Raw genomic sequence first — 121,896 nt, forward strand, 5'->3', positions numbered from 1 at the left:
TGTGTTGCTGGATTCTGTTTGTTAGCATCTTGTTGAATGTTTTTGCATCTATATTCATTAGTGATATTGGTCTATAATTTTGTTTTCTTGTAGGGTCTTTTTCTGGTTTGAGGATCAGGGTGATGTTTGCTTCATAGAACGTGTTGGGTAGTCTTCCTTCTTTTTCTATATTTTGGAACAGGTTGAGTAGTATAGGTACTAATTCTTCTTTAAAGGTTTGGTAGAATTCTGAAGTGAAGCCATCTGGTCCTGGGCTTTTCTTTTTTGGGAGATTTTGTATGGTTGATTCTATTTCATAACCTGATATGGGCCTGTTCAACATTTCCACTTGATTCTGGCTAAGTCTTGGAAGGTGATGTGCTTCCAAGTATTGGTCAATTTCCTTTAGATTTTCATATTTCTGAGAATAAAGTTTCTTGTAATATTCATTAAGGATTTTTTGTATTTCTGGGGAGTCTGTTGTTATTTCATCTTTGTCATTTCTGATTGATGAGATTAGAGATTTTACTCTTTTTTGTGTAGGTTAGGTCAGCCAAAGTTTTACCTGAGACAACTTATTTGGACCTTTTGAACTGAGCCAATCGCCCGAGGAATATTCAGGTGGTGCCCTGGGTGTGTGGTTGTAGGAAGTTTTGATTTTCCTTTTCCAATTGTTGCCTGCGTGGGGCGAGGTGACTTAATTCCTGGTATTTCTTCACAGCTGAGACTTCAACCCTGAGTAACTGTTTCACTAGGGTCGAACAGAGACCAGTTGAAAACAAGACAGAACCACGTAGCCCCACCACACCAAACATGTCCCCAGTTTCTCAGGCCATAGCACTGTACAGGTCCTCGGCAATGCTCCAGGGGAAAAATCAAATGGTGTAAAACAATCATGGCGTGGAATCAGCAGAAAAACTCTGGTAACATGAATAACCAGAATAGATAGACCCCCCCCCATGGAAAGATATGACAGATGTAACTGAAGATCCCTTCCATAAACAGCTGGCCAAAATGTGAGAAATCAAATTGAGAATTTGGATTGCAAACAAGATTAATAGAATGGAGGAAAATTAGGAATTAGAAATTCAACGAGCAATTCAAAAGTTGGAATTAGAAATTCGAGGAGAAATTCAAAAGTAGTCTCAAGAATTTAATGAATTTAAAGAAAACACCACCAAGGATTTTGACACACTGAAGCAAGAATTTGCAGCCCTCAAAGATCTGAAAAATACAGTAGAATCCCTTAGTAACAGAGTGGAGCAAGCAGAAGAAAGGATTTCTGACATTGAAGACAAAGCCTTTGAATGCTCTTAAACTCTCAAAGAGGAAGAGAAATGGAGAACAAAAACAAATCATTCTCTCAGAGAGCTCTGGGATAATTTGAAGAAGGGTAATATCTGACTCATTGGAATCCCTGAATCTGATGAAGTGGCCTTGCTAGGCACAGAGGCCCTTCTCCATGAAATTATGAAAGAGAATTTTACAGACATGCCAAGAGATTCTGAAATTCAGATAGCAGACAGTTTCAGAACCCCAGCAAGACTCAATCCCAATAAGACATCCCCCAGGCATGTCATAATTAACTTCACTAAAGTTAACATGAAGGAGAAAATGCTCAAAGCAGCCAGACATAAGAAAGCCATTACCTACAAAGGGAAGAATATTAGAATGACTGCAGATCTCTCTCCTGAAAATTTTCAAGGCAGAAGAGGGTGGTCATCGACTTTTAATCTCCTAAGGCAAAATAACTTTCAACCCCGGATCCTGTATCCAGCTAAACTGAATTTCATTTATGATGGAGAAATTAAATACTTTACTGACATTCATATGTTGAAGAAATTTGCCATAACCAAACCAGCTCTTCAGGATATTCTCAGACCTATCCTCCATAATGACCAGCCCAATCCTCTACCACAAAAGTAAACTCACTCAGAACCTTTTGATCAAACTCCAACTTCCACACTGGCAAAAGGATTAAAAATGTCCACTGCACTTTCGAAAAACTTGATACCCAAAATTTTACCAGACTTATCAATATTCTCCATTAATGTGAATGGCTTAAGCTGTCCTCTAAAGAGGCACAGGTTATCTGACTGGATACAAAAACTCAGACCAGATATTTGGTGCATACAAGAGTCACATCTTAAATTAAAAGACAAATATAGACTCAGGGTGAAAGGATGGTCATCCATATTTCAGGCAAATGGTAATCAGAAAAAAGTAGGTGTTGCAATTTTATTTGCAGATACAATAGGCTTTAAACCAACAAAAGTTAGGAAGGATAAGAATGGTCACTTCATATTTGTTAAGGGTAATACTCAATATGATGAGATCTCAATTATTAATATCTATGCACCCAACCAGAATGCACCTCAATTTATAAGAAAAACTCTAACAGACATGAGCAACTTGATTTCTTCCAGCTCCATAATAATTGGAGATTTCAACACTCCTTTGGCAATGTTGGATCGATCCTCCAATAAGAAGCTGAGCAAAGAAATTTTATATTTAAACCTAACCATCCAACATTTGGATTTAGCAGACATCTACAGAACATTTCATCCCAACAAAACTGAATACACATACTTCTCATCAGCCCACAGAACATACTCCAAAATCAATCACGTCTTAGGTCACGAGTCTAACCTCAGTAAATTTAAAGGTATAGTAATTATTCCTTGCATCTTCTCGGACCACCATGGAATAAAAGTTGAACTAAGTAACAACAGGAATCTGCATACTCATACAAAAACATGGAAGTTAAATAACCTTATGCTGAATGATAGCTGGGTCAAAGATGAGATTAAGAAGGAAATTGCCAAATTTTTGGAAAAAAACGACAATGAAGACATGAATTATCAGAATCTCTGGGATACCGCAAAGGCAGTCCTAAGAGTGAAATTTATAGCACTGCAAGCCTTCCTCAAGAGAACGGAAAGAGAAGAAGTCAACAAGTTAATGGGACATCTCAGGAAACTGGAAAAGGAAGGACATTCCAACCCCAAACCCAGTAAAGGAAAAGAAATAACCAAAATTAGAGCAGAATTAAATGAAATTGAAAACAAAAGAATTATACAACAGATCACTAAATCAAAAAGTTGGTTTTTTGAAAAGGACAAAACAAGTCTTGGTAAAATTAAACAGGCAGAAACCATATAGTTTATTCTGCAAACACAGCGGAATGGAACTAAGCATCAATAACAAAAGCTAAAATCACAAATATATAAAAATGAAACACTACTTTTAAATAACCAGTGGCTCATAGACAAAATCAAAAGAAAAACAGAATATAACACAAAACCACAAAATAGGAACACTTTGGGGATGCAGTGAAAGCAGTACTCAAGGGGAAACTTACAACTGTGAATGCCTTCATTAAGTAAGAAGAAAGATCTCAATTAAACAACCTAATTCTATAATTCAAAGAACTAGAAAAAAGAGAATGTAACTAGACCTAAAGCGAACAGAGGGAATGAAATAATAAAGATTAGAGAACAGTTTAAAAAAATAGAGAATAGAAAAATAATAAAACCAGAAGTTAGTTCTTTGCAAAGATCAATAAAAGTGCAAGCTTTTAGCTACAATGATGAAGAAATGCATAGATTTTCATAACTAAAATTTGAAATAAAAGTGGAAGCATTACAACTGACTTAGAAGTAAAAATTTTATAAGAGAATATACTATGAACAATTACATGCCAATGAATCAGATAACTTTGATGAAATAGACATATTCCTATAACATCACAAACTACCAAAACTCATGCAAAAATAGAAAATATGAATATACCTATAATAACTGAAGATACACAAATGAATGCTATGCAAAATACCCCCCCATAAAAAGTTCAGGATCATTAAGTGTTCATTGGTGAGTTTTACCAAACATTTAAAGAATAATTGACACCAATTTTTCTGAAATCTTCTGAATAAAACAGGAGGAAAAAAATCACATCTTTTTTTTTTCTTTTTCTTTTTTTTATTGTTGGGGATTCATTGAGGGTACAATAAGCCAGGTTACACTGATTGCAATTGTTAGGTAAAGTCCCTCTTGCAATCATGTCTTGCCCCCATAAAGTGCGACGCACACCAAGGCCCCACCCCTCTCCCTCCATCCCTCTTTCTGCTTTCCCCCCCTCATAACCTTAATTGTCATTAATTGTCCTCATATCAAAATTGAGTATGTAGGATTCATGCTTCTCCATTCTTGTGATGCTTTACTAAGAATAATGTCTTCCACTTCCATCCAGGTTAATACGAAGGATGTAAAGTCTCAGGGCGGCGCCTGTGGCTCAGTCGGTAAAGCGCCAGCCCCATATACTGAGGGTGGCGGGTTCAAACCCAGCCCAGGCTGAACTGCAACCAAAAAAAAATAGCTGGGCGTTGTGGCGGGTGCCTGTAGTCCCATCTACTCGGGAGGCTGAGGCAAGAGAATCACTTAAGCCCAGGAGTTGGAGGTTGCTGTGAGCTGTGTGATGTCATGGCACTCTACCGAGGGCCATAAAGTGAGACTCTGTCTCTACAAAAAAAAAAAAAAAAAAGGATGTAAATTCTCCATTTTTTTTAATAGCTGAATAGTATTTCATGGTATACATATACCACAGCTTGCTAATCCATTCCTCGGTCGGTGGGCATTTAGGCTGTTTCTACATTTTGGCGATTGTAAATTGAGCTACAATAAACACTCTAGTACAAGTGTCCTTATAATAAAAGGATTTTTTTCCTTGTGGGTAGATGCCCAGTAATGGGATTGCAGGATCAAATGGGAGGTCTAGCTTGAGTGCTTTCAGGTTTCTCCATACTTCCTTCCAGAAAGGTTGTACTAGTTTGCAGTCCCACCAGCAGTGTAAAAGTGTTCCCTTCTTCCACATCCACGCCAGCATCTGCAGTTTTGAGATTTTGTGACGTGGGCCATTCTCACTGGGGTTAGATGATATCTCAGGGTTGTTTTGATTTGCATTTCTCTAATATATAGAGATGATGAACATTTTTTCATGTGTTTGTTAGCCATTCATCTGTCATCTTTAGAAAACGTTCTATTCATGTCTCTTGCCCATTGATATAAGGGATTGTTGGCTTTTTTCATGTGGATTAATTTGAGTTCTCTATAGATCCTAGTTATCAAGCTTTTGTCTGATTGAAAATATGCAAATATCCTTTCCCATTGTGTAGGTTGTCTCTGTGCTTTGGTTATTGTCTCCTTAGCTGTACAGAAGCTTTTCAGTTTAATGAAGGCCCATTTGTTTATTTTTGTTGTTGCAATTGCCATGGCAGTCTTCTTCATGAAGTCCTTCCCCAGGCCAATATCTTCCAATGTTTTCCTATGCTTTCTTTGAGGATTTTTATTGTTTCATGCCTTAAATTTAAGTCCTTTATCCATCTTGAATCAATTTTTGTGAGTGGGGAAAGGTGTGGGTCCAGTTTCAGTCTTTTACATGTAGACATCCAGTTCTCCCAACACCATTCATTGAATACGGAGTCTTTCCCCCAAGGTATGTTCTTGTATGGTTTATCGAAGATTAGATGGCTGTAAGATGTTAGTTTCATTTCTTGGTTTTCACTTCGATTCCAAGTGTCTCTGTTTCTGTTTTTGTGCCAGTACCATGCTGTCTTGACCACTTTGGCTTTGTAGTACAGACTAAAATCTGGTATGCTGATGCCCCCAGCTTTATTTTTGTTACAGAGAACTGCCTTAGCTATACGGGTTTTTTTCCGGTTCCATACAAAACGCAGAATCATTTTTTCCAAATCTTGAAAGTATGATGTTGGTATTTTGATAGGAATGGCATTGAATAGGTAGATTGCTTTGGGAAGTATAGACATTTTAACAATGTTAATTCTTCCCCTCCATGAGCATGGTATGTTCTTCCATTTGTTAATATCCTCTGCTATTTCCTTTCTGAGGATTTCATAGTTTTCTTTATAGAGGTCCTTCACCTCCTTTGTTAGGTATATTCCTAGGTATTTCATTTTCTTTGAAACTATGGTGAAGGGAGTTGTGTCCTTAATTAGCTTCTCATCTTGACTGTTATTGGTGTATACAAAGGCTACTGAACATTGATTTTATATCCTGAGACATTACTGTATTTTTTGATGACTTCTAGGAGTCTTGTGGTTGAGTCTTTGGGGTTCTCTAAGTATAAGATCATGTCGTCAGCAAAGAGGGAGAGTTTGACCTCCTCTGCTCCCATTTGGATTCCCTTTATTTCCTTGTCTTGCCTAATTGTATTGGCTAGAACTTCCAGCACTATGTTGAATAGTAAAGGTGACAAGGGACAACCTTGTCTGGTTCCAGTTCTAAGAGGAAAAGCTTTCAGTTTTACTCCATTCAGTAAAATATTAGCTGTGCATTTGTCATAGATAGCTTCAATCAGTTTTAGAAATGTGCCACCTATGCCTATACTCTTCAGTGTTCTAATTAGAAAAGGATGCTGGATTGTATCAAATGCTTTTTCTGCATCTATTGAGAGGATCATGTGATCTTTATTTTTGCCTCTGTTAATATGGTGGATAACGTTTATGGACTTGCGTATGTTAAACCAGCCTTGCATCCCTGGGATGAAGCCTACTTGATCATGATGAATGACTTTTTTGATGATAAGCTGTAATCTATTGGCTAGGATTTTGTTGAGAATGTTTGCATCCATATTCATGAGTGAGATTGGTCTGAAATTCTCCTTTTTGTTTGGGTCTTTTCCTGGTTTTGGTATCAGGGTGATGTTTGCTTCATAGAATGTGTTGGGGAAGACTCCTTCTTCCTCAATTTTTTGGAATAATTTCTGCAGTACAGGAATAAGCTCTTCCTTGAAGGTTTGATAGAATTCTGGTGTGAAGCCATCTGGACCAGGGCATTTTTTGGTTGGAAGATTTTTCATTGTTTCTTTGATCTCAGTGCTTGAAATTGGTCTGTTCAGGAGCTCTATTTCTTCCTGGCTGAGTCTAGGGAGAGGGTGTGATTCCAAATATTTATCCATTTCCTTCACGTTGTCAAATTTCTGGGCATAGAGTTTCTGGTAGTATTCAGAGATGATCTCTTGTATCTCTGTGGGATCAGATGTTATTTCCCCTTTATCATTTTTGATTGAGGTTACTAGAGATTTTACTTTTCTATTCCTCGTTAGTCTGGCCAATGGCTTATCTATTTTATTTATTTTTTCAAAAAACCTACTCCTTGTTTCATTAATTTTCTGAATGATTCTTTTGTTTTCAATTTCATTGATCTCTGATTTGATTTTGGAGATTTCTTTTCTTCTACTGAGTTTATGCTTAGATTGTTCTTCTTTTTCCAATTCCATAAGATCTCTTGTGAGATTGTTGATGTGCTCTCTTTCTGTTGTTCGAATGTAGGCATCTAAAGTGATGAATTTTCCTCTCAAAACTGCTTTTGCAGTATCCCACAGGTTTTGGTAGCTTGTGTCTTCATTGTTGTTATGCTCAAGGAAGTTAATGATTTCATGTTTCATTTCTTCCTGCACCCATATGTTATTCAAGAGAAGATTGTTTAATTTCCATGCCTTTCGTTGGGGTCGAGCATCTTTGTTACAGTTGAGTTCCACCTTTAGTGCCTTATGGTCTGAGAAGATACAAGCTTAAATTTCAATTCTTTTGATTCTGTTGATATTTGTTTTGTGTTCCAGGATATGATCAATTTTGGAGAACGTTCCATGGGGTGATGAGAAGAATGTATATTCTTTATCTTTGGGGTGGAGTGTTCTATGTGCGTCTATCAAGCACAGTTGTTCTAGGGTCTCATTTAAATCTATGATATCTTTGTTTAATTTCTGTTTAGAGGATCTGTCCAGCTCTGTAAGAGGAGTGTTAAAGTCCCCTGTTATGATGGTATTATCAGATATCATATTGCTCAGACTGAGTAAGGTGTGTTTCAAGAATCTGGGAGCATTTAAATTGGGTGCATAAATATTTAGAATTGAAATGTCTTCTTGTTGTATTTTTCCCTTGACCAATATAAAGTGACCATCTTTGTCTTTTTTGACTTTAGTTGCTTTAAATCCATATGTATCTGAAAGTAAGATTGCAACTCCTCTTTTCTTCTGAATTCCATTTGCCTGAAAAATTGTCTTCCAACCCTTGACTCGGAGTTTTAATTTGTCTTTTGAAGCCAGGTGTGTTTCTTGCAGACAGCAAATGGATGGCTTGTGTTTTTTAATCCAGTCAGCCAATCTATGTCTCTTCAGTGGGGAATTCAAGCCATTAACATTTATTGAGATAATTGATAATTGTGGTAGTATTCTATTCGTCTTATTTTGTGAGAGTCCATTGCTTAGTTTTATCTTTTGCATCAGTGTGGAGGTTAGGTTCTGTCCTTTAATTTCTGAGTTCTTACTTTGCTGCTGATCCATTGTGGTGGTCAGTGTGCAGAACAGGTTGAAGTATTTCCTGTGCAGCTGGTTTTGTTGTGGCAAATTTCCTCAATGTTTGTATATCTGTAAATGATTTTATTTCTCTGTCAATTTTGAAGCTTAGCTTAGCAGGGTACAAAATTCTGGGCTTGAAATTGTTCTGTTTAAGTGCATTAAAGTCAAATGACCATTGTCTTCTTGCTTGGAAAGTTTCATTAGAGAAGTCTGTGGTCACTCTGATGGATTTGTCCCTGTAGGTCAACTGGCGCTTACTCCTGGCAGCTTGCAGAATCTTTTCTTTTGTCTTGACTTTGGACAGGTTCATCACAATGTGTCTTGGAGAAGCTCGGTTAGAGTTGAGGGGACCTGGGGTCCGATAGCCCTCTGAAAGCAGTGTGTCAGAATCTTTGGTGATATTTGGGAAATTTTCTTTTATAATATTCTCTAGTATGGCTTCAATTCCTCTGGGGCATTCTTCTTCCCCTTCTGGAATTCCTATAACTCGTATGTTGGAACGCTTCATAAAGTCCCATAATTCTGACAGTGAACGTTCTGCTTTCTCTCTCTTCTTTTCTGCCTCTTTTACTATCTGAGTTATCTCAAGAACTTTGTCTTCTACCTCTGAAATTCTTTCTTCTGCATGGTCTAACCTGTTGCTGATACTTTCCATTGCGTCTTAAGTTCCCTAATTGTTTCATTTCCTTCAGCTCTGCTATATCCTTTTTATATTCTTCATATCATTCATCTCTTATTTGATTCTGTTTTTGAATTTCCTTTTGGTTATTTTCCACTTTATTAGCAGTTTCTTTCATTGTTTCCGTCATTTCTTTCATTGTTTTCAACATGTGCATTCTAAATTCCCTTTCTGTCATTCCTAACATATCTTTAGAGGTGGAATCCTCTGCAGTAGCTACCTCATGGTCCCTTGGCGGGGTTGGTCTGGACTGGTTCTTCATGTTGCTTGGAGTTTCTTTTGATTCTTCCTCATGAGTGATTTCTTTTATCTGTTTCCTTGGCCTAATTTTCCTTTCACTTCCTCTTGCTCTTTAAGTTCTCGTGCCTGTGGACTAAGGGTTACAGAACCAGAAGGGTGAGAAGGGTGAAGTGCAAAAAAGGGATGAAAGAAAGGAGGACCGAGTGATAAGAAAAACAAAGAAAAATAGAGAAAGGAGAGGGGATGGGTAAAAGGAATATTGACAAAAAGAAGAGAGGCACAGAAAGAGGGAGACAGAGCAATATAGGTGTACAGTAGGGTACTTTGACACAAACTTAAAAAAAAGCCCACCTTCTGGGGGTATCCAGTTGGGTGGTTCCCTTGAGGTCAGCAGCTCTTTGCTAACCTGATCAGACACAGTACCCCACCTCCACCAAGTAGCGAGGAAAGACAAAAATGCTATAAATCAAACCAAAACAAGCAAACAGAAAACTTTACGGGATAAAATTGGGTGGAAAACCAAACAATAGCGGTAGAAACACTAGCAAAAATGAAATTCTAGTTATTGAAGAAGGCAGCAGTGGGAAATTATAATTAAACTAGAAAAATTGAGAAAGAAAAAGGATCTATATGGAAAAGGTTGAAGTTAAAAAACAGAACAACATCAACAACATCAAAATAAACAAAAAAAACAACCAAACCAAAAAAAAAAAAAAACACAACCAAAAACAAAGTAGTATGTATATGTTATTGAATATTGTCTGGGCAACACATGGTCTTCTGGGGTATGAGATGTTAATCACAGTTCTGATATGACTGGAGGCTGCTGATTTCTCAAACCCCAGCAGGTAGACACCCTAAATCTCTCTTCAGCCCACTTAAAAGGCACTTTGAACTTGTAAACTTGCTGAGCAGAAGCTTTCCCAGGAAAGTGCTTGTCGCTGGAATCACTGCTGAAGTGGCTATCCACTTACCCAGTGTGCGAAAACCGGTCTCACTCTGCCCCTGAGGGTTAGGGCTGCAAGGCGGCTCAGACCCCACCCTTAGGCTACTTGGTCACTGGGTTACCAGCTCCAACCCGATTCTAGCTCTGTGACCCTGAGGGCGGAGCTTGCCAGGGCAGATGGCTCACAGTGGCTCCCTGTGACCCACAGCCAAACACTATTAGCTCCGTCTGGCTCAGCGGCTCAGACTGGGGCCCTAGACAAAGGCCAAAGTTCTCCACACTCCCGCTCAGGCTCTCCCCAAGGCAGTTCAACTGAGTGCCAAGTCCAAAGACACCAAAACAGTTCATAGGTAAGGCCTTTCTGGTTTGCAGTCTCGCTGCTACTGAACTTACAGTTGCGGGCAAGTTTAGACGGATTGAACACACGTGACCACTTGCCGTTTTTCCACTGTTTTAGTCCTCCTCTTGGGGTCCAGAAGTCTCTCACTGACTCCCTGTATCCTCACAGGGGTGATGATAGGCAGATCCCACCAGCCAGAGATGACTGGAGTCCTATCTCCCCAGACTCATGGTGCCCAGATGCAAGGAAGCTGTTACTCCGCTGCCATCTTGCTCCGCCTCCGGAAAAAGTCACTTCTTAACCCATTCTATGAGGTTAGCAGTATCCCTATTTTTTATTTATTTATTTTTATTTTTATTTTTTGAGACAGAGCCTCCAGCTTTCACTCTGGGTAGAGAGCTGTAGCATCACAGCTCACAGCAAACTTCAACTCCTGGGCTCAAGCAATTCTCTTGCCTCAGCCTCCCAAGTAGCTGGGACTACAGGCACTCACCACAATGCTTGGCTATTTCTTGGTTGCAGCTGTCATTGTGGTTTGGCGGGCCTGGGCTGGATTTGAACCCACCAGCTCAGGTGTATGTGGCTGGCACCTTAGCTGCTTGAAAGCTATAACCCAATTATAACCTAGGAATATGGGGAAAGGGAGAGGAGAGGATGGAGGTTGGAGGGAGGGTAATTGGTAGGACCACACCTATGGTGCATCTTACAATGGTACGTGTTCAACTTACTAAATGTAGAATATAAATGTCTTAACACAATAACTAAGAAAATGCCAGGAAGGCTATGTTAAACAGTGTGATGAAAATATGTCAAATTGTTTATAAAACCAGTGTATGGTGCCCCATGATTGCATTAATGTACACAGCTATGATTTAATAATAATAAAAAGAAATAGTTAATACTGTTAAGATGCCCCAAATTAATCTCCAGTTTCAATAGAATTCTTATCCATAGTCCAAAGACTCTTTTTGTAGAAATGAAAATGGTAATCTAAAATTCAAGGGACTCAGAATAGTCAAAATAATCTTGAAAAATAAGAATTAAGTTGAAGACTCTCATTATCCTATTTCAAAAGTTACTATGAATACCTATCTTGCTTACAAAACTTGATAGTACTACTTACTATAAAGTTACAGTAATGAAGAGTATGCCACTAATGTAAAACTAAACATACAGAGCAACAAAACAGAAATGATAATCCAGATAAACTCATATATCTATGGATAACTCACTTTCAGAAAGTATACCAAATACATGCATTGAGGAAAGAGTACTCTCTTCAATTGCTGGTGCTGGGGCAATTGGAGACCCATGTGCAAAATTGTGGAATTTGATCTTTACTTCAAACCATATATAAAAATTAACTAAAAAGGGCCCAAAGGCCTCCATGTAAGAATTAAAACTATAAAACTGCTAGAAGAAAATGTAGTGGTAAATATCTATGACATTGGATATAGCAATAGTTCTTTTAAATATATGAATCCAAAAGCATAAGCAACAAAAGCAAAAATAAATAAAGTGAATACCAACAAAATAAAATAAAAAATTGTCCATTAAAGGACACTGTTGAGAGAGAGAAAGGCAACACATGAAATGGGAGAAAATGTTTCAAATCATATATCTAATAAAGATTAGTATCCAGAATGTATATGTATTTATATTTTTATATTATTTATTTTATTTATTTACATATTTATATATCTATACATGTTTATATATACTTATACATATTTAGACATATATATATAAAACTCTTAGAACTCAACAACAAAAGACAAAAAACTCAATTTAAAAATGAACAAAAAACTTTGATAGACATCTCTCTAAATCAGATATACATATGGCCAAGAAGGAAATGAAATGTGTTCATTATTAGGGAAAAGCATATCAAAACAGCTATGAGAAATTACTTCATACATATTAGAATAGATGTAATCAAAAAATGGAAAATAATTGTTGATGAGAATGTGGAGAAGTTGGCACCTCATAAATTTCTGGTGAAAATGTAAATCTGTTCAGCTATTGTGGAAAAACAGTTTAGTGATTCTACCAAATAACCCAGCAATTCTATTCCTAGGTATATATTCAAAAGAATTGAGAACAGATTTTTTTTTAAAATTATACATGAACACTCACAATAGCACTGTTCACAATAGTCAAAAGGCAGAGACAACACAAATTTCCACCAATGCATTAAGGAATAAACAACATGTGGTATGCCCAAACAACAGAGTGTTATTCAGCCTTATAAAGAAATGAAATTCTGATACATTCTACCACCTGGATGGACCTAGAAAACATGGTTAACTAAAGGAAACTAGACATAAAAGACAACAAATTGTGTAATCCTATTTAAACATCCAGAATTGACCAGTCCATGGAGATAGAAAGCATATTAGTGTTTGCTAAGGGCTAGTGGAAGGGCACAATGAAGGGTGACTGATTAATAGGTTTCTATTTGAAATAATGAAAAATTCTGGAACTAGTTAGTGGTAACTATTGCGCAACATTCTGAATGTACTTAATGGTACTGAATTATACACTTTAAATGTTTAAAATGGTAAATCTTCACTTTTTTATTAAATCATATCTGTGTACATTAATGCTTATGGGGTACAATGTGCTGGTTTTATACACAATTTGAAATACTTTCATTAATCTGGTTAACATAGCCTTCACTGCATTTTCTTAGTTATTATGTTAAGACATTTATACTCTACACTTAGTAGATTTAACATGTACCCTTGTAAAATGCACCATAGGTATGGTCTCATCCATTACCCTCCCTCCACCCAGTCTCTCCCACTTCTCCCCTCCCCCTCCTCTTTCCCCTTCTTCTTGGGCTGTAGTTGGGTTATAGCTTTCATATGGAAGAGTGAGTGTTTATGTATTGGTTTCATAGTAGGGCTCATTGGATACTTTTTCTTCCATTCTTGAGATACTTTGCTAAGAAGAATATGTTCCAGCTCCATCCATGTAATCATAAAAGAGGTAAAGTTTCCATATTTTTTTAAGGCTGCATAATATTCCTGGTGTAGCTATACCACAATTTATTAACCATTCATGGGTTGATGGGCACTTGGGCTTCTTCCATGACTTAGCAATTATGAGTTGGGCTACAAATATTTTTGTTATAAAGTGATTTTTGGTCTTCTGGATATATACTTAGTAGATGAACTACAAAATCGAATGGTAGGTCTATTTTTAGATCCCTAAGTGATCTTCAAACTTCTTTCCAAAAAGAACGTATTAGTTTGCATTCCCACCAGCAGTGCAGGAGTGCTCCCTTTTCTCCACATCTGCACCAACATCTATAGTTTTCAGATTTTGTGATGTGGGCTAATCTTACTGAAGTTAGATGATATCTCAAAGTGGTTTTGATTTATATAATGGTAAATTTTATATTGTGCATATCTTATCACGATAAAAATCAAGCAACTTTATTTCTGAAAAACATTACTGAATAAAGGAAAAGACAAACTATAGGCAGTGCCTTGTAGCTCCGTGGGTAGGGCGCTGGCCACATACACTGAAGCTGGCAGTTTCAAACCCAGCCCCGGCCAACTAAAATCAATAATGACAACTGCAACAAAAAAATAGTCGGGGGTTGTGGCAGGTGCCTGTAGTCCCAGCTACTTGGGAGGCTGAGGCAAGAGAATTGCTTAAGCCCAAGAGTTTGAGGTTGCTGTGAGCTGTGACTCCATGGCACTCTACTGAGGGTGACATAATGAGACTCTGTCTCAAAAAAAAAAAAAAGGACAAGCTATAGCCTATAGAACAGCAGTTCTCAACCTGTGGGTCCCGACCCGTTTGTAACAATGAAAATACTTCCTGCATATCAGATACTTACATTACGATTCATAACAGTAGCAAAATTACAGTTATGAAGTAGCAACAAAAATAACTTAATGGTTGGGGGTCACCACAACATGAGGAACTGTATTAAAGGGTCGCGGCATTAGGAAGGTTGAGAACCACTGCTATAGAAAATATTTGCGAATTACCTGAGAAAGAACTTTTATTTAGACTGTATAGAGAAATCTCAACATGTACATTATGATTCCATCTATAAATTGTATATGAACCTTATGCACACCCTGTATATAAATGAAAAGGATATGCACTCAGGTCTAACTAACAAGTACATAGTTGAGAAGAGACAAACATTTATTCTACGAAGGCATGATGGCTCCCTTCCTCCTCCATTATCTGAGAAAGTGAACTGGTTCTAAAGAACTGAGCAAGTTAGAGAGGGACCTAGAGGATGGCAAGTAGAGAGAGACCTGGAGGATGGCATTAACCTCCCTAGAGTATGTATCCAAACACACCAGTTGAGCTTCAGAGGTGTCTCAAAAACACTTCCTGGGATAGTAAGCTCTCTTGTTACATTAATGGAATACTTTTCAGCCATAAAATATATGAACTCCTATCATTTGCAATAACACGGATGAACCTGGAAGACCTTGTGTTAAATGAAATAAACCAGATACAAAAAGACAAATACTGCATGATCTCACTCATATGTAGAATCTAAAAAGTTGATCTCATAGAATCAGATGATAGAACAGTGGTTACCAGAGACGGGGGAGCATAGTGGGGAGAAGGGAAGCATAGTGGATTGATCAATTGGTACAAATTGAACAAGTGGAATAACTTCGGTGTCCTATTACACAGTAGGGTAAATAGAGTTAACAATAAGTCTTATCCATTTCAAAATAGCTAGACGAGAGATTTTGAATGTTCTGACTACAAAGTAATGAAAAACAATTGAGGTGTTGAATATATTAATTATCCAGATTTGATCAATGTCATCAGTGTATACATGTACCAAACATTACATTGTACTCCATAAAAGCATACAGCTATCATCACAAAATTTATGGAACTAGGACTCTAAGGAAAGGCATAGCAAAAATGTATGATATTAAATGGGATCCAGCCAGGTCAATAATAAAGTCTGATCCTTAGTTAAATGCTGCTTTGCTGGGAAAGTATCTCCTGCCTATGCAATTTAAGACGGACAAGGTTTATTGGCACAGCGGATGCTTTTAGAAGAACTACAACTTACTTTCACGTAACTCACTAAGGAAGACCCCACAGGACAGAACCTAAGAGGATATTTTTTAAAATGTCTAAGACAGGGGGGCACCTGTGGCTCAAAGGAGTAGGGCGCCAGCCCCATATGCTGGAGGTGGCAGGTTCAAACCCAACCCTGGCCAAAAACTGCAAAAAAAAAAAAAATGTCTAAGACAGACAGCAAAGAAAAAGTAAAAGGATGGAAGGCACTCAGACCCAGCACACAGAAAAAGAAAAATGGAGAGAAAACATAAGGAGAAAATGTAACTTAGAAACTTAGGTGAGCCTTTCTGAAAGGACTAGGTAAAGTAATAGAATACTTGAAGCATACCCCACTACTAAAGAGAAATACGTAGCCATTCAAAACCTGGAACCTTCAAATTCAGTGGTAAAAATAGTACAGTAATTAACATCATGGGAAATTTCTTACATCTGAATTTTCATTTATCCTTTCCTGGCCTTTATGCTTTTGTTGTCATGCATTTTATTTTTGAATATGCTCTACATCCCCATCCCATCCTATGCCATCGATCATCTTTTAGTGAGTTTTTTAAAAATAGAAAAAAAGTCTCAGGTATTTACTCATTCTGTTACCTTTCTGGTGCTCTTCATTCCTTTGTGTAGACCCATATTTCCATCTGGTATCATTTTCTTCTTCTGCCTGAAGGAAATGCTTTAAGGTTTTTTTTTGTAGTGTCAGTTCTGAGTTGGTTTTGATTGATGGATTTTCTTTTTCCTCATTATGGGTTGTATTTTCCTGCTTCTTTGCACACCTGGTAATTTTTGATTGACTGCCAGACATTGTGAATTTTACTTTGTTGGGCAGTGCATATTTTTGTATTCCTAAAAATATTCTTGAATATTGTTCTGGGACACTTTCAAGTTACTTAGAAACTTGTCCTTTTGGGTCCTGTTTTTATGATTTGTTGGACAGATCCAGAGTAGTGTTTAGTCTAGGGCTAATTCTTCCCCACTGTGAAGGCAAGACCCTTTTGAGTACTCTACCCAATGTTCTGTGAATTATGAGGCTTTCCAGTGTGGCTGGTTGAAAATAAGCATTATCCTGATCCTGTGTGAGCACTAAGCATTGTTACTTCTAATCCTTTCTGGTGGTTCTTTCCCTGGACTCAGTTATTTTCCTTGCATACAAGTGCTGGTCATTATACTGCCCTCTCTTTCTGCATTGATGAGGTCATTGATGACTCTGATAAGTGCAATTTCAATAAAGGAATAGGGTGAAAGAGTTCACTGGAATGGGTTCATGAGACAAGGGAAAGATAGGCATTGCAGATAGGGAATATAGATAACTTTACCAAGGAGTATTGCTGTAAACAGGAGAGAGCTAGGGCAATTCATAGAGAGAGGCAGTAGAGGGAAGGGTTTTATTTTGTTATATTTTTAGGATAGGAGAAATGTTTGAGTATGGGAAAGCTTCAATAGAGAAAGAAAAATTGATGACTTAGGAGAAAGAGTGATGAATAATTGGAGTGATATCCTTGAATAGGGGAGAGAGAATTGGCTCTAGTATACAAGGAAATTAACTTTGATAAAAGCAGATATGAGCATCTGTAGTAACAGGAAAGACAACAGAATATAATGGGTCAATACACGCATACATTTAATGACATGAGCTTGTAAGAAACCTCTATGGAGTGCTTCCATTTTCTCAGTGAAATAACAAGCAAGAGCATCTGCTGAGAGTGAGTATGGGAAAGGAGATATTGGAGTAAGAAGATGGAAATAGTTGTCAAGAAGAGTGAGAGAGTGAAGAACTAGAGAAATGTATCATGATTGACAGCAACAGTAAGGTCCCACTTGAAATTCATTGCCATGAACATCAAGTGAGATACAATGTCTTTTTCTCTAGGCATGTTCATCTAGGTTTTAGGCTTTAGAATATTAATGTATGGTTCTTAGCATTTCTAGAAGCAAAAAAGTCTACATTACCCATCAGTAAGTAACCCTAGTAGTATACTTCCAGTGAGCACTGGTTCTGAGCAAGTGGCCTCATGAAGGAAGGAATACCAACAGGTCATTCATCTCCTTTCACAAAGGATAGAGCCATATCCCTAGTTGGCCATTGGCTTAATGGTTAAGAGAATGAAAAGCTAAGGAAGTTTGGGGAAACAATCCCCCACCCTTCAGGGCTCAATGCAAAAAGTTTTATTAATCACTCTTGGCTTTTCTGGCTTTTTTCCTCACTCAGTGTTCCCCATTGGAGAAGTGACTTAATTAATTGGTGATGGAAGAATAACCTGGGTATCTTTTCTTCAGCCTCCTCCTCCCTTCTCTTTTGGAATCTCCCCATCTATGTGAAAGGGTGCTTTCTTCTCTGCTCACTCCACTTTCCAAGAGGCTTTACAGGACAGGCTATGCCCCTATGGAGTAGATTCTATCCAATTGTGTGGGGTATGGTTTCAATTAAGAGTTAGAGGGAGTAAGTAGCTTCAGTTAGGTCCTCAAACTGAAGTTATATTCTCCCAACAGCTCTTTGAGTAGCAAAGTTGCTTATTTTGACTTACATTTACCTAGCTCCTGGCTGTATCTCCTAATGGGGTCTAATCTGAGATAGGAAACAGAAATATTTATTAGTTCCCTCAAACCCCCACACAAGTGTTTATGTTGTTCAAAATAAAACTGATTGTTTAAGGCAATGGAAAATAAGTAGAACCATATATGGTGAAATTATATAACTATATGATAAAGTAGAAAATTATAAGTCTGCCTGAAACACAGTGGGTGCTCTTTAAATATGTGCTGAATGGCTTTTGTACAGAAGTAGAGACAGCAGCCCAACCAGCCCAAGATCTATTACAAGTCTCATCTTGGCTATGAACAATTATTTGGGGGTAAATTTTTACTTTGTTGCTAAAAATGTTTCAAATAAAAATTATAGAGTTTTTTTCACAACCTCACTTTATAAAACAAGATGGAATCTAATATATATGTATATAATTGGCTACACCCTCACAAAGGGCCCTAATAGTAATAGGGATTCTAGTGTTAATGATAATCCTGGTGAGACTTAACATGTATTGAGTGCTTTTTTTATGCCAAGTGCCATTTCCAGAGTTTCACATGCATTACCTCATTTAATCCCCACAATGATTACATAAGGCAGGTGTTATTATTATGTCTATTTTAAAGATGAGATGAAGGCACTCAGGCAAAGTTATTTAACTTGACTAAGATTCCACAGCTAGTAAGATGGTAGAGCCTTCCTTCCTCACCACCATATTATACTGTCCAACAGTCAATAATTGAGCACCCAATATATTCTGCCTAGTTACAGCAAGAGCACTACAGTGTATCCCATGGAGAGTTACTGAACTCTGTAGAAACAAGCCCTGGTTTTTTGACAGCATTTATAATATTCTCTAAGCAACAGGAAAATATATTTCATGGATAATCAGACAAAGTATGTATATTTGCTCACACTCACTCTATGTTTCCTCATTGGATAGGTCCAGAAATAAACACTTTTGACATGGATTTAAGGAAACTCTGACCTCCCACCTTTAGACAATAAAGTGAGTCTTAATCTCCTTAATTGATAAATGAGTGGCACCTGAGAGGGCAAATCCTCATCTTACAGTTCAGATCAGCTGAAAGTGATGCGGGTGTCCTCAAACTACAGCCCATGGGCCACATGAGGCAGTGTGATTGTATTTGTTCCCATTTTGTTTTTTTACTTCCAAATAAGATATATGAAGTGTGCACAGAAATTTGTTCATATGTATTTTTTTTAACTATAGTCCGGCCCTCCAACAGTCTGAGGGACAGTGAACTGGCTCCCTGTTTAAAAAGTTTGAGGACCTCTTCTGGAATAATGTACTAAGAAAGAAAATCCTACTAATGCTGCTGGATCCACGTCCAGGTGTTCCCAGAAGACAAGCTCCTTGCCCTCCAGAGTGTGTACTACTATTTGCATATTCAGCAGTCAATGGAAGCAGCCTTACCCTAAGTCTCCAGATGCTACAGAGAGGTAGCGTGACTATGCTCATTTTTAACACTCCATTGATAGTGATTTATGATCACATAACAAAGGGAGAAAAGAAGGAAGGGAGAAGGGAAAGAAATTAATAATTGCTGACTTCTGGCACTATGCTAGGCATTTTCTTTTATGCTCTTCCATTTAATGAATTAGGCTTTAGCTCCAATTTACAGAGACGGGAACTGAGGCTAAAAAATGTTAATTGATTTACTCATGATCACACAGTCATTGAGTAGCAGAGACATGAATAACATCTCAGTTTATCTGTTTCAAAGCCTGTATGTTCTTAATACTATCTCTTTGGAGGTGCCTGAGACCTCAATGGGTTGCAGAAATTGAGGGCCAGAAAGTGAGTGACCTTGCCTAGGGTCACAGGTTTCACTAACTTCCCTATGAGTATACTCTCAGAAGCAGAGTGAAGACCTTGCCAATCCCTACAGGGTCCTATGCAGTAAGGATCTTGCTGTTCCCTTTCGAGGGTGCACATCAACATCCGTGGCCACTAGAACACAGTGGAAACAACACAAAGTATCTGGATGCTCTTTGGAAATAGTTTTTCACAGCATCATGATGAACACTTTCCATGTATGACTCATAGGCCAGTATTATTTTTCCCATTTTCTGAAGAGAAAAAGACACTGTGTGGCTTGAATCGAATTTTAACTAGAGAGTCCTATTTAAACTGAATTCCAAGCTGTGGGCATCTCTAAAAGACCAGGGCATGAGAGTCTAAGCTGGTCCTTGCTCCCAGACTGGGAGAGATGGGAATAAAAAAGGAGAAGTGTACCTTCTAATTTCCCACCCTGCTCCAAGTCGAGCTGTTTCATGAAAATGGTTGGCATGGACCTTCCTAGGATATTTCTTGGGATTTGTTTAACTCTGTAGAAATGGAGCTAAGGCAAAAATTTTGTGAATCTGGCCAATATTTTTAAGCCCTTAGTGAAGAACAGGCTGATCAGTCTGTGGGACTTCTTATAAAAATCCCAAGATTCAGTGATTATTTGGAGACTGAGCAGATACCATACATACCAGCATCCCCAGTAATAGTAAGTGGAAATGTGAACTTCACAGTTAATCAGTGACTTAAGACACACTTATTAGGCACCCTTTCAATGCCAGGATCTATGCTATTAGGCTCAGATTATATGATGGTAGATATTATAGATGTGTCCCTATCATCACGGAACTTTCTGTGTGGCATGCTCATCACCAGTAAAATAACTGAGAAAGATGATGGGAACTCAATGGATACCAAAACAGAGAGGGGAAAAATGCCATACAAAGAAAACGAGTTCAGTAACAAGATGAAGGATTTGATTCAGGCCAGAATAGCTGGAGAAAGCAGTGAACTAGGGATTAGTTCAGAATAGCCTTAAGAGGAGGAAGTAGCTGCTGGTGGTGACTCTGTCAGGCTAAAAGGAAGCCTATAAGGAGAAACTCATTACGAAATGCCAGTAAAAGCCTTGGAAGGACGCAGCCATGAGTTGAGTTTAGCCATTCACCTATTGAGCAGTCATGGACTAAAAGTCAATATTTATGGCTGGATCTGGCCTAAGAAGAATGGAAGGAGAGTTCCCCAAATTAGGAGTAAGGAACAGCCCGTTAGCATGGGTGGGAGAGGTGGAGCTAGGTAAGCAGAACAGAAGATCCATGGTCAGAAGTTAATTGGTGTGACCTGAGCTAACCTGAGGGAAGTCAGGAGACATACTTGTAATTTGTTTGAATGATTTCCTCTGTTATCCCATTCCTGTGGCCCAGTATAGGAGAAAAGATGGTCCTCCCTATGGTCTCATGAGGAAGAAAGAGGCTAACACTAGATAGAAAAAGGAAGAGGTCAAAGTCCATGTGGTCTTTTGTGGAGATACCCTGGGCCACTAGATGCTGGCAGGAGAACCCTAGCTGCAGGGTGCCCTGGGTGGAGACAACATGGGCACATCCACCTCAGGGAGACAGGGGTGCAGGTCTCGCTGTTGGGTCATCCCAATCCCTCCTGATAGTAGGGATTGTTTTACTTGCCCTAAGACTGATTTTGAATCACAGACTATCATAGCTGGAGGAGTCATTATAAATCTTCTAAAACAGTGATTCTTAACCTGATGCCTCTCTGTTTGTTTTTTAAAAAGAATCCCCCCACCATTACTCAGAAATGAAAAACACAGGTGACTTAACCTACCTACACAGGTAATCAGAAAATAAAAGTCAATAAATAATGCCCTGTGACTTAAAGGAAGGTAAAAAGGAAAGTGATGCATTATAAAACAATATTTATTTCTTCATGGAAAGACTTGGTACAACTATGTAAGATGACAAACACATCCCCAGGAATATTCAAAGTCTCATTTAGAGGGCAATACTATCCCTGTTGAGAACCATTGTTCTGGAACAAGCTCTGTTCACACGGAGACCCCCCATAAAGGAAGGATCAAGTCATTTCACCTTTTTTGTGCTGTGCCACGGAAGCCTTTCACTGGGGTGCACTTAGAGCTTCCAATCAGAAATATTCCAGAACTCCAAACCTGGTACCCGGAAGCTTTTGCTCTCTTTGGCAATTCCTATCATCGCATAACCCAGTGATTAAAAGTATGGGGTTTGGAATTAAAATGTTTACATTTTGGCTCTGCCACTCAGCAGATGTGTGACCTTGTGCTAAATACCTACCTCTGTGACCCTCTGTTTTCTCATATGTAAATTGGAAATTGGAGATAGGATAGTACCTACTCTGTAAGACTAGGATAAGGTATGAAAGAGGCCTGGTACATAGTAAGCCTTAATAAAGAGTAGTTATTACCATTTGTATTAACTAACTGCTTTCACTCTCTGCTGTCAACCCTCCGTTATGTACCATTAATGTTGTAACTGTCATCACAATTGCTACAGGGATCCCCAGAGAAGAGTATCTTTTCCCTTCAGTGAGAAACCCTCTCTTGGCCAGCCTACTATGATTTTTTTCTCGTGTTCACACTGTCCTTTATTAGGGAAGTTACCTTGGCTGTTTTGGTTTTGTTCTCCCCTTTGTGTGGTATAAGTTTGCAAGCTGAGGCCAGAGGGCATGCAACGGTCTGAATCTAGTGCCCCAGTGTGAATTTCCCAATGCTCCCAAACCAGTGTCACAGGAAGAAGGAGCCCAGGGACCTCAGTTCTCTTCTGCTTTCAAGTGAGTTTCTGTCAATCCCTAATGTTGGAATAGCCTTTGTCTCCCCTTGCTTGTTCACATTTTTAATCCTGCTATGCTGAGAGCCTTCGCCATTTGTCCCAGGAGACTTATGTATCCTCATGCAAATAAGATCTTGGTGGCCTACCTTTCTTATAACAAAGTTCCCAAAATAGAAAATTGTATGTGGCCCTCTGTGATTCTTGTGTCACTAATTTAGATAAACTATATTGTTCCTTTTCACAGTAATCAACCTCTGATTTGAGGTTTAGACAGCCTGGAGCTCACTTTCACCAGACTGGAGTCTCAAAACAATAACGAGAGGAGGTCGTGCACTTAAATAACATTTAGGGAACCTGTACCTTGACAAACAACTGACCTGATTCCGACAAGCAAGTATAGCCTTCCCCACAGCCTTTGAGATATCCAAACACACTCTTTTCTCCTCTAACCCATTCTGCCTCCCTTGTGAAAGCACAATTCCCCCCCCCAACTCATGTAAACAAAGGATCCTGGGAAGTGTTTATAAGGAGTATGTGGGAGGAGGGTACTATGTCTCATCCTTTCTGATTTATCCTGAGGTTGGATACCTGAGTGAATTTTAGAGCCATCTATATGATACCCCCTAAGGGCCAAATAGATTAAAAACAGTTTTTCTTAATACGATTTCTCAAGTTTCTTTTTCACAACTCTAAGAATATCACACAACTAGTAACTCTCAGGGTATGTGTTGGCTTTCTGCTGGGGGCTGTTCTATGATGTTTCAAGCAGAGCAAAGTGCAGGGGGTGGGGGAGGCGTGCACATGTGAGCTCCTGCATGAGTATAGGCGGGTAGACATGCACACATGCGCATGCGTGCAAAACTCAGCCTAAAGCCATAGTTCTCAGGCCTATACTGAAAAGTAGCTTTTCTAAATTCTTAGAAACACTCAGACAAAAAGAACTTCAAAAGTCAGGGTTTTTTTTTTTTTCTAAATTTGAAATATATAAATCACCCTTATTAAAATATCTCAAGCATATCATGCCACCTATATGTGAACTGAGTATTCTCAAATATAATTTGCCTACCACCTGAGATATATTCAGCCAAAGAGAAATAAGCTGGGACATACTATGCAAGCATCTGTGTATGCACACACACCCAATTAGTTACTCAATTACCCAAATTTTGTCCCAGTGGAACTCAGAACTGCATGGGAGAATGTTTAAGAATACACAATTAATCTTAATGTAAATTGTACTTGAGTGACTAGGAGGAGATCAAAAAACTATGAGGTCAAGACTCTAGTGGGTTTGGAAAAATCAAGAAATCAACAGGAATTCTGAAGAAGATAAAGGCACAAGGTAGAAAAGCTGTCTCCTTTAAATCCACATAAGCTGCAGCACAGCAACTTGCCAGTTTGCACTCAGCACTCCCATGTCTAACCATGTCATTTTTCCATGCTGTCTCCATCATTCCTTAAAGTCACTGAACTGGTTCTTCACCCTCATTATAACATCTAATCACTCAAAAAAATCTAATCACTCAGTACTTCCCGTTTCATTTAAATGATGACCACAAGATTTGGTCACCATGGGCTCCCTTCCTAGGTCACACTCTGTGGGCCAGCTAATTTAACAATGCTCTTCTCACTACCTTGGAGGCTCTTCTGTTCCTGAGTTTCAGCTAAGCTCATTTGAACAACTTACATTCCTGGCTACGAGAAGCAGCAGCCCAGCATGATGATAAAGAGATCAAGCGTTGGAGTCAGACAGAACTGGATTTGAAAACCACATGTTGGCTTTATGACCTTTCCAAGTTACTTAACTTCTCTAAGCCTCCTTTTCTGAAAAATGGAGATCAAACGGAGACCATAATAGCACTTAGATCACTGGATTGTTATAAGAGTAATGATATCATCTATGTGAAGTGCCTGGCCCAGAGAAAGCATTCAGTAAATGTTAGCCATCACCACCACCACCACCATCATCATCGTCATTCCTACTTTCAAAGTGATAAAACTGTCCAAATGACCCTTACTCAGAAAGCTCTTTCTGTTTAACTCTGGAACATTCCACTTCTAACATGCATGGAAATGAAGAAGCCTCTTCCTTTCACTCTCTGATTCTAGGACTGTAGATTCATTTCAGTTGCTATTCTATGCCTCTCAGTTGCTAATCTATGACCCTCATCTTCCATGATTATGCAAATTAATTCTCAAATTTTTCTAGCAGTGATGGCACAGAATTGGGAAAAATCAAGGTTCTGGCTTCTTGGGATACAGAAAGGTAGCAACCGCCTCCCACTAAAACCACAATCAAGGGAGGGGTTCCCCAAAGGGAAACTGAGGGACTACTAAGAATATTGGACAAAGAAACCACAGCAAATGTCTACTGTACCAGTGAATATAGTGTGAAAACTACTGACCACATCATAGGTAGACAATTCTTAATGTTGGCCAACTTCTCCCCTCTTCCCTCCATCCCCTATCTACATTGAAGAAGAGAAGCACAACAATAGAGTCATGACAGTCCAGGATGCTGAATTGGTCCACTGTGCAAGGATCTCAAGAGTCTCCTCTCATGCGATCTCCTTTCCTAGTACACTCTTGCTTTTATGAGGTTTGGATAAACATCAACTGTTTCTCTTTGTCTCTTCTTCTTACCTTCTCTCTCTCTTTGGGCTTGATTCTTTGTTACTATTTAAGAAAGTAAGAAGAGGAAAGAGGTTCAGCAGGACTGGGGTTAGTAGGGGCATGATGCCTTTGTTTTGATTCTCTGAACCTCTCTTTCCATTTTTGTCCCTAAGATCATCCTTAATTGTTAGATCTCACTCCTATGGTAGCAAGCAAAGACATGCCCATTGGGAAGCAAATTAAAGGTTAAAGAATCAGAGCTTAGCCCAAACCTTAGTCCAAAAGCCCTGCATTCTATGACATAAAAGCCCGTTTGAGTTTCTCTGGATACAACAGGTATTATTAGAGCTCTACCTATACCCCTTGGATGTTCCTATGTTCTCAGGCCTTGGATGTTCCTATGTTCCTATGTTCCTATGTTCCTATGTTCCTATGTTCTCAGGCCAAGTTCCAACTGCATTGCTGCTCACGGGCTTTTTTCCCAGAACTGCAAAACTCTGTGCTGTCTCCACGTGCAACAATCTACAAATTCCGGTGAATTAATATCTTCCAGGAGCAGTGAGATGTGTAAATGTGTACACATCATGAGTCGATGTGTAAATACCTGTACTCCCTTACTCCCGAGGCAGCTAATTCTCAGGTGCACGTTCTGCACTGTTTGCCAGAGTTTCCCCATATGGTGGTTAGCTGGCTCAATAGCGCACTCCTTATTGACAGACTTTGTTTTCTTTCTAACTACCCCACACCTTTAGAGGTGTTACCTACAATTCCCAAACAAACTACTTTCATTAGATCTGCTTCTTGGAGAACCCAAGCTAAGATACACATTAAAATCAACCAACAGAGGAGCCCTGAACAAGACAGAATTTTTTCTGAAGTTCTTTTCTGTCCTTTTATCTTACAAGAATTGGTATAATGAAACATTGATCCTTAAACCATAACTTAATGAGGACTTAGCCAAATGAGTTAGAGAGTAACTATAGATCAGAGATAGTGGAGTATTCTTAAATATTTTCCTCTTGAGGCTATCAATCTTCTAAACGTACAAGATGTGAAAAATCATCATTTTACTATAATGTAGTAGGAATGTTGGGATCGAGGATGAATTAGAACGATTAAGGAGAAGCACTGAAAAATGTAAACTTTCTCTAAATGATCCAAATGAATACTCAAATTCATTTTGCTTGCCAAAAAAGTTAAGGATAAAGATTTCTGGAACAGGCTAAATACATTTAAAATGAAAGTATGAATGGAACAGTATGCTATCAGCTTCAATAATAGATGAACGACAAAATTAAAACTGTCCTTTTTAACACATAATTATAGAGAATTTGCTATGTGGTTTATGTAACACTATCTCACTCCTCATAATTCTGAATGGTATTATCTTTAATCACTATTTTGTACATACACACACACAAAAAACTGAGGCACAGAAAGGTTGAGTAATTCCTCTAGGGTCACACAGCTAGTATGTGGTATAGATATGATTTGAAATCATGGTTTGTTTGTTTTTTTTTCTACTTTTAAGCTTATTCATTTTACATACCTTTTTATTGCTAAATTTTATATTTCTCTTCTGGTGTGCTTATTACTTTCAACAAAGATCAGTTTTTAAATGTAGAAATCCATGTGATTTAATGTTGCAAGTCTTGTAATGATTTGTAACAACTTCGTGTAAATAAATTTAGCCATGAGAAAAAAATTCTCACAGATCATGTGTCTGAGCTGGGATTGATAAAGTAGAGTTGTTTATATTCATAATGGTTTTACAGAGCATCATATGCTTAATCATGTATGTAGATTTTCTTGGGAGGCGCCTGTGGCTCAGCGGGTAGGGCGCCGGTCCCATATGCCGAGGGTGGCGGGTTCAAACCCAGCCCCGGCCAAACTGCAACAAAAAAATAGCCGGGCGTTGTGGCAGGCACCTGTAGTCCCAGCTACTCGGGAGGCTGAGGCAGGAGAATCGCCTAAGCCCAAGGATTTGGAGGTTGCTGTGAGCTGTGTGATGCCACGACACTCTACCGAGGGCGATAAGGTGAGACTCTGTCTCTACAAAAGAAAAAAAAAATCATGTATGTAGATTTTCTATACTTAGCCTTTCGGCAGAATCAAATCTGACATGGTTTGCACTCTCCATATGGCTTATAAGTTCCATTCCTAATTGAGGACCCAGTAGAGTTTTTTTTTGCAAATAGTAGGCTATTAATGAATGAATTGAAATGAATGTATAATTGAGTCCAAAGTTTCCTTCTGACTGGTTTCCAGGCCCAAGCCCTTCACTTTAGCTTGAAATGATAATAAGCCCAACTGCCAAGATTTGAGGTCATTGAGTCTTCTCTCTCAAGTTAACGATGAGAAGAAGGTCTTTCCTTGATATCAATCCCCCTTCTCAGCCTTGGACAATTTTCAAGGTGTTCTTCTCCTGGGTCTTGAAGCTTGATTCTTGGGTTGTCAGGTTTATCTCTCCTCCTATATCCTGACAACAGATCTTCCTTAATCCTCAGAAGGGCTCTGAGCCTTCCTGCCTCTTTGCCTTTGTTCACAGTATTTACTTCGCTAGGACACTCCCACCCCCAAATCCCCATGTCTTGGCTTCTGCCTAGCTCTAGTCTCAGATTCCTGAACCCACCAGGTGCAGATATAATTCCAGTCCCAGTCTCCAGTCCCTGCTTTCCGACCAACTGGGATTACTTATTTCAGGCTACCAGGGTCTCCAACCTTGACCTGGCCCCTTAGATCTGGTGGCTGGCCAGTGTGAGCCTGATAAGGTCATCACCAGGCTGCCTTTATCAGCTGGAGGCCTAGTTTCCAGTATGTGCCTGCAAATAACTAACTTACTTACTCATCCTGCTTTTTGTTTGAGTTCTTTGAACACAGCATGTTCCCCCAAATGGCTTCAGACAGCATGGAAAGAACCCTGTCCTCATCAGTCCATGACTGAAATCTCAAGGCAGGCCTGTAAATAGGATTCCAGCTTTTTCTGAGGCTCAGCTGCCTGTAGAGACACGCAGGCCCAACAACACACCCTCACAGAAACATGTAGCCCCAACCAGAGGCAGTAAGATGAGTACTGACATGGTTTGTGCACCTCTAGATGTATGATCCTATTGGAAGGGAGACTAGACTCTGGGTGAGAGTCCAGTTTATGATGCATTGTAACAAGGGTCTTGCTAGATCAGTGGCTATTTAGAAATTCCAGTCAGTTGGGCAGATACATGCCAGCTCTCCACATACATCATAAACAATTTTCAAACGTTCTTTTTTCATCATCTTCAGAAAATTGAGCATGCTTTATATAAAAAGCAAAGCACTTCTGTGTTTGCTTGGGGTACATTTTCACCCACGGTTGATGAGAGATAAGTCGGAGACCCCCTTCTTGCTACCCTTGCACCTTCAGCTGGAAACTAGAGCTCCAGGTGGTTGGAACCCTCGCTCTTCCCGCTAATGGGCCAACCAAGCCCAGCAGAGGGGATCCATCCCATTATTGTGCTCTTGCAGGAGTACGTGTCATCGCTTGCCTGGATGGATTGTTGTTTTGTAATTGCCTGACCCTGACCAGCATCCTCACCCCTCCTCACTAACTCTTCAGCCCCCTGCAGACCTCATCGTAGTTCAGACTTCCACCAACACCATTTCAAATGATTATAGCTCACTTGCTTTCAGCCCTATGAAAAGATTTCTACAATTAAAGGAGGATAGCCTGTTGATTTCATTTGCTTCCAATATGTTGACATTTTTATTCAGCTGACATTTTATTCAGCATCCTATTTGTTAATGCTGTGTTATGCTATTAATTGGAAATACCACGGTGGGGGGCATGTTTCCTAAAGCATCCCTTCATGCAGTAAAGGACAATTCAAATTAGATTCGTTTATTTAGCAAGGATGTCAGCTCTTTGCAGGCATCAGTGCCTTTGAGACAGCCCCTTTCATTTTAATTTACAGACTTTTTTCCTTTATTTTTAGTTGGCACATAAAAATTACGTATATTTATGGGATATACAATGATACACGTATATGATACGTAAGGATCAAATCAGGGCAATTAGAATATCCATTGCCTCAAACATTTCCCCTTCTTTGTTTTGGGAACATTCAAAATCTTCTCTTCCAGCTTTTCGAACACATATGATAAATTATTGTTAACCATATTCAGCCTACAGTGCTACAGAATGCTAGAACTTATTCCTCCCATCTAACTGTAATTTTGTAAGTTACTGTTGTTAGGAAAGCTAAGATCCCTTTGAATAATCTGAGATGTGTGAAATAAGGTTAGTCACAGGATTTCCTGCCACAAGAGCTCACAAACTTTCCTCACTTCCTCTTTTTTAAAGTTCAATTTAGGCTCACTGATCTAGTTGCTTTTGTTTTAGTGGTTACAGCCTCCACCCTGTTACCAATGGTTAAAAGGGTTGTCAGAAGCTCAAGTGCTTGCTTGCTCAGTTTCTGTCTCTCTGTCTCTAATGTCTCTCTCCTCTCTCTTTCTCTCTCTCTAACACACACACACATGCACACACACACACACATCCCAGGGGCATTACATTGAAACAACAGACATTCTATCCGTTAGAAACTTAGATTCAGAAAACCTAAGTTTCCTCCACTTTGCCTTCTTCCGCTCTCCTGTTTATAAGTGTTGTTTCCTGCCTTCAAATCCACAGAATTTATCGTGTTCTTACCCTAACCCTCCTCTTGCCACTCTTCTCCTACATCCCCCATGCTTACATTGTTAAATTGTCATCCCTTACAGAGCCCCAGGCTCTCAACTTTTCTGGCCTGCAGCAAATTCTGTCCCTCTCCACCATTTTACCTCATTCCACTGATGTCTCCGCCTAAAACAAATCTCCCTATACCATCCTCATGTAAGGCCTTAGGTTTTGCTAAATTGTGGACTTCTCCAGAGCAAGGATTAGGGCTTATAAATATGTGCATACCCTAACAGAGTTCCAGGCCCTCAGTGTTTGTTAAATAAATGGAGACAGAGCTAATAAAATCAGATAAAATCTTAGTTCAATTAAGATGTGTTTCTGTAAGGCCATGAAAGATAGAATCTAATGGTGGGAATCTCAGACCCCGAGGAATGGTATATTTCAGATTCTTAAGATGCCATGTGTGATGGAACTGGAGATTCTCTTGCTGTCTCTCTCTTCTTTCTTTCTTCCCTCCTCCTCTTCTTGGTTTTTTGACATTTTCTCATTCTCTTCCCCAGGCCAGAGTACCCTGCCAGCCTAGTTCACAGCAACCTCAAACTCCTGGGCTCAAGCCATCCTCCTGCCTCAGGCTCCCAAGTAGCTGGAACTTCAGGCACCCACCACAATGCCCTGGGTGAATATGCTAGTAAAATGCAACAGAAGGCAAGCAGGTAAGTGGGGGAAATGCTGGGTAAACTCACACCTAATGGGTACACTGCACACTGTCTGGGTGATTAAATTTTTAATCTATTTAAATAGAAAAATTAGAGATGGGGTCTCACTCTTACTCAGGCTGGTCTCAAACTCCTGAACTCATGATCCTCCTACCGAGGCCTCCCCGAGTGCTAGGATTACAGGTATGAGCCACGACACCCAGCCTTTTTCTTAAGAGGCAGAGTCTTCCTTAGGCTGGAGTGTAGTAGCTTTTCACAGATGTGATCATAGAGGACTTCAGCCTCCAACTCCTGGGCTCAAGCTATCTTCTTAGGTCAGCCCCCAGAGAAACTGGGACTACAGGCACATGCCAACACTCCAGGCTTGAGTTGGAGATTATTTTTTTTAATTTAGAATATTACCGGGGTACAAATGTTTTGGTTACATGAATTGCTTTTGTACAGTTTGAATCAAAGTCATAAGCACCCATCACCCAGACAGTGTGCAGTGTACCCACTAGGTGTGAGTTTACCCAGCATTTCCCCCACTTACCTGCTTGCCTTCTGTTGCATTTTACTAGCATATTCACACATGGGTGTTGATCAATTAGTTCCAATTTAATAGTGAGTACATGTGGTGTTTATTTTTCCATTCCTATGAAACTTCACTTAGAAGAAAGGTCTCTGGGACTGGAAATTTCTTTACTCAGAGTTTTAAGCTCACCATTTTCACTAGATTGTCTGGATTTTCCAGTAACATTTTCCTCTCCCTTCACCTTGTCTACTGAGGACCAGCATAACAAGTAATTTGATTTACAACTAAACCTCCTTGCTATGTAAGACATTCCAAGCTAGGTAGTTGTAAATTTTCTTCTAGGTGCAATTCACGTGACTCATGTTACAATGAACTGTACCTGGGTGGATCCTATGTGGGATCCATCTGCTGGCGTTTTAAATCACAGGCCTTAGAATGATGAAGATTCTGGTTGGTTCACTTTATTTCCACCATCCAGTTCAGGGAGGAGCCATTATCTTTGGATCTCATGCTGGTTCCTGCAGACATAAGGTTCTGTTTTGTTTGAACCCTAGATGGAATGCATTTACTTCTAGCAGAAACCATTTATTTCTATCTATGCAGTCTGCATCTTCATCACAATACAGCTGATATATTCTGACTACTCTGCTCTATAAATTCTGTTTCTTTTTACCTCCCTGCCCCAGGCCACAACAGGTCTGTTCTTTCCATGCACCTTCCTATATATCTTGGACTTTTCAATCTTAGGAGGTTCTTTCCAGTGTGATCCACCAACATGCATCTAATCTCCTCTGCTTTGGACTTTTTCTCCTTTCTTTGCTTTTCAGCCAATTTCTGCCTCCCAGCCTTCATTCTCCTATCATAGTTTCTCTGTTCAGTTAGTTTTCTTTAAATGCCTCAACTAATTCGTTATAATGTATCAGCTGAGGGTTAACTTCACCATCATCTCCCACTCTTACTGTAGCCAAGGGCTCCCTCTACCACCCAACTAACAATTTAAGAACAGATTCTCAGATTTATGCTTCTACTTATCCCACACAGCAATATGCACATGGTTTACACATAGCCAGTACTCAGTAAAGGTTCAATATGGTTTTCATGAATAACATCCCCCATATAGAGCTCCAAGATGTACATTTGCCATTTTTTAAAGGACATCTTTTTTCTTTTCTTTTCTTTTCTTTTCTCTTTTCTTTTCTCTTCTCCTCTCCTCTCCTCTCCTTTCCCCCTGCTGCTTCCCTCCTCTCCTCTCCTCTCTTTTCTTTTCTTTCTATGGGCCTAAAGTTGTTTGCAGCAGGTGCTCAAAAAAGGATTGTGACATAATAATAATAGTGGAGGAAAACAAATGCAGATATTCCAAAAATGGATTCACCTTCCAAATTACTTTGAAAATTGGATCCAGATGTCACTCAGTTTTCCAAGCAGAAATCTAGGGACTGATTTCATTTATTCCTCTATTCCCTTCATATCCCCAAATGGAAAAGAATTCAACAAGTGCCATGTATGGTACCACTTTTAATATTAAACACCCCTGCTCTTCATTCTCAGCTCTACCGCCCTGGTGCACATCATCTGGATTTTTCCTGGCTAACTGTCAGCTTTCTCGGCTCCATCTTACTTCAGCCCCATCAGTACTTCAATGATAGTTAGAATAAATTTTGAGAACATAAATGGGCATGACATTAACTTACTCCAAGGTACTCCATGCTCTTTTGCTAAAGAGTTGTCACTTATTGGTTTAGTAGATGTGTTGTCTTATAGATTTCTTGTTTCTAATCCTGGAAAGAAGGCCATAAATCTCACGAAAACTATTTGTACAGTGGTGGTGGTATGGGAAATTAAATGTGATTAGGAGACCAAGATACTCTCTTTGACTATCAGTTCATCATTTTATCACAGTGGCTTTTTCTTCTTATAGCTGATTTTGTTTACTTTTTTTACTTCTGTATAAGGGCAAATTTAACAGATATGTAAGTAACATACAGGAAATTTAGTAATACAAATTTATAGAAAAGGCAAAACACTTTTACCATGCATAAAATGATTCGATTAAAATATCCATTGTTGGGCGGCGCCTGTGGCTCAGTCGGTAAGTCGCCGGCCCCATATACCAAGGGTGGCGGGTTCAAACCTGGCCCGGGCTGAACTGCAACCAAAAAATAGCCAGGCGTTGTGGCGGGTGCCTGTAGTCCCAGCTACTCGAGAGGCTGAGGCAAGAGAATCACTGAAGCCCAGGAGCTGGAGGTTGCTGTGAGCTGAGTGATGCCATGGCACTCTACCCAGGGCTATAAAGTGAGACTCTGTCTGTACAAAAATAAATAAATAAATAAATAAAATAAAATAAAATATCCATTGTTCCATCTTAATTCAGGACTTCTTTATTGGGTAAATTTTAGTGCTTAGCAATATAATTCACCAATCCAAGTGATACTTCATTTTCAAGATATAATATATTTTAATAAAAATAATAAATATATGAAAATGTATATGCGAGTTGAGGTATCGTTTTTATTTCAATAGAATTTGAATCAAGTTTTTAATATATACTGAACATTTATAAAAAATTTAGAGTTGCCAAGTGTTGAATCTGGTTAAAAGGGAAAAACATCAGGAAAAAATTGGACATTGCCCCTATTTCAGGAACAGATGTTTTACGTTATAAAGAGAGAGAGAGAATAGGAGAGACAAGAGAGAGGGAATAGAGGAAGGAAGAAGGCAATACAAGGAATAAACAGAAGAACATTGTGGGGTTTTGGTTGATGTTTCATTATTTGTCCACTTATTTACTTATTTGAACTACATCACTTGCTTTTATTCACAACGGGTATAGCTGGGAATCCTTCCATTTTGTCATATTTTTGCCTAAAAGAAGGCACAGATTTAGATGTGTGTGTAAAAATAGTTTTGTATGGATACTACATAGCTAAAGAGTAGAATGTAATAACACATTATCTCTCTCTCCCTATTGTATATCTATTTTTGTATATAGATTGCTCTCAACTTACGATGGTTTGACCTATAATTTTTCAACCTTACAATGGTGGGAAAGTGATACACATTCAATAAAAACTATACTTCGAATTTGTATCTTTTCCCAGGCTAGTGGTACTTGCCATAATACTCTGTGAATCCAGGCAACGGTAGCAAGCCACAGCTCCCAGGCAGCCACACAATCATGAGAGTAAAAACAATCATGAGAGTAAAAACTGTTACACTGCCGATAGGGCGCTGGCCCCATATACCGAGGATGGCGGGTTCAAACCGGGCCCCGGCCAAACTGCAACCAAAAAATAGCCGGGCGTTGTGGCGGGCGCCTGTAGTCCCAGCTACTCCGAAGGCTGAGGCAAGAGAATCGCTTAAGCCCAGGAGTTGGACGTTGCTGTGAGCTGTGTGAGGCCACAGCACTCTACCGAGGGCCATAAAGTGAGACTCTGTCTCTACAAAAAAAAAAAGAAAAACTGTTACACTGCTATGTGCTATGTTGCCAGATGATTTTTGCCCAACTAGGGACTAATATCAGTGTTCAGAGCATGTGGAAGGTAGGCTATTTAAGCTATGATAGTTGGTAAATTAGGCATATTAAATGTATTTTTGACTTGTGATATTTTCAATTAACATGAGGAACATGTATATGTGTAGTATGTTACATTGGGATATCACTCTTGCAGTGGCACAATTACACAATAATAGGCCACTGCAACCTCAAACTCCTGAGCTCAAGCAATCCTCCTAGCTCAGCCTCCCATGTAGCTAGGACTATAGGCATGTACCACCATTCCCAGCTAATATTTTTAGAGATGGGGTCTTGGTATGTCACCCAGGCTGATCTTAAACTCCTGAATTTAAGTGATCCTCATCCCTCAGGCTCCCTAAGTGCTGGGGTTATAGGCATGAGCCACCACACCCAGCCTTAATTTTGGAATATGTCAATAAACCATTAATTTATATGACATTTTAATTTTAATTTCAATGTGTAAGAACACTTTACATGAGATCTACCACTTTCATACAATTTTAAGTGTACAATACAACACTGTTAACTATAGATACAATGTTGTTCAGCAGATATTTGGAACTTGTTCATCTTGCATTATGGAAAATTTGTATCCATTCAGTAGCAACTCCTCATTGCCTCCTGCCCCGAATTTAGTAATCACCATTCTGTCCTTTGTTTCTAAGAATTTGACTATTTTAGAAACCTCATATAAGTATTTGTCCTTCTGTGACTGGCTTATTTCACTTAGCATAATGCCCTCAAATTTCAGCCATGTTGTCAGGAATTGTAGGATTTCCTTGTTTTTTAAGAATGAATAACTATTCCATTGTACAGATAAACCATATTTTTTAAAATTTCAGATTAATATGAGGATACAAATATTTGGTTACATCGTTTTCATTTCTAAGGTAAAGTTCAAGTTGTAGTTGAGCCCTTCATCCAGGGCATGTGCTATACACTCTTACATTGTACCCGTTAGGAGAGAACTTGCCAATCACTCTCCTTCCTTCCCTTTCCCCTTCCCCTCCTGCCTCTTCCCCTCACTTGAACATACTTGTGTTTTTCTTTCATGTAAGCATGTAGTTGTTTATACATTGGATTCATATTAGTATTAGTATTGAGTACATTGGATACTTGCTTCTCCATCCTTGTGATGCTTTACAAAGAAGAATGTGCTTCAACTCCACCCATGTAAGTACAAAAAATGTAAAGTCTCTATCTCTTCTTATCGCTGAATAGCAATCCATGGCATGCATATATGATATATTAATCAAATTTTGTTAATCCATTGATGACTTGATGAGCACTTGGTTTCCTTCCACATCTTGGTGATTGTGAATTGAGCTGCAATAAACATTCTAGTGCAAATGTCCTTGTGGTGAATGATTTTTTTTTTCTTCTGGATATACCACATTTCAAATTCATTCATCTGTCAATAGACATTTAATTTGTTTCCACATCTTTGGTATTATGAATAGTGCTGCAATGAATATAAGGACATTAATATAGCCTGATTTCAATTCTTCTGGATTAAAAACCAGAAGTGGGCTTCCTAGACTCTATAGTAATTCCATTTTAAATTTTTTGAGGAATCTCCATACTGTTTTCAATAGTAGCTGTATCATTTTGCATTCCCACCAACAGTGTATTACAAGTTCCAATGTTCCCACATCCTCTTTAACACTTGTCTTTTGTTTTTGTGACAATAGCCATCCTAACACGTATGAGGTGATACTTTGTTCCAATTTTGATTTTCATTTCCTTGATGTTCAGTGACAATATGCATTTCTGTTTTAAGGATAGTTCCAATTTACTAATACTTTACTGGGAAAATACTTAAGGCCCCATACTGATATATGATAGCATGGAGTGATAGTTGGCGGGCTGTTCAAAATCACTTTTGAGAGGAGGGGTATAGCTTCCCAGGTAGCTAACTCATAGTGGAGGAAAACATTTATACAGCTTGTGCTGTATTCTTGCAGAGACTACAAGCAGAAGCAAAAACACCACTGGCATGAATTCTGCTTGAGTGTTGGCAGTGCTGACCCAGAAAATGCATCCCACTGGGTAGTAACAAATGTCCACCCTGATTTATTCAAACTTTGGTAAATGAAAAGCAAGCATGATTGATTCTCCAAAATGAAGATAAGGAATATGGATTCCTTTCATGAAGGTATTCCAACCATGCCACATCTCAGCTATGTAAAATTCTTCCTCAACACTAGGAGGCATTTAGTTTCAGTTTTCAAGTACTTTACTTGAGTCATTTTCCCGGGGGATGGTATTCCTCCAAAATAACATAAAATACCTTCACCTGTAAAAAGGCTTGAGTTTATTAAATCTGATTTACAATGAGTACTATGACAGTTGCCAGATGGCAAATATTTGATTGCTGTTGGCCCTTTATAGGTAATCATCATTTCTAAAGGAAAGAGGCGCCTCCCTAGTTTCAAATCTTCTTCTGAATGGCTATAGACTTTCAGTCAGTACCACACAATCTCTCAATTATAAAATGTTTTATGTGGTTCCTTAGCAAAATGAATTGCTTCATTCTCTTCAGTAAGGTTTGGACCTAGTACCTCGCTACATTTCATAGCACTGGGCATATGATAGATAATTAATCACTGCTTACAAGTTTGATGTAATAGGCATTTTTACCCCCTACTATGTTACAAACACTATGTTAGGAAAAAAAGGCTGGGTGTACATTTCATAAGTCACATTTTTGACCCTTATTTCAGGGTCAAATGAATACATAAATCAATAATGACAACTAAACCTGTTAAGTGCTATAGCAAAAGTTTATATAAAGGTGAATGGGAACGGTACATCAGGATGAGTAAATCTCACTAAGGATATTTGTTAAATGCTGTTCCAACAAAATAAGGTAGATAATAGGAGGAGGAAAGTTTTCCAATAGAATGAAAACCACAGAAATAAACAGCATGAGATGTTCAGGGAAGAGAAGTCTAGCTCTTATCAGAGGATAGGGTATGGAAGGAGGAGATGGGGGGAAAGGAAGAAGCAAGACCATGCTAAGAAATTGGGGGCTCGTTCCAAAGGTGTTGGGGAGACATTGAAAGGTTTTAAGCAAGGGAGTGCTATGTTCAGACTTGCACTTTTAAATAGCCCAGTCTAGCAGCCATGTGGAACACAGATGGAAAGACCATGAGCAGACAAGTTAGGAGACTATTGCAATAATCCAGGTGGGAGACAATGGTGGCCTATGCTAGGGTCGTGGAAGTGAGTATAGGAAGTATCCAATAGAGGATAGATTTGAGAAGTATTATGGAAGTAAAAGAAATAGCATCTTCTGATAAATAGAAGAAAGAATTGGAAAGAGAGGTCAGACACATGATTCTTAACTGGGAAGCCTGGAAGATAGTGACAGTGTTAATCAAAATTAGGTGTGATGCCACAAGCCCAGAATTTGGGATCTGAGCTGGAATGTTCACCACTTATCAGCAGTGAGGTTTGTAGGAAATATTTTTCACCTTGGAAATGCAGCTTCCACAAAACTGCAGCTTCCAAAAGCAAAAATAGCTACAACTTACCTCACAGGTCTGTTATAAAAACTAAATGTGATCATATATGTATATAAACATGTATATTGGAAGGTGCTATGTGCAAATGTTAATCATTATGCTGCTGACTTGAAAACCCACATTTCTTTAATCTAGCAGAAGCAAACCATGACTTTGCTCCTTAACTAATGTTGTGTCTCTCATAATTAAAGCAAATGTTGCTTGTGCTGGACAGGTAAGCAGAAGGTATTATTCAAATCATAATGACATGTGAACATGACAAGTCAATCACCCACACTCTCCAGCCCTCTCCTCTATGTGGCCAAACAGGAAATGGCTGTCAGGGGTTATTGCTCAGGTGACAATTACCAGCCATACTTTTAACATTCCATCAAACCTTGTGTTTTGGCCTGCTTTTAGTCACAAAGGTAAGGACCCGCTGTTTATGTCCTAAAAAAGCAACAGTTGTGTAACTTGGTGATATGAGATTTGTTTGTACCTACTAATCAGTGAATTCGACAAGAAAAATGTCCTCAGGTTCAAGGATGACACAAATATTAACATAAGTGTTATTTTCTCTGAACTGCAAACTAAAATTCCACCTACCCAACCATAAACATGACCTTTGAATTGGTCGTCATTGACATCCTGCCCTCAAACTTCTATCCTGAAAAGGGGTGTGCACTTTCATTCGCTTCCTCTAAATTGTTTCTGTGAAAGAAACATCTTGTTTTTACAAGTTGATCAGTCAGAGATCATACACAGTTTATAAGAGAAGAAGTAATGTTTGCTTCCATTTCCAGCTTTGTTTTTTCTGTGGACCTTCCACATTACCCTGAGTTCCCATAATATTAACTTAGTTGCCAATTTGATTAAACCTCATATTTTTCATAGTATGACTTTCAGGTCTTTGTTGGAAGAAAAGGAATCTCTTATTCTCATGTATTTCTTGGGTCTATTTGTTACGTTGTTTGAGGCAGGATTATTTCCTTCCAGCATCAGAGAAATTTGCTTGAGTGAATATTTTGAGGTAGCATAACTGACTCCACCGAGACAGTCTTCTACTAAAAATACACTACGTATGTATTTGAGAATAAGCAACCTCAAATTTCTATTTATATAGTAATAGCTATCACTTCTCAGTCATTTACTATGTAGCAGACATTGCACTAACTGCTTTACATGAACTTTCCTATTTAATTCTCAAGACAACCCCATAAGATAGGTACTATTATTATTTTAAAGATCAGCAGATCAAGGCTCAGAGAGATTAGGAGCATTGCACTGAGGCTATACTGCCAGAGAGCGGCAGAACTAAATTTGAACGTATGTTTGTCTGATGTCAAAACCTGATTTCTTAAGAAGCCTGTTCTAGGCCCATTGCAGTGGCTCATGCCACTCTGAGAGGCTGAGGTGGGTAGATTGCCTGAGCTCACAGGTTTGGGACCAGCCTGAGCAAGAGAGAGACCCTGTCTCTAAAAAAAAAGCTGGGCGTTGTGGCGGGCGCCTGTAGTCCCAGCTATTCGGGAGGCTGAGACAAGAGAATCACTTAAGCCCAGGAGTTGTAGGTTGCTGTGAGTTACGACGCCAGGGCCAGGGCATTCTATGAAGGGTGACAAAGTAAGACTCTGTCTCAAAAAAATAAAAAAGCCTGTCCTGTTACAGGATCTTGTTGATGTAATACCATTTCACGTATTCTTGTTACTTCTGGCTTATTATTTCTGTTCTGCTTCCCTGCTTCAGGAGTCCCATCCCGTGTCTTTATAGTTTCCAGTGACTAGCAAGTATAATAATTCTATTCTTTGTGAGCATGAACTTTTGCCTCCACTATCTTCCCTTTAAAAAGTTACTAGGCAGGTGTCTTCTTTAAGGCACCTCTTTTAGTTAAATATTAGGTGGAAAAGATCTGATATAAGTTAATTCATACCTAGCTACTAATGACTAACAATGATCTGTTTCTCCTTTCAGAGATATTTGCATATTAGCAACTGATTCATGCCTTAACCTAGGGTAAATAAGAGGGAAACTAAAATTTTCAGGTCAAGGTCTTCTCAGTGCTACTAGTTAGGCAACTTGCAATGCCATCTGTACATAAGGTTAAGTCTGCTGTTTGTCACGTCTCTGTGAATGAGAAAGCTAGTATAATCTGGACAATATTGTCTTATTCATTCGGGAGAGAATGTAGAAATTAACAAGTGGGATTATTACAGAATTTGTCTGAAGCTACCTTAATAATTGTTACCTAAGTCATCAGAAGAAATGGAACTAGAATTATTAGACTAGAATGACATAATTAGGAAACTACTATTAGAAGGAGATATCTAAGGAGCATCCTTTAGAGTACTTACAGTACCACTTAGGAGAAGCATGCTATCCCTTTGTCTAGATGACTATTACTAAAAATTCTTTGTATAACTGCACATACAAGAGCCGTGTAGCATTATAAAACTACCAGTGTAGTTACGTTTTCAAATAATAAGGATGGCGTCATGGTGTAGATTTATCCAGATTCTATTATCCAGATTCCACTGGGATCTGCCATTGTGAAATAGTTGGCTGAGTTTAGGGTTACAGACTATGTCCATAAAACTGAATGCAGCTACTGTAAACAAATGGGAATTGAATCACCAACTTTGACCTCAGTAATTGTATGCTCTAAACAACACAGATGTGCCAGAATCTGAATAAGATATAATAAACTCATTCTCTGGAAGTGAAAGTTTAAATTATCTATAGAAATACCTAATCTATTCACTTAGCCAAACCGATCCAATACATATTTAATTTTTAATACATTCACCTCACACTATATACCATTCACTATCTGCAAAAAGTATATACTCTCCTCAAATACAGAAATAAAATAATATCTAAGTCATAAGGTTGTTGTAAAAAATTATATAATAGCTGTGAAAGTAATCTAAAGCAGATACAGGTATAGTAGATCAATGTTATTGTCCTAATTAGAAGAGTCGATCTAGAAAATGAGACTCATATACATATATAGCAACAATTCCATACATACAAAAAGTGTTAAGAAAGGGAGAACAAAAAGTGTTAAGAAAGGGAGCAACATGATCAGAGTTGTGTTCTAGAAAGATTAATTTGGTGGCAATGTGGAGAATGGACTGGCAGGGGATGAGGGGTATGGAACATGAAATGGGGGAGAAAGAAACACTGGTGGTGGGGACACTGGTTAGTCTGATACAGTTGCAAACAGCTCAGGAGAAGCATGATGGATTCAGGAGACATTACAGAAGGCAGAATTAGTAAGTCCTGGCCATCAATCAGTGAGTAGGCTGTTAGGGGGAGGTGGCTGTGAAGGAGAGGAAGAAATAAATTCAAGAAGTAAAAGTAAATACCATCACTTTTCTTCCTCATTTGAACATTACTTTCGAAGTGAGAACAATGTAATCTAAGAATTTGCACACTCATATTAATTTGTAATAAAAAATAAGTAATGATAAAATCTTGAGAGATAATGAGAACAAAATCTAGAAATTCAGTTGGCTCTTCTGTATCTAGTTGGGGGGCAACCAAATCCCTTCCTTTCCATTTGTCTTCTGTTCCTTCTGAGAGCAGTATCAAGCAGTTACAAATCTCCCAAATAGAAGTTCTTCCCCCAGGACTGGGCAGATCAGGCAGGGGTGCCTTCTAAGAAGGCCTGTGTGGAAGTATTAGGTCCCAGGGACTTTGTTGGTCCTACTGGGGCACTCTCCCATGGACAAAAGCAATATACCCAAGTGGGGAATCTGGTTATGGCCAAAGAGAATTTCAAAAGGTTCAAATAGGAGAAATAATACCAAGTGTCAGGTCCTAGGGTGAGGCCAGGCAATTAAGAGGGAAAATGAGTCACGTGGTCAGAAAGTAAAACAGATTGGAGAAGAGTTAGGAATTGGAGTATGAGATAAGCTGGGGTAAATGGTTCAGGACAGAACTCAGAATTCTTAAAGTATGAGGGAGGCCTGTTTTTATTTAATGTGGGCAGGTTGGTACAAGCAAATACCTGAGAGCTTAATGGCACGGAACAGGCCCAGACACCCTATATGGAATTCCTAAGCCAAAGTATCTCTGCCTCCGGAGTTGAAGAAACTTACATTCTGATAATTATAGCAGAGTTTCATATTTGTGTTTCAGTTTCTTAACATTTTCAGATTACATATACATTCTCATTAGTAAGTAAAACCACAAGTTCTTTCACCACCTTGAAATTCATGGGACAGATGACTTCTAATAGAGAACTTAAATCCAAGGTGATCTATCTTTCTCTTTCTATTGGGTTACTATTTTAAAGATACATCCTCTCATTCATAAACACAGACTGCTTCATTAACTACATTTAACAGGTAGCAGGGGCTTAGTTACTGACAACTGCCAGGTGGCAACTTTTCAAATTTGCTGTAACATGCTTTATTTCACACAGCACATACTTTATTTCTTTTTTTTTTTTTTCCACAAACAGGATTCTTTATTTGTCATTATTAAAAGCCTGAATTTTAGACAGATTCTTGGACTGGTGGTTCATATCCATCAGCTCGTTCAACTTTAGCACCTGTCTCGTCCCCAGTAGCTTTTCCAGAGCTACTACCTTCACCATGAAGCTCCATGAGTTTTCCCAATTCAAACTTGGGTTTCTTTAGCATTTTTACTTTTCTAACGAAGACATCATGGAGAGGATAAATAGATTGGCATGCCTTTTCTATGTCTTTTCCAATGCTATCTGGAATCAATTTATTAACAACTTCTTTCAAGTCATTGGTCTGCACCTCTCTGGTCATGATTTCCATCATTTTCTTCCGGATTTGGTGAACCTGTTGGTGCTGGGCATAAGAGGTCTTCCGTATCTGATTGTTGCGTTTTTTAGTAAAACCAACACAGAACAGACGAAGCAAATAACCATCGGTAGTCTTAACATCAACATGAGCTTCAATCATAGTCTGCCATTTTTTAACCATAGAACACATTTTGTCACGGGTAAGATCCATGCCATGGAAGTTAGTCAGGCAGTTTTTGCCCTGAACATCTTCAGTAATCAGCTTGAATTTTCTAAATGCAACTTCATCATTCTGCAGATCAGCAAGACTCACTTCAAACACACGACCTTTGAGGCCATCAGATGCAATTTTGGTTCCTTGAGTCCTGGTGACTAGTGTTTTCCCAATATTCCTTATATTGAACATAGCAGGTGCCTTCACATCATACCAATCTTTCTTAGAAAATGGATCAACCACTTTCTTCTTGGCTCCCTTTTTGCCGCCTTTCGTAAGGCGCTTGTTCTTGCCGACCGCCATGACGGTGTTCAGCGAGCCAAAAGGCCACATACTTTATTTCAAGAGAAATGTCTAATTTCACTCAACTTGTGCTCAGACTGCCACAATCTGTGCAAACTGCTCTAGGCTCTCCAAGAGGTACATGCTGGTTTTGTGATTGACAAAGAAAAAAGCAAAGGAGTAGGAAAAGCTCAAATAGAAACTACAATAAATTCTTCGTGCATCCACCCGCCCCCAGATACAGTAGTAGTTGGAAAAGGGATAAAAAGCTTAAGCAAGATAAAGCCTGTCAGGAAAAATCCAAGGTGGGAAAAACTTAATAATCACAGCTGTCTCTGATTCTTTCCCAACGAGGTTTGTTTTGCCCTTTATCCTGCTGTAAGACCTTTTCCCACTCTTGGACAATTATTGTTGCCACCACCATCGCTATTCTTTTGTTTTTTCTGTTTTTGTTTTTTTTTGTTTGTTTGTTTTTAACTACAGAGTTTCACTCTGTCCCCTAGTTTACAGTGCCATGGCATCAGCCTAGCTCATAGCAACCTCAAACTCCCGGGGTCAAGCATTCCTCTTGCCTCAGCTTTCCAAGTAGCTGGGACTACAGGCACCCACCACAACATCCAGCTAAGTTTTTTACTTTTAGTAGTGGCAGGGTCTCGTTTTAGTCAGGCTGGTTTCAAACTCCTGACTGTGAGTGATCCTCCTGCCTTGGCTTCCCAGAGTGCTAGGATTATAGGCATGAGCCATCATATCCATGCCACTGGTTTCGAGCAGTCCTGATTACCCTAGCACTCCTGGACCAGTTATGGGCAATTCCCTTTGTTCTACTAAAACAAGGTTGCATTTCTAAAGTGGAGTTTCATTAAGAAAAGACAACACAAAAACAAGAAAACCCTGATGCCTAGAACTGAATAGGTCTAAGAGTCCTGAGATTCTTTATTCCAAGACAAGGATTCCCAAAGGGGACTGCCTAGTGCAGCAGCAGCAATAGCAGACAACTCATTAGAAATGCAAATTCTCAGACTTCACCTCAAATCTACTAAATCAGAAACTCTGGCAGTGGGGCCCAGCCATCTATCTTTAAACAAGTCCTACAGGGGATTCTGATACGTGCTGAAGTTTGACAACCACTGGCCTAAGGAAACTGCCACCTAGTCCTGGGTAGTTTTGACTGGTCCCACCTTGCAGAGCACATGGCCTCCTTTTTCCTTGTACCAAGCACTTTTGGTTCTGTTTGCTGATGGCCTAGTCATTAGCAGCTAACTCTACCTTTGTGCCAGTGGACTCCATGCTCTAACATGTGCACCAAGAATTACTAGTACTAATCATTCCAGGAGTGTCCATAGTTTTCCCTCTGTTTCCCATGTGCTCTGCATCACACTAACCACCTTACGCTCACTGTACTGGTCTGTTTTGTGCTTCTATAAGGGAATGGCTGAGGCTGTGTAAGTCATAAAGAAAAGAGATTTATTAGGCCTACAAACTGCACAGAAATGTTATGCCAGCGTCTGCTTTTGGTGAGGGCTTCAGGGAACTTCCAATTGAGGCGGAAGGCGAAGGGAAAATGGGTGTGGCATGTGGCCAGAGAAGGAGCAAGAGGGGGGAGGATATGGTGCTAACCTCTTTAAAATAATCAACTCTCACACAAAGTCAGTCATTATCATAGGGAGTGCACCAAGTCATTCATGAGGGATCTGCCCACATGACCTAAACACCTGCCACCAGGCCCCACATTCTATACTGGGGATCAAATTTCAACATGATAGTTGGAGGAGCCAAACCTCCAAATCATATCATTCTTCCCTTGGCCCCCCCATGTCTCATATCCTTCACATATTGTGAAATATAATCAGCCCTTCAATAGTCCCCAAAGTCTTATCTATTTCCAGCATCAATTGCAAAAGTCTAAAGACCAAAGTTTCATCTGAGACAGAAGGCAAATTCCTTCAGCTGTGAGCCTATAAAATAAAAAAAGAAAAGCAAGTTATTTACGTCCAAGATACAATGGTGGTACAGGCATTGGGTAAACATTACCATTCCGAAAGGGCGGAATCAGCCATAAGAATGGGAAAACAGGCCGGATGATTGTCTGTAACTTAACAGGGCAGACATATTTGAGTTCCAAAATGAATACCCTTGTCTCTCTGTTCCACATCCAGGGCACACTGGTATAAAAGGTCTTCAGGAAGCCATGTCCCTATGGCTTTGCTGGGCACAGTCTAAGTGGTTGCTTTCATGGGCTAGAGGCTGGTGCCTGTGGCTTTTCTAGGCTAAAGGTGCCCACTGCAGGTGACTCTATCATTCTGAAGTCGGGAGGGTAGTGGCCCCCTTCCCACAGCTCCTCTAAGACAGTGCCCCAGTGGGAACTCAGTGAGGGGGCTCCAATCCCACATTTCCCCCTTGGCACTGCCCTAGTAGAATCTCTCTGCAGAGGCTCTGCCTCTGCAGCGGGGTTCTGTTAGGCTCCCAGGCTTTCCCATACATGCTCTGAAATCTGTAGAAGCTGCACAGCCTCTATTACTCCTGTGTTCTGTGTACCTGCAGGCTTAACACCATACGGAAGCTGCCAAAAGCTTATGGCTTGTACCTTCCTAAGCAGTGGCCAAAGCTGTATGTAGGGCCCTTTGAGCCACACCTGGAGCTGGAGTGGCTGGGATGCAGAGAGCAGCATCCTGAGGCAGTACAGGGCAGCAGTGCCCTGAGCTTGGCCCCCCAGAAACCATTCTATGGGAGAGGTAGCCTGGGAGATTTACTTAAGGCCTTTGCAGACTTTTCTCCATTGTCTTGATTACCACCTAGCTCCCTTTTAGTCGTACTATTCCATCTAGGAAATGGTTGCTCTACAGCCTGCTTGTATTTCTCTCCTGAAACATTCTTTTGTTCTCTACCATGTGGCCAGGCCTTGATTTTCCCAAATTGTTGCACTTAGCTTCCCTTTTAATTGTTAAGTTCCAACTATAAGTCATTCCTTTCCTCCCACATCCGATCGTAGGCTGTTAGAAGCCAGGCCAGCCCTTGAACACTTTGCTATTTAGAAATTTCTTCTGCCAGATCCCCTACCTAGGAGATCATCACTTTCCAGGTTAGCTTTCCAAAAAGACATAAGGCACGCACACACTGCAGCCAATTCTTTGCTAAAATGTAACAGGGTGAGTTTTTCTCCAGTTCCCAATGAATTCCTTATATTCATCTGAGACTTCATCAGCATTTGGTCACAACCACTTAACAAGACTCTATAGGGTTCCAAACTTTCCCTCATCTTCCCCTCTTCTTCTGAGCCCTCCAAACTCTTCCAGCCTCTGTCCATTACTGAGTTCCAAAGCCACTTCCACATTTTTTAGGTTTCTTTCTAGTAACACCCCACACATTGGTACCGATTTTCTGTAACATGTGTAACGGAATGCATAAGGCTGGGTAATTTATAAAGTAAAGAGTTTTATTCAGCTCACAGTTCTGTGGACTGTAAAAGAAGCATCACACCAGCTCTGCTTTTGGTGAGGGTTTCAGGAAGCTTCCAATCAAGATGAATGGCATGAACTAATAAAAGTGAGAACTCGTTATTGTGAGGAGGGCAACAAACTATTCATGAAGAACCTGCCCACTTGACCCAAACACCTCCTACTGGGCCCCACATTCAACCCCAAGGATTAAATTTCAACATGAGATTTGGAAGGATCAAACATCCAAACCACATCACTCATTATTTCATTTAAACGCTCAAAACAGCTCTATAAGGTAGGCATTATTATTCCCATCTTATAAATGAAGAAATGTAGACTCAGAGAAGGTGACTTGCCCAAGAGATCCAGGCAGAGCGTGGATTCATACCTACTTTCTCCACACTGCCTCTCCATAGCCTCATGGCTTCTGCACCTGGCACCAGCTCTGGGAGCTTCTGCAACCACATGTCAGCTATTTTGGTTAGTTGACTCCCCTCCTCATGCATTGGCCCTGTCACATGTTATTTTAGGACAAGTTATTTAACCTCTCTGAGTTTTAGTTTCCTTGTCTATAAAACAGGAATAATAATGACATCAGCATGGCTGTGCAAATCAAATAGGTAAGTGTAGGTGAATGTCTTATAAAGTGTAATAAAAATGAAAGGTATGATGACCAGTTTACAGAAGAGGAAAAGACTGATCACAGCAGTTAGCTGACTTAGACAAAAACTGCTGGCCTTCAACTTGTTATTTGAGGGTATGGGAAGACCTCTGCCCCCAAAGTATCTCTAGTTGCAACTACAAGTACAGAGGCATATTTAATAAGTATTAACTTATTTTGTATTAAAATGAAAATGTTTTCAGGCCATGGTCACAAAGTTGGGAAGAACACAGATACATTTTAATCGAGAGAGGTGAGAGTGGCCTAGAACCAGGTCACTTCCTCGGGGGAGGAATGGCCACTAGCTGCAGAAATGGGCTTTGGGCAGCGAGAGAACACAGGGCAAAGGGAGTGAGGGGAGGGCAGAAACTGCCACAAGAAGTCGGAGCGCTCAAAGGATTGACCAGCTTCATCATTCTGTTTTTGGTCCAACCACCCATGTTACCATCTAGTCCTACCTTCCTTTTAAAACATTTTTTTTTTTCAGTAATCCTATCTTTTCCCCTCTCTCTTTTCCCATCTTCTGGTTCTGAGCTCTCCAGTTTTTTCAGTTTTCTTTTTGTACTTCCTGCCCACAGATAAGACTAGTTTTCTATGAACTAGATGGTCACTCCTAGTCTTTCATCTCTTCTGTTTCTGTTTTACCGTGTGATCTGACCACATACAGTGTTTCAATTAGGGTAGAGGTCACAGAGGCAAGAGGGGGACGCTGGTGCATTCTGTGGAAACTAGCAGTGTTGCACCAACAGGACAGAAGGACAGAAGACGCTTCCAGCAACACTGGAAAGTCAGTCCATCCTTCAGTTTCCTGATCACCAATGTGACAGAGAAGCCACTATGTAAGTTCTCATGGGAAATTTTTATACAAAGATTCTCTTTTTAGGTAATTTTCTGGGTTTTCTTATATGACATGTATTTTCTCTGAAGTATTAATTTCTTAAACTAACGAGGACATTAACTCCCAAGTAAATGCTGACTCGATGATAGATACTAAAAGGAAAATCCTCTACCTGTTCTCTTTGGGGCAATTCATTCTTCGGCAAGTAATTTTTCAAAAAAGATTCCATTACAGAGTACAAAGCTTATATCCATCTGCGTTTGTTTTATTTATTTATTTATTTTGAGACAGAGTCTCAAGCTGTCCCCCTGGGTAGAGTGCCGTGGCGTCACAGCTTACAGCAACCTCAAACTCTTGGGCTTAAGGGATTCTCTTGCCTCAGCCTCCCAAGTAGCTGGGACCACAGGCGCATCTGCACTTGCTTTAAATAGGATTTTGTGTAATTTAGGCTGTTAATTAAAGCAGACTCAAGCATGGTATAAATTACAACCATCTTGAGACTCTCACAAAGAACTCATATACCATTTGTCTACTTGTGTCATCATTAAAAAGGAAAAGCCATACTTAGCCAAATGTCTGGTCCATTCAAATCAGAATTGTTTATTAGGGGACTCAGAAACATGGTGTTAAGAGGAGTGCAGAGGGTGTGGTAGTCCTCTTAATGGCAATCTCAAAAGCTGAAGACATTTCATATGATTCTCTTATAGTAAGATATCTTGATTTTATCTTCTTTCAAATGTAGCTTAAATCCTTCTTTGGTCTCTTTACAGCTCAACTTGTACTGCTGCTCGAGGTGGTTAAGTTCTGTAGGTTTACTGCCCACTGTATAAACTCTCACTTCCTTTTGTTTGTCTTGGATTTGACTCTTTTGAATTTAAAGGTCTGTGCTGAGCTCTAAATAGCTTTGATCACTATTTACTCTGTACATAGCCTTAATGATGCTTTTATAATGAAGACAATAGTGGGACCTTCCTCACAGGGTTAAGAGTAGTGAAGGAGTTAATGTATGCAAAATGCTTAGATCTGTGTTGGACACAGAGTAAGTACTAAAGAAGTGATCATTACTAGTCCTGGAAGAGAACTAATATTAACTTTGGCCATTGTCTCTATCTTCATCTTTTTGGGTTAATGAATGCTCACACTTTGAGCCCATCCCTGTATAGCCCATTCCCTCATTCTTGCAGCCTCCCTCTGCAACATGTTGAGTTTTATTTTGCCTTTCTTGACTTTTGACCCCTTGAATTAAATATTATGTTCCATATATGGCTGTCCCTGGGTTAAAAAAATTTTTTTTTCAAAAATAGAATAACATGTTATTTTATTTTCAGTTGATTTTCTGTTGATGCAAAGAATGTTATCAGACTTTCTGGCCAAAAGGTCGTGGTAAGCCAAAATAGTTTCAGAAATAACCTACAATTCCTAAATTCGTGTTCCACAGCCATTCGTAACAACAGACCTAATTATTTGTATTGTATATTTTATTTTTCCTGTGAATACTTTATCTTGTCAAGATGATCTATTGCTCTCTTTTTTCTACTCTCCCCATTTTAAGATATTTTCCAGCCATTTATTCTATGTCAGCTTAGCATTTTACTACTGAGAAAAGTTTAAAGACAGCTGCAAACACAGAAAGACCGTGGTGTATACCTTATTGTACACCACTTATAATATTTCAATAGGCCTGGGTGCATGGAAATCGTAGTGCTGACGCCCCTCTTTTCCGCAGAACGACCTACTTTTTCCTACACTTCAGTTCCTTCCATAAGTTAGCTTTCCTTGAAGCAAAAAATATTCCCCCCAATCCATACAGACTCACTTAACAACAACAAAAAAAATCAACAATATGGAAGCTTGCCAAGGGCTTTTTAAAAAATCTTTGTAAATTCTATCCCTTGTTTCCTCCTTGCCATATGTTATTTGCTGTCTTAAGGAACACTAATAGATTAGTCAGAAGCAATTTTTCCTCACAGAATCCCTGCTGCCTTCCTTCCAAAAGGTCATGTTTGACCATGACTCTAGATTTATTATTTGGCTATAAAACAGTGGTTCAGAGATTTCCAGATTTTGCTTTTTAAGAATTTTTTTCATAGACTTACTAAATGTCAGTGCTAGAAAGAACCTTAGAGATGGCCCAATTCTCTTTATTTTACAATAAGGAAACTGAGGGGCGACGCCTGTGGCTCAGTGAGTAGGGCACCGGCCCCATATACCGAGGGTGGCGGGTTCAAACCCAGCCCCAGCCAAACTGCAACAAAAAAATAGCCGGGCGTTGTGGCGGGCGCCTGTAGTCCCAGCTACTCCGGAGGCTGAGGCAAGAGAATCACTTAAACCCAAGAGTTTGAGATTGCTGTGAGCTGTGATGTGATGGCACTCTACTGAGGGTGACAAAATGCGACTCTGTCTCTAAAAAAAAAAAAAAAAAAGATAAGGAAACTGAGGCCTTTCAATAGGCCTGGGTCCACGGAAATCATAGTGCTGACACCTCTCCTTCCACAGAAGCACCTAGAAAGGCATCCACCAAGCTTGTTTCTCATCTGTTCATCTTTTAACAACTTGAGTAAAATTCTCATTCAGCATTGTGCTGAAATGTTGGGGCATGTTTTCTCTGATGCATCAAATAGAATGTTATTTTTCTTACCCTGGAATACACAGTAGATACAATTTATGGGAAAGAAGTGTTTTCAAGAACTGTACTTTTTTAAAAAGGCTTATACATTTAACTTTATTGACATATGCAAGTTGTCTTTTTGTGTGTGTGTGTGTGTGTGTGGTTTTTCTATTTTTGGCCGGGGCTGGGTTTGAACCCACCACCTCTGGCATATGGGACTGGCACCCTACTCCTTGAGCCACAGGCGCCGCCCATTGCTTTTTGTTTTTTTATTCCTATAAAGGATTCTACGCCCCAAGCATACCTACTTTCTTCTTATCATTAAAATCACATCAACATGCTCACACAGTAGAACCTCCATAGTTGACCATGTCCCTACATTGACCTAATTTGCATACACCAGACATGCACCACATGTACATATCAGTACAGCAGGCCTAGTTCCTTATGTTGACCACCTCCATATATTGACCAGTTTGTTACAGTCCCTTGGGTGGTCATCTTACAGAGGTTCTACTCTGTGGTGTTTTTTATATGCCAGGCATTGTTTAAACTATCTCTGTACGTTCTCATTTGAAGTTCAAAGGCAGGCAATATGCAATGACTGAAGACAAAGAAGTGGGTAACTCTGGGCTGGGAAAGGTAGTAACTGGATGGGGACATTGAAATGACTTCTGGGGTGCAAATTTCTGTTTCTTGACTTGAGTGACAGATGAGTGTGTGAACTATGTGAAAATTCAAATGCTCTGTGCAGCTTTCTGTAGGTATCTCATATTCCAATAAGAGTTTAAAGAAAAAAACAATACTCATGTAAGCCCTTAAATCAGCTTAAGTAGTTTTATTATTCTTTTTTTTTTTTTTTTTTGGCCGGGGGTAGGTTTGAACCCGCCACCTCCAGCATATGGGTCCAGCGCCCTACTCCTTGAGCCACAGGTGCCGCCCTATTATCCTTTTTTGACAAATGCGGAAACTGAGGTATTATGAAATGAAATACTTTGCTGAAGATCACAGAGCTAGTGTGTAGACAAAACTAGGATTTGAACCTAAGTAGTTCGGCTCCAGAGTCCACGTTGTTAACTAGTACACTATATACCACCCCTAAGAATTGATTTTTTTCAGTAGCATATTTGCTTTCTAATCTTATGTGGACTTTGCTTTTGGACCAAATTACATTCATTTTCCCTTCAATGCACATGCACACACATACACACTTAGAGGAGAAATAAAAGGAAATATAATGCCATAATTTTCCTAAAATAAAAGGAAATATAATGCCATAATTTTCCTGACCTTGGTATCTATTTTTGTGTCTATGTTTCTCAAAGATGTCCATGGTGAATTTCCCCATAAAACTTAAAGCATATAAACCCCAACCTCAAACTCTCAAAACAGTCTCAATTTTTTTAAAAGGCTTCCTAAAAAATCCTTCCAAACTAATCTCCAAAAGCAGAATTCAAACTCTAGTCTTATTTTCTAACCTAAACATTTGAAGGAAGGAAAACATTTTAGGTACTTTGGATTCCAGTTGACTCTACCTTTGATTGTTGTATGAATTCTGTACAAGTCAAAACAGTTTTGTAAATCAGGGTTGAATTTTCAAGATTCATTAATGTTTCTGAGAGCAGTGACGCCTTGGGGGAGGGGCAAGTGGGCAAGGGAAAGGAACTACCACTATTTGTGAAAAGTCAATTCTATACCAGATATAATATGAGAGCATCATTTAATCCTTACCATCGCTATTTGAAGTAAGTATTAATATCTTCATTTTTTTCAGATGAAGAAAATGAGGCTCAGATATCAAGTTCATATAGATAATAAGGTCCATCTGGCTCCCAAGCCCATGTTTTTCCCAATTCAATTGCACTATCCTTCAAAAAGTAGATGTCTCATGCCTGTTTTAGAGTAAAAATATCAAAAGAGAAGAAAATGATGTAAGTAGAAATATTGTTTATTTTTCCTTTAAAAAGCTCTTATTGAAGGAAAGTTTTTATTTTTTATAAACAACACATAGCTTCTTTGTGATGACATAGAAAGGTGTTTTGAACAGTACTAATTTGTTAATTCTACTCATGAGAGTGGATCATTACAGTGAATCACATTTTTCTTTAACCTGTCTCCTTAGAAAGCACTAAAGGAAAAATTATTTCAGAAATATTATTGATCCTATCACTTTTAGAACAAAAACTTCTCACTAAAACTACTGTGACCAAACGATATTAACAATTAAAGTAAGTTAAAATAAATTCAAAGTTATTATGAACCTGTGGTCCTGCCCATGGGGCTTAACTGTTAGGCATGATTTTTTTCTAATACTCCAGATATAAAGTACTCTACTTTCCATTCCTTATAATCAATATAAGTATAGTGCTTAAAAGCATGACTCTTTGGATTCAAATTCTGACTCCTGTTCTTAATAACTGTATGACTTTGGCTTGTAGGGTTATCAGATTTATCAAGTAAAAACACAAGAAAGCTAGTTAAATTTGAATTTCAGATAAACAATTTTTAGTATAAATTTATCTTATGCAGAATTATTCATTTATCTAAAATTCAGATTTAACTGTATTTTACTAGCATTCTGTATTTTATCTGACAACCTTACTTTGAACAAGTTACTTAACATTTCTATGCTTCAGTTTCCTCAATATGATAGTATAACAATACTATCATAATAATATTATAGTAGGACCTTGCTTATGAAGTTGTGGTGAGAATTAAATGGGAATATATATAAATTGCAATCACTTTACATCTCATTTACTGTGTGCAGAACCAAAGTAGAGGAGTAATACTCAAGCAGTTTGCTAGGCATGCTCACTCTGAATACTTCACTGTTTTACTAGGAAACATATTCAATAACCCAGCATTTTACAACCCAGACACAGTTTCTTCTGCTATTGTTCATATAAATGACCTTTCCATACAGCAATAACCTTTTTATGTGTTTAGAATCTGGAAAAAAATAAGAAGATATATTTAAAAATACATATTTCATGAACTAAATCCATCCTTTACAACATAGCAAGCACCTATTTCTCTGTATTTGCATAACAGGAATCTGTATATTGTCAGATGCAAAATGTTAAAATTTAAGAGCTGGTATATTTCAGTTTCTTGTAACACCTGAGAAAAACCCAAACACATAATAAAATGCAGTGTACAAATATAATCTATTTGTATCTGTTTTCATGATCTCATATTGTAAATGTCTACCACTATTTTCACAATTTATATGGAAAGCGTGATTTATCTATGTTAATTTCAAGTTGGCATTTAGCCATTTGAATGCTTACCTTCACATATGGTAAACTATAGGGATGTGTAAAGTTTCATAAAAGGTCAACAGCACAGAAAAAATGGAAGAACCAGAACAGTATGAATGATTTTGAAAAATTGGAGAAATATTAACTAAAGTTGCTGTGCACTTTCACAGCAGGCAAATGTCAAGGTTTCGCCAGTAATCTGTGCTTTAGATTGCAATAAATTGTTCCTGTTTTTCTTTCCATTGTAGAAGACACTAACTTGGCTTCATGAAACCAGGCACGCATGTCATCTCCCACCTCATTTTCTTTTGAGTGTAGGAGGGGAAATATAATACAAAATGTTCCGGTGCACAATAATCTCTTTCACAGTTGCATGCAAGAAAACCATCCCAGAAAACTTGGCAACATAACATTCAGATCTCTTCACCTCATTTCTGTTCTTTACTTGTTCCTTCTTTACTGTCATTATCATGCATTCACAAAGGGCAGCCTGTATGTGTAGAGCAGAAATATTCAGTGATAACAATTTTATAGACATGAGATTAACAATCATTACTTTGAAGAAAATGTTACGCTCGTTGTAGATAGACATGATGCTAGCTAACACAGGACACATTTGACTGGCTCCAAACACAAGACAATTATTTAAGAAGTAGTTTTCTAAATGGGAAGTGAACAATTTCCAACTTGGTTTCTATTTTTTCTGTCCTTTATTGACACTTTGCCATGCGGCTAACAAAGGATTCGTCTCTGCAGTTCTCAAATCTATATTTGCAATCTGACCCCTTGCTCAAGACTTAAAGGTCACACAGGTACCTCAAACACAGTGTACCCAAACTGAACTCCTTATCTTTTCCCCAATCCTGGTTATCTTTCTATACTCCCTGGCTCAGATCCACACATCAACATGTCCCCAGTTCCCTAAGCTAGATGTCTCCGGTATTTTAAACCTCTCCCTCTGGTGCTGTCCACACACAATCAATTGATTGCAGTTGATTCCACCCCCCAATTGTTTCTGGAATCTATCCCTTCCTCTTCATTCCTCTTCTTTCTCACACACATCCATTCAGTTCAGTCCCTCTTCTGCACTTTTACAATGCAGCCTCCTAATGGTCTCTTAATAGGTCCCTCTGCTTCTAGTCTTTCCCATATCCAATCTATCCTTTATGTGTTAAGCAGAGTTTTCTTTTCAAAAAACAAATCTGGATCAAATTCCTTTCTTCCTTAAAACCACTCAGGACTACTGGGAGTCTATAGGATCGAGTCTAAACTCTTCAGAATGGCATATAAGGCTCACAGTCTGCCCCTAACTGGTCTTCCCAGCCTCATTGCTGGCATGCTAATGTGCTCTATGTCTCTCCCCATTAAACCAAACTACCAGCTAGTTCTCAAAGAAAACCTGTTATTTCTCTAAGCTACTGGTTCTTAACCAAGAGCACATACAATATCACCTGGAGATTTTTTAAAAATAAAATATAAGAGCCCTTTCTCCATCTCAGACCAACAAATTCAGAATCGGTATGAATAAATCACAAAAATCTGTATTTTATCCAGGTCATCAGGCGATGTGAGATACACATGCCCGTTTGGAACATTTATTCACACTGTTCCTTCTGTCTGGAACATCCTTTATTCTCTATCCCCTCTCTTTAACTCTCTGGCTGGACGTCTCCTACTCATTTTTCAAGGCTTGGCTCGAATATCACCTCCTTTATGAAGCCTTCCAGGATCTACACAGGTAAAACGAATTGCTTTCTAGTGCCTGTTGCTGTAGTTATTTTTTAACAGACTGCTACTATAATCATTACTTCGAATACTTCTTATTTTATTTTTGTGGTGTTCTCCTGCAGTAAAATAAAAATCTTACATTTCTTTGTATTTTCAATACTTAGCACTGTGCTCAAGAAATATGTGAAAAAGAAAGAAGGGGAAAATAAAAAGGCAGTGTGGCCTGAGCCAGGTCTGGGGCCAAAGTGAAAGTATAAAAAGACATTATGTCTTCTACTTCTCAGCAAAAATCTCATTATAGTCTAGAGTCCTATAGTCGCACTCTGGTGGTGAGGCTCATCGTATAACTTACTGAATAACAACTAATCTTAAAATACTAATGTGGCCCAGGAAAGAAAGAAATAGGATGGGAGGGCGGTGCCTATAGCTCAAGGAGTAGGGCACAGGCCCCACATACCAGAGGTGGCGGGTTCAAGCCCGGCCCCAGCCAAAACTGCAAAAAAAAAAAAAAAAAAAAAAAGGAATAGGATGGAAGCTTGGCTTGTTCAGTGTTGGTTTCTGCCCGCCCGCTATACTTCTGGTAGTCCCTGATAACAGCTCCATAAGGGGCACCTCTTTCTCCCTTACTCAGCTTGTATTCTCTTGAGGACAGCAGTAACAAAACCATGGATGTTTTTACCACAAGGTGACAGAACTTTAGCTAAGCAAGCTAAAGGGTGGTAATTTACACAACTGCCTTTCTTAGAGCTCCTGGCAACTTCCTTTTCCTCGGTGTGAGCTGATGGCATAGTCACTTCCTATTTGGTCTCAACTGCCAGTCTTTTTTTTTTTTTTTTTCTGTTTTTAACTGCCACCTTTGACTAGAGCTGTTTTCTTGAGAAGCCTACAAATCAAAGAACAAGTGGTCGATTCAATACATTTTAAAAAGCTAACTCAGAGGGGAAAAATATCACCCAGGTTGGTTGTTCAGCATAATAAACATGAAAGGCTGTTTGGTGACTGAAAATTGTAGTCTGGAGAGTGCAAAGAAATTACCTGATCTTACTCCAAAGAGCCTAGGCCCCCAAAGAATCTCTCCCAAGAAACTCCCCAGTCTTTTGGTGTACCCATGAAGACAAAACCATCATTGTAGGAGGACTGCTGCAGTAGACTGTGCTTCTCTCCCCACTGACAAAACTGAGTGAGCTCAGCATGAAGGCTTCTGAGGCCCTTCACCTTGGGTCCAAAGCACCTAAAAGTAAACAGTATGATTCTGTAAGTGAGACTTTAGGCAGGTAGCAAAACTGGAACCAGAAAGGAAGCTCTTAAAAAAGTCTTTTGACTCCTACCTTTCCATGTGAATGAAAGCATCCAGGCCACACTTACCTGGATGTGTAAGTAACCAGTTGGTTACTCAGCTCTGTAACCAGTTGGTAGAGGCAAGAAGTTATGAGCTTAATTCTTTTAGTGCCTAAATGCAAACATTTCAAAGACAGCAAGCTTGTATATAAAGAAATATTATAAGCAGGAAAGGGCTTAAAGCAACACGGGCTTCCACCTACCTCTTCTGTTGTTCTATTCCCCTCAGTAGCACCAGGAAGTAAAGCAAGGGAGAAAATTAAGCTGGGCTGTCTTGCATAGTATAGTTTCGGTTATAAATAATACTATCGTAGAGTATTATGCAAGTCCCAAAAGGTACAAGGTTATTCAGGAGAATTTAGCAATTACATAGCTTTAATGTTCCTTGACCAAGAATTGATTCGATAGGTTTTTCTTTGGGATGCTGTGCTGGAACAATAGGAGGGATACAACATGTGTAAAAACTATTATATCATGATTTCCAATTTGATACCCACAGAGAGTAGGAAAGAGATTTAAGGTATCACCTAGGCTTTTATTAAAGTAAAAAGGACCCTTAAATGTTATACTTCTACATACCAGTACAGTCAGTAACCTAAATGACAATATTTTTTTTTGAGGCAGGGGACAGAGTCTCACTATGTCGCCTTGGGTAGAATGCTGTGGCGTCACAGCTCACAGAAACCTCCAACTCTTGGGCTGAAGCGATTCTCTTGCCTCAGCCTCCCAAGCAGCTGGGACTACAGGCGCCCGCCACAATGCTCAGCTATTTTTTTGTTGCTGCAGTTGCCATTGTTTTAGCTGGCCTGTGCTGGGTTCGAACCCACCAGCATTGGTGTATGTGGCTGGTGCTGTAACCACTGTGCTATAGGCGCTGAGCCTAGGATGACATTTTGAAGTAAAACATTCAAGTGTTCTTTGGGGGCGTGTGTGTGTGTGTGTGTGTGTGTAGGGTGGGGGAGGGATAACAAAAGCATAAATTTGTAATTTTATTTACATTAAGAATTTGAGAAGTAATGCAGTTGGGGGGTTTCTGGTGGTCATAAAACTTTTTTTTTTTTTTTGCAGCTTTTCAGCTGGGGCTGGATTTGAACCTGCCACCTCCAGCATATGGGGCTGGTGCCCTACTCCTTGAGCCACAGGTGCCACCCCTAGTGGTCATAAAACTTGAATTGTTTTCGAATTTTCACACCTTCACAAGATTTTTTTATGTATACACACAATGGAAAAAGGATAAGAAAAACCACAAGAAACTCTATGTCAAAACTCAAGTGATGGGCGGCACCTGTGGCTCAACAGAGTAGGGCGCCAACCCCATATGTTGGAGGTGGTGGGTTCAAACCCAGCCCCAGCCAAAAACTGCAAAAAAGAAAAATTACTCAAGTGATCTCTATCAATACTAACAACAGATGGTTTATTTAATAGCAGAAGACACATAAAATTTAAAAGTTTACTAAAATCTCAAAAGCAGTGCCTCTTAGGAAATGTCTCAATAGCCCAGCTCTCAACATTTAGTTTTCACTCTTCCACATAATTACATAACTCAGGCTCAGAATGATGTCAGGGAAAGTCACTTCTTTGTTATGCTTGATTTACTTATTTATTAAAATTATACAATTTGTCCATAGGTAGTTGTGAAATTAAAGTAAGTGGAAAGAATTTAGGAGGCAAAAGAATGAAAGGTGTTAAATGTAATAAAGTGACAATTTAAAGTTTCATCCTAGGAGTTTAACCTGGAATCAATAAAACATACACTGCACTCATTATGCACATAGTAAACTCAGTGAAGAACTGAAGGGAAGTTTATTTATTCATTTATCCACTCATTCAACAAATATTTATTGAGAACTTACTATATGCCATGGACCTAGTCTCTGGGGAATGCAACAGTGAGCAAAACAAACAAAAAATTTGCCCTTGGGAGAGCTGCCATTCTACTTGAATAATTCTTATGCAGGAGTGGCTGGCAATCTGGCCTCGAAGGACCTAATAATATTGTTGGGCAGACAAAGCAAATAAAATAAGCAAGAACTACAGTGTGAGCACTGCTTGCACCAACATGCAATAGGAGTTTGAAAGAGGCCTTGAGCAAACTAGGAAGGTGCTGTGGGGGTGGGACTGGAGGTGGGTCTTAAATGATGGAGATTAATTCAGACCCTTCTTCCTCAAATTGTGATCTAAGGTTCAGGGTATCCACACCAACTGGGAGCTTGTTAGCCCTGCAAAATCTTAGGCCCACTTTGGACTTTTTAAATATCAAAATTTGCACTTTAAAACGAACCCTAGGAGATTTTTACAGACATTAAAGTTTAGGTGGCACTGTAGGTTTCTGGTCAGGCTGGCAATGTTATGGGTGAGCTGGACTAGTGGAAAATAGACTAGATTGGGGCCCACTATCATGTTAGAAATAGTGAGAGCAGGGACTTGGAGGACTAGAATTAAGGAAAATGCAATTATTTCTTCTTTATCATCATTAAAAACAAACAGAAACCATAGAGGAAGTAATAAATTTATCTCCAGCGGGATGTGGGTTTGAATTTCCAGCTCTACCACTTCTTAATTGGGTGACATTTGGATCATATTATTTAACCTGGCTGAGCCTTTTTCTTTATCTGTAAAATTGGGGGAAAAGCAGTAAGACCCAAGGAGGCCCTTGTAAAGATTCAATAAAGTAACACACGTAAAGCACTTAGCAGGCTGTGGTACAAAGAAAATGACATTTACTAATAATGATGATATTGATAATAATCATATGCTATTCTCTGACAAATATTAAAAAGAAAACTATTACCTGTCTACTAGAATCCCTCATAGACACCCATAACAAACTGGAAGGTAGAGACCGTCATATTCATTTTAAACTGGCACTTGGATGTTACTGTTTTAAAATGTAATTAACCCTTCAGGTGTTCCCAAAGGTGCCTTCATTATGAAATTCTGTAATTGCTGTTATTAACATTGTTACTGTTGTTATTATCAGAGTACTCTCAAAAGAAATTGTCTCCCCCTCGAAGTGAAACTCAAAATAGGGCGGAGGCAGGGAGGTGCCAAAATCTCTGCTGTGTGTGCTGAATTCAATAATACTACTACCTACGTACTGCTAATGATCCAATCTCATTTTCCGTGACTCTACTATTCTCATTAATTTTTCTGCTGCTAATACCATCTGTTTTTCAATTTCCGTCTCCCTTGCACGTGCAGAACTTATGGTGTTAAGAACTTCTAGTCTGGCTGTCTTTCAAATGATAGCCCAAGAGGTAGGGGTATTCTTTGGTTGAAGTCACCTGAAGCTTGTCTGGGGGTGGAGAACTCGGAAAGCAGGAAAGTGGCTACAGATTTGCCCAGTGGGGCGTTCCGGGGCTGGGGAGACCGGACAACGGGTATCAGCAGGGGTCTATTGACTCTGTGGCTCTCTGCGACTCCACCCTCGGCAGGTCGGGGACCAAGTAAGACTTCCAACACTCCCCAAGTTTTAACTCAAGACGTCTGCGAGGCTGCAAGCACCCCAGCCTCGCACGCCTGCCTGCAACGTGGCCGCGTCTGGGACGCCCTCAAACTCCCTGGGTCTCCCAAACTCTTCCATTCTCTCTCCAGGCCCGGCCGTGTTCCAGGTCTCGTCGTCTCCGAGTTCTCCCCGCTGCGCGACGAGAACGTCTCCCGGGTCTCAGGCTCCAGCAGTCCCAGCCAAACCCCTTCGCTGCTCCGAGCCTTAACTCCCCCGACACCGCCCGGCCGCGGGGCCGGGGCAGGGCCAACGGCGGAACCGCCCCCACCCGCCTCCCCGGCCCGGCGAGCAGGCGGGTGGCTGGGGCGCCTCCACCTCCTCTTCCTAAAGCGGCGAGGCGCAGAGGAGCCGCATCACTCGAGCCCAGGTCCCGGCAACCGCCACACACAGCGCGGCGCATTCAGGAACAGGAGCAGCAGCGGCGGCGGCGGCCACAGCGGCTGGCGGGCGTTGGAAAGGTAGACTGAGTCCCAGAGAGCCGCGCCACGAACAGCCCACCTACCAGCCTCGGGCTACGCGCTACCAGCCCTGTAACCCCACTTCTGTGTGTCCTTCCAGGCCCCGATCGAAAAGCCTGGGAGGGCCGCCGAGCTACCCCCGGAGAAGAAGCCAGTCCGAAGCCAAGGCGCCACCAACGCAGAAGCAGCGCGAAGGAGTAGCAGACGCCTTCATGGCCCACTCACCGGTGGCCGTCCAAGTGCCTGGGATGCAGGTGAGGAAGCCCAGGCCGCCTCCACCGCCCACGTGACTGCCGGGGAGCCGGGTGCGCGCTTCTAGCTGGGCACTGTGAAGAGAGGCAGCCCCTGGGCTCCCCAGAGGGCAGGGCTGGGCGCTCTGGCCAGGTGACCGGGGAGTAGGACTCAAGGTGTTTACTGGCGTCCGGCATAGGGGGTGCTCTATGCTGGGAAGACAGGGAGGGTCTGGAGCGTGCTACTTACTAGGTGGGGATTACGGGGGTGGGGGGTGTAAAAATAGGTCAGAACCGGGAACACCTGCGTCTGCGGAGCGTGGCACAGTTGGGGTTGGGGGGGGACTTAACCTGGAGAGATGGAGGTGTCTCGGAATTTGTGGAGTAAAATGCAAGTGGTGCCCCCCCCCACACACACACAAGTTGGGGCGGGGCAAGACAAGGGGTGGTGGTGGCGGCGCAGTTGAATTGAGCTCTTCCTGTGTGCGTAGCGGGAAGAGCGAGGTGACTTCTTTCTCCCTTTCGGTGCTGCTGCTTTAAGGGCAAAGTTGTGTCTGGCTCCCCTACCTGGACCAGTCCATAGACTGGTGTGAGAAATGCAAGGTCCTATTCACAGTTGCTGAGGTGATGACTTCCCAGCCCCCCTTCCCTGCCTTTCCCACAAAATGACTGTTACATGTGGTTAAAGGAAGCTTTTTGTCCCAGAGAAGGGACTATTGCATGGGACCCAACTTCTTACTCCTTCAAACTCGCGGTTTGGCCAAGGCGTCCCCCGCCCTCCGGGTTATATTTTCATTTTATTAAAGAAGAGCTGTGCCGAGAGGCTTTTTATACTGTTGTTTTTAAATCGGTGCACTTTAGGCTATCTGCTAAATGTTATCAAAACCTAACTTTTTAAAACATTCACATTTGTTTCTCTTTGCTAGATTGCCTAAACAACCCATTTATGAATAAGTCAAAGGCTAAAAACACGAAAGCCTCAGTCCCTCATGATCTCCTAGAAATATGAAAGCAAACTTATTTCAAGTTCAAAAAAAATGTTTGGAGTAGTAAATAGCTTACGTTTCTAATACAAATCAAAGCATTGTGGGTTGGCACACGAATTTACTTATCGATGCATGGAACTTATCTTTTTAAAAAAGGTGTTTTACCAATTTGTCTCTTTTAATGCAAGATCATAAAAGTGATTTTTACAATTCTTTCCCCCAAGAGGCCATTTGCATAGGACATAAATCTAACTCCTCCTGTGCCCTAAAAACACCAGACCTTTCTTTCAGCTGCATTTGGGGCAAGTCTGGGTTGAATCCCAGGAAGTCAGTATATCCTTGGGAGAGGGAAAGGGAAAGGGAGAGAGAGGAAATAGTAGGGCTCTTTTAAAGGTTAATCCATTCAAGCTTTGTAAAATGCCTCAAACTTTCTTCCTCTCAGGCCATCTCTCCCTCTCTTTCCCTTCCTTTTTTTCCCCTCTCTCTTTCTTTCTCTCTCTCTCTCTCTCTCTCCTCCATCTACCCTGCCCCACACTCCATTCATTCACTTCTGCCTTTAATTGTGTTAAGAGAATGAGTAGTTTGCAATGCTAAGTACAGTTTTGCTCTGTCTGATCTGGGAAAAAGTGTCACATTTTCCCACCGGGCTCTCCTTTCCATTTTGTGGAGAGCCTAGCATTACACACGTAAAGTTTGTCTCTGAGGGTCTCCATGCGGCTCTCTATTGTGCGCGCCTGCGTGTGTGCGTCAGCAGTGGAGAGCCTCCTCGTTCATCCAGTCTGTGATTCTGGGGAACTCTAGTGTGCTGAGGAAAAAATGGGTTTCTGGTCTTTATTTCATTTCTATGGTTAAGCAACTGCTTGCTGCTCAGAATTACTTCTTGCTGCCCTGCTTTAATTATCTGACTTTGCCCATTTCTTGAATTTTTAAGTCTTAATCAAGGTGGATTAGAATGTGGATTTCAAGTTTTAAATTGTCAATTCTGCCCTTCACTGTATGCTCTCCATGTGTTGTGATTACTTTGTCCCACCTTATTAGGGTAGAGCAGACATCTTAATGTTAGCAAAGAAGAGAAGAATATTTCTTTATCATTCCCCTAATGAAATGGTAAACTCCTTATTTCCATTTTTTTTTCTAGATGGGGTTCTTAAGTATTTTGTGTAACTAAGTTTTTTGCATAGTTGAAATTGTACAATATCTTAATAAATTTGATAGCATACAGTGTGACTCTTGAGCCTAGATTATATTCTTTTGTGCAACAATACTGCATATGAGATGCAGTAATACATCATGAGCTTCTACAATTCTCTTTGAGTTTTGTTAGTTAGGAGTTTTGTTAGTTCGGAACAACTTTTAGACTTTTAGAGTAGTGAGAACCACGCATTCTTGAAATTAATGTATAAGTATTTCCACAAATCAGGGTGAAGCGGTCAATGGCCTATAAATTTTTAGCAGTTTATTTTAGAGAATTATGAAGATTGATGGAAAAAAATGATTTTTCCAGAAATAAAAACAAAATTACTTTACCCACAATGTTTTTCTCCCTCTGAGGAGAGACATGAAGTAGAAGCTGAGCTACCTGTTCTATCACTTAAGACTTCCAACATTCCTGACTATGAAACAAAGAAATTTCTGTTGCCACTAGTTGAAAATAGAAAAGAAACTTGGAGTGAAGAAAGGAAACCCAGGATTTGGTCCAGTTCAAACTCTTCCTTATGAATTAGTTATTTAAACTTGTATTGTTGATACTTCTTAATATTGTGGTAATGAAGATTTTTTGCCATTTTTATACTAAATGTTGAGTCTAGGAAGGTTTTTTGTCCTTTATTCATGCTTGCTTCTTTAGTGTGTCACTAAAGGAATTTTCCATACCAGGAGCTGAACTCTTGAAAAATATTTAAAGTACGACTTTTTTTTTTTTTAAAAAAGTAAACCAATAAACCTGTTCTTTCCACTCAAATATTTACTCTTTAATGATTTAAGACCTGTTTTTCTTTGAAGTTGCCAGTTATACTTAAGTTTAAGATACTTCTCCCTTAGAACCTACGTTAGTATTTGTGAAGACACATATTCTAAATTAATTGTTAAAATTATTTTATTTTTTGTTGCAGTTTTTGGCTGGGGCTGGGTTTGAACCCGCCACCTCCGGTAGATGGGGCCAGCACCCTACTCCTCGAGCCACTGGCACCACCCATCTAAATTAATTGTTAAATATTTCATAAAATATTGGTGGGAGAATAAAGTAAAATGTTGAATTGCAATACTAAATGTTATCATATTCCATGCTTTATGCTATGCCTCTCATTAGAAAAATTTTTTAAGTTTCTGCTAAAGAATTTTAAAATTAGCTTTCATGTATTTTTATACCTGACCAAGGTGGTATAGTTTAAATATTGTTGTTATTTGAGATGTCAAGTGGAAATTAAGTTTAAAGATTAATGAACACTTTATTGAACACTTGTCTAAGAGGTAGAAAGTATTGCCTGGCACTGGTGAACCTAGTTACTGGGTTCTAAGAAGGATACGGAAGTACACATATAGTACATGATCTGTCTGTAAAGAGCTTAAAATTTTGTTGTGTGTTGTTAAAACTAACACATGAAATATCAAACAGTGCAAAATCTGTGAACTTACTATAATAGAAGTTTCTGACTAAGAGAGTGGAAGACTTCCAGAAAGTAAACTGACTGCAAAGTCTTGTTAGGATAAATATTGGGATGGGCATTTCTAAGCAGAGGAAAAAGTCTGAGCAAAAGTATATAGGTAGTTCCCAACTCAGGATTTTTTAGACTTTATGATGATATCCATGTAACCATTCTGTTTTTCACGTTCAGTGTTGTATTCAATAAATTACATGAGATTTTCAATAATTTATTATAAAATGGGCATTGTGTTAGAGACAATTTGTTCTAACTATAGACTACCATAAGTTGTTCTGAGCATGTTTAAGGTAGGCTCTGCAAAGCTATGATGTTTGTATATTTGTTAGGTTAGGTATACTGTATTAAATTAGATAGTATTTCCACAAATAAGGGTGAAATGGTCAATATTTTCAATTTATGATGGATTTTTTAGGACATAATCCCATCATAAATCAAGGATCATCTGTGTATATTGATAATATAGAGAGGGAAGGGTGCACTGCATGTGTAAGCACATACACATGAATGAATACACACACTCATAAAATCTTTGAGAGTGGGGTAAATTCACTTGGGCTGTGATGAAGAATTCCTCTGGAAAAATATAAGAGATAAGATTGTAACACTAGATTGAATACAACTCCTGGTGGTCCTTAAATGCTAGGAAAGGATTTTGGCCTTTGAACTAGTCATTACACACTTCTGAGGAAGGAAGACTCAATGAAAAAGTTGTATATAGGAAGACAAATCTCAAGATTGGATGAATGGATGAAATGGAGGGTTGAGAGACTTAAGGCAGTTTAATCTATGGAGACTGTTTCAGTGGGATAATCATAGCTGTATGGACAAAATGGGCCTTCCCTTGACAGGTTGCCTTCCATATGCCTAGTACTATGAAGAAAAGATTTAATTACTAAACGTAATATTTATATAGGTGCAAAGGGAGAAATCAAAGTCTTTGTGTTATTGAATATGAGAAACTGGGAGAATTATGGTACGTCTGAAAGATATTGAAATGTAATGGAGAAGAGCCAGGTCTAGTAGGAAGTTCATGATTTCTGTCCTAGACTTGTGAATTTTGAGATAACAATGGATGAGAAAACAAAATTACCTAACAAGTAGTGGTAGATGTGAACTGGAGTGTTAGGCATTTATCAAACATTTACCGAGCATCTATTATATGTCAGGTACTTTTTTTTTTTTTTTTTTTTTGAGACAGTCTTACTCTGTCACCTTGGGTAGAGTGCCATGGTGACATCATCTTAGGTGACAAAAACCTCAAACTCTTGGACTTGAGTAATCCTCTTGCCTCAGCCTCCCCAGTATCTGGGACTGTAAGCATGCACCACACTGTGCCCAGCTAGTTTTTCTATTTTTTTTTTTTTGTAGGGATAAGGGGTCTTATTCTTGCTCAGGCTGGTCTCAAACTCCTGAGCTGAAGCAATTCACCAGCCTTGGCCTCCCAGATTGCTAGGATTGCAGGCGTGAGCCACCATGCCCTCTGCCTATCAGGCACTCTACTTGAAAAGGAAAGACTGGTGCCACCAAGGAGGGAGAGGTTCATAATGCTGGAGGGAATATGTAAAAATAATGGCCCTCATGAGATAAGTTGTAAAAAAGGGAAGGATGGCTTTAAGATGCATAAAAGGATAAGAAAATGTTTCAAGATAGAGAGGTAGTAAACTTGGGGGAATCCTTTCTTTAACTGTCATCAGGAAACCTAAATTGTACTAGAGTCCTGTATGTGGAGTTCTTATCTCCCCCACACTTTCCTAAGGGACTGATCAGATTTGCAATTTGAAGTGGAAAGCATTGCCTCCCATTGATGAACCCAAACCATTGTCTCCCTGTTGTTGAGTGGTTGATACAGAGGTGTTAAATATGCTAATGTAATGGCAGAAGACCAGCTAAAATGAAATAATCAAAGCCAACTGTTTGCTGAGAGAGGTGGGGTTAGTTGAAGGGTTTGAAGGTAGGGGGCTGGGGGCTCTAGGGAGAATAAACAGGAATTGGGCATCATAGGACATGTGCCTGGAACAGTAATGAGAGCCTAGAAATGGCGCTTGAGCACAAAGGTCCATCATGTATTTCCCTTGCTTGAGTCATAGAAAATGAGAGAATACAATTTAGCTGGTACTTAGGAACCATTGAACGTTGTGATACTGTATTTTTTGTTCTGCTTTTCATTTATTCAGTGACCTTGAGCAAATCATCTGCAAAATGGGGAATAATAAAAGCTGCATTTCCTTTGCCTCAGTAAGAGGTTATTAGAATGAATTAACTATCATCTGTGGAGTGTATTTTGAGCTCCTTCATAAAAGGTGTTATGATGTATGTGGGCAGTTCATCCTGCAAAACAATGCCAAGCTAATCACATGGAAACACTGTCATTATCTCAACTCTCCCTTGCTTGATAACCCACATTTTTCTTTTGAAGGCCAATCACCACCCCTCCCACCCCATCAGACCCAAAGCCCTCTGCTCATCTTTCTATATTATGTTACCCGGTTTCTTTCTGTGGATCTTAAAATGAGTTTTCACTACATTCCAACAAGAAATCCCTTTTACTCTACCATGCCAGTCACAATGCAGTAATCACTTTGGCCAAATTCTGATTTTTAAGGTCTCTATCTTACCTTCTCCATGAACTTTCTCTCCAAGTCTCAGGCTAGAGAAACTTCTTCTATTTCCAAACACCTACTATGTCTATTTTCAGTAGAAGGCACTCCAGTCATTGATTTTTATACTGCTTTAGATTTTTCTCTAAGTATGTATGTTATATTTGTCTCCTAAACTAGGTTGTAAATTTCCTGAAGGCAAGGACCATGCGTTTTACTTTTCTTATAACATTAGGTATGAAATACATATGAAAAGTGTTGGCTAAGGAGTATACTACAGACTGGACTTTCCTAACTTTTAAAAATTCTGACTGTTTCTTTAACATTATATACTGTGTATAATACTTGAATTCTGTGAATAAGGAAGGCTAATTTATGTGTGTACAATGTAGGCTTTCTATACTTATTAAAATGATTTTAATTCATTATATATAATATGTCTAGCAAAAAATGCTGTAACTAATCAGCTGTGCACATACTGAAGCTCTTATTTCCTTGCCTTCCAAGGCCTTTGGTAGAAAAATGAGCCTCATTGCTTTTCTAGTAACCAGGGCTGATTTCAGACAAATTGTGTCTTTGGGAGAAAGGGCCTTCTCTCCTGCCCTTCCCCTCATCTCTCCTTTTCTCCTTCTTTCTAGTTGCAGTTTCCTAAGGCTCTTCGGAGATCTCTGCCTGGTGACTAGGATCTACTTATCTCTTGTCCCTTCCCTCTTGTCTTCCTGCTCCCCCAAGCCAAATAAATACAAAACAATTTTTACTTCCCTGTCCCAGCTGTCATGTTAGACAGAATCTGATAATTTCATTCGTAGTAAGGTGCTTTTGATTAATAGCTTGGTGTGTGACCTCTCCTGTGGATATTCACATTTGTCAGGGAAATAATGCCTTAAAGAAATCTATTGTATCTAAATAGCAGAATTTCGGACATCTTGGTAATAGTCTTTGAGTTATGTCTTTTGAAAAAGTGGTTTTACTGATTATATTTGTTGCTAGAAAAATGGAGTTAGGGGAACCACCCCAAACTCCTTTTCATTTCTCATAATTGAGATTCAAAGAATTTCTACCATGGGTATATATAAAATAATGTCTCTGCAGGAATGGCATGAGGTAACTTGCTTATACAAAACAAAATTGAGTAACGTATGCACAACTAAAATGTTGACCTCTTTTTTTCCCTTTCATTTTTAGCCGATGCATAATTGTACATATTTGTGAGATACAGAATGAAAGTTCAATACATGTATACAATATGTAATGACCAAATCAAGGTAATTAGTATACCCATCTCAAATACTTAACATTTCTTTGTGCTGTGAATATTCAAAATCCTCTTTGCTATCTTTTTGAAAATATACAATAAATTATAGTTAACCATATTCACCCTATAGTGCTGCAAAACAGAACTTATTCTTCCTATCTAGCTGAAGGTTTGTATTCATTAGCTAGCCTCTCTCCATCTTCCCACCTCCCTTCTCTTCCTAACCTTTAATACTCACCATTCTACTCTCTATCTCGATGACCTAATATATTTTTTTAGCTCCCACAAATGAATGAGAACATGGGATATGTATCTTTCCGTGCCTGACTTATTTCACATAATATAGTGTTCTCCAGGCTCTTCCATGTTGCCACAAATAACAGGATTTCTTTCTCTTTTTATGGCTTAAAGACATTCTATTGTGTATATATACCATCTTATGTATATTTCTCACTTCTATAACTGCCATTTTAGATTACAGTGTTATATGGTAGGGACTACATGTTTGAGTTAGTGTTTGTAGAAATCAAATATTTATTAAAGATATCAGCTAATTTTTCTCAGCAATCCTATGAAATAGTGTGATTCTATAGGAAAATGCCTTCACATCTGGATTTTAAAATAAAGCTAAGGTACATTGCTGGCCAGCTCTACCCATGATCCTCTTTGTTGTCCCTCCCCAAAACCCCATATGACACAGGTGAGTTGTCCATCCTGTCCTCCTCCACTATTTTGCCTGCCTCTCCCCACCACCCCTCGCCAATATATAGCTTGCTGGGGATAGACGTGCAGGATGCTGTGGAGAATTCCCCCTCAGCTTTTTCTGAACTTCATTCTGCATTCCTCTCACAGCAGCCAACTGGCCTTCTTTTTCCTTCATATATCACAAGATCGTGGATTAGAATAATTCCTGTCCTGAAATACCAGATTAACCGTAATTTTGGATAGTATGCTAAAATTAGAACAAAATTGTGGTCCATACGTTCTAGGCCCCAGAGTAAACAAAATTGTAGATAACTTAGATGAAAGGGTTGAAAATATTCTGATTATCTTTTTAAGTTTCCATCACCCCTCCCTTTTTTGGTCGAATAACTTCAAAAATGTGCTGTTGAGGAAATCCAAGGCATTCTGTGTTTGTATTTTTCTCAAGAAAAATGTTTACAGAAAACTTTTCAACCATTCTTTGTGATTCTTGTAACAGAGATTGTGTGTCTCTAGTGGTGATTTTTTATTTCCCTCTTGCCCTTTCACCTCTTAAAGACAAAGTGAGGAAAAGAAATCTGTAAAACTCTATTAATTAAAACTATGAAGGACTGAAATAAGTTGAGTTCATTTCAGTCATTATTGATTTTTATTCAATTTGTTTATTACAGAACAATAAGGTGTCTAGCCAGTAGTAACAGTTGCTTTGAATTACAGAAATAGCTTCCCAGTATCAACTTAACGAAGTTTTACTGGATTTGAAAACCATACCGCATTAAATGTGTTAGGGAATTTCTAAGCATACTAGTGAATTACTCTACCAGGTTTCAGTAGTGCCTGGTAACACAATCCTAGGAGTGGATTTTTGGCAGGTGGAGGAAATACTTCAAGGACATCTAGAATCATCCAGATTTTTATTTGAAAAATGCATTTTTGTGTTGCTCTGTTAGCACCTTTTTAACTGTCTTCCCCTCCCCAAGCTTATACCATTGGCTTTGGGAAATACCATTTTACAGTATGTTATATTAAGCCAGGTTTGACTGCTTGATGCACTATAGTATAAATAACAGAGCAGTAGGTGATGGGAGAGGGATGGGCAACATAGATAATCAGGTGGGGCATAAGTTGTTACTAATGCAATAAAATTTGGGAGAGCTGAGCCATTAGAAACTGTAAGTCAGAATTTCTTCCTAAAGCCTCTGCCTCATCATTACTGCTGCCCACTAGAGCTGGGAAAGTTTCTAACCTTCCTGGTCTCAATTTCATGCTGCCTGCCTTAACTTTAAGCAGAAACACAAAAGAAACCAATCAGCAAAACATGTACACATGCTACTAAGTATGGTGATAGAAAGTAGAACTTTGACCTTTTGTGGTTAAAGAGACTATAGTCAGTGTCTCTGGCAGCCTCAGGGAAAGAAGCATATTTTAAATGTATGCTTTTTAAGTGCTACTGACCCCATGGGAAGAACATTTAGCAAACTATTAATTAGAGTCCTGTTGGCTTCTCTAGTTTTAGTTCAAATCCTTTGTTTGAACTTAGCTCCAAGCCTCCATATGTGCTTGTCAGTAAATGGGTAATATTAGATTTTCCCAAGTTAGACAGCGGTGACCCAGGTTTCATGTTTTTATACACTTGGTCTTTGTGAAACAACTGGTTCTGATTGAAGCTAGAAAATTATTAGCAAAATTCAAAGGCCTTCTTTGTGTAGGACGTAGTACTTGGTGCCTTTTTTTTGAGACATAAAAATTTAAGTGAGCCCCTGACCTCAAGAAGATTATACTCTAACTGGAGTGACTAGACACCTATACATTTAGAAATCTAACATTGCAGAGCAATAGTGATTAGTCCCAAATGAGATAGAATCTGACGTAGAAGCATCCCATCCCAAGGAAGACTGGACTAAGAAACTGTGGCTTATATTACAAAATACCTTTATGCTAGGCATTGTCTATACTTGGCACTGTGCTGCCTTGCTTCTAGGCCGGCGGGCCTTCAGCAGACCCTTAAAACAGAGTAGGGGGCAATTAGCAGTAAAGGCACAAAGGGGCACACACAAGGTTCCTGCTATAAGAGGTTTTGAGGTAGGGATCAGCATGAACTATGTTAGGGCCAGATTGTAAAAGGCCTTGAATGCCAGATTGAGACATTTATTCCTTTCTGGGTCCATAATAAGGAGGTTTTTTTAGAGACATTGTGAAGTGATAGAAGCAGTATTGTTTGTTTTTATTTGTTTGTTTTAGAAGATTAGCAGGCTAGATTGGAGAGGAAGGCTGGAGGCTTTAGTTGATAAGGGTTTGATCTAGAGCTATGATGGTCAAAGTTGATCCTGCATGAGAAACGGACTTCTCAGGACCAGCCCCAGAGTTTCTCCGGATTTGCATTTCTACTGAGTTCTCAGCTGCTCTACTGGTCCTGGGACCACTCTGAGCACCACTCAAGGAAGACTTTAATAGACCTTGGTGACTAATTGAATACGGGAAGAGGGGAAACCTGATGGGAGAGTAGAGTCAAAGATATAGCCAAGTTTGAAAGAAAATGGGTATGTTTTTAAGAATGTTGAATTTGAAGTGCTGGTACATCCAACCAGAAGCAATTAGTAAACAACATTTGGTGAGAGAAGATAAAGATTGTAGAGTTTTGTGTGGAGGTAGATAGTAGAAGAAATAGCAAGAGAGAAAATAACAAGACTTCCAATTATCTTTCCAAGAAGCTGACTGAACTCAGCTTTGTGTTAAGTTCTACAGCTTCCAAAATCTCACTGTTATCCATAACTTTTGTTTTCCTTGATCAAGAGAGGCTTGCAAACTCAGACAGCAAATGACCATCCTCATTATTATGTAGTTATCATGGACCCATTTGTGCTGTTAAATAAAATACTACCTCCCTTTTTATTTACTGATTTTTTTTTTATTTTGTTGTATTAATTTAAAAATTTTTTGTTTGGATAAGCCAGATGACAAATGCTTAAAAATGAGAAATTTCTGTGGCATTATCTTACCATGCTTAGTGTAATTAGGTGTTTACTATAGTGGACAGTTCAGTAAATGCTCTCATATTCAAATGCAAACATGTATTAAGAACATGAAATAGGTTTACACTTATAGTTGCAAAAATGCAAATTGGCTCAACTGGGATAAAATATCAATATCCTAAATGCCAATAAGTAGCGATATTTCCCTCAAAGGTAGAGATTTTAAAGACCTTTTCCAATTTTGATACATCTCACCAATTTTTATTATTCAGATTTCCTTTTCTTCTCCTATTATTATCTCCATACACTAACCCCCCTCAAATAAACTGACTTAATAGCTCTGAGCTATTATGATATAATAACCTACCCATTCACAATCATGAGACTCCAAAGCCAGCTTGTGTTTACATTTGTAAATTCCTCAAAAGAGAGGAAGTTACTTTTGAATCATTAAGGTAATATAAACTACTTCCTAAATGGCCTCTCTGCTCTCTAAAATATTCTTTACACCTGTCAGATTGATGTATTACCATTTGCCAATAGGTACCATGTAGGAAAGGTCAGAGTTTAGTTCAAAGAGAGGATTAGAACTAAAAATAAGAGAAGCAGATAGGGCCTGTTAAATGAGTTTGCCAATACCAAACAATGTGAGCAAACTTAATTTACCCACCTCATTCACCAGCCTTGGCTCCAAATTACATTTCTAAAATGAACACACAACCATAAAAATGAATCCATCCTTCAGGATAAAAGGTTTTACACCAATGAGAATGTTCAAAAGCACGTGAAGCAATCTCCCTTTAAAATGTTAAGGCATGTTTATTTATCATTGGCATAAACCAGTGCAATCACTAGGTGACTTATTTCCCCTTTAGGGAATAAAATTTGGGTGTAAAAAGTTTGGTATGTTTACTTTATACCTTGCACTTCTGAGGATACTGACCTACTCTTGTGACCCATTTTTCAGTATTCTGGATAGTAGATTAAGTTTTTGTTGGGAAAAATGACATATAAATGGATGTATATATGCATATGCAATGTGTATTGCACATGAAATATATTTTACAAAGTAGAAAAAATGGATAAGATGGGATGGTAAATAAGTTGAAGCAGAAAAATATTATTTCACCATGTCATTTATGAAAGTCCGTATAAAAGGAAGTCCATAAAATTTATGTAAAAAGTATGTATTCAGTAAAAATCATGATATCCATGAGCTTGCTGAATACTTATCTGAAAAAAATATATAATTCTTTACCTCATTTAAAACCTCATTTCTTTGAAGGAAAAAACATAAGGGGCTATGTACCTGTGCCCAAATACAGAGTGGAGTTATCAGGATTTTACACATATTTCACTTTTATTGTGACACATGTTGTATTTGATCATAGCTAGTTCTTTCTGTTTTTGATATTTAAACTCAGTAGTGTTGAGGAAATTAAACTCACAGCAATCTATTTCGTACAAGAGATAGATCATGAAAAATGACTTTTAATGAAATTTGATACCAGTGTTAAGCAGTTTTAGTGAATCAGAATTTAGAATTGAATATTACATAGCATTATATTTATTGAGATTCTCTGCTTAATTTTATCCCAAAGAATAGTCTTAACAGAGAATCATTGCATCAAAGGAGCTGCTTTTGATGAATATAAATCTTTTTACCTGTTTGTGAAATAATAGCTATGTGGGCAATTTACAAATGACTTCCAGTTAACAGAAACTTGTCATCATTATCTGAGCTCTTACTTTAAAGCTAAAATTCTTACAGGTACTTCACACTATAGATTATAAGGTGATAGGGAATGGAGGGGACCTGGCATTGGATTCTGTTTCTGTGATAAACAAAATCTTGTACCTCCGAGAGCTGCCTTTTTTTTTTTTTTTTTTTTTTACTATTTATCTCTTCATGAAAAATGGTGACTGTCACTGAAAGATCTTTTTTATTCAGTCACAGGCTTCCTAAAGGGCACATAAAATGAAAACGTGGGATTCAACTAGTTAAATAATGAATCAATTTCGAGGTTTTAGCATAGGTGACACCTCCCTGGTCGTCTTTCTGGACTGTGATTTCTGGTAATAGCAAGTGAAAAAAACTATTACCGCTGTTGCTATGGATCTTCTATCTGCTGAGGTTCAGGCATCGTTTTTGGAGGCTGCGGTGTAAACCCTGCTTAGGGAAGGTAGAATTTCCTAATACCAGAAGATTACTGCTGCCTCATGAGCAAACAGAAAATGTAGGTGAGGTAAAAGGTGTTGGACTCTGGAAGAAGAGAAAAACAATATTTCCAAGGAAGGGGAAAAGTGGTCTTCTTTTCAGATTGAGAATTCTCTCTATATTTTTTAGAATGGGAAATTTCTCTACTTTCTGCAGGGAGGAGAAAGAGCTAACAGAAAAGGAAATTGGGGAGGTAAAACTAATTTATTTTTTTTCTTGTTGCTTATGACTTCTGTGATAAAAGTTACATCTACATAATTACTTTGTTATGGTAAGAAAATGTCTAAAGAATCTTTTTGGTTGGTAGAAAGCTTGTGAAAGATCAGGGGAAAGGGTTGACATCATGGGGTTGGTTATTTCAGCTGCTTTTCTGTTTAAAATGTGCAATTTTGGTGGCATGTATTTTGGGCCAATTGTTTCTAGACACTCGGAGTCATTTCGGGTGGCCTTTTTTCCTCTGTAGCCAAAATGAATACTTTTCATTAAAGAGGAAAAATGCCAGAATATCATTGGATTTTATTTGGCTAATTTGGAATGCTATTTTGTGGGGAGGGGGAGGCTAAAGAGAAGGAATCTCATTTTCAAATGACTGGATTTAATATCACTGTTACTTTTCCAGTAGGTTCTGGCATTAAAGGTCTCCCTCAGGGAATGATTAAAACAGTTCTTTAAAGCATTTCAAGACTCAGTAGCATCTCAGATGTACTTTTCAATAAGTTTGCCTAATGACTTTTTAGCAGCACTTGATTTATGTTTTGGCTGAGAGAAGAGTTCTAAATAATAGTGGTCCAATTACTTTTTCCCAGGAATACTTACGGACACTATCAGTAAATATTGTATTGTTTCTATTATTAACTTTTAACTTTCCATTAGTTTAGAACGTATAAATGTCTTCATATTTATAATAAAAAAGGAAACAAAACAAAAACCACTGATTTCTGCACAAGGAATGTAGCCCCTCTCTGAGTTCCACCCACCTGCCTGGGTTCTGGATCAATCTGTACCACTAGAAGCATTAAATTTGATTACTCTTGTGTGTATTTTTTGATGATAGTGCATCATGCAGTTATAGTGTAGGCTTGAAAAATAAGGCACAGTGATAGGCATTTTTTAAAAACTCCCTTAATTGAAAGATGATCTGTTTATCGCGAAAGAATATTCTTATTTAATATGGCCAAATGGTTCTAAAGCTTGAGAATTTAGTATTTTTCCTGGTAGGACACTGTATCTTTTCCTCACTGCTAGGGTGAAGAATGTAATGTATTCTGTTCCATAATGCTGAGTAGTAATGCCTGCATGCCTCTCCGCAAATAAAGTAAAGGAATTGCATATGTAACCCTTAAGCTCTAAAACTGAGTTTTGGGGATTCTGTTCAGGAGTTGGGACTAGGTTATTATTTTGTAAAAGATAAGGCACACACACTGTTTACATCAATATTTTGAAGGGAACTGGTACACATTCCAAGCAAATTTTGAATTAGATGTAATTAATTTTTGAATTAGATTTAATTAATTTTTACTGTGCATGATTAATTTTCTTCTAAGAAGTAGTAGGGCTATGTTTGGCTTATACTTTGGACAAAAGGAAAGAATTTTGAAATGTTGAATTATTACGTTCTCCCTAGTAAATATTGTTAAATGCCTATATTTTTTGAACATAATAATCACCATCTTTCAATAGCGTTTTTGGAGCTTTGTTAATCTAATTCAATCTTTTTCAACCAAGGTTTTGCATCTGAACAGAAAACAGAAAAAAATATTTTGAGATACTGTCTCAATTCTCCCAAGAAGGCCATATAATGAAAACCGATTCTAGATACACCAGACTGCTATTAATTTATTACATGCAGTGGGTTGCTTAGGGTAACAGTTGGCAAACTGCAGCCAAGGGGGAAACCCTGGCTGCAGCCTCATTCTGTGTAACCTGCAAGCTAAAATATTTTTTTAACATTTTTAAAGGGTTGTTTAAAAAAATAATATATGACAGAGACTTAGAGACTGCACAAAGCCTAAAATATTTACTGTCTGGCCCTTTACAGAAAAGTTTGCTGACCTCTGCCTTATGGCACTGAACCCCATTCAGAATTGGTAATCTAAAGAAAGGAAACAAGAGTATTATTTTCACTGAGATTGAGGATATAGCATAATAATAAAGTTTTTATCTCTTTACTATAACAGACTATATTTTTGTCCCACTGTAATGCTTAATTCAAGGGAAGACCTCAGATTATAGTAAATAAATGGTTTATTTATTTTGGCTTTTTTTTTGGCTTTTTAAAGGTAAATTTTATCCATTGAATTATATAGAAAGTTATATTGGTAATGAATGACAAACTATATGTGTTTGTGTACAGATATATTTTAATATTTTTCTCAGTTTCTAAAGAAAGAAAATAAAAGTGGGTAAATTTTTTAAAGGGAGGGCTGAGGAGAGCATTAGTTTTTTTTATCAGTATTTTAAAATAAATGGCCACATCTATTCAAAAAAGAAAGTGAATATCCCATGTTAAGTGTCAGATATAATCACATTTGTTTCCTCCTTGTACTGAATAAGTATCTTCACCCTACAATTAACATCTCAGGTACCTTGTCAGTATTAAGGAGAATAATACTTAATCAAAAAATACATTGAAATTATTAGATTATAGCATATGAAATAATCAGGCTCTCCCAGTGCCTCTTAACTACTTGATTTAGTGGGGGAGGTGCCTTCCACCATAAAACACGTATTAGTAAATCACAAAATTATCAAGGGAAAAAAAGACCAGCAGGCACTACTTGTAATTTGCTGCTGATTTCCTTTATCTCCATATTCATTTAATCATGAAGTTCTATCAGCATTTTTCTTCTAGAAAATGTCATATTGTCCCTTCTTTTATAACACCATTTTGTTACTAAGTAGACTTGCGGCTGCATACAGATATGATGGAGTTACCTGAAACACAGCCTTTATTTTTTCACTCGTGCTGAAAGCTTTCAGACGCTCCCTACAAGCCTGCCAGAAATTCAGAGAAAAGATGAGTCAAGCCAGGCTGCTGAGATAGTCTGGAAAGGCAGCACTGGGAAACTGTATTTGCTTTAAGACTTGAGTGTGAAAAAGGGAAAGAAAGGGAGGGAATAAAATTAACTTAAAACCAAGGAAAGACAAAGGGAGTAATCCGACTGTGTTTTTTAAAATGTTTTCTAAGTCTTTTTGGTGTGGACAGTGAGGATTTATTTGGTGAATTGAAGGAGCTGGGAAGATTTCACCCCAAAATGTGATTCCTTGGTATAAAGATTATTTTGAATTTAAGGCTATTCATAATCTGGGAACTTTGAACAAAAACTTTCCTCTATCTAAAATCTTGAAGGGCTGCTGGACTCCTATCACATGCCAATAGACCTGTGATAAGGTCATTTGAAGCACAATACCTGCCTCAGGTTAATTCACAAAACAATCTGTTTCCCCTCCATCTACCCATCCCCCCAGCAGCCACTTACTACACCTATACTTTCCAGTTTCTCTCCCCCTCCCTTCTAAAAGGCATCTTTAAAAGCTACTGACTATCACTGGGACTTTGGGAAATCATTCTTGTGGTTCCTTCCATGTGCCTGGTATTTGGAAATAAACCTTTCTCTTATTCATCTACCATAACTATGAATTGATCTTTTCAGCGAACCCACCTAGGGGAAAAGAGCAAGTTTCCCTGAGACCTCAACAGAATGATACTTTCTGTGTGGTTAGAGTTGTAAAATGAGGGTACAAGTCAGCTCAAGTTGTAGATCACTGATCATTTGGGGTAGACGCTGTTCAAAGCATTTTAATTACTTTGAATTGCTCATCAAGCTTATTTTGCTTCTGGCACTTTAAGAACTAATTAAGGAACCTCCATCCTGAGGTTACTTGTTTGTTGTTGCTTTCCCCAGTCCACCCCCAGTTAGATATTACTTACTATAAAATCAGAAAAGCCAAGTAGTTTATAAGGGTCACTTCCAGTTCTAAAATCGCATTGCCCTTTATAGTTGCAAAACAGGCCGCATGGCATTTTTTGAAGCAAAAAGAAATCAGTTTGGGTGTATGTATTCAAATTTGGTACTAGATGTTGATTATTCTAATTGGAGAATTACAGTTTGGTTCAATTGATTGCTAAATAGACAAGGACTATAAACTTCAGCTAATAAATGCTTTGTATTTACATTGGTGTATATTACCTTAGTCACATTTGTATTGTGAACTCGGAAACAGATTTATGTTTAAAATGATGTTAGTTAAAAATTAAAAAACCAGTTCCTATTAGTAGATATCTCACAATTTCAAAGGTGTTTTTTCCCCCTTTATTTGCACTTTGGTAATGTTAGTGCAGATCAATGAGTGAATTTTTACCTATAAGGATAGGGATTAGGATATTCACAAGGGCTATTGACAATAGGGTGTAGAGTGGATGGATATAGGTTTGAAAAATTTTATTTCTGGAACACTTGGGGAACTTCAAGTGTAGATAAATTCACAATAAAAAGTATAAGGGTCATCTGAGCTGGAATTCTTAAGGGAAATGGAAATATGGTAAAATTTAGGGCCTTTTTCCCCCAAATGAATGACACTTCCTATGCAAAGGAAAAGAAATAATGGTGATAAGGTTGCTGAAAGCCAGGCCCTATCTTGTTAATGTAAGCTACTTTCTCATGTATATTGAGGGTATAGTGATGCTCAGTGCAGAGCTAACTTTTATGCTCATTTGTAATAGCTCTTCTGAGCTTCGGTTTTCAAGTACATATGTTTCATATATACATACACACATATTCACCATTTTACTTGGTTTTTGAGTACATTCTTATGTATTAATGCGCTGTTCCAAATCTTCTAAGGAAGTAGATAGGTTAATAAAAAAACTAGCAAAAAGCATTCTTTTAGCCTTACACACATAAACACACAGCCTGAGGAGATTTTGTACTTTGAGGAAAGGAAAAGTAGATTGTTGAAAATATTAAAAACCATTTATTTTAAAGTATCCCATAATCTCCACTTTGGTCCATTGCTAGTATTTACCAAGGTTAAAATGATTTGCTATTGACAGCATCATGCCATCAGTATCATTTTCCTGGTGATCACAGAATGTTAAAGCCAGCAGGACCCAAGAGATAATTTCCCTTAGTCCTAAGATTCCATTGGGTAACTCATTGTAAATACTATTTGATTAAATTCATTCAGAGTATAGATTTGATTAAAGAGGAAAATGTTGGAGGAAAATTATTCTGCAGCCACTTTCTCATTAAGAATGAAAAGGTAAGTCTATGTAAAATTCCACTTTTTCAATCAGTGTTAATTTTCTGAAAGAACTCATGGTGTTAATAATTTAGTGATGTGCTTACAAGTTTCAAACCTATTGATTTTAATTGGAGCTCCGCATCTAGAAGAAAGATAGGCAGTGAGCAAATCAATTTTGTTTTAATCCAATGTATTTTAATAAGTGTGCTAAAGATTCACCATACTATTCCCCGTGATAGCTCGATATTTGCTATAAAGGGCTGCTGTCTTTGATTCTAACCGAAAGTGTTTATTTCTGAAAGTACTAGAATGACATCCTTTCATTTTACCTCTAACATGGGTAGCATATAATGAGGCTCTTACAGTCCATCATGCTCAAGTGCCCTGTGTGGGCTTGATTAAATAATAGCCTGAATAAATTAGGATACCTGTCTTATCATTTACATATTAACAGAATCTCTGCCTTCCTTTCATTTATGGCCTTTTCTCCATTTCCAAATGAATATTTTATAGTTAGGTTTTGTTACCAATCCCAGGCCATATTATGTAAAATCCTGTCTAGTCTGTAATAATCCCTTTAATTTTAACCTTCATGCTTATGGCTAAACCTGACCCTTGCTTGAATCATGTATTTCTATATGTGTTCTAGCCCAAGTAAATTGAAAAATGCACAGCAGAGTGACATGCAAACTGTGCCTCTTTGAGGCTTCTAATCTTTGCATGAGAGTATGAAAGTATGAAAGTATCCTAGTTGCTCCAGGACTTAAGTAGTCATGTGGATCTGGTTAATAGTGACCACAGATGTGCTTCCAGAATCAGATTTGTATATACCACTGACATAAATCCTTGTGTATGTGACTACTACTACAAACTCCTTTTTTGGGCATAGCTCCATATTATTCAAGAATTGCTTTCTGTTTTTACACAAAGCAGGATACAGGAAAAAATGTGCTAAAAGGGGAGTTTATAGCATTAAATGACTACGTTAGAAAGTATAAAGATTTCAAATTAATAATCTAAGGCTGCATCTCAACGAAGTAGAAAAGCAGAAAAGCAAGAACAAACCAAACCCAGAATTAGCAGGAGAGGCCAGGTACAATGGCTCACACCTGTAATCCGAGCACTTTGGGAGGCCATGGCAGGAGGATCCTTTGAGCCCAGGAGTTTAAGAGTAGCCTGAGCAACATATTAGACCCCATCTCTACAAAAAAAAAAATAATAATAATTAGCTGCGTGTGATGGTGTGTGCCTGTAGTCCTAGCTTCTCAGGAAGCTGAGGTGGGAGGATTACTTGAGCCCAGGAGTTTGAGGCTGCAGTGAATTATGATCATGTCATTGCTTTCCATCCTGGAGTCTCTTTTACAGAGACTGTACAAAATTTTTTCATTAGCAGAAGGAAAAAACTTATAAAGATCAGAGCAGAATTAAATGAAATAGAGACTAAAAAAACAATCGATAGGATCAATGAAAAAAATAGTTCTTTAAAAAGATTAACAAAACTGATAACCCCCTAGCTAGACTAACCAGGAAGAAAGAACACAAATAAAATCAGAAACGAGAAAGGAGATGTTACAACTGATACCACAGAAATACAAAAGGTCGTCAGAGACTATTATGAACAACTTTTTACTCACAAACTAGAAAACCTAGAGGAAATGGATAAATTCCTGGAAACATATAAACACCCAACATTGAATCAGGAAGAAATAGTAAACCTGAATAGACCAATAATGAGTAGTGAGAAGAATCAGTAAAAAAAAAAAAGTCTCCCAACAAACAAAACCCCGGGACCAGATAGATTCATAGCAGAATTCTACCAAATGTACAAAGAAGAACCGATACCAGTCCCCCTGAAACTGTTCTGAAAAATCAAGGAGGGAATTCTCCCTAATTCATTCTGTGAGGCCAATATAACTCTGATAGCAAAACTAGACAAGGACACAACAGAAAAAGAAAACTGCAGACTAATATCCCTGATGAGCATAGATGCAAATACCCTCAACAATGCTAGCATACTAAATCCAGCAGCACAACAAAAGGATAACACATGATGATCAAGTTGGATTCATTTGAAAGATGCAAGGATGGTTTATACAAATCAAAAATTCGATCCACAAATCAATAAATGTGATACATAAGGAGAATCAAAGACAAACCATATTATCACATCAATAGACGCAGAAAAAGTATTTGATAACATTAAACATACCTTTGTGATAAAAATCCTCAACAAACATAGATGTTGCAAACCTCAGAATAGTAAAAGCCATATGTGAGAAACCTATAGCTGGCATCATACTGAATGGGGAAAAGTTGAAAGCATTTCCTCTGATAACTTGAACAAGACAAAGATGCCCACTTTCACTAATTCTATTAAACATAGTACTGCAAGTCCTAGCCAGAACAATCAGGCAAGGTAAAGGCATCCCAAATGGAAAGGAAACAGTCAAATTGCTGATGACATGATCTTATATCTAGAAAACCCTAAAGACTCAATCAAAAAATTCTCAGTTTTGATAAATGAAGTCAGCAAAGTTTCAGGATACAAAATAAACATACAAAAGTCAGTAGAATTTCTGTACACTAATAACAATCCAGCTCAGAAATAAATAACATTTACAATAGCTGTAAAAAAGAAAATACCTAGGGATAAAGTTAACAAGAAGGTGAAAGAGCTCTACAAGGAAAACTGCACCAATGAAACAAATTATAGATGACACTAACAAATGGAAAAATATCTCATGCCTATGTGTCAGAAGAATTAATATTGTTAAAATGACCATATACCCCAAAGCAATCTACAGATTCAATGCAATGTTTAACAGAATGCCAAGGCATATTTTTTTTTTTTTTTTTTGTAGAGACAGAGTCTCGCTTTATGGCCCTCGGTAGAGTGCCGTGGCCTCACACAGCTCACAGCAACCTCCAACTCCTGGGCTTAAACGATTCTCTTGGCTCAGCCTCTCGAGTAGCTGGGACTACAGGCGCCAGCCACAACGCCCGGCTATTTTTTGGTTGCAGTTTGGCCGGGGCCGGGTTTGAACCCGCCACCCTCGGTATATGGGGCCGGCACCCTACCGAGCCACAGGCGCTGCCCGCCAAGGCATTTTTTTGTAGAATTAGAAAAAATAACCCTTAAATTTATATGGTGCCCTTATAGCCAAAGCCATCCTGAACAAAAAGAGCAGAGTTGGAGGCATCACATTACCTGACTTTAAATTATATTACAAGTAACCAAAACAGTATGGTACTGGTATGAAAATAGGCATATAGATGAATGGAACAAAATAGAGAACCAAGAAATAAAACCATATATTTACAGCTAACTGATATTTCACAAAGCCATCAAGAATATACATTGGAGAAAGGACACCCTGTTCAATAAATGGTGCTGGGGAAATTAGACTACTGTATGCACAAGAATGAGACTGGACGTCATCTCTCATATACAAAAGTCAACTCAGATGGTTTGAAAACTTAAATGTAAGAACCAAAACTAAAAATACTGGAAAAAAACATAGGAAAATCTCTTCTGAACATTGGTCTAAGCCAGTGATTTTCAATGAGTGTGCTGTGAGAGGATCTTAAGTGTGCAATGAAAATTTTTAAAGATCATTAATTAAATTATTTTCAAAAGAAGTTCAAAGTACAGTAAGTATATTTTAACTCTTTTTTAATCAACATAAGTGTGCCACAGAAGTTTAACTATAGGTTCAAGTGTTTTATGAGATAAAAATGGTTGAAAACCGGGCGGCGCCTGTGGCTCAGTGAGTAGGGCGCCGGCCCCATATGCCGAGGGTGGCGGGTTCAAACCCAGCCCCGGCCAAACTGCAACAAAAAAATAGCTGGGCGTTGTGGCGGGTGCCTGTAGTCTCAGCTGCTCGGGAGGCTGAGGCAGGAGAATCGTGTAAGCCCAAGAGTTAGAGGTTGCTGTGAGCTGTGACACCACTCTACCCGAGGGCTGTACAGTGAGACCCTGTCTCTACAAAAAAAAAAAAAATGGTTGAAAACCACTGGTCTAACTAAGCAAATAATTTATGACTAAGACCTCAAAAGCACAGACAACAAAAACAAAAATTGACAAATGGGATTTCATTAAACTAAAGTGTTTTGGCCCAGCAAAAAATAAATAACAGCAGGATGAGACAGATCTGTAGAATGGGAGAAAATATTTGCAAAGTATTCTTTTGACAGGAGACTATTAACCAGAATATACAAGGAAATTAACGACAATAAAAATCTCATTAAAAATAGGCAGATGACATGAATAAATATTTTTCAAAAGAAGATTTGCAAAGGGACAACAGGTATATGAATAAATGTTCAACATCACTTTTCAAAGAAATGCAAATAGCAAGCATAATGAGATATCCTCTTCCTCCTGCCATAATGACTATTATTAAAAAGAAAAAAAAAGATACTGATGAAGATGTGGAAAAAAGGGAAGTCTTACACACTGTTGGTGAGAATATCAATTAGCAGAACCTCTATGGAAAACAGTATGGAGATTCTTAAAGAACTGGAAATGGAACTACCATTACATGCAGCAATACCACTTCTAGGTATCTATCCAAAGAAAAAGAATTTAATATATCAAAAAGATGCCTATACCCATGTTTTTATCACAGCTCTATTCAGAATAGTAAAGATGTGAAATCAGCCTAAGTGTATCAAAATACGAATGTCTAAAAAACTGTATTTCCACAGTGGAATACTATTTATCCATAAAAAGGAATGAAATGTGTTTGGCAACAACATGGGTAGAATTGGAGGTCTTTATCCTATGTGAGACACGCCAGGTACAGAAAGTCAAAGGTTGTATGTTCTGTCTCGTAAGTGGGTGCTAAATAATATGTACACTTGGACATAGTGGAATGATACACAATGGAGACTCAGAAAGGTGAGGGAGTGGTGGGAGGGTATGATGAGAATTAGTGGGTACAGTGTATATTATTTGGGTGATGGATACCCAAAAAGTCCTGACTTGATCACTATGCAACTTATGCATGTAACGAAATTGCACATGTACCCCATACATTTGTAGAATTAATTACTGTTTTGCAACCTAAAGAACTCTCTGTAGTTTTAAGTAAAACATCTCAACATTTTTTATGTTAATCACAGGTTGGAATAGGGATTAATTTAAAACTTCATGTCTATTTTAACATCCTTCACCATTGAATGTAGTCTCCCTTGTACCAGAAGTCAGAAGTCAAATTATAGATGAAAAGATACCTTATGCCAAAAATTTTATCTTAGGAGGGCCCCAAGGAAAGTATCCTGCAAAAATCCAAGGGCCATAGTGTGTAAAGTATCCTGCTAGGTATTATGAGGGTGCCTAACCCTGAGTAAGACTATCCTTAATGAACTTAACTGTTGGAAATAGGTCATAGCAATGAAGGAGAATGCAAACATAGTAAAATGTGCACTTTAATGCAGGTGCAAGTAAAAGCTTGTGGGAGAGCAGAAGATGAGGCAATGAATTAATTACACTTGCTTATTCACCTTCCATCAGGGTAGTGGTTCTCAACCTTCCTAATGCCGAGATGTATTGATCTCTTTTCATAGTTACAAAGGGGTCGTGACCCACAGGTTGAGAACCGCTGCACTAGGATTTTGGGAAGTTGTGGCTTTTTTTTTTTTTTTAATTAGGACGCTAGAGTTTTCAAGGATGGAGCAGGAGAGGGACAGGGTATCATAGACTAAGAAAATGGCATGAGTCAAAGGTTCAAAATTTAAAAAGTAGAGTCATTCCCTAAGAAAGCACTGCATTTAATTTTGTATTTCTGAGCTACTACCTACTGAAGCATTGGGCTTGAGATATGGCAAAATATTCCTGGGATTTTCCTTTGGGTGCTTATTTTTCTTGGATATGTAAATATGGTTAAGTATAGCTATGTTATCTTCTGAATTCTAGTTTACTATAGCATGAATTTATAATTGAAGGAGAGGAAGATTAACAGAATGCTGGGTCCCATCTGTATGAGCTGAACTTCTGACAATCACTCATATGCCATGGGACATGGCCAGTGTAAGAGGTGAGAGATCAGTCTGAATAGTGACTTACTCTGCTGCTGTTTATCCATATTTGGCTTGTAGGCCAGCTTCATTATTAGTATCAGAGCATTGGGACTGGAATGTAATAAACCAGTGAATCTGAATTTCTTATTGGAAAAATAAAGTGGTATATACTTTTCATTTGAGCTATTGTGTGCTGCTGTAGACTTGGCCAGGGGCCAATGCCAATTCATCCACTACGTATGTTTCACAGCTAGAGTTGGCAATTTGTAGTGATAAAGGAAGGAAAACAAAGGGACTTGGCTACTAATACTTGACAGATTCACACAGCTTCAAAACATTAAAGGGTTTAAAGATCAAGTCCACATCTTTCCCTCATTATACAGATGGTGAAGCTAACATTTAATTACTGATTTCTTGTAATTTCTGGGATAAGCAAAATTAAGCCAATTTTGCCTGACCTTTGTGCTCTCTTTACCTCTGTAATACTTATGAGAAACTAGACCTCCTTTTTCCTTTGGAATGGCTGTAAGGTCAAAGAGGAATGAGCTAAATGATGCAATGGAATTTGCATCCAGCATTTATTGTGATGATAGCCTTGACTTTTGGTTTATTGAGAGAAGAATGTAATTGTTTGCAGGATGTTTCTTTCCCCTTACCCATGGATATAATTAAAGGTTTAAGGGAACTTCAGATCCCAGAAAGTTAGTCAAAAAGACAAAATTAGTTATTTCCTTTAATTTAAGAGGGCTTAGATCCAAAGATGTTTTACCTGGCTGGACAAAATAATCTGATATTTCTACCCTCACTTAAAATAACAGGAAAAGGAAAACCTCCTTATCTGGGAAATGGAGCTAATAAAAAGTATTGCCTATTATAACTTGGGGTCTTGCTTGAAGATTTCTAAGATGGAGGAAGTTATGGTTAAGTTTCTTTTCATTCTTCCTGTATTTCATTTTCCTTGAGAAAAATGTGGTATGTGGTAAAGTGACAATAGATCAAAGAAATGTCTCATTCTTCTTTACTCAATTGAAAATTGAACTGTCACACAAACATGTAAAGAACTGTATTGTTCACATCCCAGAATGTGTCCTGGTTGCTTTCTTGTTCTTTTTTCTATCTAAGCTGGGCTAAAAAGAAGAATGCAAATTGGGAGGTGGGAGAAGCTGTTCTTCTATGTTCTGTTAAGTAGGAGGAATTAAGATAAAGGAGTATTATCAATTATTCTTTTGTTCTTAAAGTAGACTCAAAATTATTAATCAGGAGAAACTCCTCAAACGACTGTGTTCTTCCTTCGTACGACTATGTCAAAACCTTGTGTAATAATCTTAATGAAGTTATGTTTTACGAAAATATTTGCATTCCAAGTTTTTTGCTAATGAGACACATTTAAAAATATGAATAATAAAATAAAAGTGAGATGAAACAGTACTTAAAACTTTAATTTTATTTCAGCTTTATGAACACATTTTTCTTGTTGCTGTGCACAATGTTGCTATGAGTTTAAACAGTTGCCTTTAGAGTATAAAATAACGGTCTGTGAGACCTTTGACTTTATGCTTTGCCATTAAAACCAAGGTTGCAATGCTGCTGCCTTATCCATCTCAAAAGTGCCTTTTAAGTGGGTGGTTAAAGACAGGAGACTCAACTGTGAGTTGATAAAATGCTGTCTGATGACCACAAGGAATTCTAACTACATTTCATTTATCTCATTGTTTACATATAAAATCTGGCGATTTGACTGCTACTTTATGTTGTGAAGGCAAGCTATAATAACCTTTGAGAGAGATGTAAAAATGTGAGTACGCCATAAAAATAGGTAAACTAAGAACATTTTCTTCATATATACTTAGTTAAATATTTTGAGCTCTTATAAACATGGAAATATAAACTTAAACAACTGGCCACATCAAGAAATTTGGCCTGAAGCCAAATTCTTCATGTTTAACTTGAAACATAAACAGGCACTTAATTTTTATCTCAGTTCTTATTCTGTCATATGCAAAATATAGTGAAGCTAAGTATTTTACCTTAAAAATATAAATCACAGGGCGGCGCCTGTGGCTCAAAGGGGTAGGGTGCCGGCCCCATATGCTGGAGGTGGTGGGTTCAAACCCAGCCCCGGCCAGAAACTGCAAAAAAAAAAAAATATATATATATATATAAATCACAGAAGTCACTTAAGAATTCCATAAAATTTTATCAGCTACTTGTAGCATGAACCTGAAGTTGTGCAAAGTAGAGAAATACTCTGCTGACATCTTCAAGAGTTTAGGAAAATTTATGGAGAGTTTGTTTTATCCTTCTCATTATTAAAGTAATCTGAGCATTCACATGATCATTTGAACAGTTGTAAGCCCACATAAAACCTCGCAAAAAATTAACAATTGATGCTAAATACTATTTTTATTCTTGGACAGTTTCACCAATTTGTGGGTCTTTTTTATGAACAGAACTAAAAGCTTTAGTGCTGAGGGTTACTGGAATCTGTAACAAATCACTGATGAAGGTGGAATTGGAGCTTGTTGACTTCCTGACATTGGAGCCTGTGGGAATTGTGATATGGAATACTGTAACTACCTTGCTTCCCATGCTCTAGAGGCTAGCGTGTTCTGGCCTAGTTATTGACATGGGGGAAAAATGGGCTGAGTATAATAATCTTGCCAGAAAGTCAAGATTACGTATGGATCACTCTTCTTTAAGGTTATAATATAAAATATTTGGTAGTTGTGCTTATATACAGAGGCCAATCAATTTCATAGCATTTCAAAAATTTTAAGAAATTTATATCATTTGGACCAACATCTCTCCAACTCTTACCCCTGACTCCCACACAACCATTCCAGCCTGCTCCTGGTAACCATTCCACTCTAGTTCTATGAGATGAACTTTTTAAGATTTCACATATGACTGAGATCATGTGGTATTTTTCTTCTGTGCCTGACTATTTCACTTAACATAATGTCTTCTAGGTTTATCCCTATTGTTGCAAGTGATTGGTCAAAAAAATACAAAATTTGAATTAAATAGGAGGAATAAGGTCAAGAGATCTATTGTACCACATGGTGACTGTAGTTAAATGCTAAGATAGTGGATGTTAAATGTTCTCACCACAAAAATGATAAATATATGAGGTCATATACATATGTTAATCAGTTAAATTTAGTATATACTGTATACTTCAAAACATGTTGTACATCATAAATGTATACAATATTATCTGTCAATTTAAGAATAATAAATTGTTTAGAAAATGAGAAAGTCCCATTTTAAGTTTTTCAAATTCTTTTGAGCTTCAGTTCTTCACATTTTTTAAATGTTGGGGTATTACAAAGTAGACATTGGACAGTCGTGTGATCTGTTTATGATGGAAGATAATTTTGGTTTTATAGCAAAAGGGGGTGTAGTTTACAAACAAATCCAAGCTGTAGTGAAAGAAATTTCTACTTAAGAGTTAAGAGATCTGACTACCTTGTATCTTCAAATAATTTATAACCTCTCTAGGTTACAGTTTTCTCCTTGTAAAAATAAATTTTGGATGTTTGCTAAGTTCCAGTTCATCATAAAGATTCTCTAATTCTTTTAAATTCCAGGGCTCTGTATCCCTTCTTAACTTTTCTGTCTCTACCACTGTTTTGATATAAACGGCTTTAAATTTCATCACTTCCATTTGGTGTTTTTAGCCTGTGACACACAGGCATATAATAAATGCTTGTTAATGATGGTAGTAAGGATTGAACGACCTATACGTTTACTTCAAGCTCTAAAATTCTATGACTGAGGGAGAAGTCAGTTGTCCTTGGATCATATCTGGTACTTTAGTATGTATGATAATGCCCTGTGGTCTTGATCTCAGAAGTGATAAGAGGTATATGGCTGTTGACTTGAAATCTTTTTGTTTTCCCTTCTTACAGTAACTTGATTAGAAAACACTCAAAAAACATTTCAGGCAATGTTGATAGTGCAAGTGAAAAATTTTAACATAGCTAGTCATTTAATTTGAGGCTCATGAAGCCACTACAGAATGGCTTTTATTTACACGCATTCTACTTAATAGATGACAAGAAACAATATAGACAATGAGAGTAATCCAGACAGGCATTTTACTCTTAGCTTGGGAGAACTAATCCCAACAATTTAAATAGGTAGCTAATTAAATATATCTTTAGTTTTTAGTATGTTGTTAACGTTTTTAGTTACTCTTTGTGATTTTCAGCGTACTCTATGTTGACTTCATGTCACTCCTGGTGTTTCCAATTGAGAATTTGAAGAAAGTAAAAGATAATTGCTTTCTAAGCCTTGATATAATTGGCACATTCTTTATCCATTTCCTGTAATAGCCCTCATCGGTGAGTCACTGGTAGTCTTACACATAGGCCAGTCTTTGTAAAATGCAAAAGGTTGTTTTATAGCTGAGAGTGTTCATACTATGGGTCTTATTAAGGTAGGAAGGGAAATGTAAATCATGGTTCAGCCTTGTTTGCCCTGGTTCTTGGTTCTGGAAGTTTCTTTTAGGACACCAAAGTTTAACTCTTTTTGATCAAATCCTCTGAAAAATCTACCTACTCCCTGCCTTACATCTATTATGTTTTCACTTGCAGTCCCAAACTGGAGGTATGTCTTAACTAGCTCAGATCCAAAGAAATGAATTCTTTACCTTTGATTTTTTTTTTCTTGCCTTTGGCTCTGTAGGTCTCACCTTTGGCTCTCCATGTACTAGAACCCCAAGGTGAATTCTAAACCTGTCTACAGTTTTCTAGTTTCTTCTGGCCACCTATTCCTAATGCCTCCTACAGACACATAATTTAGACCCATTTTACTAAGTAACTAGATCTAAGCTTTTACCCTTTGTCAATGTTGTTTGTTAACCTCAAGACTCTTGTCAGGGCATGGTGGGAGGCTAAGGCAAGAAGATTGCTTGAGGCCAAGAGTACAAGACCAAACCAGACAACATAGTGAGAACTTGTCTCTAAAAAAAAAAAAAGTCACATCTTAACCTATTATATTCTCTATAGACTATACATACACTGTACTGGGTAAAAACAGTGTTTTGCAATACATACAGAGAGAGGCCAGGCATGGTGGCTCACACTTGAATCCCAACACTGTGGGAGACAAGAGTATGGGATATGGTCCTTGTTTCTTGGTAAACAATACATTTTTAATCTTGAGAATAAATACAATTATCCCTCAGTATATTTGGGGGATTGGTTCCAGGATCCCCCACGTACACCAAAATCTGCTCATGCTCAGTAGGCTAGGGGTAACCTATAGATATGAAAAGTCAGCTTTCCCTATATGTGAATTTCACATTCTAGGAATACTGTATTTTTACCGTAATTTTGGTTGGGAAAAATCTGTATATAAGTGGACCTGTGCAATTCAAACCCATGTTGATCAAGCGACAGCTATACTAATTTAAGAGACATGTGCTTAGAAAAAGTGCTGCAGATTTAAGTTTTAAAATATAGGTATGTATAGTAAATACCTAAGTTCTCTTGGTTTTATTTTAATCTCCAAGTTGCTCACTTTCAGTATACAGAACTAGATGAATACCATATGTTTGCCTGGAAAAAATAGGGATAATAAGCTCCCTATAATCAAAGATACAAATTTCACATTTGTCTGCTCCGTGGTTCCCAAATCCTGATCTTAAGACTGGTACCAAAATGACTACACAGAAATCATTTGAGGGGCTTTTTAAAAAAATGCTAGTTGCAGGTCCCCAATCTCAGATGGTCTGAATCAGTAGTTTGGGTGAGGACTAGGATCTGCATTTTAAAAGTTACATAGGAAATTCTTTTCTTCACTTGATCTTAGCCAAAAGGCCGAGAAGCGATGGGAAATTCTTTTCTTTATTATTATTATTATTTTTTTTTATGAGACAGAGCCTCAACCTGTCACCCTGGGTAGAGTTCTGTGGCATCACAGCTCACAGCAACCTCCAACTCCTGGGCTTAAACGATTCTCTTGCCTCCGCCTCCCAAGTAGCTGGGACTACAGGCGCCCACCACAATGCCCGGCTATTTTTTGGTTGTAGTTATCATTGTTGTTTGGCAGGCCTGGGCTGGATTCAAACCCGCCAGCTCAGGTGTATGTGGCTAGTGCCTTAGCCGCTTGAGCTACAGGCATCAAATCTACATAGGAAATTCTAATGTGTAGCCAAGATTGGGGAGCACTTAGAGAATCTTTTAAGCCCTTTGTTTCTATGGTTAAAGTTTCCAAGAAATCCTTGACTTTCCACAGGAGACAAGCAAGATGATCACCTTATATTTTTCCCTTTTGGACTTCTTGAGAGTATTTCCATACTGAATAGTTGTTGTGATTATTGTTTGAGTGCCAATGATACTGTCTTAAGACTTAAATTTTGTAACAGTGTACTTAGAGCCAAAGGGTGCGAATTCAAGTTAAGAACACGTAAAGCAGGTCAAGGAAGTAATGTGAATGCCCTGAGGTTTTCCTTTTCACAGACCTGTTTTGTGGGGCATGTAGAAAACATCTACCATTAGTTGTAAATCAACATGAGGTTAATTTTGCAGTTTCTTCTATTTTTTTGCTACAGAACCTAAAACTCTTTCCTGGGCTATGGTTTTGAGAAGGCAATGCAAACACAGATATAATAGTAAATTGTAATTTTGCAACAGATGGAAGAAAGATTTAGAAACTTTAATATTCTTAAATAATATGAACTGCTATAGTTGACCACTTCCCTACATTGACCACCTCCTTAAGTTGACCTAATTTTCGTAGACTGGACATGCACCACATTTAAGTATCAGTACAGTAGACCTAGTTCCTTATGTTGATCTCCTCCATATGTTGACCAGTTTGTTACAGTCCCTTGGGTGGTCAACTTAGAGAGGTTCTATTGTATTAGATTTAGAGGGAGCTCTCTATTTTGATTTTCTTAGAGCCACTGTAGAACAATCAAAATGATTGGGAAAACCAGCTTATAGGTGGTTTTATTGCTTGGGATGTTTGCCATTTATGTACATGACTTTTGCCTTTATACTAAAAATAGGAAGTAAATCTGTTTTAATAAAGCCTTAGGATACTTTGGTTAAGATGATGGAAGGGGAATTAGAACTTGAGTGTTATCAGGGATTCAGGAATTAGTAAATATAGGGCTGAGATCTTTACCCCTCAGATAATTAGCGAAGTGAATTTATACTAGTAAAACTTGTTTTTGTGGTTCCCTCCGCTCTGAAATTTGTTGTTTTGCATGAAAAGTTTTAGACCAGTGGTTCTCAACCTGTGGGTCACCACCCCTTTTAACTGTATTAAAGGTTCATGGCATTAGGGAGGTTGAGAACCCCTGTTTTAGACTCAAAAGAGTAGGCAGTGCAAACATTGTGTAAATGATGAGTCTTTCTCTTTTTCTGTCTCCAACTTGCTATTCCTTGATTTAAAATCATAAATCATATTCATGAATTAGAAATTACTTCAGAGCTTCTTTAAATGCAAACTGTGACTTGGTTTCAAATTTTTGATTTACGTGTTTGCAAGAGCCCATTTATTATAGCAAGCAAGGAACAGCTGTATCCTCCCTGGGGTTGATAGTTTTAGTCAAATCCTTTTAAAACACTAATTAACAAGATTAGGATTTAATTTTGGGTTTTTTTTTTAATTCTTGTTATAAAGTTACTGAATATGCACACTTCCCAGAGTGTTATCAGAAAGTACCTAACCATGTATTTTTTAATCGATGGTGTATTTCCAAATTTTAGAACTATCTTGTAGCTGTGTCAGGAAAACCGAAAGACTTGTCATGGTTTATTCCAAGTCTACTGAATTTAGGAAGTTATAGGGAGGTATCACCAAGCTATTTAGTGGGTATTTTTTGCCACAGGCACTACAAACCTGAGAACCATCACCAAAAGTAGTAGGAAGAGGTAACTGTGGGCAAGCCACAATGGAATAGTAATCTCTGTGACATGCAATATCCTAGCAAGAGAGGACATCAAGGAAATCAATACTGACAGTACTCAAGTTTTTGAGAAGGTATTATAACAAAATGTGAGCATTAAAAATGCATTTGTAACCTACTGGAAGCCTAAACTATTTTAATATTTTTATTTTTTAATTTACTTTTTAATTAAAATCATAACTGTATACATTTATGAGGTACAATGTGATGATTTGATATACAATGTGGAATCAAACTGATTAACATAACCATCACCTCACTTATTTTTTGTGGTAAGACATTTAAAATTTACTCTTAGTTATTTTGAAACATACCCTTGCATTGTGCACATTAGGCGAGATCCCTCCAAATGCCCTTCCTCCTCCCACCATCACCTCCCCACTCTCTCCCCACCCCCTTGCAAGACTATATTTGTGTTTTATCATTCGTATGAGTGTGTTTATATATCAGTTTCATAATAGCATTGAGTACATTGGATATATATATTTTTTTCCATTCTTGAGATACTTTACTGGGAAGGATGTGTTCCAACCCTATCCAGGTAAACATAAAAGATGTAAAGTGAAAAGGAAAAAAAAAAAAAAAAGATGTAAAGTGTCTACCGTTTTAATGGCTAAATAGTATTCCATGGTATCTATATACCACAATTTGTTAATCCATTCATGGGTTGATGGGCATTTGCGCTGCTTCCACAGCTTGGCAATTATAAATTGGGCTGCAATAAACATTCTGGTGCAAATGTCTTTGTGGTAAAATGATTTTTGTTCTTCTGATAACTAGTAATGGAATTATGAGATCAAACAGAAGGTCAGCACAACCCCATTTCTTTGTGAGCAAGAGGCTTGAACAGAAACTTCCCAAAACTATTTTTAAAAGCCCTTATGGAGGCCCAGCGTAGTGGCTCATGCCTGTAATCTTAGCACTCTGGGAGGTCGAGGCAGGTGGATTGCTTGAGCTGACGGGTTCAAGACCAGCCCGAGCAAAAGCGAGACCCCATCTCTACTAAAAATAGAAAAAACTGAAGCAAGAGGATCCTTTGAGCCCAAGTTGGAGGTTGCGGTGAGCTATGACACCACGACACTCTACCCAGGACGACCACTTGATACTCTGTCTTAAAAATTAAAAAATAAATAAATAAAAGCCCTTATTTGTTCCATGTGGGTACTGGAGGTGGATAGGGATACACAAGTAGCATACAATATCAGAGTCTTCCACATGGAAAATGCATCTTTTAAAAATGAAAAATCTAGTCAAGGGGAATAGGGAAGCTTACTAAGGTAAACAGGTCATATGCAAACTGTATTTTAAGCACACTTAAAAAAGAAAATTCACTTGAATAATACCGCACACACATTATCTTTAAATTATGACCTGGAATATGTCATATGAGCTGTCATACTGACTCAAAGCAGTCATGTGTATGCTGTATTATTTTTTTTATTAAATCATAACTGTATACATTGATATGATCATGGGGCATCATACACTCGCTTCATAGACCATTTGACACATTTTTATCACAATGGTTAACATAGCCTTTCCGGCGTTATCTCAGTTACTGTGCCAAAACATTTACATTCTACATTTACCAAGTTTCGCAAATACCCCTGTAAGATATGCTGTATTATTTAGTGAAATTCTTTAAAAGTGTTGTAAGTTTTGAAGTTACTTTAAATGGAAGCAGTTTATTGGAGTAGTAGGGTGTCTATTTGGTAAGCATGGTGCAAAGAACTTGGTAAGAGAAAAGTAATACACTTTAATGGTTTCTGTACTAAAGGGTAAAATAAGGGATATGCTAAATCTATAATTGTCTCTGGAAATTGATAAAACTAGGCAAAACTGTAGCAAATGAACAAGGTCCAATTGACAAATTCGATTTTTTTTTTTTTTTAGACAGAGCCTCGCTTTGTTGCTCTCCATAGAGTGCCTTGGCGTCATAGCTCACAGCAACCTGAAACTCTTGGGCTCAAGCAATTCTTTTGCCTCAGCCTCCCAAGTAGCTGGGACTACATGCACCTGTCACAAGGCCCGGCTATTTTTAGAGACAGGGGTCTTGCTCTTGCTCAGGCTGGTCTTGAACCCATGGGCTCAGGCAATCTACCTACCCTGCCTCCCAGAGTGCTAGGATTCCAGGCATGAGCCACTGTACCTGGCCAAAAATTAGATTTACACTTCTCGCGAGAACTAGATAGCATCTTCCTATATTTTGAAGGAATACAAAGTAAGGTTATTGACTAATAAAGCACTTAAATATAATTTAATAATGTACTTTGGGGGATACTGAATCTTGAGTTTCTACTTGATTAGTAATGTATCTTCAACAATATGAGCTTAAGTAATGCTATAGAGATATAATTCAAAATTGTTTTGGATAAAAGATATTTCTGCATTGGGAAAGGAAAGCGAATTTATAAACCTAAATCGTGCCTGTACGATTTTGCCAATTGACAAATTCAATTTTTTTTTTTTTTGAGACAGAGCTTCGCTTTGTTAACCTTAAAAACCTATGCTTGATTCCAGATTTTATCATAGCAAAGGTAAGTTATTCTGAACCTTCACTGTGAGATGAGTTGTGAAAGTTTAACATATCACCATTTCCTCATGAGTACTAGCAATTGTGAGAAAGGCACACAATCCTGTTTCAGCCATGAATGAGAACATTACATATAGAAAGGATCCCAAGTAAAGAAAAATTTAAAAAAGACTTGTAAAACCTGGAGTTTTTTGCATTCTGTGTTGTTTAGATGGTAATTTGGAAGAGTAGTTGGGATGATAGAGATATCTGAGTTGAAGACAGAGAAAGAGAGTTATAATGTAATATTGGCAGAATGTTACAATTTTGAATGATTAACCATAGGTTGAATGTTCTCTCACTATTGCTGCATTTGTATTAATGTGAAGACTGTATAATCAGCTGCTTTCTTCCAAAAAATGCCTTGTCTTTTTTTGTCAGAACCAGATGCTTTTACTGTAGAGGTTTGTTTCTGGTAGCAGGATCAGCTAGGCCTGATTAGTGTGGTAGAGTGTGGACCAGCCAGCAATTCGGGATTGCAGTTCTAACAAAGCGCATGTGGAAATTCAAAGGAATTTGTACGCCTTTAAAATGTTACTGTCTAGTGTGATTTATTTTCCTTCATTTAAAAAATTTAATTCAAAACATTTGTATTCTTTCTCTTTCTCCCCACCCTCTTTAGAATAATATAGCTGATCCAGAAGAATTGTTCACAAAATTAGAACGCATTGGGAAAGGCTCATTTGGAGAAGTTTTCAAAGGAATTGATAACCGTACTCAGCAAGTGGTTGCTATTAAAATCATAGACCTTGAGGAAGCCGAAGATGAAATAGAAGACATTCAGCAAGAAATAACTGTTTTGAGTCAGTGTGACAGCTCATATGTAACAAAATACTATGGGTCATATTTAAAGGTAATGTGTGCTGTATTACTTAAGTCATAAGGTATTTTCATTATAAGTTTTTCTTTTTAATTCTATTTTTTGAAAAGCAATGTCTTAAATCAGGATTTGGCAGTCTTTGGCCTCTAAGCAGAATCCAGCTCCATTTATAGTGCCAAATAAACCATTGTTACATTTAGCAACTGTACCCTGAATGCATCCCAGTACTCAGCTGCACCCTTTTCCAATACCTGAACTTTTGGTTTGATGGAGGAGCAAAAATACAGCTGGTCATGGTGACATATCCTTTGTCAGGAAAGAGCTATCCTCTTGGGTTTCCACACACTATTCTCAGTGGTCTAGTCTGTCTCAACATCAAAATTAATGGAAAATGTATGTCACTTACTCCATTGAGTGCTGGTTATTTACACAATTTCCTTCTCCCACTGGGTTTAGCTTAAGCAGTCTTCATTTTTATGTCAGTAAAACATCTTAAGGACGTGATAAATATTTAAAAAAAAAAAAGATTTAAATAGAATAATATCTGTTTCCCCTCTGAAACAACAGATGTATTTTTACCTTTTCACTGGTTATAAGATCATAGAATTACGAAATACCTAAAAGTCCAGCAGATGGAGATGTTACTACATAATGGAAAACTTTTTGGTTGGTAAAACCCAAGAGTTCTGGGTTTGTGTTTCTATTAAAATGTGAAGAATAAAAAGCTAAGAAACTGTAGCTTAGTTTAGAGTTTAAATGATTTTAAAATTAAAATTATTTATTCCTTGGGTTGAAATTTTTCAAAGGAAGAAGTATTAGATCTTTGCCTTTCAATGCTTGTAAGAGGGAAAGGGTTTGTTGTTGGTCAGTCTTTATGCCAAAAAGTTTGTTTATAACTCTTTAAGTTGTTGGCCTGTGTAAAATTTAGTTACCATTTTATGCTCTGCTGACCAAATACATCCTGGGATATTTATCTATATCTTCTTTGAATAACCTTTCTTTGAGTTCCTAGATTCTTTTCTCTTGATCAGTTCTGTTGTTGACACTCAGTATTGGATTTTTCATTTCATTCACTATTTTTTTCACTTAAAAATAAGCAGTTTTTTTTAAATTTAAACTCTCAGTTAAATTTCTCATTTTATTCATTTTTTGTTTTCCTGATTTCATTCAATCGTTTCTTATATTTTCTTGTCATTGTTTCTTTGTATTTTCTCAAAGTTTAGTGAGCTCCCTTAACAGAATTATTTTGAATTCTTTGTCAAGCAGTTTATAAGTTTCCATTTATTTGGAGTTAGTTACTGGGAAACTATTCTGTTCTTTTGGCAGTAAAATGTTTCCTTGGTATTTTATGTTTCTTGTTGCCATATGTTGATGTCTATGCATTTGGTGGAGTATTCATCTCTTCCAGACATTGTAGGTTTCTGTGTGAAAAGACCTGCCTCTATAGCAGTAGTTCTCAACCTTCCTAATGGCTCAACCCTTTAATGCAGTTCCTCATGTTGTGACTGGGGGTCACCACAACATGAGGAACTGTATTAAAGGGTCACGACATTAGAAAGGTTGAGAACCAGTGCTCTATAGGATGGTACAAGGACAATGTATAGGTAGGCTACAGCAGTATTGGCTCCAAGGAGGGCACGGTAATGTGCTCTGTGCAACTCTGTCAACTGATACCAGTGTTGACAAGATTTCAATGATTCTCAGTGGCGAATGTGTGGGTGTCCACAGCAGTTGTGAGGGCTCTTGGGCATCTTCAGTGGTGAGGGCTGCCAGGGTCATTCCGATCTCTTTTTCTCTCACCAGGGAAACTATGACAGAGCAGATCTCTCTTGGCACTGGGTCTGGCTTGGGGCCCACTCACGATGATACTGGTGTCTGATTAGTGATGCTCATGGAGTGGCCCTAGAGCCAAGGCCTCAAGTACAGGCATGTCTGGAGGGACTAGTGCTCTTAGGCCTGGAGTGGTAATGGCATTAATGTCCAAGATGCGTGGGTGTTTGTGAATTAGGCAGGGAACAGGAGGACAAGTATGCATCGATCCACAGTGGTTCTGAGGGTAGGGTGGGGCCTAACTTTCTGTGGTGGCTGAGCTTGTGTCCATACCACAGGCATATGCAGAGAGGCCTTGGCTCTGGGGTCTAGGATGTGAACTAGTTCACATGGCCATGAGTGGGTCTAGTGTCCTAGCTGTGGGTAGGCATAGTGTAGCCACATATCCTATCTGGAGTCTGGAGCACAGGCTAACTTTATAGGTGTCTGGAGCATGGGCACACTCAGAGAGACATTGGCTCTGGGGTCCAAAGTGCAAGCTAACTCACTATGCCAGTGCCTCAGGTATCTGAAGCATGGTTTTGTGCAATGTACCTGTAGAGCCTGGGTCTGGAGTGTGGGCACTCTTGGGGCAGCCATGATTCAGGGGTTAGGATCTTGCATGGATTGGGAAAGTGGCAGCTTCTTTCTCCGAGACAGCTGAAAAGCATCTGCAGCTTCATGGGAAAGGGTTTTGTAGCTATGTCTCCCTCTCTGGGGTTCCTTGGTAGGAATGGCTACCTGATTAGTAAGAGATGCCAGGGTCCTCTGGGGACCATGGCGGCTGTCACAGTGTGGTGATACTGACAGCCTCTGTCTTTCTTCTTTGTTCCTAGCCATCTCCTGGCCTCTCAGGTATGCTATTCTCATCAGCGATCCTTTTGTGGACATATTTTCTTTCTGTACTTGACTGTGTTGCTGCAGATTCTTAAATGGGTCCTTGAAACCTCCCAGGGTTACCCTGGCATGTGGATATCTGTCTATATTTGTTTTTTGTGGGATGATGAAGGCTGGTATGTCCCCACCATCTTGGTGACCTCACTTTGTCATCACTTTCATCTGTCTGTCTGTATTAGTTAATAGAGAGAAATTCATCAAAAACTTCACTGCTTTTTTACAAAACCTGATTTATTCCAACATTAGATGTGTGTAGAATGAATGCATAGTAGCCAAACATGCTACTGTATCGTACACCATATTGGGTGCTGAAAATATACAAAAGAAACAACTCACTCCTGCTTTCAAGGAGCTCACAGTACAGTATTTTACTAAAATGGTGCAAATTTTATGATTAAAATATGTACAAGATAGGGCACCAATAAGTGGTCAATTCCACCTTTCATTTTCAGGAATGACATGAAGAAAATGCCTCCAAGAGGTGGTAGTAATGCTGGTAATTTTTTCCAATTTCAGCATTTACTTCGAAGTGTTACCTGTTACTGTATTTTACCACATACATAATTATCGGGTCCTTTGTGGGATAATTTTATGCTCGTGTTTGTTCCTTAAAAAGCTAATTTAGCAGGTTGTATTCTATTTTTAAAATCTTATGAGTGGTCACTTAATTTCAGTAGTTTTAAGTCCCTCTCCTAATTCTCATAGCAGGTTTTATTGTAGGCAGCTCAAGGAATTTGCTTTTCAGTGTGTGCATATGTGTGTGTGTGATTTGCTCATTGTGATTTACTCTTTCTGGATTGAATGCTGGTAATTCCAGACCCACTCTAGAACAAACTTGAACTCTTGCTATTTTTAGACACCTGTGACAGGTAAGCTATTTTTGGTAGCTGACATAAAATATTAAATACACCTTCTTTTAAATGACTATAATATATTGAAAATTGGTACTAATGTGGTTTGACAATTTTATTGATTGCTTATAGCCTTTATCTATTCATATTTAGTATTCTTATGAAAAAAATTTGTGATAGCTCTGTATTTTCTTTTCCTATGATCTCACAGGTTTCTTTTTTAAGTAACACAACATATACATGTACTAGTCACCTGGTAATTACTTAATTTTTAAATAAATGAAATTGATTTTTGTTTGTCATAAATCCTGATTATACAACGTACTCAGACCAATCAATAATACAAAACCACTATCTAAGATGTCTTCTTAAATGATTAAACTGAATTATTTTTATCACTCATTATTAATTAAAATCTGTGATATGAAAGACTGCATTGAAGAACATAGAACATGTTGCTTCATGATAAAATTATAGAAATGTATAGCCAGCTGACATTATGTATATGTATTTATACCACTAGATAGACATACATACTGCATATATACACAGAAAAAGAAAAATGTCCTGTGGTCTTATAACCTTTTCATACTATTTATTTAAATCACTTTTTTTAAATTGGCCAAGTCAATTATTTTTTATTTAAATTAAAACATTGTATAACTTCCTGGGCTTGCATTTTTTTCCTAAACTAAAATTATATCAAATATAACAGGGTTCTGTTTAAGGTAGTCAACCTAATTCAAGGCCACATCCTCTTAGTACCATCAGGAAACTACTTTCTCAATCAACTTATGTACTTATTATGGTCCACACTTCCATTTCAGGCGACATAGGGTATTCTGTAAGTCTTGTTAACTGAGCAAAGTTAGGGTATGGGTTTTTCTCAGGTTGTTCTTACGCAGGAGATGGTACATAACCAGGACCTCACTGTAAGCTGGAGGGAAAAGTTATTACACTTGAGAGAAAATTATATGCTCTTTGAAACTGTATGTAGTTGTAGCGATTTCCTTGAGACATGCAGAAAAGGTACTAGATACTCATTTTGACTGAGCTCACTGTATAACTTCATTTTCAAAACCAGGAGTAAAAACCAAACACATTAGTATGACCACAGTGTTTTCCTTTAATTTTAGTTCACTGCAGATTTTCTTGACAAAGTTAGTCTTTATGAAGAGTGCTAAAATAAGCAAACCCTTCCCTTCTGATCTCATAATATTGGAAGAATCTTTTATAATCTTTAAATATTTTTCTAGTTCAATGTAAATCTTAAAATAAAGCTCATTCTGGCATTGAATAGAATTTGAATCATGCCTTTATTTGCAGCTTAAAATTGCCTTTAGATTTCCACATGTGTTAAGGAAATATTGTCCCTCCCCCCAACACTACCACCAGTATTTATTTTTTTTAAAAAACGAATTGAATGAAGTGAAATATTCCAGATAGTCTGTGCAGTTTTGAGACCTTCTCATTCTATTTCAATGCAACTGTGTGTATGCTTACACTTAGTGTTTGTTCAGTGTCTCCGGAATAGTCTTTTACTTTTAACGTTTTTGTGAAGTTCTCTGGTAAAACTTGAAGGAAATAAAAGAAGGGAATAGCTTTAAACTTAATAAAACACACTTCTAAGGAGCCACATATTAGAATCAATTCAACAGACATTTTATTAAATGCCTATTATAAGGGGCAGCGCCTGTGGCTCAAAGGAGTAGGGTGCCGGCCCCATATGTCTGGAGGTGGTGGGTTCAAACCCAGCCCCGGCCAAAAACTGCCAAAAAAAAAAAAAAAAAGCCTCTTATATTTATTATTCTCATTCTGCACATTTCCTTGGTCAATCTCATCCACTTTATTCTAACAACTTGTAAATTCATGTCTCCAGTTCTAACCTTTCTCCTCAGTCCCAAATATATATTTACAACTTACCTCATATTAACAACCTTTGGTTCCATTAAGTACAGTAACTCTAAAACTGGGGAAGTAGCATTTGAGCTAGGTCTTAAGTATGATTATAGTAGAGTTTAGGATGTGAAGGTGGACTGTGAACAAGGCATTCAAAACTGGAAGAAAATGTCTCGGAGGTAGAAAAGTGTCACCATATTATAGGCCAGATCTCTTATTGTCCCTTGCAGTTTTATGAATCTCATGTGCTGTGTTTTTATAACTGTAGTAAAATATACGTGACATAAAATTTACCATTTTAACAGTTCAGTTGAGTAGCATCAAGTACATTCACATTGTTGTGCAGCCCTCACCACCATCCACATCCACAACACCTTTACCAATTTATATCGATTGAATTATAACTTTTCTTCCCCTACAGTCATTGGCAACTACCATTCTACCTTTTGTCTCTATGAATTTGACAACTCTAGGTACCTCATATACATGGAACCACACAATGTGTCCTTTCCTTGTGTGACTGGCTTATTTCAGTTATACACACACGTGCTAGTTTATGTTACTCATATTTTCATCGGCTATTGGGTTAATAGACCAGCTCACTTAATTCAACATGTATATTGTATAAATAATGCTCTATCAAGTACAAATACATATAATGGGTATTTCACATATTTTTCGTGAACAAATGAATTCCACATTCCATGGAATATTACTTTCCACATTGGCCAAGCGTCTGCTTTTGCAGCAAACAGTTGCGGTTGAAAGCCCTCAAAGGATGACAGAGTTGATGCTCCTTACACCAGTACTTTGTTAACACTAGGATCCAAGTTACTTCCAGTAACTAGTACAACTCTTAGAGCGGTTACTCATTAGGTATTCTGAATTTGGGGACAATTTCCTAATCCTGACTGACCATCTATATTGATGTATGACATTAGATTTAACTCCTTCAGAACACTGTTCAAGTATGTTGATCTTTTTATTTTTTATTTTATTTATTTATTTATTTTGAGACAAGCTTACTATGGTGCCCTGGGAAGAGTGCTGTGGTGTCACAGCTCACAGCAACCTCTAACTCTGGCGCTTAAACGATTCTCTTGCCTTGGCTTCCCACGTAGCTGGGACTACAGACCTGCGCCACAAGGCCGACTGTTTTTTTTTTTTATTTTTATTTGCATATGCAACAGAAGGCGGAGCCGTCTGGTGAGGTCACATGGCTGTGAACAACTGAAGTATTCTGCTGAATAAGGGGGCGGTCAGAGCTCCAATGGTGCAATGGGCTAGTGCATGGCATCAATATGATGCTGGGAATGATGCCATACTGGGGTTGTGAGATCGAGTCGCACCTAGAGCACATTGTTTTTTGCTCTGTCATTAGTAACATGCGCTAACTGACAAGCAGAATGATATCGAGGTTGTGAGTTGGAGTCTCACCTGAAGCACTTTTTTTGTTTGTTTTTGTTTTTGAGACAGTCTCACTATGTCGCCTCGGTAGGGTGCTGTGGCGTCTCAGCTCACAGGAACCTCCAACTCTTGGGCTTAAGCAGTTGTCTTGCTTCAGCTGCCCAAGTAGCTGGGACTACAGGTGCCCGCCACACTGCCCGGCTATTTTTTTTTTTTTTTGTGGCAGTTGTCATTGTTTTCTTTTTTAGCTGGCCTGGGCTGGGTTTGAACCCACCACCCTCAGCGTATGTAGCCGGCGCCCTATCCATTGAGCTACAGGCGCCACCTGTGGATCTTTTTATAAGTGATGACGTGGAGCTGTTCCTTCGGGGACTTCCGATGCTTAAACGTGCTAGGTTAGGTTTTTGCTTGGATTTTCTTTGTCATTAGGGATTTGATTGAACCATTGAGACCTACTGTGGACAAGGAATCGGTCAGATGATCCTCTGTGGGTTAAGCTTCCTTGAGCAAGAAGGAGCCACATAAACTCACCCTTTTCACCAGTGCCCATGCAGGCTTTCCTTCAGACCCATGCCTGCCTAGAAACTTCTGAATGTTCTTATCTGTGCTGGTCCCTCAATGATGCTTGTCTCTAGAAGTGGCAGTCAAAAAGAGGTAGTCAGAAAAGTTATTGTGTAGCTTTGGTCCCCTTCCTGTCTCAGAAGAGTTCTACTTCTGCTGGACAGCTTGCTTGCTGGTAGGAAGCCTTATTTTCAGATCTAGAAATTACTGTAATAACTCAACTATATATATATATACACACACACACATACATATCTTTGTAAAGTTCCATTTCAAGCTTTCTATAAATACTTTTTAGTGACAGACAGTTGGCAAGTTTCCATTTTGAATTGGTACAAACAAAAAGGCATACAATATCTTTAACTTGGAAAACAGGTGCTTTCATTCATGCAGAACTGTAAAACAGATAAACATGTTTTATAAGATCTTTTTCTTTTAAATGCCTGATGAATGGGAAGCTTTCTGAATTCATATGGTAGAGTATACCCTGTTTTCCCAAAAATAAGACAGTGTCTTATTTTAAGGTGTGCTCCCAAAGATGCACTAGGGACGCCTTATCGTTCCTGTAAGTAGGTCTTATTTTAGGAGGATGTCTTATTTTCGGGGAAACAGGGTAGTATGTTAGAAGCCAATGTGGCAAAAGAAAAAAATTCTTAAGCTATATGCCATTATAAGAACCCCTTTTGTTTTCTCTTTTTAAAAAAGTATAAAGAAACATCAGGGTCACATATTCCCAGGTTCTAAATGCCTAATTTCTATACACAAAATACAAGTTACATGAACCTCTCCTGAAACTCCTCTTCCCTCGCCATATGATAGGGACTTATTTCCTTTCTTTCCTGCTGTAGACATCATTGTTAACAGACTTTCAGGTTTCCTTCCTCAGTTCAAGCTACAGCAGGATATAGTAGATGTCAAGATTAGCAGAGGAGGGAGACAATTTAGGGGAACACCGTTTCTCTTTCTCCTATACATTGTACATAGTGTCAGCATCAAGAAAGGAGAATCCTAGTGTCTTAATTAACTGAGCCTTCCCTCCCTGGCTCCTAACCCTAGGCCATGTCCCATTCCCCACACTGTAAGGTCAATTTAACTCTGATTCTTCAATCCTTCCTCATCCTCAGAGCACTCATTGTTCTGTCACTAGAGTCCATTCTCTGCCTTGATAAAGTCCTGGCCCCATGGAGATGCTTGGAAATTTTAAATTGAACTCCCGACTGCCTCCCAGGGATTTTAGAGTTTGATGGCTACAGGCAGTAGCTAGAGAATCTTCATGCCACAGCTGGAGCTATATAGGTGACAAATGTGTTTCTGGCATCTGAAGTTAAAGCACAACACTGAATCACTGAATATATTTTTTTCCTAGAAAAATAGTTACAGCATGAATAGTAGTGAGGTTCTCTGGTACTCGTCATGCTATATTATGAATACATTTGTGTGAAATTGTCTTTTGGGAAGAGTACCCCAGGTATCTAGATACTATTTTTATAGGAAAATGTTTTTACTTTCAAAATTCCAATCATCTTGCTTAAAAATTGACTTCTGGAACACAATCCAATGACAGTATAGTAAAACCAAACATTCTATTTCCAGTCCTAGCTCCAACGTCCCACAAAAATTTAGAGAATATCACTTATGAAATGGTATGAAAAGAGAGGTATCTCTAGTGTTTTAAGCTATAGATGAAAAAAAGTTTAATGATTTATTCCAATGTTTAACTGATAAAACTGGTGTGTGTGGGTGTCCACCTGTTTTAGAATTCATATACATATATGTCTCCCCATGAACCCCATTTCCTCTTGTTTCAGTTCATAATGGAGTTAATTCAACCTAGAACAATCATATCCTTTTTAAGCTACAGGCTCCCTTTTTCTTATCTAAGTGTATCAGAGAAAAAATAAACAATATTCTTTTTAGGGTCTATGCATGTACCAAAAATAAATATCAATTAATCATGGTTGATAAATGTTGGGAAGTTAAATTAAAACCAATGAAAGCCAACAACTGGAATACAGCAGAATATCTAGTGTCCTTAAACTCTGAATCACGTGTGGAACACTCGTAATTTCTACCAGTCTCCACTTAGCTCCTCATTCTTTAATGCAGCTGTCTTTTTGCTTTTCAGTATTATTCAAGATAATAATTTAATGCTATGATTTATTTTTCTGAAATTTATAAAAATTACTAATAGTTTGGTAATAGAAAATAATACCTTAATTTTTTTAGCTATATCGCTATATGGTAGGCTAAATGAGTTTGGAGAAAGAATCTGAGCTGAGAACTTTACTTTTATTTGTAATACTCTATGGATAAAAATATATTCCAATTTCCAAATAACTACTTTTAAACATATTTTAGAATCTGTGCATGAGTATGTATTATTTAATATTTTTGCTAATATGTTATTTTGTAATTATTACATTATTTCATGACTTTACAGGGTTCTAAGTTATGGATAATAATGGAATACCTGGGTGGTGGTTCTGCACTGGATCTTGTAAGTATTATAAGAAATTACACACCTGTACCTATGTACACACCTTCATACATACCTAAACTTTCTGTTCTTTTAATTGAAGTAAACAATGTCTTTTGGGCAAGCTAAGTAGTTTCTTTGGTTAATATGTTCATATTAACTCTTCAGGATCTTATGTAGGTACCAGATATATTGTAGGTTTGAACATGTTGCTGATATTCTAAGAGTATATAAGAAATGCAAATAGCTTAATAAAATAAAATCCCTCGGGTTAGAAGTAGGTGTTTGTCAATTGCTATCAGTTTTGAGTTTGACTTTGTAAGCTTATCTCTGGATATACTGAGTGCTCTTAGATTTTTTAAAAAAATATGTAATATAGATAATTGTCACTGAAAGTGGTTATTATGGACAGAATGTGTCCTCCCAAAATTCATATGTTAAGATTCTACCCTCAATGTGTTGGTATTGGAAGGTGTAAGGCCACTGAGAAGTCATTAGATTATGAAGGTGGCACCCTCATGAGTGAGATCAGTGCCCTTGACAAAGAGAATGCATAGAGCTCTCTAGTTCTCGTTCTACCATGTGAAGCTACAGTGAGAAGAAGGCCATCTGGAAACCAGACACCTGCTGGCACCTTGATGTTGGACTTCCTTCCCAGCCTCCAGAACTGTGAGAAATATATTTGTTGTGATATTCTGTTATAGCAGCCCAAACTGACTGAGATAGTGGTTCTAGTGGTCTGACCAAGTAGGCCTGCAGATCCAGTTCTCCAGAGAAGACCTACACCTCTATAGGTCATTTTGAAATGTTATGGTGTTTTTGGTTTTCACAATGACTTGAAGTGCTATTGCCTTAGTGGGCAGGGGTATCAGAATGCCAAAATCCTGCAGAGTGTGGGAAAATTTCATTCAATGAATATGTGTTTATACACGGCATTGCTTCTTGGCCTTCTGGCTAAGATCGAGTGTGTTTATACACAGGATGTCTTTGAGAAACACTTGCTCTCCCCAAGTTAGTGTCATCCTATCATTGTTGTTCTTATTTCTTTCTTTACAAACCTTTATTAATATTCCATTATATTAAAATTTAATATGCATTAGGAGAGGAAACTGTGTAATAGAATACCACTGGGCTGGCCTATGGGAGTTTAAGGTGATAGTGCTGGTTTTACTCATAACTAAATCTGACTGTGAACCAGACAATCAGTCAAAATTCCTGGACTTGGGTGTCCTATAAAACAAAGAAGTTGAATTAAGTTATTTCTTTAATACGGTATGTCTTTTATTTGCATGCTTCTGCCTTTAAAATTATAGAGTATGCTATTTATAAGGACAGAGTGTTTTAGATTACAACTGAATAATATTTAATTATATTTTTAAGTGGAAATGAGTTTTCCTAACTAAAAGTCATTAAGTATTTTTAAAAGGCCTTAACTCTGACTGCCAACTCAGTTTCACCTAATGCTATCAACAGAAATGGCTATAAGAGATTTTCTTTCCTTTAGGCAGAACCATACTTAAGCCATTCTAAAGAAATAGTATTTAAACTTGATAGACAACCTCTCTATTTCTAGGAATTTATGTCAATTTAATCAGTTGCTAAGTTTGGTAATCCTTCCTTGTGTCTAATTTAATTCTTGAATCCTAAAGCTTGAGTGTATTTTTTTCTTTCTCCTCTGTCATGAGAGGACACCTCTGGTGTTTCTTTGTATAATAATCCTTCATGTATGTGCAGTTAGGCTTCATTTTGCTCTTGAAAGTAAATAATCTCATTTTTATTTGTCTAGTCAGAGAGTCTTGTTATACAATAGTTTGTTCATTAGCTCCACAAGAAACATCTTAATTGTTCCATCTTTTGATTATTAAGAGGCCTTTCCAAATTGATCAGTTACTTTTTCTGGTCCCCCAAGGTGCTCACCACATCTCTTCCCTGTGTTGTAGGCATTGGCAAAACTAGTTCATTCTGTTCATCAAGATCATGATACCAGTGTTCATCACTGACCTAACTCCAACTAAAATCCCCAGTCTGTATCCTGTAGTAGTAGCAGTTTGATCAGTTCTATGAAATCTCCAAGTGACATGATTGTGAGATTTTTAATCTCATCCTGCCATTCTAATCTGTTCTTAATAAAACAAATAACAGTTTGTATCAAGTCAACAAATCAAAAATGTTTTTAGCACAATATTGGCTAAGAATAAAAAAACTTTTATCCCCAGTTCTACCCTGTTTCCCCGAAAATAAGACATCCTCCGAAAATAAGACCTACTTACAGGAAAGATAAGACGTCCCCTGAAAATAAGACCTAGCGCATCTTTGGGAGCACACCTTAAAATAAGACACTGTTATTTTGGGGGAAACAGGGTACCACTGATTGCCTGGCTAATACATGTATCAGCCAAGCCATTTAATCTCTTTGTGCTTTAATTTCCTCAAACGTAAAATGAAGAAATAGGATTAGTAATCTCTAGTTTTGTTTTTCTAGCTCTGAAAGTTGATAATATTGTGATTTAATTATAAACCTCATTTAACTGGACTTTATAGGGAGAAGAATTAATGAAAAAATGGAAAATGTGCGATTCCTTTTCCATGTGTATTCCTGTATAGATGAATACTATCATGTGGGTAATCTAAGACAGGATTAGGTATATAGAAGGACTCTGCTACTAGGAACAAGGGGACACAAGAGGGATATTGAGCATACGGTGTTTCTCACTTTGAAGTGGTACCTGGTGCCTGACTAGTGGAATAACATAAGATTATGACATGTCAGTTATTTCAGCATTATATAGAGTATACCTCAAGAGTCTCTCCCGTTCTTGAAAAAGCAATTAGTTGCGTGTGAGCAGATAGGGAGCACATTGTACATTATTTCCTTGAATGTATTTTATCCTACTCCTTTCCAAAAAGAATTGCAGTGGCTTACAACAAAAACACATATAATAAGGTGAATAGAATAAAAGATGAACACTAAGAAAATAAAGTGGGAACAGTATGCTAGCCAGAAGAGCAGGCATAATTATCACAGCATACTAGAGACAACTTCCTATAAGTCAAAGGAGCATATGGGGAGGATTCACAGGCCCACGATTGCACGGTTTTTGAAAGAGTGAATTTCTCTCTCTTACATATCCTCATTTGGTATCAGATGCAATATGCTGCCCTGGGGCACAGATATCACCTATTAGAGACATGGCAACATCTCCAATCATTGGAGAGAAGTTCCATTACGCACTCCAGGACAGTAGGCAAACATCCTGGCATTATCTCTCCAAGGTTGTATTAGAAATAGAAAAACAACCTCTGTTCCATCTACTTTACCTTCTTTCCCTTTCTAACTCCCTTTGTTCTCCATCTTTAATTGTTATCAACATGTCTAAAGAAACACACTAACCACAAGGTTAGGGAAAGTTTTCTGTGTTATAATAAATCAGAAAAACTCACCCATACTACTATCCCATCCCCATTTCTCTGCCCCAGAGTCTTTCTTCCCATCCTCCTCCAGTACCCACTTGATGGAGATTTTACTCTTTCTTTTTTTCTTTTCTTTTTTTGAGAGAGAGAGAGCCTCAAGCTGTCACCTGGGTAGAGTGCTGTGGCATCACAGCTCGCAGCAACTTCAAACTCCTGGGCTCAAGCGATTCTCTTGCCTCAGCCTCCCAAGTATCTGGGACTACAAGCGCCCGCCACAATGCTCGGCCATTTTTTGGCTGTGGCTGTCATTGTTGTTTGACAGGCCCAGGCTAGATTCGAACCTGCCAGCTCTGGTGTATGTGGCTGGTGCCTTAGCCATTTGAGCTACAGGCACCAATCCTGGAGATTTTACTTTCATTGAATTTTAAACTAATCTTAAACACAGCAGATAAGCTCATGGATCTTTAGGACTCCCCCTTTTTCTTGTGTTTTCTTGACATATACTGTGTTTGTTTTAAATTCTATATTAGGTAATATACTGGCTTATTCATGCTGTGTTTAAATGTCCTTCAGAATGATAGCTAGTACCCCTTTATGGACTTTGTCCTATTTTGTAAGTAACCAAGGGCCCTCCTGGCCCTGCCAACATTTTTATGATCAGGTGATTCTAAATATTAATCTTAAGCAGTATGTCATTTGTCCTTCAGTTAGTTGGTAGTACCTCAGCAATTTATTGCCAGCCATCAATAAGATAATATGCCATTTTAACCTTTTCTAAAAAACATTAGAAACTACTTTAATCACTACTATTTAAATAGAAACATTTGGGGTGGAAGTTGATAGATTTAAAAGTAAATAGATAATGTTACCTAGGAAAGGGACCTATTGAATTACAAACATCCCTGGAGTATACTATATACCCAGGCCACAGTTAATATTAAATGGTGAGACCGAAGTATGGGTTCTATTTTAAGTAGCTGAATTTCAACATGAAAGTGCCCTTTATTCGGTATAAATATGGCATTCATGAAAGATGAAATATACAAGGTGCCAAAGAGCTGTGGATCCCTCCCAGGGTGAGGCAGAGTGGGCAATGTTTGATTTTCACCACTTCTTCCTTCCTTACAGCAAACAGAACTCTACCTCGGCTCTGACTTTAGACTCCCACCCTTTCCTGTAATAATATTGTACAGTCCACTGTTTGTGCTTTATTAGGTACCAGAATTTTTAAATAACCATTTATTTTAAAGGGAAATTTTCAGATATTCCATTACAAGTTCTCCTGAAACTTAATCATTGCTTTCCTTGTATTTCAGTTGGAACTATTGGCTCTGGTACAGGGATGGGGAAAGAAAGGAAAATGTGTTACATTTATTTGAAAAACATTATCCCTCTATGATTCAAAAAAAAATTATAATGAAAGTCCGAATAGTTTAATTATTATATTCCTGGCTAAATTTATAATTTGAATCTCAAAAAGGGTCTGTTCTTCACAATATTATTGAAACCCATAAATGTTGATGAATCTGATTAAATAGTTGCTGTGGGAATCTTATGGGTATCTCATCTAAAAATCAGCTTAATGTCAATATGTAAAAACTTTTTAACAGCAAATGTGCAAACTTAGCTGATTTATTTCTTTATTCCGTTTGAAAAAAAGAGATAGCTTGTTCTGTCATTCATGCATATTTGTCAAACCTTTGTAAGTATTTAGGAACCTCAGAATTTGGACCCTAGTATATCGGGAAAAGCACTTGTATTATCTTTGAATGTTAAATGTAATCGTTTAAAGATCTGTTCAGTCCTTTGACTTAACTTTTTCTGTTCTTCCTTCACATTTAAATTTTTCCTAATTTGTTTAAATATTGGTTTAATAAACGGAACTGCTTCATGTATCTTAAGGGATTCTCTTATTTCAAAGATAACAATTTTAAATATTATGTTTTCAAGCTTATATACATGTGTGTATATGTGTGTGTGTGTGTGTGTTTTGCCCCTTAAGCTTCGAGCTGGTCCATTTGATGAGTTCCAGATTGCTACCATGCTAAAGGAAATTTTGAAAGGTCTGGACTATTTGCATTCAGAGAAGAAAATTCACCGAGACATAAAAGGTACACAAAAGTCTAATATGAACCTGAGAGAAATAGGTGCATTCTGAGGAAGCTGAGTTTTTTTCTTTTTCCTCTTAGCTGCCAATGTCTTGCTCTCAGAACAAGGAGATGTTAAACTTGCCGACTTCGGAGTTGCTGGCCAGCTGACAGATACACAAATTAAAAGAAATACCTTTGTGGGAACTCCATTTTGGATGGCTCCTGAAGTTATTCAACAGTCAGCTTATGACTCAAAAGTAAAGTATCGCCTGTACAAACTTTTGTTTTCATTAGTAAATTGTAGATAGCATAGTTAAAAAACTGCCTTATTTTTCCTTCTTTTACAAGTGTTTCTTGAGCTAGAATTATATCATATTTAGCTGCTTAATCCTAAATTCCTTTGACGCTGGTAATATTTTGGAACCTGTTACTTCAGTGGCTTTCCTTCCCACTTGGAATAAAATCCTAAATCCTTCCTGTGACATATAAGGCTCTATGTGATCTGGCCATGGTCTGCCCCCCAGTCTCATCTCTCATCACTTTCTTCCACACTCTATCTGCTTCAGCACAGTGGCTTCATTATTGGTCCTCACGCATGGCAAGTACACGTTGGCATCAGGACCTGTGCAATTGCCCTTCTGTCTGGAACAACCTTCCTTCCAATCAAGTGTCTGCTGAAATATCACCAACACAGAGAATTCTTCCCTAGCCATCCTATGTAACTCTGCAACCCCCTTGACCCCATCATTTGTTATTCTCTTACTTCGCTTTATGATTTTCTTCACAGAACTTAGCACCATCTGACATGACATTATCTATTTATCTGTCTCTCCTAATAGAATATAAGCCCCTTGAGAGCAGGACATTTCTCGAGAGACTTTAATACTGTGTATGACCATTAGATTCCACAGGCTTTTTTGTGGCAATGTATTGGAATGGAGTTTCAAGGTGATATATATATATATATTTTTTTTTTTTTTCCTCTTACCTTAGGCTGACATTTGGTCACTGGGAATTACTGCTATTGAACTGGCCAAGGGAGAGCCACCTAACTCTGATATGCATCCAATGCGAGTTCTGTTTCTTATTCCAAAAAACAACCCTCCAACTCTTGTTGGAGACTTTACTAAGTCTTTTAAGGAGTTCATTGATGCTTGCCTGAACAAAGACCCATCATTTGTGAGTATATATTGCTATTACTACTATTTGCTTTCCATTCTTAGATCTACCTCTATAATAAAGTAGCTTTCCCTGCGGGGGGTGGGGGTACAGTGCATGTGAAAATAGTGTAAGATGCATTCAGAATCCGGGTTCTTCCCTCTGTTTTGGTAACTCTGTTCAATTTTTAACCAGATACTCAGTTCCTTTTCTCTTTTCCTTGTATCTTTTGCTTGGTCTCCAACTTCTTCCTTATTCTGTTTATCATTTTGTATTTCAAGGGGAAGGACATTTGAGAAATAAAGTTCATTTTATATTACATCATAATTAAAGTATACATATAAATACAATGGCTTTTATTCAACTGTGTTTTCATTTTTAATGAAAGTTATGTATAACTATTTTTATTTAGTGTTTTTACTTTTTAAAGACATCCGTTAGCTCCAACGCTTTTTTTTAATGTTTAGATCTGTCAGCATGAAGTTGTATACTTTTTCCTAGTCCAGTGAGCTTTACTCATTTACTTGGCAAATTTGATTATAGTTGTTTTACTGTTAAAATAAAACTACCTATGACTTCTAGAGACTAGAAATATGCAAGAACTGCCTAAGCTTTATATAACTATTTTAAGTTGATAATAAACATTAGGATATTAATAAAATAAAAGGGGCACCTGGTGTGTGTATTTAGATACAATGGGAATTGATGCATGATGGAAAAGGAATTATAAGATGCGCGCAAATAAGAACAAAATTAGGTGGTGGCACCTGTGACTCTAAGTAGGGCACCGGCACCATATACTGAGGGTGGTGGGTTCGAACCTGGCCCCAGCCAAACTGCAACAAAAAATAGCCGGGCATTGTGGCGGGCACCTGTAGTCCCAGCTACTTGGGAGGCTGAGGCAAGAGAATCACCTAAGCCCAAGAGCTAGAGGTTTCTGTGAGCTGTGATGCCATGGCACTCCACCGAGGGCAACAAACTGAGACACTGTCTCTAAAATAAATAAATAAATAAATAATGTCCTAACACAATAACTAAGTAAACGAGATGAGGTATCTATTAACCAGTGTGATGTAAGCATTGCTAATTCTATATGAAATCAGCACATTGTACCCCATAAATGCATTAATGTATACATGAAAAAAATGGGTTCATAAGATATGCGCAAATAACAGAATTACAGCCTCATTAGTATTCACCAGCTTTTTCCAATTTACAGTAAATGCAATTAAAGTACATTAAAGCATTTTTTGGAAATGTTTTTAAATTTTTACTTTACTTTCTAAATCCTGTGTTTCTCTGCTTTTGAGAAGTTCCTGCCTATCAGTTTGCTGGTAGGTAAGCCACTTTCTGACCATTAGGATTTCCCAAATTGGGGTAAGTAGTACATTTAATTTGTTTGCCTTGAGCCACTTTAATAATAGAATTGGCTATTTTCCTACAGTATTTTTTGTTCATGTCTACAGACACACTTTTATGCCTTCTGGCTTTATACTAATGATTTTTACCATCCCTTGTAACCGTAAAGAGTCTAGAAATAGTCATGTATCTTTATTTCTTTTTTTAGCGTCCTACAGCTAAAGAACTTCTGAAACACAAATTCATTGTGAAAAATTCAAAGAAGACTTCTTACCTGACTGAACTGATAGATCGATTTAAAAGATGGAAGGCAGAAGGGCACAGTGATGATGATTCGGATTCCGAGGGCTCTGATTCGTATGTACAAATTGTTAATTTCTATGTAGGGAGCCCGTCTTAATATTGCACATCTTTTAGCTATAATCCAGTGTGCTTGTTCTGGCATAAAAAATATAAACCATATTCTGAGGTTTCACCTTAGAAACTGTAAAAGTCTTTTTTCAGTCACAGTTTGTGGAATACAATGAATTTGGAAACATGTTTTTCTTGAAAGTGAATAGCTCTAGTTTTAAATGGTCTCAGTCTAACCCCTAGTGGATACTTGAGTATATTACAAAATTTTGGAATACGATTCAATTAAAGGTGTTATATTTGTTTGCCCAAAGTAATAAGGAACTCTGTGTTCTCACACTTTGATGACAGCCTGCAAAATCCCTCTAGAGAACTGACCTCCACACTTCTCCAACCTCTTGGCCACATACCAAACCATGATCAGACTGGTACATTTAAATATTCGTTTATGCATGATTTTTACCCCTTGAAAAAGTTATGGTGTTTAACAGAGCATTTATATGAACAATTCAAACTCTAAGACCCTGACTTGATTTAGTCCAGAAAAGTCTATATAGGCTATACTAGAATTTACTCCTCTACCAGCTAAATTGGCACAAAGGCAACACCAAATTTCTTTAGATAATACTCTTTACCTTCTCTCATTTATGAGAAATTGTCCAGGCTTTGAAAAGATAAAACAAATCAGGATATCTTGTACCCTGTTCTAACGGTTGTTAGCCTTAGCTGCCCATGAGTCCCCCAAGGAACTGTAAAGCAAATCACAGTCTGCTACTGGAGCTCCTAATTCAGTCTAGGGAAAGATGGGAGACAAGTATTTATATATGGTAGAAAGTCTCAGTGGGATTCTGAAGGACACTTAGAATTGGGAACAAGTGCTATTCTTTTGTAAAATGTAGTATTCCCCTAAAACTGAGATCAAGTGTTTTTTTATACTATGAGTTTTTAAGCATTGGCACAATTACCTCTTCCAAGTCCACTTGCATTGATTTTGTGTTTCCACCAAGCTGAATCATTTAAGAATTTATAGAAGTGTCTTTGGCAACCTCCTTAGGGAATCCACAAGTAAGGAAAATAATACTCATCCTGAATGGAGCTTTACCACTGTGCGGAAGAAGCCTGATGCAAAGAAACTACAGAATGGCGCAGTATGTATATGGAGATGATCACTCCCTCTTGATAGACTTTTAAAAATTGTGTTGTGAGATTATAATGACTCCACGTTGTTAGGATTTAACACGCCTAAATGCCTGTCTGCCTCACTATGTACAAAGTATTCTTCATTTGTTATTGGTTTTGAGCTAATTAATAAAAAGTCATTGGTATTTTTTAAATGCATTTCACCTAGAGACACATAAGCCCAGGAAATCATAGATATTTATTATAACCTTAGAAGTTAAAAGACTTCTGGATGATGAATAAGGGTTACTGATAGAAAGAACGCATAGGGACTTACTTTATATAGGGACTTTGGGCAGTGGAAGATTCAAATTAGTTCACATTTATTATAGAATAAGAAAAGCATGAGTAGTTTAATTTCATGTGTATATTCTACATTATTTGTTCAAAGGAACAAGATCTTGTGCAAACCCTGAGCTGTTTGTCAATGATAATCACACCTGCGTTTGCTGAGGTAAGTGCAGGTCCATTAGCGTTGAATATCTATGTTAAAGAGTATATAATATTTTAAATGTTATAACTCTTAATCTTTCTCAGCTTAAACAGCAGGATGAAAATAATGCTAGCAGGAATCGGGCAATTGAAGAACTCGAGAAAAGTATTGCTGTGGCTGAAGCTGCCTGTCCTGGCATCACAGACAAAATGGTGAAGAAATTAATTGAAAAATTTCAGAAGTAAGCTTAAACTTTTATTTTAAAAATTATTTTGCATTTTTGGTTGGCTGTTAATTTATGATACAGTATTCTTATCTTGAAGTATTCCTTAAGAAGTGACCTTTTGATACATAGTTGTATGCTTAAAAACAGTTTTGTTGGCGGTGCCTGTGGCTCAGTGAGTAGGGCGCCGGCCCCATATGCCGAGGGTGGCGGGTTCAAGCCCAGCCCCGACCAAACTGCAACAAAAAAATAGCCGGGCGTTGTGGCGGGCGCCTATAGTCCCAGCTGCTCGGGAGGCTGAGGCAAGAGAATCATGTAAGCCCAAGAGCTGGAGGTTGCTGTGAGCCATGTGATGCCACGGCACTCTACCAAGGGCAGTAAAGTGAGACTCTGTCTCTACAAAAAAAAAAAAAAACAGTTTTGTTTGTTGTCCATTTAAACATCAGCTTTTGGAATGATAAGGTAGTTTTCCAGTTCATAAATGGCCTGGCTTTTTGTTTTTGTTTTTGTTTTTGGCCAGGGCTGGGTTTGAACCTGCCACCTCCAGCTTATGGGGCCATAGCCCTACCCCTTTGAGCCACAGGTGCCACCCAGTGGCCTGGTTTTATATCTCTTTCCCTTCAAGTAGGAGTATAGAGAAAAGGTCCCTGAGCATATTCTTATCCGGGCCCTTGTAAAACATCACTTGGGAATGCTTTCATTCTTGACACTGCTCTCAGAATTTGAAGAAAAACCACTATTCCCATAGTTCTAGTGCTAAAGTTCCTGAGTTTGAAACGTTAAGGAAAACGTCTTTTTGTGGGGAGGGGGGTGAGACAGAGTCTCTCTGTGTTCTGGGTAGAGTGCTGTGGTGTCATAGCTCACAGCAACTTCATACTCCTGGGTTTTACCTCTTCCCTCAGCCTCCCAAGTAGCTGGGACTACAGACACCCACCACAACACCCGGCTGGTTTTTCTTTTTTTTTAGTAGAGATGGGGTGTTGCTCTTGTTCAGGCTGATCTAAACTCCTGAGCTCAGGCCATCCACCTGTCTCAGCTTCCCAGAGTGCTGGCCTTCCAGGCATGAGCCACCACATCTGGCAAGAAAAGGTTTTTAGGCAGAGGTACTAAAGGGCCCATATGTTCTACTGTATTTTTATTGCTACCTCTTGAAGTATTATCTTGATTTTGTTCGCAGTTAAAAAAGTTCTTACATTTAATCTTTAAATGTTTTTAAATAAGACCTTTACATACCCATACACACATACTCCTTAGCTCAAGCAAGCTATAAACTAAAATGGTACTAATTTTAGCTTTAACCTCATTGTATCTCTTCTTAATGCATTTTATATTTCTTTGTATTTGTGATCTCACTGGGATCAAGTTGGAGCAAACTAATTGGCCTGTAAAATCACATACTTTCAAAGAGCTTTCTATCTGATAAGGCCCACTTGTACTCATAAACTAAAGTTCCTCTTAAAATCCCTTATATTTCAATGGAAAACTTCCATCTGTTTTCCAATTTGCAATCAATCGAATTGGAAGTTGTAAAATCAGGTGCAAAAGTGATTTTTGAATTTTTGTTTTATATTTTAATATCTACATGATGAGAGTCAATAGAAAGTACTTATCTCATTTGCTGAATCAGTTTATTCATTGCAGAGTTCATACAAATGAGATATATAAACATGCATATTGTACAGTGATTTAAGTTTTTCTTAATTTTCTAGGTGTTCAGCAGATGAATCCTCCTAAGGAACTTATTATTGGCTTTTGTTTCATATGGACTCAAAGAAACCCACCAAAGCTACTTCAAGCTTAGCAATGCTTAGTTCATGATCTCCATGTGCCTTTTGGATCTTTGCAACATTGAAGATTTAGAAGAAGCTATTCAACTATTTTGTGATGGTGTTTATCATTTTCTATTTTAAAGAGATTATTTTGTAAGGGATAACTTTTAATACTATAGTTTCACCTGTATTCTAGTAAATGTTGAGATACAGTTTTGCTTTTAAGTATTGTTATTTCTTAAGTCACTAGGGTGAATACCTTTCACGTTTTGATCTTTAGTTAACTGTTACATTCATGAAACATGCAGGTCTTTCAAAGTCATCTTAAATATACAACTTTAGTAAATCATCAGGCTTCAAAAAGCTTTTTTTTAATGTATTCAAAAAATGACTATTGGTGGGGAGGTGAAAATAAGTTGTACCTTGTTAAAATGTCAATGCTCTTGGAAACGAAATCTGTAAAAGTATTGACTCTTCTACCAAGTTGGGATGATATTCCAGGAAGCTCAGTGATTATGACATTTGAGAGCCCTGTGTCTGAAGCATTTACAGGCAAGATGTAGCAACAGAAGTACCTCTTGGTGTGCAGTATTTACCTTCTCTTTAGAGGCAATTGCCCTTATTTAACGTGGTTAGAAATTTCAAGCAAGATCATTTAGCTAAGGATGGGTTTTTGGTAATACTGGGATAATTAGTGTGGCTTCATTTTTTAAATCTTCAGCCCAAATTGCATATTATATGTTTGGATTTGGAAAGCTTTTTAAAAAAAGCAATTGTCATGTGATTGAATACCTGATCAACAGGTATAAATGTAACTTAAACCAGCATGTTTTTGTCATGGTAGTGAATTGTGCTATAAACTATTTATAGTTTTATTCTTCATAATTATCAGTACATAAGCATCATTTGTTCTTTTTTTGAAAGAGTATTTAAATGAGCATTTTCTAGTTCATATGAAAATAACCATAGTACAAGATGATTTTTGTCCATTCAAGGGTAAGTTCAATTGTACAATTAATTTTCAGTTATATTTATGGAACTGTTAAGTGGGTAATACCTTTTTCTTTTAAGCCCAATATATATATTATGCCTGCCTAAGATCTGAACTGGGGCTGTATATCAGTAGTTGTAGAATTATTGATATGAATTAGTTTTGATAGTTAATGTTTTATTGTTTGGATCTGCACAATTTGGTTTTTGCACAAGTCATTTTTATCTGAATAAATGCCAAATATGAAAAGAAAAATGTTCTTCAGGTAAAGAATTCAGTTTTTAGTCAAAGTGGCCATTACATCCTCTCTTTTAAAAAAATAATGTCTTGAGAAAGTCATTGTGGTATCATATGCCAAGAAAATTATTTTAATTGGTGCCTATACTGTAACAATGACTTTTAATGTGTTGTATTTTCAAATAATGGTTCAGTTAAGTTTCTCACTTGCTATGTAACTGAAACTCAATTATAGTTTCTAATCTGTAGAGTTTTGGAAATTAATTTTGTAACTCATATCATGGATTTAAATGAATATTTTTGTAGAAGTAAAAGCAACAAATTTATAAACTGATTATTTGAAATTTTATGACATAATTGCATCCCAAATACAAATTATATTGTTTAATCACTGTAGTTATTAGTCCTGTAAACTGTTTCTAAGTGAAGCATACTCCATTGTTTTGTGGATTTAAAAAATAAATATTTAAATTTCCTGGCCTCGATGTCTGTTTTCCTTGAAGTGGGGGCTTCATGTGACGTTTCATTTTCAAATTATTTCTCCTTTGACTTTTAATGTTCTAACATTAAAATCAAAGTTTTTCTTGGAAACTATAAGATACTCTACATTTTATTATTGATTATAGCTACAGTGATTTCTACTTCCTATCTTGACAAAATTATTAAAGAAGTCCCCTTTCCCTGGAAAGTGTCCTGGGTTGGACAAGAAGTTATATGGTCACCCTGATCATTGTTTTATTAGGAGATCATATGCAGACATAAATGTAGTAAAGATTTTTAGAAATTGAGATGAGAATAACAAATAACATAAAGAGTTTGAGTTTTTCCTAAAAAAAGTTTGAGGGTGAACTTAATTACAGCTTTAGGAATCCACGTGTATAGGATTAATATATAGGTGACTGGGCTTCAGTATATTATTATTACATAGCTACTTTAGACTTGTGAGTTACTAGAAAGAAAAGTGCTACAATGTAGGAAAGGGATGGAATGAGGCATATCAAACAGGATTTTTCTGATGTAAGTACAAGGAAGGTAAGGAAACTTTCATACATCTTTCCTCCATTAAGTTATATGTAAAAATAGCTTGCCTATATAATTGGATCATTTCTCTGAAGTTAGTACTTTACATTATCTTGTAAATATGTTGGACTTTATATTAAAGTCAATGAACAAAATAAAGTTCTCAA

At 38.0% G+C, this 121,896-nt stretch overlaps 2 protein-coding genes across 2 annotated transcripts; one reads left to right on the plus strand and one right to left on the minus strand.

Annotated features, from left to right (window-relative positions):
• Nucleotides 1-42,751: 42,751 nt before the first annotated feature.
• LOC128577486 (40S ribosomal protein S3a-like) lies at nt 42,752-43,610 on the minus strand. The gene has a single exon (XM_053579723.1). The coding sequence runs from the start codon at nt 43,587-43,589 to the stop codon at nt 42,795-42,797; it is 795 nt and encodes a 264-aa protein (XP_053435698.1). The 5' UTR covers nt 43,590-43,610; the 3' UTR covers nt 42,752-42,794.
• A 17,610-nt stretch (nt 43,611-61,220) lies between these two features.
• Nucleotides 61,221-121,184, plus strand: STK26 (serine/threonine kinase 26). Its single transcript, XM_053580014.1, has 12 exons — nt 61,221-61,404; nt 61,505-61,658; nt 97,411-97,641; nt 107,473-107,529; nt 112,922-113,030; nt 113,109-113,266; nt 114,003-114,188; nt 115,735-115,883; nt 116,932-117,025; nt 117,448-117,510; nt 117,594-117,730; nt 119,422-121,184. The coding sequence occupies exons 2-12, from the start codon at nt 61,617-61,619 to the stop codon at nt 119,444-119,446; spliced, it is 1,251 nt and encodes a 416-aa protein (XP_053435989.1). The 5' UTR covers nt 61,221-61,404; nt 61,505-61,616; the 3' UTR covers nt 119,447-121,184.
• Nucleotides 121,185-121,896: the final 712 nt, after the last annotated feature.

This window comes from Nycticebus coucang, chromosome X (genome assembly GCF_027406575.1).
Source record: "Nycticebus coucang isolate mNycCou1 chromosome X, mNycCou1.pri, whole genome shotgun sequence".
NCBI classification, from domain to species: domain Eukaryota; kingdom Metazoa; phylum Chordata; class Mammalia; order Primates; family Lorisidae; genus Nycticebus; species Nycticebus coucang.

Excerpts from the sequence above, each read along its gene's own strand:
- STK26 (XM_053580014.1), top strand. The coding sequence starts at position 61,617 with ATGGCCCACTCACCGGTGGCCGTCCAAGTGCCTGGGATGCAG. Across the intron at positions 107,530-112,921 it reads GTGGTTCTGCACTGGATCTT|CTTCGAGCTGGTCCATTTGA; the intron begins GTAAGTATTATA and ends TTGCCCCTTAAG. Across the intron at positions 117,511-117,593 it reads TCACACCTGCGTTTGCTGAG|CTTAAACAGCAGGATGAAAA; the intron begins GTAAGTGCAGGT and ends AATCTTTCTCAG.
- LOC128577486 (XM_053579723.1), bottom strand. The coding sequence starts at position 43,589 with ATGGCGGTCGGCAAGAACAAGCGCCTTACGAAAGGCGGCAAAAAGGGA.